The 131,540-nt window shown below is 36.4% G+C and overlaps 1 protein-coding gene and 2 long non-coding RNA genes across 4 annotated transcripts; 2 read left to right on the forward strand and 1 right to left on the reverse strand.

Moving 5' to 3' along the window:
• The first annotated feature begins 16,958 nt into the window (after window positions 1-16,958).
• LOC132132263 (ephrin type-A receptor 5-like) lies at window positions 16,959-116,120 on the forward strand. Of its 2 annotated transcripts, none has more exons than XM_059544634.1 (17): window positions 16,959-17,247; window positions 20,373-20,437; window positions 42,322-42,985; window positions 61,924-62,079; window positions 63,123-63,458; window positions 81,850-81,974; window positions 87,583-87,742; window positions 88,526-88,631; window positions 93,011-93,078; window positions 96,965-97,090; window positions 98,478-98,663; window positions 102,465-102,526; window positions 103,421-103,630; window positions 107,120-107,269; window positions 113,178-113,371; window positions 114,382-114,537; window positions 115,054-116,120. In XM_059544634.1, exons 1-17 carry the CDS (start codon window positions 17,163-17,165, stop codon window positions 115,157-115,159), a joined length of 2,955 nt encoding a protein of 984 aa, XP_059400617.1. In that variant the 5' UTR covers window positions 16,959-17,162; the 3' UTR covers window positions 115,160-116,120. The 2 variants fall into 2 exon arrangements, with proteins under 2 accessions (XP_059400617.1, XP_059400618.1); XM_059544635.1 differs by having other exon boundaries at window positions 16,960-17,247; window positions 88,529-88,631.
• A 9,236-nt stretch (window positions 116,121-125,356) lies between these two features.
• LOC132132111 (uncharacterized) lies at window positions 125,357-126,449 on the forward strand. Its single transcript, XR_009429010.1, has 3 exons — window positions 125,357-125,426; window positions 125,888-126,015; window positions 126,136-126,449. It is a non-coding gene; the product is annotated as an uncharacterized LOC132132111 (long non-coding RNA).
• Window positions 126,450-128,780: 2,331 nt separating this feature from the next.
• On the reverse strand, window positions 128,781-130,702 carry LOC132132416 (uncharacterized). Its single transcript, XR_009429034.1, has 3 exons — window positions 130,654-130,702; window positions 129,855-129,957; window positions 128,781-129,007 (listed from the first exon to the last, which is right to left on the reverse strand). It is a non-coding gene; the product is annotated as an uncharacterized LOC132132416 (long non-coding RNA).
• Between the last annotated feature and the right edge of the window lie 838 nt (window positions 130,703-131,540).

Below are 131,540 nucleotides of genomic sequence, written 5' to 3' on the forward strand. Positions count from 1 at the left end.
CATTTGGCGCATCATTAAACGAAAAATACGTCAAAGACGACCACGAACTCTTCAGCAGCTGGAAATCTATATAAGGCAAGAATGGGACCAAATTCCAACACCAAAACTCCAGCAACTCATAGCCTCAATGCCCAGACGTCTTCAAACTGTTTTGAAAAGAAAAGGAGATGCTACACCCTGGTAAACATGCCCCGTCCCAACTATTTTGAGACCTGTAGCAGAAATCAAAATTGAAATGAGCTCATTTTGTGCATAAAATTGTAAACTTTCTCAGTTTAAACATTTGCTATGTTATCTATTTTGTATTGTGAATAAAATATTGGCTCATGTGATTTGAAAGTCTTTTAGTTTTCATTTTCTTAAAATTTAAAAAACGTCCCAACTTTTCCGGAATTCGGGTTGTAGTATCTGACGCGCTCCTCCCGAACCTTGTTGATAAAACGTAATTTCATGAGTTCATACTTATATATAATTAGCTGAAGTATTGTAATGCATATTTGGCATGCTGTCCGGGGAAGGGCTCAGAGCTCTGGAATGGCCCGAACCTAGAGTACCCCCCAAAAAGCAATAGCAAAAGGATAGCATTGAGATCTGGCTGGGGCTGATATTTGGGAAGTCAGCTAGTTGGCAGGCTGGAAGAGCCTATGTACTCCGGTGGTGGAGACTTATGCATTGGAAGGGTAGGCCCTACCAGCTGCTGGCATTGGACTACGTGGTTTGGGGCGCCCGGTTGGGAGGGCTCGAGTTGATGCCCAATGGGAGAAGCTCATAACGTTGAAATGGGTGAGCCCTACCGGCTGATGAGGGAGGAGCCACGTGATTGATTAGCCCAACTGGGAGGGCCCGAGTTGCCTTGACTGCAATATGGTATGGGCCCTACTGGCTAATGAGTCCCTACTAATCAGTGGGCAAAGGGCAGATGACTGACTGAGAGGGCCCATGAAGCCTCCAACTGGAGATCAAGTATCAGAACAATGGACGCGTGGGTCCTCTTGGTTGAGCAGATAAACAGGCATTGGGCCGCCACCAAAGAGGACTCAGACGGGAGATCAATACTCACAGCATCAGATGGATAAGACCTGCTTGCCGATTTCCGATGGGAGCTCAATACTCACGGCATGGAAATGCTAAGCCTCGCCGACTGTAGCATAGAGAAAGTAAAGTTGTGTGGCTGGGAGACTCTCGTCGATGTTCAACGGGAGCTCAATACTCGCAGGATTGAATTTGTAAGCTTTGCCAACCATAGAAAGGAAAAGTTAAGGTTGTGTGGCTGGGAGACTCTCGCCGACGTCTGACTGGAGCTCAGTACTAGCAGCATTGAATGGGTAAACCTTGCCGACGTCTGATGGGAGCTCAATACTCACGGCATCAAACGGGTAAGCCTTTCCGAACATAAGACAGAAAGATAAAGTTGTATGGCCAGGAGACTCTCACCAGCATTCGATAGGAGCTCAATACTCACGTTATTTGATGGGTACGCCTTGCTGACCATAGGAATTAGTATATATACATATACTTTTTACATAGAACTTTTTTTTTTACCCACAATGATTACTTTAAGTGGTTTGATGAACAAGGATAGTTTGGTGGGCTTTTTTATTGTGAAACTGATTAGTTCTGATGTAGCTTCTGAAGACCATCTTCCTAGAGTTAAATCTGCTGTTTGGAGAGGCCTTTTTGAGCTGCTGATGTTGCTGCCCTGATGCAGAAAGAGTGGCTAGAGAAATTTTCTGATGGGATGTTCGATAATTGCAGGACGGATTTGAGATGTTTTGTAACCAGAAGTTAGTGACGGTGGCGGTGTCTGGCAGAGGAGTGACCCTGGGGCCAGCAAATTGGCCAGAGTAACCGAAAAATCCCCAGTATAGACCTCGTTGTCTAAATGGAAGAAGCTGACTCTGACATATAATGGAAGGTGCAAAAAATGGCAAATCGAATGCTGATAAACCGTCAATGGATAGAGGTAAGTCAGCTGTATTTATACCATAGAGTTGATTAATTTGAGTACATTCCACCTGTGGTTATTAGGCAGGTATCTGAAATGCTGACGTATCTGACGTGGTCCTCCCGAACCTTGTCAATAAAACATAATTTATCTTTAAACAAAATTTTTTTTTATTTATATATATATATATATATATATATATATATATATATATATATATATCATCAATATTGTTTAATTTCCTGTGCCAAATAACTCATCTCATGGACAATAAAGTTGATCACATTTTTCAAGGCCTGCAGCTGAACTTATGTGTGTAACAGGATTCGGCCGTATGCTGCAGGCTAATCACTTCAATGTGAAACCCGGCGGTCACATGGGGGACAAACTGCCTTTGATGTCCTGTGTGTGCATTGGGGTCAATTGGCATCACACTCCCACAATTATCTGCTAGTCCAATGGCAAAGCTGGTGAACACACAGCAATTCAGTCCTTTGCTTTTAATGAAGCTGTCAGTGATGACACAGCCAGCCGGGGTCTGTGTGCGTGCGCATAACTTCTTTCTCTCTTTCATCCTGCTTTTGGGACAAGTGGGATTATGGAGATGAGGCTGTGCATTGTTATAGACTGGGGAACATACATTGTCTCTTTTATTATTTTTTTTTCACAGAGCAGTCAGCAGCTTCCCCTCAGTTTATAAATGCCTGCACTGACGAGCTGTATCTTTGGGGTAAAAATAAACAAATAAAATAAAAACCTTACAAGGCTATTTTAGCTCAGCTGTTATGTAGATGTGCCAGGCTATGGCAGGAAGAAACCATTGCAATTTTTTTCCATCTCTATTTCTGTCTGCCCTTTCAAGTTTTAATTCCCCTTGCCCTGCAAGTGCAGCCAGATCCTTTGCCAGTGCCACCAAAATAGCAATTAAACAGCATGCACACGGCATGTTGCACATCATTTAACTACTATCAAACTACTAGCTACTACTAAATATTGTAGAAACATAATTTTCTGTAAAGTTGCTTTGTAACGATTTGTATTGTAAAAAGCGCTATACAAATAAACTTGAATTGAATTGAATTGAATCATTTGAAACAATCTTTATTTTAGTAATATATATATATATATATATATATATATATATATATATATAACTTGAAATACAAAACATGCATAATCGCATTAAGTAATGAAACAAGCGATGACTTAGAACTGAATATACAGTAAGAAATTATAAGATATATATATATATATATATATATATATATATATATATAGTCACGAATCCTGTCTATGAACTTCCGTCCACTTGCCACCATAGGTTGCCCTCCCATTATATGGATTCTCATACCACACAGACTATTATCACACATCGCCCTGGACTACATTTCAAATGCTTCATTGCACTAATCACAAGTTCACCTGAAACCAATCACACACAGCAGCCACCAATAACACACAATATACAAATCAGCCTTACACCACCATTCACTGTCAAATATTGTTTGAGCATATTGCTAGTCTTTGATAGCAACGTTACGGAACCAACCCCCAGTTTTCCTAGTTTCTAGTCTTGGTCTGTTTAGCCTGTTTAGTCAAGTTGACTCTCGTTTCGCCCTGTTCGGATACTGTTTACCCCTCACCTGGACCATTGCCGTGTTTCCGATTTTGGATTACCTTGTTTGGACATTGTTCACCGGAGATCGACCATGCCCGTTCACTGGACTACTCTTGTGTCTTGCCCTCAATATACCTGTTTGCCATTGTTTTACCCATGCCTGTTATGACCACGTCTCTTAACCCTTTGAAGTCGATTAACGCGGATACGCGTTTTGAGGCATTTTCTCCTGATAACCCCGAAAAGAACTTAAATTACACTTTCAGTTTTAATCATACAGATAAGAGCAATACATCAATCGAATCTGTAAAGGGTCTACTTTTTTTGGATACAGACATAATGACAACAAAACTTTGTGCACTTATAAAATAAAGATAACAAACAAGGTGTGCTGTCTGCAGCCTTTGTCTGCGCTGATCTTTATTTACAAACACGTCATTAAAATGAACTGTAACTTCGTGAATACTCAACAAAGAGACATGAGAGAGATATCTATAGAAAGCTTGACATGTCTACTTTTAAACTAAACAAGTGCCGCCGAAAACAGATTTTCTGTGATAAAGTAATCCATATGAAAACAACGCGATGCCAGTTTTTCATGTCTCCCTTCATTATATCTAATGTGACCATGCCCCCGCGCTGAACGCGCTATTCAGATTCAAACGAAGCGCACGGCTTGAATACGCCCACACAACAGAAGAAAAAGCAGCCAGACTGTTCTTCAAGTGTTTATTTTACTGTTTGCTTCGCGATGAGAGGAATAAGACATAATTCACCCCAAAAAGATGTCATGTGGTTGAGGGTTTGAGAAATGGATTTCCTCAGAAAAAAAAGAATGAAGCACTTTATTCAGCAGAGATCATAAACATGAGTAAGTCTCTTTTTATTTATTTATATACTTGTACTAGTTTTCACATAACGTGTAAACATTTTACTAGTTAGACTTTTTCCAAAGACTTTTTCCAAACTATAATTTCTGACTAAATATATTATCAAGTGAAACATTATGAAGTTTCAATAACAATAATATACAATACTATACCATTCAAAAGCTTGATGTAAATAATATAAATATAACAAATAAATAACTGTAGGCTAACAAATGTAAAAACAATGCTGTTCTTTCAATTTATTCCCCCTAAAAAACCTAAATAATATTCTCAGCTCTTTTCAACATTAATAATAATAATGATAATAATAACAACAATAAATGTTTTTTTGTAGAAAATAAAATTGTTAAAAAGATTTCTGAAGGATTGTGTGACTGGAGTATTGATGCCAAAAAAAATTGTTTGAAAGTCAGCTTTGATTGTTCCTTATAAACTGTTTAACTGCTCCCCCAAGTTGATATTAAAGTATGTTGTGGGATAATTAAATATATTCTAAATAAACTACAAACATAAAATTATATAGATTTATTTTGTTCTCACATTCTTTCTTGTAACTCCTTCCTCTCAGTGGCACAGATGAATGAATGGCTCATTATGCAGCTCATTATGCAGGCCTTTGTCTTCTCATGTGTAAATCACAATGATATTCATGATAGTTGACGCCTACTCGCATATGACTTTTACCAACAAAAAGTGTCTTAGAAAATGTAAATCAATATATTGTTTTCTGTAAGTGAGTAAACAAGATGATTTTCACATCATTTAGAAAGAAAAATTCTAGGCTACAAGCTCCAGTTCTCAAAAATCCCGGGAACCAATGTTCTCTATGTGTTTTTTTTTGCCTTTTTCAAGTGTTTTAACATTTTTAGTTTTTCACTAACCACGCATAATATTTTTTTTCTCAAAAACACAATCATGTACATACATGCATTTTACATATTATTATAGCCCAGTTTGTGCTGTTTACAGTGAGATTAGACTTTACCCATTCAGATATTGATAAGAAACTCCAGGCCCCAAAAATACCCTTAGACTCCAGAGGGTTAATAAAAGCATGCACATGGATCTGCTCACTTCACGTCTATGTCACCCAGTAACAGAATACTTGGCCTCACAAGGATCCATGGCTTTTCAAGTGGACACAGGCCAGGTATGGACATTGCAAGACTGTTATTAGCCCTCAAACAGGGCACATGATCATTCGAGGACTATATTCAAGAGTATCTGAGCTTTGCTTGTTTTTGGACAAACATATAGACTTCTTTTGTGAAGGCATTAATCAGCTGCTCAAATCACGTTTAATCCGTGAAGGTTCGCGCTCATCTCTCAGTCAGTTTATGTTGATTCAACATTCACTGTGGGTGTCACAGAGGAATGCAACCCCACACTCACTCGTGTAATGGCGGCCACACTAGAGCATGCTCACAAGATGGTGGACACAACAACGCTCCCTTATGTCACAGCTGCCAATCCTGAATCAAGTCAAGTCACAGTTGATTTTCATGAGTCAAGTCAAGTCACAGTTGCTCATCATGAGTCAAGTCAAGTCACAGTTGTTCCTCTTCAGGAATTTGGGCTGCGTCGGAGGACACTTTGGGAATGCCTTTCAGCGTTCTGAACCACGTGTATAATCAGTCCAATGGATGGGCAAGACATCATGGGTGGGGTGACATAGTGAAACTCAAACTTAAAAGCAGGTGCAGTGAAGCTCTCTGCAGTGGCCATCTTTCTCTGAGGAGATTGATGTTCTTTGTGTGACTGAGAGGCAACGTGTATATTACATAATTTTGGTTTCTAATATGAATCTTTCTACACCAGACCGTGTTTACTCTTCTGGTTGCTTGACTACATTTAATTCTGAGGAATACAATTAAATATTTATCTGACTATGAGAAGTTGGATATACAGGGTCTCTTGGGATAAAAATGTCTCGAGTGAGAGCACGTGTTTACCTCTCTTCTTCTGAGGAGGAAAAGGCTGCTAGGCGGGAGCACTCCCAACCCTATGATGTTCCAGCCCTTCTTGCTGGGGGTGTCACTTCTCATACTCCCAGGCCGAAGGCTTCTAGCGGAAGGCATTTCTGCCGACCGTCATTCCTGCTGGATAGTCTTCATTGTAAATGTTCTCACGTCTAAGGCCTAGGACTAAGTCCAGCTCCCTCTGGGGTAGAGCGGTGTACATATTCTTGTTGTTGATTTAAAGCTTTACAATAACATTAAATTTGTTAATATTAATTACAACATTAAAGTAAAATAACAATTAAAAATATAAGTATAAAAATACTAAATCATTCATTAATCTTAGTTCATGTTAATTCCGAAATTTACCAATGCATGAATTAAATTATCTATTTATTTATTTATTTTTGTATTTTGTACAACATTAAAATTTTCTTAACTAACTATAACATTTTGTTATTTATTATTGCAACAAATGTATTGTTCATTGTTAGGTAATATAAGTTAAAGCATTAACGTCTCTAGGTCACGCATGTAACCATGGTTCCTTGAGGGAATGCGTTTAGCGTGATCGACTCTGAATATCATGTGTAATCTGTCTTATGGAAGAGCATGACGTCATGGGCGGGGTGACGTAAGTGACCAGGAAGCTATAAAAGCACATGCTGTGCAGCTGGCATCAACTTCTAGTACCAGCAAGCGCCGGCAGGGGTGCTAGGGGTATTTCATCGAGACGCAGCATCTTGTTCCCTTGAGGAACCATGGTTATATGCGTAACCTAGAGACATTCCTCTTCAGGAACTCGAGCTGCGACGAAAACGCTACGGGGAACGATGTGCCCACGCTGCCAGACTACCAAATCCCTGCCTAGTATGTATCCGAAGAGCACAGCTTAGGATGAGAGAACAGAAGTGCTTTGAGTAACTGGCATATCTAGGCCATAGAATCTTGCAAAGGTGGAAAGCATGGACCATCCCGGAGCGTTACAGATGTCCAGCATGGATACACCTGCTAGGAAGGCCTTGGAGGCAGCCATACCCCGTGTAGAGTGAGCCTTGGCTCTGGAAGACCAGAGGACTCATAGGTGGCACTGATAGCCTCGACTATCCAACAACTAATAGTCTGCTTAGATGCAGGAAATCCCCTTGTGGAGGGACCGTAGCACTGAGGGGCCCTCAGGGGCCACACCCAGAGCTTCCACAACTCTGGGTGAGGGCTAATTATTGTGCCCTGCACCTGTGAGAGTAGGTCTGTCCTGATCAGTATCTCCCACGGAGAGCCGTCGAGGAGCGAGACCAGATCTGGGAACCATTATCGGCCCAGCCAGAACGGGGCTACTAACAACAGTCGGACCCCGTCCCGGTGTACTCTCGCCAGAACTCCCGGGAGAAGAGCAATAGGTGGAAATGCTTACAGACGAAGCCTCGGCCAGGTCTGTACCATAGCGTCCAGTCCCAGAGGAACTGGATGAACTAGAGAGAACCAGAGGGGACATTGCTATGTCTCTCGAGTCGCAAAGGGGTCCACCTGAGCTTTGTCAAAAATTCTCCATATCTGCTTCACCACCTCGGGGTGAAGTTTCCATTACCCGGGCCTCGGCCCCTGCCTCTACAGTATGTCTGCTGCGCGTGCTTCCGAACCTCAAGAACGAACTATAGATCTCAGCTCCGTCTCCAGCCTCCAGCCAGCTCCATCTTGGTCCTCAGTCACTAACGGTCAGCTGTGGATCTCCGGATCTCCGCCTCTGCCTTGGTCGCCAGAGCCCTCGACTCCACCCTGGCCTAATCAGCTTAGTCTCCTCATGTTTCCAAATCCCTGAGGTCCAATCAGTGTTGTTGATTGTGTGATTAGAAGTGTCAAATGCATGTGAAACCTCAACAGCCATATACACTTTCAATATCAGCTTATCTAGCTGAAAAACACAGACCAAGCCCTGTAACCAGGGTCCAAATGTTGGTGGGTTTCTCTTTGCAGCCCAAAACCTTGGGCCAAGGTCAGTGTGTCAAAGGATTAGAGTATGTTTTATTCCCAGAGAAGGTTTTCGGTGTACTATGGGAATGGTAATATTTTTTGTGTGAGAAATACTTGCACACTCACATGCAAACAGACAGGCTTGCCATTTTAACAACCTACTGGTCTCCTCCCCCTCCCTTTGGGCTAAGAAGATTTGTGGTTCAGACAGCTGGGTCTGGCAGTTCATGGCCCAAACCAATACTCCTAAGCATTTACCAGCATCCCCAGATGTGTCTCAGAGTAATTATCAGTTGACAGATTAGGATAATGTGTAAATATCTGCTCACATCCATGATGTCAACTTTATAGCAACATTTAAAAAATGTAATGCAATAATACATATAATGATCCAACAATTCCTGCATACTGTACACAGAATTCCATTTGCAACAAAATGCATATGTGTGTCATACATTCTTTCAGAATAGTGATGCAATGAATGTCCCCGAAATTAAATGTTTGCCTGGAAGTACAGGGTGTTGTCATGTTCCATGCTAGTGTACTTATAAAATTATTTAGTTAGTTTTATTTAGTTATTTTCGCCAGTGTGACTTAAACTGTAATACAATGATTAGTTACACTACAGTGCTACTTGTTGGAAACAAAATAGCTTATTACTGAAAATGATTATATTATATTAACAATATTTCAACAAAATTTTGCAGGTAAAAAAAAATCCATATCAATAGTATAGAGAAATATAAATAGAACTGCTCACACAGAAGTCTTTTTCAAACCAAACAGATTTCTGTTGCTCAACGCGGAAAATTTATATAACCAACATGAGCGAAATCCCCAAATGTGTGGATTCATTACTCGATTTTGCCTGCACAATTTTGCTGAGCAATGGTAAGTGTGATGCTACACTAGTTATGTAACAAAATAAAATCAATGATTTGCAGTGAAGACACTATGAGAAGTCATACATTTTCAATCAAAGCAGCAGATTTGAAATCTTTATGCAAAATGAGTAAACAAGTCTTGCACTAGAAAAAAAAAGTTCTAAGTCTAAACAAAATTCCTACTTAGGGTCAGTGGAAATACATGTCTCTACCTAAGTTCCAACAAAACTCAAAATTCAAACCTTCTTATATGCACAATTCTGATATTTCTGAACATTGTCATCACAGATTCAGATTCATATTGTGATACGTGTCCCGAGCGCTCATCAGCGTCGCCCTGGCAACGGTGCAGACACACCTACGCCTACTCATCACGGGCTGAGCGGCCACACCTGCGTGTCATCAGCCACTGCCCATATAAACCCCACAAGCGGGCACATAGGTGAGAGATGTCTTCATGAGAATCGGCTAACATTGTCAGAATCAGAATGAGCTTTATTGCCAGGTATGTTCACACATACGAGAAATTTGTTTTCGTGACAGAGCTCCGCAGTGCAACATAACAGCGACAGAACAAAAAACACAATAAGGAATAAAAAATACAAAAAAATACAAATAGGTGGGTAAGGATTGACAATATACAAATTGACAATGTATGGCAGGTATATTAAAATGAGCATTATGTATGTACATGTATATTATGTGCAAAAGATTTACGTGTCGCTAAGTATGTGTGTTGGATAAAAAGTGTAGTGTATATAAATATACACTACACTTTTCCTTATGCCCTTGTCATTTCCTTATGCCCTAGACAGCAGCGTTTGACCGCCAGCCCCAACGCCACAGGAGAGCACGGACCCACACTGCACTAGAGCACTGCCAAGACAGGACGCCGAGCACCGAACACCCAAACCACCTCACAGCACCGCCAGTCCTCACACGGATTCTTTTAATAAATCCACCCTTCGGGGAATTTACCCTCCTTCTCGTGTCGTGTCCTACTTCACCCCGCCACAATATGTATGGGTTTTCAAACTCAGTAGGTTTGCTCATGTGATACGGCTTGAATTTGAGAGGTGAAGCGCTCCGGTATGAATCCTGTCAAACAACAGTTCGACCAAATGGCTCAAAGCCATGTAAAAAGAAGTTGGAATTGCAGGGTTCCATCAGCCAGTGCATTTTATATCACTTTTGCATTGGTTAACTCTATCGGATAGGTTTGGGTTTGGCATAGGGGGTTTGCTATTGTCTAATATGATAAAGCATTAACCTTCTAGCAACACTCACCAGACCGGGGTTGACCTGAAATAAAGAATCAAGTTCTGAAAGTAAATAATAAAAAGTATGCTTTCAGAATTGGCATTTGACAAGGAAATAAAGTGTTTGGATGTGAGTGATTTGCAGCTGGCAGTGGTATCATACAGAAATTCAGTGTAGCAGACGTCTGGTCTGTTTCTCCTTTGTAGCAGCTTATATGCAGCTCACACACTTACCATATGCTGGAGTTTCACAGGGTTACCTCAGGATCCTCCAACATGCTCAAGGACTGACGTAAAAACATACTGCCATAGATTACACTTAATATATCTTTCATTGTATATTGAGAGAACAAAACTGTGGCTTGTGCTTATAATAAACAGAATCTTATTGTCTGTTGGTGCTAATATAGTTTTCATTATACTTATCTATAAAGTTATCGTTTATGGTGTGAATGAGCCTTTAGACCAGAAAGCAATCCCTTAGCAACTACCCAGAATGCCATAGCAACTACAGTACCTAGCAACTTCATAGCAATGCTTCATAAACCGGTCATAACACCCTTGCAAATGTATAGCAACATTCAAATAAAAAAAACAAAAAACACTCAGAACACTTCCCAACTGCTTAGCAACACCCTGGAAACCAAGGACACAACAGCCACTGACTTTTACATGGACAAGCACCATTCAAATTGTCTTGTAACAGTCTCATTTCAAATTAATTTAATTAAGTAATCCTCTCGGTTTCATTGAAAGACCAAATCACCCTTGGAAATGGAATGTTTTTTAAAGCTTCCAAACTGCTTTTGTTTTCATTGTTAATGAAATCATGTTTAACAATGAGGTAATCAATCACTGTTTTTCTTCACTGTCACACTGTCAAGCTCTTTGAATAGAAAAATCTGTCTCTGTGAGCTCAATGTTCGAAGAATATCGACAGAAAGGAAGTGAACCACACAATTAGCAACTTCAGCGCCACTTGCCAAGCTTACAAAAGTAAGGAGAACATAAGATGATGAAAACATTAAGATTGCTGAATGAGTTCGAGGCCCAAATTAAATTTGTCCAAATGAAGTCTTTAGCACTGCATTTTACTAATAAATAATGAAGTTGTGATATATTTACAGTAGGAGATTTGCTAAATATCTTCATGGAACATGATCTTTCATTTATATCCTAATGATTTTTGCCATAAAAGAAAAATCAATAATTTTGATCATTTTTGGCTATTGCTACAAATATACCCCAGAGACTTAAGCCTGGTTTTGTGCTCCAAGGTCACACATAACCAGCCCGGTTTAGATTAGATTCAGCAGGTCCACAACACTCACTATAAACATTCTTTGCCAATTCAGGGATTGATGCAGAGTTTATTAATTGAGCACATGCATCTGAAAGTGTGACAACTACAGCAAACACCCAATTACATAAAACATGGAGAAAATCAGTTTTGATTCACTTCTTGCAAGACACTCTATTATTATAATTGCTTGTTAGCCTGCATATTACCAGCATATTGGCTGTTTATTAGTTATTATAAAGCACAAATAAATGTCTTCTGCATGGGCATATTTTAGATCCCTTAACTCTGCCCCATAACTAAACTAACAACTACCTTGCTAACTATTAATAAGAAGCAAATAAGTAGTTTATTGTAACTAGTCAGTTAATAGTGAGAGCTGGTCCCTACACTAAAGTCTGACCCTTTAAATGCACTAAGAAAAAAAAAAAATATTTTCTACCTGATCTGTCATTTGAAAATTACTTTTGCTGATGTAACCCAGCACTTTCAGGATAAATATGTAAAATAATTTTGAATCAGCCAGGTATTGTTGGAAATAAACCCTGATCAGCAGCCAGACATGAAGTACTTATATATACTTTACTGCACAATATACTGACCAAATTACTGGGTATGAGTTGAAATTGTTGTATGACAGACATAATACTATAAAACATATATTGTCTGAATTGGTGTGATTGCATCATATAATTGCTGTTAATAGTGTTTAATTTCTGGCTGACTACATCTTGCATTCATTTTTTTTCTAAAAGTTTCTGTCATGTGCACATAAACTGACAATCACCACTGATAAGCTACTTCTAAATATTGTAGAAAATAAATTTTCTATAAAGTTGCTTTGCAGTGATTTGTATCATAAAAAAGTGCTGTATAAATAAACTTGAATTGAATTGAATTGGACAAAAATATAAAATAAAATAAAAATCACTGCATAATGCAGTGATCACATAGCAGAATCACATATTGCAGAAATTGTCTTCAGAAGACAATTTTAATGTGTAAATTGTAATGTGAAGTGTCCTCTTATGTCTAACTGTATTATAGTTTGTATTTTGTGAGTCATGACTACCCACTGGCTTCTGAGTCACCCCCTGCATCCCACAGTTCTCTGAGAATTTGTGTGCTGACTCTCAAATTGTTCTTCTTCCTGTACTTTTGTCCAAGTCCTCTCTCTCTTTAATGCCAAGACGTGATTATCAGTAGTGACAGCTCAGCTGTGTCTGCCCAAACTGAGCCTCCCCTCTGAGTGCGATGGCAAAGACCCTGCTGCTTCTCGATCACACAGTACTGGGATCCACTGTAGTCTATGACAAGTCCAGTTCACCCTTTCATTTAGTCACAGCCTGTTCATTTTAAAGTAGACATAACCAGGCCTGCATGAAATCTGTGCATGAAGTACTCCAAAAAAAGATATATATATAAACAAAACCGGCTTGTTTTTCATAATTTGTGTTGCTTGTTAAGTCAAGAATCACTGATATTATTGGTAATACTTAGGTTTAAGCAATTAAACTAACAAGTTTTGTCCAGCAGACAAAAAAAAAAAAAGTGGGAAAAAAATACTTTCTTTAAAGGTGCCATGTGCAAAAATTGAGGTAAAAATATACAAAAAATGACCTACACGCATCAAAAGTATGAGAAGAAATAAGGGCGATGATGTCATTAAAAAATGTCAAGTTATAGTGCTGCAGAGATATCAATCTTAATTAGCAGTAGCATTACTAGCCCCGGCCCGACAGGTGTCGTAAAACCAGTTTCGGCCATGGGAGGCGGTATGCGGGCAACATAACCACCAGCCAACCTGCAATACACGAATAACTCGCACGGCTTGTGGGCGTACCTGAACCTGATGTCAAACGTGTGGAAAGTACAGCCCACTACTTCATTTCAGTTCAGGGAAGAGAGCGGAAGGATGACTTAAGCCCTTGGCAAGAGACCACCACCCGCTACAGGGAAACAACCGCGCTCGGAATCACAAATCAAATCCGATAAGAAAAGGAGCCGAACCAGAGTAAACATCGGCACTGCTTTCAATCGCTGGAGACAACTGATGGACCTGAAAGAAATGAGGTTCGACACCGAACTTGCAACATTTCTTTTGGATTGGTAAGTTAGATGCTGTTAGTATTTCGCTAGAAGTTTGTTTTATATGTTTGTGTATTTTTTTTTTCGGGAAGTTATAACATAGAAATGTATCGAAGGCTGTTCTATAAACGTGCTAATGTTAGCGATGGCTAACCGTAGCTGCGTTTGATAATTTTTTTTTGATCATTCATTGATCATTTTTTTATATCATAAGTAACCTGCTCTGTCTAGTCTGTTGGTCTCCGTGTCCTCTTTGCTTCGTGGTTTTTCTGTACGTGAGAAAATTGATGTGTGGCGTGAAAGCGTGTGAAAAGAGTCAATTGCGTGTGTCCTCTCGGTGAATGCTTGAGAGTTGGCAGCTCTGGTTACGTTGGTTGGCGCTAGCTTGATCAACATCAGCTGTCTGATGTTGACCAATGATGTTGACAGAATGCTGTCTGTCAAATTAATTTAATACAAATAATGTGTATATACAACTCAATGTAATTTGAACAAAACGTATATGAACATATTCACTGGTAAAGGTGAAGGGGAGTAGCTTGAAGATGTCATGTTTCAAAATCACTTGACATCACCCAACGTTCCTCTGGAGGCAAAACGTCCTCTTATAGCAGCGGTTCTCAATTCCAGTCCTCGCGCCCCACTGCTCTGGATATTTTGCACGTTTCTCTTTGTTAACACACCTGATTCAGATAATCAGCTCATTAGAAATGAACTCCGTGCATGAACTGTTTTTCAAATGTGCATTGCTCCCTACTCTCTGAGCAGGGGAAATCTGTTGAAGTTTACCTCACATCGAAACATTCATTCACTGATTTGTGCTGTGCAGCGTCTTTAAACATGGACAACTGTGACATCATATACCTCTGTAAATCAATCCAATTTAAATTCACGTCTTGCACACTTCAATGCACTTTGATTGGAACATATAGCTACGTTCGCTTCGAACTGGAATCATGGCTGAATATCCTGTGATGTCCACTTCGCAGGGCACTTATGTTCGAATAGAACAAATGTCTGAAGCGCTAAGAGAAACGTTCAAAATGTGCAGAGCAGTGGGGCGCGAGGACTGCAATTGAGAACTGCTGTCTTATATGCTTCGGCTATGCTCTAGTGTTGTTGTGAAGGTAGGGGTGGACTATAGAGACTGCCGTTTCTCGTTTGTTACTCTAGAGTAGACCAATTCACTTTATTGAGGCCTACTGCCCCAATCTGGTATGGAATGTGGAGTATGACTAGATTTTTTTGCCAGATATGACAGATGGCACCTTTAAAGAGTGTTTTGATGAAAAGTTCAGTCTATTGGAATACACATGAACATTGTTTTTTGTTTTGTTTTGTTTTTTCCTCATTGCAAACCACCGTCCCTATTGAAATCAAATGATTTGCTACCATTCAATGTAAACTTCACATACTCACTCCTCCAGAAATTTTCAATTTGTCACCTGAATTCAACAGCCTGAAATCCACCAACCCAAAAAATACATACCTGTTTCACAAATTGCACAACCATATTAATAAAAATTTTACTTATATTGAATATTGAATATTTTATATCGATTTAATGTAACTATTATTATCATATTACAGCCAGGTATATTTTGTCAGCTTTTTCAAATTCATGTTTGGAGGATTTATTCCAACACCACAACAGATGCAGACTTACCCTGAAGGAAGGGCCTAAGACTCTGAAGTGACTTTTAGCAGCTTATACAGCAGCAACCACCCATCGATGACTCAGCAAAGGATAGGTTTACTCAGAAATCCACTGTGAACACCTTAGATTAGATAGATTATGTCTTTAATACATTAAATCAGATTTAAAGACTTTTGCAGGGAGTTTGCTCTGTTCTTTACCTAGACAATTAGCATCAGAACCTGACCATTTTGTGACAATGATGTTGTTATAAGTTTGTGTATCCCTCTTTTCTTCCCTGTTTTTCCCTGAAGACGAAGCTATCGATGTTGTTCTTTGTCATGTTGAACTCAGTAGGGGCTGGTCTGATGTCGGTGACTGGTGAATGAGGACAAGCGCTGAGGAGCGTGGGATGTGTCGGGAGGGCACGGCACAGGAATATGTATAATCATGCAGATGAAAGAGACGGAGCTGCAGTCATTGAGCCACATTTATCTTGTGGGTGGAAGTGCTGCTTCAGCTTAAATTTGGATTTTAAAAATGAAGTGAAAAATAGAGCCACAGAAAAAAAGGCCATGTGATCTTAAAATCACATTTGTTCTGTGAATACAGACCTGTTTTTGGACCTTTACATTTTTATGTTGCAAAAGCTTGTTGCTTTAGGAAGTAGTTATAGTTTTGTGTATGTCATATAGTGAAAAGGACTACAGATAGTCTTAAGTATGTATATGAAGTAAAAAAAATAAAAATAAAATAATAATATATATATATATCTTTATATATATATATATATATATATATATATATATATATATATATATATATATATATATATATATATATATACCTCAATAAATAAGGTATACAACTGATTTTTGGATGGATGGATGATAGATGGATGAAAGGATGAATTAAAGGATGGAAGGATGGACAGACAGACAGGCAGACAGACAGACAGACAGACAGACAGACAGACAGACAGACAGACAGACAGATAGATAGATAGATAGATAGATAGATAGATAGATAGATAGATAGATAGATAGATAGATAGATAGATAGATAGATAGATAGATAGATAGATAGATAGATAGATTATGATTATTTGTAATGCTACTAACAGAGTTACCGAATTTATCATCTTCACCTTAATACATATGATATTATATGGCACATTTTTTTCACACCCAGGCTTAATAGAAAGTGTAGTCTGTAAATTGCAGTGTAATATTAGCCCTAACACAAATCAATATTATACGACGGACACATGCTCGTAGCTGTTATTTCTTCTGACTTTTACACCTTCATTAGTTTAGACGAGTGTCGTGTCATGAGCAGTCATTGATGTCTATTGGAGAGCTAATCGTTTACTCCTCCTCCTCCTCTTCAGGCTGTCAGCTGTGTGGGTGTCTGACAGCTCCGTGAGTCTCAAACCGGAGCGCTTCTACACTCAGCGCGACGCGCGCGCCGCCGCTCTCCGCTCAAATGTGTTTTTCTTCTGCGTACCTACGTTCCGCGCTCCTCATGTCCCCCGTGACTCCCTCAGGATCGTTTCGGTGCTGATGTTAGTCCAGTAGATTCATTCATTTGACACATTTCTTCAGTCGGAGAGTATGCGTTCACGGTGGAGTTACATCGCCTGGATTTGCGTCTTCATTCTCGGCGCGTTCAGGACTTTCTGCATTCCCAGTAATGAAGGTAAGACGCGGGATCTGGGAACGCTGTCATTTGCAGGCATTGATAGTTGACAGTCACTGGATTGCTTAATGAGAAAATACAGTTCTGGAAATAAGGTTCAGCAAAGAGCCCTCTTTTAATCAAGAACCATTTTAGGCTCCATTCGGTTCCTGGGTTGCTATGGTTGTTTGGAGACTAAAACAAAAGTTCTTATTGATAAATTAAAGGTTCCGTGCGCTGGTTTCTGAATTTGCTACAATATCAGGATACAGTGTTTTTATTTTATTTATTTTTTATTTATTTTTTATGACCACAAAACATATATTGTTAAAAGTTGTGTGAAGAATGTAAAACGGTTCTCCAATGGCATTAGTCCCTTTGATTTAAATGGATCCATTAATTTATGTCAAAAGCACATGTGAAGCATTATTTTTAAGGTCCACAAAATTTACCACATATATTACAATGAATACATAAACAGTGTACACGCAGTATACACATGGAGAAGTATCAATGCATAATAAACTCACCAGATCCTCTCCAGAACATGTTGTAGGTCTTTTAGTACATTTTGTGGGTTATGACATATATGTCCATATGGTTCTCCAACACAAATGTTCTCTACACAACGTGAAATGTCATGTCAAATGTGAAGCATTATGTATTATATCTTCCATCAAGCCAACACTGATTTCACACCAGACTGTTTAATGGAGCAGAAGTTCCTGAACATCAGTGATTAAAGTGCAACCAAACTCCCAGCCAGCTGGCTTTTAAACACGCCAATTCACTATTGCAAATTGACTGAAAACATGAATTCATAAAGTAGATTGTGAATAGCTTCATTGCCTTTGAACATGTTCAATGGGTCCCTTTAAAGATTTTATGAATTGTATTGTTCACTAAGAACATCCATTCACAGACGGCTCAGAAATCACAGCTCAGATCAGAATGAAGGAACTATTTAACCGCCAAGCTTTACAAGAGTTATTCATGTTGATTCAGTGGTCTGATCTAAAGACCTGTTTTAGCTTATTCTTTCAAGACACCAGTATTAAGCTGTAGATTATTGCAGGAAAATAATGAATGCCTATGATACAGCTTCTACAGACAAAGATATAGATGATGCAGTTCAAATGAATATTTCATTTGCAAAGGTTAAATTCACTAAAATATCCGATAACTAAAATATATCTGTTGCATTGGACCCCAGTGGCACTTTTGGTAAAAATATGACATCTCTTTTTTGTGAGAGCTGATGTGTACACGTGGAGTCATGCATTTGCATTAGAGGCGTAAAGACAAAGGAAACACACACACGTCTTCATCAAAGTTCCCTACGTTTGCTTTGTAGTGGTCAGACAACAGCAGGCACTGACTACAAATCATATTCCATATTTTACAGCTTTATTTCCCAGGGTACAAATCTGCATTCCTATGGAACCCTTTCAAGTTACGGGACGTTTTAACTAGCGTACATTAAAAAATATTTCATCCGGCATTAACTTGGGAAATGTCAACAAATTATCTACAAGTGAAATCGATGTGTTCCAATGTATCTTTTGGGCTGAAGTATGCAGACTATAGAATATGTAAATATTCTAATGAGCAGAAGTCAGCATATGGTTAGTGCAGTGACAAGTGTGGGGATGAGTTGATTGATTGTACGCTGATAATGGTACAATAAAAATGAGAGCAGGATGGGGGGGGGTGCTCGGGTGCCTACACAGACTGGCACAATGGCCCAGCAGACGACAAGGACAACGGCCACTCCAAAATCACAAGAGCAGCAAGTCTGGTAGAATTCGAACAAACCTGTCGATTCGGAGAGTTGCGACAAGCAGTGAACTGTGATCTGTAGGGAAATGCACTTCCAAATTAACATTAACAATTTTTGCAGTTATGTTTGGACAGCTTAACCTTGAGTACTCAAAGGCAAAAACCCAAACAAATCAGAATATTTACTTTGCCATATACTAATCTTCCAAACAGAAATGAATATTTTTGAGAATATTACTTCAATGTTTTCCTTTTTGCAGTTTGAAAATGTATTTGCGTCCCTCTTGAAGTTAGTTTTCCAAACATTTTTTGTTTGATTCCCAAAATGGTATTGTTATTGTGAGTCATCTGACACTTGCTAAACAGTCTAACCACACAACCTTTTAGGTCAAATTAAAATTCAGCTCTGATCGGACTGTGATGGTAAAGGTCATCTAATTAGCCGTGGCGGTACTCATTCTTAAAAGGTTCCAGCAGATAAAAAAGAACCTGTGCCCTACTCTGGGTATCAAATACTAGCACAACAATCTAAACAAGACTGGATTGTTTAATAGACATCTCACATATAATGTGCAAGGGGAAGGATTAAGCAATATATATTATTCCATGTTCTTTCATTATTTCTGTAGGGTACAGTTTCAGATGATCACCCTCTTTGTTCAGAAACATTTCGACATTATCATCACAATAAGACAACGTGATCTCATTTGTTTTTGCAGGTATTCATATGTGAATTGTCTGGATGCGTAATATTTTCCATCTAGAATAGATTTTCAGCCAATTTTTGATGTGCATGTGTGTACTTTACTTATGAATGCCTCTGAAAACAAAGACTCAATATGACCTATATTGTTATTAAAGGGAAAAAAGGGACAAAAACTAGGTATATAGGACATATAGGATATAGGACAATTAATTTGATAATAATTGCAATTTAAGTAAATGTATTTACAATATAGAAAAATATTCTGTACAATTTATATATAGAAATGTACCTGCACTTTTTTGATGTCATTGTAATTAATCACAGTGTAATTAAAGTGTAATTACAGTGTAATTACTGAGTAATATTGTTAACAACATGAACTTACTATATAGTTCGCATTTGGTTTAACAATAGTTGTTTGTAATTATGCATAATGTACTGTAATTACTACAGTAAGTGCATGTATTGTGTAACAAGGACACTGTCAAAAAAAGTGTGACTGTAAACTACAGTACAGATATGAATCAGATCAATTCTAAGCAAATCAATATTGTGATAAATAACATCTAATGTGATCTGTGTTCTGCATATAAATGCTCTTTCTGTATTGCTTTTACAACTCCAGATCATTGATTTGTCCCCGTTTCTCGTTCTCCCGCAGTAAACTTGCTGGACTCTCGCTCTGTAATTGGTGACCTGGGGTGGGTCGCCTATCCGAAGAATGGGGTAAGTTCCACACATCTTCCTGTCTCTCAGCACTTTGAGTTAAGAGCCGGCTTAGGAGAACATCTCAAGGTCTCTGATTCCCTAGACGGCAGGAAAAGACAGTTTCAAAGTGAAAATAACAGAATGTGGAGAGCGCAGTACAGAGAGAGAGGCACTACGAGAGGTCAGAGACAAACAGAGAAGAAGGGAAAGCCCTTCTTTGAGCTAAAAGAGGCACACAGACACACTAAACCTGCTGGTATCATTTCTTTGTGACACTCAGAATGTAATTCATTTCTGTCATGCCAGCTGATTGGTAAACCTGCTGAACAATGTTTAATTTTTATGACAAACGGACGTTTATATATGTATCTGTTTTTCTATTTCCTATTTCCACTGAGAATACCATAGTGAAGAAAGCTGGGGCTACAGTACATGAAATGGTTTGTCAGCAGAAAAGGAATATGTGTTGAGTGTCTTGGTTGTATAGGAATAAGCAGCTTCAAACTTGAACAAAACATGAAAATAAATATTCCAGTATTGCTTCATGTCTGTCACTATCAGGTTGTTTTCATACCCCTTAAAAACAAACACCACCATCACGTTAACTTCTTATCATGACATGCACCGACTAGGGCTGTGTAATATGGACAACACATCTCAATATTTATTCAGTTTTTTTTGGAAAAACACAAATAAACAATATTTTGCTGAGTGTGTTTTTGGTTCCCTGGCTCTTTTATATGGAAGGCCGTTTCTGCCACTAAAAAAAGGAAAAAAAAAAAGGAAACAAATGCTTTTTATGCTTTATATATAATGGGGGAAAAAAGCCTGAATGCACTGTAAGTCTGAATGTGCACTGAATGCACGTAAAAGCGTCTGCTAAATGCATAAATGTAAATAAAAATGTAATAATTGTATATATATTTGTTTTTCACTTCCGACTTCACTAACGTTCTTGCTAACTGCTCTGCGCTTTGCTCCCTATTTCTGTACCTTTCTCAGATTTTTCTCTGATTTTGACTTTTCCTCAGTACTGTGAGATATAAACTAGCAATTGCTAGATATAAAGTCATAACGTTGGGAAATAAAGTCGCATTTTCATGTAATAAAAGTCAGAACTGCAAGATATAAACTCCCCCCCAAAAAAGTCACTGACTATTTTCTTACAGTTTCGAGTTTATATCTCACAATTCTGACTTTATAACTAACAACTGCATGTTGTTATAAAATTGTGGGATATAAACTCGTAATTCTGAGGAAAAAAGTCACAATTTCTCAGTATCGTGGGTTAAAATTTATACGTTTATTTCGCAATTGTGTGTTTCTGTCACGTAATTATGACTTTGGAACTCATAGTTGTGAATTTATATCATGCAACTGTGAGAAAAAAGTACAATTTTTTTGATAAAAAGCGGGTTAACTCTGCTCATATTTTTGTATAATGATGCATTTACATAATCTCACATACCATCTAGGATGGACAGTATGAATGTTTGAACGCAAGGCCTGTCTCTATGAATGGCTCATTGAATCACTGACTCAAATGATTTGTTCAAACAGATGGAAATCTCAGATCAATTTCAGATGGAAATACAAACATCTTTGCGTGATATCCTGAATATGGCGTGAAATCTGGGGAGTGCTAAATCAATGTCAGATATAGCATAGGGCTTTTTACATCCTCCTCGGTCAGTGTCTGCTTTGATAGTTTGTTTTTCAATTTGAAATGAAATAAGCAGAAACGAGAAAACGGCACCTTAATTCATAAAAATAAATAAATAAATAAGATTTCAGATTAAGTTTTCCTTTTTTGGTTTATAGGTATAAAGATTATAAATGAGTTAAAAATTTGTTTCCCTCATGTGGGCGGTCATGAGATGCCCCTTTCTGCTGATTGGTCAACCAAATCTGAACCTGTCATCACTAGTTCCTCAGTTCTGCTCAACAGAATAATAGTCCTCTGGTGCTATAGCTGCAATTTTAACTGTAATCTTAGCCGCGCAAACGTCACGTTTTTCCAGGATTTAAGTTATGAGCATGCACATCCTAGACACTTGAGTAAAATGTTGATAAATAACTATAATAAATAACTAACTCCTAAAGCTTGTGCCGGTTGTCTGTGGTAGATTACCAGGTTCATATTTCTGAAATAAATATGTTCCAACAGTCCGACAGATTTGTTTTTGTGGCATCATTCATTAATTCATTCAAGTCAATTAAATGAATCTTTTCCAAAAGAATTTCCATGGAAATAAAGGCAGTAGTAGGAACATGTTAACAATCACAGACTAGATCACCAGGTACCAACCCTAGACATATAGTCATATTAAATAGCCTATTACTATTAATTTTAAATTTAATAATATAAATAAGATTAATCATCATCATATAATTAATAGAAGTATTTGATATGAATATATTAAAGCTATTTTTGTCCTATTTATTAAATTATTTGAAATACATTTAAAATATAGTATGTACGTCGAATTCAGTGCCCCTCTTGAATGATGAGAATGTTTTAGTTCACATGTAAATAAGTAAATAAATACATAAATGCAACTCTCTTAATATCCTAATGGGTTAAAACAAATAAAAAATAAATAAAGTTTAATTTAATTTTTATTTATTTTTTTATATATATTCCTTATATCCATTTCATCCAGTTTCCGTAATGTTTATGTTAAACTTTATCTATTTGTACATCAATATTGTTTTTACACATTAAAAAAAACAGACAAAAGAAAGACAGCAAGTGATACTATGCATATGACCATACACATTTCAGTGAGACAGAGATAGAGAGAGAGAGAGAGAGAGAGAGAGAGAGAGAGTACCCATGTGAAATGAAAAAAATAAAAATAACAGTTACATAATCCAATAGTTCAACTACGCGGTAAAGGTTTGAAAATTCCCAGGAGATTTAGGACTGGTTATGTGAGTTAGGGAGGAGATGCTCGCTTCCGGGAGACTCGGGATGTTGTTATGCTGTTAGAGTTGACTACACTCACAATCATATTAATTCAACAGAGCGTCTGGAGTGTGAGATTTAGCAACAGCTCAGCAGTTTCAAGAGACTCAGTAAAGCCAGTCACATACACTGCAAATGTGAAATATGGCAGATAAACCCTCTTAATGTATCTAGGTATTGGTTAACAGTTATTTAAGGTTTTAACATATCAAGAGGAACTTAAACCTTCTAAGGATTAATATGCATTCTTATATAATAACTCTAAAAAATGTCAGATTTTACCGTTGCTTTTCTTCTGCTATAATAATTTCTGTTAAATGTCAAAAAATAATTTTGATGGCAGATTGCAATCAAGAAAATGTATATGAAACACATTAAACATGAAACAAATTATATTCCAGTTGTAAACGTGCTTCTGATTACAGATGTGTAAACACAACCAGTTCGATGGGTGCATAGTTTGCTTTTTGAGTTAAAATAATTTCTTAATATGAAATTCGGATGATGTGACAATTAGAGATTAGACTGTACAGAAATGTAAATCTACATGCCAATACACTCTATACTCATAGTTATGCAATGCTGATGTTGTTAACATTAATTGTTTGAGAATAAAGTATACCAATAATAATAATTTGCAGGGTTTGATGTGATATGAGCTAATCGATCATTAGATTAAACCACCATTGGCAGCGTAATTTATTATAATGATTTCTTCCTCAGTTGGTCATAACAAAGCGTGGCAGACTTGTTACTTGTTCAGATGACAATATATGGTAAAAATTCTTATTTGGGTCATATATTCCAAGATGTAGGCTATAATCTGTTATTACTAAGTACAGTGAATATCCACACTGGTGTGGTGATTGACAGCTACACATTCACCTCAAAACAGATTCATCCACGCATGGAACATAATTCCGCAAGGAACTGCAATTCCAGGTTTTCAAGCATAGATGTTGACAAAGAGGCAAAGCTTATGGACTGCAGCTTTAAGTAGGAAGTTCACTCGATTTTGGAGCAGAGCTGTTTAATAAGGACAGTTTAAATTCTTGTTTGCATGATTCATGAAGGTAACGCAGTTAGGTCAAATGCTCGTTTTTGAAGACTCAAAGGCTTTTGGATCTACAATAAGCAATCTGTACTGGCAGGCACATCACAAAACACCAGTGATTTTCTTTTCTCCCCGGTTTGTTTGTTTTCAACCCTGGCTTCATGCTGCTTTAACCGGTGTCAGAGCGGCAGATTTGCCAAGTCAACGAAGCGGTTTACAGGAGCTCAGCTAAATCCAGGCTTTGAGCGGGCCTAGGACACCACTGGCTCACACCGTTGTCCTTTATTTCTGTCTCCTACCGAAAGGGAAGAAACGTATTGACATGCTGCTCAACAGAGGAACCGATCCACCCACCCTGAAAAGTCACATTCACTCGACCCACCACACTCTCAGGCAAAGACATTTAGCCAGAATCATAGCAGGGAGTTGTTTTCAACCCTGCTTGTCAGTCATGTCCGGCTCCGCCCCCTGTAGACCCTGGGCGGCAATGACAGGGGTGGCTGGGTGATGGTGATTGGTGGGTAATGAGGGGTTACTGTTTGAAAGGCAGTGGGTCATATTTGCTTGTTCTCTGTGGTGTAGCGCCGGTAATAAGCCGAGCTGGGGAAGGGCTCTGGAAGCTGGGGTTTGTGGGTAAATGCATGCTTGTAGCACACGCTAACTCACACTGGGACAATTGAGGGTTTTAGGGGCGGGAAACATTGGTAAATAAGTGTGCCAGGATAGTGGAAGGAAGGATTTAGATGGAGAGAATGAGAAAATGGAGACGCTCTCAGTAGGGGACGGTAGGAAAGAGAGTTTGAATGATGATAGTTCACAGAAATTGTGAATGAGTGACTGAGTGATTGAGCCAAGAGAAAAATTAATTATATATATATATATATATACTGTATATTGATTAATGTTTATGTGAATAAATGTCGAAATGAAAACTGTTTATTATACTGTATAAAGTAATTGTTTCTCTTCAAAAGACTCGGACTAAATCATTAGATTCATATGCATTACATTTATAGTGACTTTTTGAAATATCTCCTTTTTGGTTACCTAGACATTTTAATGTAGGGACAGATATCTTAATTTGTGTTTCGAAGATGATTGAAAATCTTACGGGTTTGGAATGACATAAGGGTAAATGAGTAAATCATGACAGAATTTAGATTTTTGGATGAAGAGTGCATTTAAAGTTTATAGAAAAAATTAAATGTCTGTCACCCTCATTCAACACTTTCTTTTACAAAACACAAGAGGTGTTAAGTAGGCTATTAATGCCACTCTTTTCTATATAATAAAGGGATTCATTGACCAGAGAACTTTGAAACAAAAGTTAAATATTGAGGATAAATAACTCAAGCGATTTGTTTCCTCACCGGAGAACTGGATCAGTGTCAGACCTAAACGTCTCATACAATTACTCTGTTTTTACAAAAGCGGCATTTGAGAAGGAGTTAAGGTGGAACTCCAGCAAACTAATTATCCATCTAATTTTAAATGTAAGAGCCCACATGACCATTTTTACCTTTAAAATTCAAGGCTTCTGGTTTTATTCGAGTTTTATTGAAAAAATAATATACTTAAGCACAATTTATTCATATGTACTTTAGGATATCTAAATGTATTTGTGGCACACTATAAATTGGTATACTTAAGGTCTGTTAAAATGGAACAACAAAAATTGTACTAAATACATTTTAGCAGTGCTGAAGTTCAACTAAAGTGGTATTAAATCTACTTGCTTGTGCTAAAGTACACTTTCAATATCCACTCTTATATTTAAGTTTTAAAATGCAGAATTCACTCAAGTGTAAATTTCAACATATCCAGTGTACTTTCTTAAAGATGAATACATATTTAATCCTTCCCCACTGCATTTGTAAAGATATACTATTTTTAAAATGATTTTGTAGTGCACTTCAAGTTTGTGCTTGATGCAAGCATGAAATAATCAGAGTTGGGTAGAGTACCCAAAAACTGTACTCAAGTAAATGTAAAAGTACTTCTAGAAATATTTACTCAAGTAAAAGTAAAAGTACTAGTCTGAATAGTTACTTGAGTAAAGCCCTATTCGGACGGGATTAGTTTTACGTGGGTAGATGGAGTAATGTAACTTAACCACAGGACGTCTGTAATATTGATGTCCTATTCGGACTGGATTAGAAAGTCTCAGTAAAACAGTCAGAAGTGGGAGGGGTAACACGATTACGCAGCACAGTCACCTCCCTCGTCTCAAACACGCACCTACACTTGTGTGCGCTGCTTTGGTTGCCAGATCCACGTAACCAAACCAGCCCAATGGTCATTAAAAACTAGCCCAAAACCATCCCAATGGCCACCCACAGCCCAAATACCAACAAATAATGAGCGAAATCCTTCCATCTTTAATCCAATGAAAAAATCAAGTCACAAAAAGTCATTTTAAAGTAGCCCAATTATTAACTCCGCCTGAAGGCCACGGACCTGGCAACACACAGTCGCGTGCGACATTGATTTCTCCGTCAGTTTTGTGTTCTCAGCAAAAGTTTTTCTAATGTTAATACTACGCTGCAATGCATACACATTCAATCAATGTAAATGAATAACCAAAAATTACAGTAAATTGTTGCACGTGCCTAGCGACGCCCCTGATGGTGGTGTCTGATTTTTTTTTTTAAGTTTGACTATATATATATATATATATATATATATATAACACACACACACGTACCTTATACATTATATAATAATAATAATAATAATATATATATATATATATATATTATATAATATTAATAAAGATATATAAGCAAAGATTTGGGTCCAGTTAAACGATTTATTAATGCAATTCATTACATTCTGATGATTGGATTCTGTTGGTAATTGGAAATTAACTTAATACAAACAGAAGTTCCGTGCTTCTGAGAACTGCTTGTGACCTTTTCTTTAATGGTCTGTGTCGTCGTATGCAGGATAAACTTGAGGTTTGCCATTGATTTGTTCCACCGCCTAGAAAGCAAGTGAATGCTTCTTCAAGCGCTTCCATATTTAAAAAAACCCGCAATATTACAGGAAATGACGAAATACTACCGTGTAGCCTATATTTTCAGATGGTCTATTTGCACGGGACTAGCATTACCTGAGGTAATTTCTCCGGACCTTTTTACAGAAGGTAAAAGTCGCCGTAATCTTTACTGACATTGTCCGTAATGATTACTGACATGGAGCATTCGGACGGGACTAAAATCACCGAGAAGCTCTGATAAAAATTGCTTTACCCCACGTCCCTATGTTAAACTAATCCCGTCCGAATAGGGCTTAAGAGTAAAAAAGTATTGAATAAAAAATCTACTGAAGTAGTTATTTACTAGTTACTTTGGGTCATAGATACTGAGTGAATTTTTATTTAGATATATAGATGAAATGCATAATGTATAATGTATAATGTATGTGTGTGTGTATAAATATATATATATATATATATATATATATATTTTTTTTTTTCATCAGCCTTTACTCCAGTCTTCAATGCCACATAATCCTTCAGAAATCATTCCAATATGTTGATTTACTATCAATGATGTTCTTTTTATCTTTCTACACATCAAATGATCCTTAACAAAATGTCACAGGTTCCAAAAAATTATTAAGCAGCAAAACTGTTTCCAGCACTGGTAATAAATCAATATATTATAATTATATTTTGAAGGATCATAACTCTGAAAACTGGAGTAACAGCTGATGAAAATTTCGGATTTGCATCACGAAATAAATTAGATTTTAAAGTATGTATTATATATGTATAAATAACCTCTGACACAGAGAAGAGAGAAAACTCCTCACATGAAGTTACCAAACATCTGAACATAACGAACCAAATGCACATTGACAGATCTTCTTCTGTCTGCTCGCAGAGGTATATTTCTGCAAGCATAAATATTGTGGAAATATCATAATTAATTAAAACATTTACATTATCAAAGATCATTTTCACTGACAGTCTAGAGTTCAATCACTCTCAGAAACTCCCATTAAAATCACTGAAACTGATAACACTGTGAAATCAATATCTTATTTACAGATTCGTACACACATCTGCACTTTGTTTTTTCTGATGAGAGAATTTGCCAGAAAGAGGTATTCAGTCAGTGAGCGAGTGAAGGAAGCACTGGCATTTTAGCGATGACTCATCTGAACACCTTTGATTGGCCATTGCATTCATAAGATCATCAGAATCTTGTGTGATTGGTTATAATGCGCAGCGCTGTAAAAACGCGTCTGTCTCTGGCTCAGCGCCAGCAAGAGATCACAGATCTGAATTTAGCAGCTGATGATATGACTTGCTGAACGTATTCACGCCGGTGTGATTGTATTAAAATTAATAAAATATTAATCGGCTATTTTTTTGTCTTTTGGAAGCTACATTCAACTTGGTTCCCCTTCGAAAGCTTCAGTCAATGCTGGCTGCTCAGCTCATTGGGAAACGACTTATTCGTGACCAGCTGTGAATAATGTGTGTAACACGTCGATAGAATTGACCCGGTGGTAATATAGCCTCGGTTGATGACATCATCGGCGCGCACGCCCGCAACACGGGGCTATAAATAGATACGCCACAGGTGCATTAACAGGTCTTTTGTCTTCAGATCATTCTGTGCATGTGTGCGTCAGGAAGATTCTTTTAGTCAGCTACAGATCTTCGTAGGATGAGCCAACGGAACAGTAAGTGTTGTGTTTCTCCATACTCTCGTCTTATGTATAAGCTGAATACACATGATTACTGTTTTGTTTGTTTGGGGGAAGAGCACGCCGTTCTGGCTTTAGAGACGGGTGAGTGCGATCATTGTGAACTGCTCTCAGTGAAAATGCTTCGTGCTTGTCTGAGCTATTTTCAGACCGCACCTACCTTTTCATCGAAGGGCTCTTGTGCGGATCTGCGTGACGAGCGAGCGACGGGCTCGTCCCTTTCGCTTGTGGTATCACCGGATCCACGCATCCTCTCTCATGATCTCAAAGCGCGCTCCGGTGTTTCTTCGGTTAACGAGGAGGATGATAAATCTCTTGGGTTTTCGGGCCATGAGCAGCCCGCCTATGAGCCTTCCTCTCGCGAGAGGAAATCAGTCGAGGAACTGCTCGAGTTGGTTACTCACGCGGTGGACAGGTTGCAGCTTGACTGGGCACGCGAACAAGAGACCCCAAACGTAGTAAGCTGGAGGATAGGTTTCTGACCTCCATGATGAGCTGTCGAAGTCATGGAGCAAACCGTATACTTCCCACATCTTTGGGCCCTCGACGTTGACTTTTTCAACTATTGTGGATGCAAAGTCGCGGGGGTATTTGGAGATGCCTCGGGTTGAAGAGATGCTTGCGAGCTATCTCTCACCTGAATCTGCATCGTCGGTTAAGAAACCTACTCTCCCCACTAAACCTAGTAAAAGCCTACCAAGCTGCAGGTCAGGCTGGTGCTGCGCTGCACACTGTGGCAGTGTTACAGGCATACCAGGCTGATCTGTTGAAGGCAATCTCTGGGGAAGAGCGGTGTACACCGCATTACAAGGTGCCCGTCTCTCCTCAGTGCCCTCAGGAGGTCAGTCTGCCAACCCTGCTGGTACAGCGATCTCCGGTGAAGCGGTTCTCTCAGTTTCCGCCTGGAAACGTAGTGGTGCTAGGAGGCCTTCTACCTCTACGGAGGTCTCCAGAGCGGCTAGTACGGTCGTTCCCTGCCAATCCGCCGCTTCAGGGCACCAAACTAGTGGCTCTAGGCGTACTGAGCTTTATCGAGCCACAGATTTGTCTCCCTGTGCGACTAAGCAAACGGCCCTTGCCTTCGGCCGTTCTATGTAACAGCTTTAGTCATTCAGGGCGCAGCAATCTCCGGCGAGCGATTCGCTCAGTTACTGCATGGAAACTAGCGGTGCTGAGAGGCTCGCTACCTCTACGGAGGTCTCTAGAGCAGCAAGTACAGTCGTCCCCTGCCGGTCCGCTGCTTCAGGGCACTGAGCTAGTGGCTGTGGGCACACGAGGAAGCGTTCGCTACCTCTACGTAGGTCTCTGGAGCAGCTAGTACGGTTGTCCCCTGCCGGTCCGCCACTTCAGGGCACCGAATTAGTGGCTCTAGGCGCACTAAGCTTCGTCGAGCCACAGATTTGTCTCCCTGTGCGACTAAGCAAACGGCCCGTGCCTTCGGCCGTTCTATGGGGAGGCATCTGTGGCTCAATTTGATGGGCATTGAAGAGGCATTTGTCAGTTCCTCCCTCGCCGCGCTCAAGGGGAAGGGCCATTGGCACCGCATTAGACGGTGCCCGTCTCTTCTCAGTGCCCTCAGGAGATTGTTCTGCCAACCCTGTTGGTGTTTCAGGGCGCAGCAATCTCCGGCGAGCAATTCTCTCAGTTTCCTCCTGGAAACTAGTGGTGCTAAGAGGCTCGCTACCTCTACGGAGTTCTCTAGAGCAGCTAGTACAGTCGTCCCCTGCCGGTCCGCCGCTTCAGGGCACTGAGCTAGTGGCTCTGGGACAACGAGGAAGCGGTCGCTGAGCTTCGTCGAGACATGGATTTGTCTCAAGGGGAGGGGCCATTGGCACCGTATTACATGGTGCCCGTCTCTCCTCAGTGCCCTCAGGAGACTGTTCTGCCAACCCTTCTGGTGTTTCAGGGTGCAGCAATCTCCAGCGAGCACTTCTCTCAGTTACCACCTAGAAACTAGCAGTGCTAAGAGGCTCGCTACCTCTATGGAGGTCTCTAGAGCAGCTAGTATGGTCGTCCCCTGCCAGTCCGCCGATTCAGGGCACCGAGGTAGTGGCTCTAGGCGCACAAGGGAGCGTTCGCCCCTTCCCGTTACCCTCACAAAACCCCTCCCCACCACTTCTGGTGCTCCGGGGGTTTGTGGTTTCCAGCAAGATGTTAGATGTTCCAGTGTTTCCTGCCATCGTTCAGGACATGAAACATCTAACATCCCCTTAACAGGAAGTGTTAAAATTGGTACCACTCTCAGAGAGTCTGGCAGCGTGGAACTTCTGCCTGGCTTTTCTGCGTGGATATTGAGCACAGTACGGATAGGATACAGGATCCAATTTATTCGTCATCCTCCATGTTTCAACGGCGTGGTCTCCACTTCCGTGAAAACGGAGCTGATGCAGGTACTGTCTCGAGAGCTACAGACTCTTCTGGGCAAAGAGGCCATAGAACATGTTCCTCGTCCAAGGAGAGAGTCGGGCTATTACAGCAGATACTTCCTGGTTCCCAAGAAGGGTGGGGGAGTGTGCCCAATCTTGGATCTTTGAGGCTTAAACTGTACAGTCAAAGCGCTCAAGGGAGGTAATATCTCTCCTCTACGGCTTGCCGTGGCGATTCTGGAGAGGAGGGACCTTCTGCCTCAGGCAGGGGGCACGATATTCCATCCCAGGCCCGACCTGTGTAATCTTCATGTTTGGCCCCTGAAGGGTACCAACTGAGGAACACAGGGCTTTCACCGGAGGTTATTGAAACCATTCCTAGTGCTAGGGCTTCCTCCACCAGACAGTTATGCCAGTAAATGGGTTGTATTTGACAGGTGGTGTGTGGTACACAATGTTGATCCTGTCAACTGCCACATTGCTTCAGTTCTGGACTTCATGCAAGAGAAATTGTCAACAGGATCATGCCCTGCTACTCTTAAGATTTATGTGGCCTCTATTTCGGCTTGCCACGTCTTGATTGACGGGATGCCACTAGGGAGACACCCTCTGTTCTCTCGCTTCCTTTGTGGGGCCAGACAACTGAGGCCTGCAGTGAAAACCGAGATGCCTTCTTGGGACTTAGCTATAGTTCTCGACGGTCTGGTTGAAACCCCCTTTGAACCTTTATAGTCAGCGTCTGATAAACTTCTGACTTTGAAAATGGTTTTTCTCATGGCAATAACTTATTTGAAGAGAATTGGGGATAGGCAGGATCTGTCTATCTCACCATCATGCTAAGACTTTGCCCCAGGCAGGGTAAAAGGTGATTTTGCATCCTCATCCTGATTACCTCCCTAAGGTTCCGTTTCGGCTGTACACCCGGTCATTCTAGAGGCCTTCTGCCCTCCGCCGTTAACAATGCCGGAGCAAGGGAAATCTTATAGACTGTGTCCAGTCCATGCTCTTCAGGCTTACGTCCACCGCACTAGCCAGTGGCGTAAGTCGAAGCAGCTGTTCGTCTGTTATGGTGGTGGAAACAGAGGAGCAGCTGCCACCAGGCAGCGCGTGTGGCAGGGAACTGAACGAATCATTCAAACTGATTCATGAACCAATTCACTCGTTTGCCAACTGGTTTGATCAAGCCTTTGAACAGAATTGACTCAAAAGAATGGATCATTCGCGAATGAGCATCGCTCATTGCCCCGAGAAAAGTAGACGTCGCGTTTGGAACAAATTGAAGTATTTATAACATTTATTGCATTAAGATAATTAAACGAGAGGAGCATCGCCCACAGTAACGAAGTAAAAGTACAGATTTTTTCCAAAAAATTTACTCAAGTAAGAGTAAAACCCATCCTTAAATATACTCCAAAAGTATTAGTTACCCAAAAAATTTACTCAAGTAAATGTAACTAAGTAAATGTAACTCGTTACTACCCACCTCTGTAAATAATTACATTTAACAGTGCATTTTCAGTTAGTAGACATGTCAGTCTATTTTCATGAAATATATATTTTAAATACAATTCTGTATCAGGGTAGTTATTTCACCTGCAAGAAAATAGCTTCTGTGTAGAAAACAACAACACCAACAAAAGAGACTGCATTGTACAGTATGTGTCCTTCATAGAGAAAGTATTCACTTAATGCATCACAACAATTTATAACAACACAAACTGATTATAAACAGCTACCAAACATACTGTTAAAATAGTTCAGTGCAGATACAAATGTATTATGTTTCTTAAGATTTGTGTGTGTTTTCATGCTGTTTGGAACATTACTGTTAGTTTAGCATCACGCTAACCCAAACTGTTGAAATCAATGAGTGGATTCTTTGTGTGAACTGTTGTATTTGTATATTCCAAATCAGTCACAAGGAATTAATTTTCAGATTTGTTTTTATGTAACAAACAATGGCTTTACATAATTTTAAGAAATGATCTGCATTAGCATGCACTAGAATACTAGTGCCACCAAATATAACAGGCTGATGCCCAGGTGTGCCATTTCAATCTTTGGCTTGATATGATTCATGTCATCACTACACAGATGTGACACACATCCTTCCCAATGTCCCTTCTCAGTGTGCTTTTGTAATCAAAGCCTTTTCAAATTATCTATTCGTCTTCATCCATGTGTCAGAAATGTTGTTGAGTGCCTGGTATGAGAGGTTAAAACGAATATCCAAATGCCCTTGGATATCTGCATGATCCGAATTCGCACAGGTGCATTTTCATTTCAAATGTCACCTTTCCCTAAATTGCAGTTTTGCCAATGCATTTTCCCAGATCGTGGCCATACTGACTTATATTCGAGAAATCTGTGACGCACACATTTGATGAAATTTTATGAAAGATACAAAATGTATGTTAATTTCATGACAATATGTCATACCATACAATACCTTTGTGACACATTGAATAAAAGAAGCAGTCCATAAGCTGCAAAACGATGTTGAACCCATTTCAGAGAATTCATACTCAACTAAAGGTGCTTTAAATGAATATTCAATGGATATTGAATGGGTCATTAAACCAATTAATTATTGAAAGTGCTTTCCATAGCATAGATAGTGATTTCTTAGTTACAATCTTGTTAATACAGTATTTACCTGTAACTAAAGAATATTCAGGGTGCTCGGTTGTGTACTGCATATTTTGACAAATGGAGTAACTTATGTAAGTAACTTATGAGCTTTATAAGCTTATGAAAAAGAGGTGCTAAACTGTATTAAATTATAATTTTTGTATTAAATTAACTACTGTATTGCAATTGCAATTTATCTTTAAAGTAGTACACTTATTTTAATGTGTTGATTAACATACTGAAGCGTATGTAAAATACTTATTATAATTTTACCTGTAGTGTGTTTTTTTTTTCAGAATTACATTGAAAGTAAATATATTTTAAATGTAATGAATTTCGGCTTCATCTTTACAAATGTGTACTTACGGATACATTTAAAAAATATCACACACAAGTTTCAGTAGAAATTACAACAACGTATATTTTAGTTCACCATAAATGTTTGTAAGTACTTTCAGGAGTAACACTTTAACCATATTGCAAAAGACAATAGAAGTAATTATAAAATTACATATTAAATTAATTACATCCTAAAGTGGCTAAAAAAAAGCACTCTAAAGTTAATCTAATTACATTTAATATTAATTTAAACTATAATACATTTAATTGCAGTTAAGTTCTTGAAACATTACATTCAGTTCACACTTATGTATATTTTGATGAAGTATATTATTCTAAATAAAGATAAACTATTTTTAAAAGCATATAAAGTGTATTATTATTATTTTTCACAGGATGTACTGTCCATTCAAACAAATACTGTGACAGAGCCATATGAAATAAAGGCCCTGCGTTTTATGTATTTAGTACATTGTATTTAGTACAAGTAGTTGTGACATTTCCAAAATGACTTTAAATGTATTAAATTAGAAACAATTTACTAACAGCATAACACTTAGTAATTTGTTCATCTTCTAACAGTAAAGCTGCTGTGCATGCTAAATTTCTTCTGACACTGCAGCGGTTGCGATATGCCTTTCAACATCATTTCAATTTAACACATAACAAATTATGATAAACCCAAAATGTAAAAATCATTCAGTCCACTACACTTTCCTGCAGAACTGCAGTTTTAAATTCATGTTCTTTTAAATCAGCAATGAGGTCATGCCGTGACGTATCGATCTTCTGTAAGAAATGCAAAACTTGTTCACATGAGCTTGCATTTCACTCTTTCATTCGCATGCGTATGGAAGTCAATTAAATAAAAAGTGCAGTGTGACCACACCTTAAGTTATACTAAATATAGACAATAGCTTTTCAGTGTGTGAATTGCGAGCCTCTCACTGTTAGCACACACTGAACGACTCCCGGCAGTCCAGACTTCAGTTCTTTACTGTCCACAAAGCTCACAATCGCTCACATTCAGAGAGCATCAGGCAGAGGTAATACGAGGCCTCGGGAGGGTCTCTGTGGTCATTGACCGTGCGTTTGAAGAACGCTAAAGGGCCACTCGGGCCCTCAGGGTGCATTCTCAGGTCTTGCTTTGTTAACTGCCATGTTACAAGCCTCCTGACTGCGTAGATTATAGCTGGCAGATTGTTTTTCCAATCTCTCTGCCACCTGAAGTATTGTTATTAAGCATCTCTATGGACAGCAAAACATTGGGCCATATTTTGTTAGATGTGGCGGTTGTGGTGTGTGAATGGTCCCACAATTTGCTTTATGGGTTATCGTGCTATTATGTTACAGTACACATGCATAACATTCCCTAACATGATTATAATGGATAAGTATTCAGTACGGTGTTCAATGGAATTTTACTGGCAAAATGTTAATTGTTGTGTGTAAATGTGGACCTGTATTTGGGATGGGGCACTCTTCTTCAGTGGTTCCCTACCCTGGTCCTGCAGTATCCTCAACAGTAGGTCTTTAGGATGTCACTTTTATCTGTCACATCCATTTTAAGACTTGGGTAAATTTACATGACAAAGATTGTAGAAAAAATTAAAAAAAATTATTTATTTTGTTTATGTCCCGTTTTGGAATAATACTGCCTCATTCATGCCAGGCCAGTAGTTGACTAACTACTGTAATGAAAGATTTAAAGAAAAAGTACGCACCTATGCAAAGATCTAAAAATCTGAACTTGTAGTTTACACAGAGAGTTTTACAAAGCATTGTTTTTAAAAACTTTGCACTTAGAAACCCATTTTCAAACATTTTTGTGCTCCCAAAATGGTATTGTTGTGTCAATGAAAGGCCAAGATATAAAAAGATTTGTTGTTAGTTGAAAATGGTGTCTCGTAAATCCCCCCTTGCAGGGCCGTAGTGGGGCTTTGCGTGTCTCTGATGCAGATTGTTTCCATGTTCCCAAATTTTGTAAATAGCACAAATAAACAAATAGAACACATAAACAAATTAAACAATGATTTAAGTTTGTTGTTTTGTTTGTTTATGTGTTTGTTTGTTTTTAGTTGAGTTTAAATTGCCAAGGCTTAAAAACACTTGCAGATGTTAAAGGTTTCACAGCATGCAAAAATCACTTTTATAAGGTGTTTGAACACAGTTGTGTGGCCACAGTGTGTGAAAACATCCAGCCTATAATGGTAAAAGTCCACCCACTCATTGTTTTATTATCCCAATAATTCATAAACAGTCTCCCCACACTTGCAGTACTAGGTTTCTCACTATTCAATTCAGTTCAATTAAATTCAAATTTATTTGTATAGCACTTTTTACAAATACAAATCATTGCCAAGCAACTTTACAGAAAATTCATGTTTCTATAATATTTAGTAGTAGTTTATCAGTGGTGATTAAGTTTATGTACATATGGCAGAAATGTACGGAAAATCAATTAAACAATATTAACAGCAATTATTATTGTTTCAGGGTTGGCATCATCTGAGGTCTTCTGAGGGGTTGGCATCATCTCTTCTCATGTGTTCTGGATCCTGATTTGAGCTTGTTTAAATCCTAGTTACAAAACAGAGAAACAAATAGAGACATAATTAGTGTAGCTGCTGTTCCAAACAAGTAAAATTGATTTCTTTAACCCAAGCTAAATAATAATAATGCGCATTTGATCAGATATAACTGCAGTACAAGATTATGAGATGCATTATTTGAATGCTTGGCCAAAGAGATGTGTTTTTAATCTAGATTTAAACAGAGAAAGTGTGTCGGAGCCCCGAACATTATCAGGAAAGCTATTCCAGAGTTTGCGAGCCAAATGTGAAAAAGCTCTACCTCCGTTAGTGGACTTTGCCATCCTAGGAACTACCAAAAGTCAAGCATCTTGTGACCTTAGTAGTGTTGTCAAAAGACCCGGTACTTCGGTACCAAGTCGGTACTGAAAAAATGAAAATGTGACGGTACCAGGTTTCTTTAAGTACCGGTAGTACCGAGGTCCCGTTCAAACCCGGTTCTTGACGCATACAGCGCTATGATTTCCGCGAAGCAGAGGACGCGGACGGAATCTCAAAATCCAGTCATGAAAATGAAACTTACAAATCTGCATCCTGCATGTTCTGCGTGTCTCTGTGTGAATGAATGAATGGCAGAGACCTGCGGGTTTGTTTACTACATAGCAACCCTCTAAATTGCAAGTACACCACTCGCATATGCTACTAAATCTTCCTTCTGGCGACTAAATGATTTCTAATATTAGCCAATGGCTATAAAATTCTGAGATTTTACTCGCCATTGTGTGAGTTGGAGGCTAAGTATAAGTTTAGCTCAGATATATGTTCACTCGCCGAACACACTCTGACTGAGCGCTTTAAAGTTTCACTCTCAGTCAGGCGATCTGTATGATTCAGTTCATCTCAATGGATGCACAGTGCACCTGTGTTTAATGTACCTCTAGTGTGAAGGCGCACAGATTGCTGTCGCTTTCTCTCTCACACAAGCAGAGACCGAGAGATAGAATTGACGCACATTTAACATTTAAACTATTCTTGGTTGTATTTTCCTGTCAAAATAGTGGCATATCTATGGAAATCTTCAGCTTTTAGCTGGGTTTTCCGATAACGTAAGTGTGTGGAGTTAATGCGCAAATGGCAATCTCATTGGCTGGCGCTCACCTATTATCGTTCGTTTTGATTTCAGCAAATAAGTTCGAGCAAATGCACAAAACCTGATTAATATTCATGAATCCAGCAGCTGATTAATCCTTAGTAATCTTTAGTGTGTTTTTATAGTTCTTCTTATTAGAATTGGTATCAATATTATCTTATCAGTATTCTTGTTAGTTTTTCTCACCTCCTTTTTTTTTTTTACAGAATCACTGAATGACCAAAAAAGCACCACCACCATTCCAGTTAAAATGTTCATTTAATTTGACTAATATGCATTTAAACATGGTTATCAAGTTTACTTCTAATTACTAAAGTTCTAATTATATATCAGTCTGGCGAGTAAACTAAAATATTTAATGGCCAATGGCGATTCAATTGCAGAGGTGTCCGTAGAGGGTTGCATAGACTGAAGCGCGTGACATTTGCAGTGATTTCAGCATCTGCCATCTCAATGAGGACATAAATACATAACAACATCACCAGAACTGTTCTGAGTCACTTCACAAGCATTTTACCATTTCATTTGAGTAAAACCAGTGTCAGTTTAAAGGTATTCATGGCAACCCGTCAAAATAAGTTCATTTTTACAAGAAGGCATTGTGCTAGAAATATTACTATTATTTAGTAGAATGTATGTGATACTGCTACTACTGTTGAAAAAATGTATCAAACTTTTTAAAGAAATAAATCACACAATATTTCTTCCATGTTTTAATTTTAATAGCAAATCCTTTATTTACCAAAAAATAGAATGTGTTCAAATTTCATTAATTAAAAGACAAATAAAATTTGGGTGAAACTTGTTTACTGTTTTTTGTATAATTGTATTACTTGTAAAAGAAACCTTAATCACAATTTTAAATAAGTATAAAGAAGGGCATTGGTTTTATTTTTAGTGATAAAAAGTTTTTTTTTTTTTTATTAGCATATTGTGTTTTGCTTTGGTACCGAAATTGGTACAGAGAACCGTGGATTTTCACTGGTATCGGTACCGAATACTGAAATTTTGGTACCGTGACAACACTAGACCTTAGGGAGCGTGATGGATTGTAGCGTGGTAGAAGACTAGTTAGGTATGCAGGAGCTAAACCATTAAGGGCCTTATAGGTAAGTAATAATATTTTATAACTGATACAGAGCTTAATAGGTAGCCAGTGCGGAGACTGTTAAATTGGGGTAATATGAATATATTTTCTTGACCTGGTAAGGACTCCAGCAACTGCATTTTGAACTACCTGTAGCTTGTTTATTGAAGATGCAGGGCAACCACCTAGCAGTGCATTACAATAGTCCAGTCTAGAGATCATGAATGCATGAACTAGCTTTTCTGCATCAGAAAAAGGTAACGTTTCGTTGCTTGGCAATTTTTAGAAGATGGAAAAATGCTGATTTTGTAATATGGGAAATATGATCTTCAAAAGATAAGTTGCTGTATAATATAACACTCAGATGTTTGACTGTAGATGAAGTAACAGTACTTCTGTCTAGTTGCAAATTGTAATCTACGAGATTGTTTGTACTGTTTTTTGGTCCAATAAACTATATCTCTGTCTTATCCGAATTTAATAGGATACAATTATTTGTCATCCAATCTTTTACATTTTTAACACTCCGTTAACTTAGATAATTTAGAAAGTTTTATCTGGTCTGGATGAGACATATAGTAGAGTATCGTTAGCATAACAGTGGAAACTAATCCTGCATTTTCTAAGAATATTACCAAGGGGCAACATGTATATTGAAAATAGCCTAGACCTAGAACAGATCCTTGTGGCACTAGTTGTGGCAAACCATATTTTACTGGTGATAAATGAGATGACTCCCCATTTAAATAAACAAAGTTGTAGAAATCTGACAGATAGGATCTAAACCATCTCAGAGCCTGCCTTGAATACCTGTATAGTTTTGTAATTGACCTATGAGTATGTCATGATCTATGGTGTTGAATGCGGCACTAAGATCAAGTAAAACTAGCAATGAGATGCAGACTTGGTCTGATGCAAGAAGCAAGTCATTTGTAATTTTAACAAGTGCATTTTCTGTGCTATGATGATAAGATAATAAGAGGCTTAATAGTCGCCAGCTTGAATGGTTTTGGCATGCTACCTACAGATAACGACGATTTAATAATATTGAGAAGCGGTTCTTCTGTTACAGGTAACAACTCTTTCAGTAATTTAGTGGATACAGGATCTAATAAACATGTTGTTGGTTTAGATGCAGTGATAAGTTTGTTTAGCTCTTCCTGTCCTATAGTTGTAAAGCACTGCAGTTTATACTGCAGGTGCAATGAATGAATTTGAAGAATTAGATGCTGTAGAATATACATTTGTTATTGTATTTCTGATGTTATCTATTTTATCAGTGAATAAAATCATAAAGGTATTACTATTAAACTGTGAGGGAATATTTAGATCGGGTGGAATCTGGTTATTTGTTAATTTAGCCACTACTACAAAGACATAGTCTGTGAAAGTCCAGCCCATTTGTGACACTCTCTGGCTTATTAGTATATACACAGCCCTAAGTGAGAAGCTGCGGTCCACCATTACTGTTCTCTTGCTGTCCAGCAGCTGCTGGAGGTACAATGTCAGTACCAAAGAGCCGTTAAAAGTGTTGTGTGTTGGGATGCACGTAGGAGTCATACGAATGAACATAGGTGTCTCCATAGACCGCTAAAGACACTGTGTAAATGTCCCGAAAAAAAAAAAAAAATCCTATACATTTGTGCTAACATTTTAGACTGGACTGCCTCTCAAAGGAGGCTTAGTTCAGCGCTGGAGTTGTGCAAAGATTGCTTCTGAAAGAGGGATTGATACCAGTACTTTGTGCAGAAATATAAAGACTACAGACAATGTAAGCATCATGAAACAAATTTTGTTTTCCAAAAGAGCCTCTTGGCTCTTTGAAAGGCTAATGTTACTAAAGCTACCATTATCTCTGCCTGTTTTCACTAATGCTGCCTTCATGTGCTACCAGAATGCTCGTAAATAGGAATGTGGTAGTTGAAAATTGCATTTGGAAGCAATATGAAGTCAGTAACATGGTCACCTTCAGTTACACTGTAACCTTGGTATGCCCCCGAGAATGAGTTCTTGAAGCTCTGGCCAGGGTTGCCAGGTTTTCACAACAAAAACTGCCTAGTTGCTACTCAAAATTAGCCCAATCACATTTTGAGTGGGATCCCCTGGTAAAAATTGCATTCCGGTGGGGTAAAATACTTGATTTTTGTGGGGTTCACCTGGTCAAAAAAAAATAAAAAATAAATAACACGTTATTGTGGTCGCTTAAACCCTATGGGAAAACCACGGTCTTGGCAATACTGATGCTCCACACTCTGAAAAGAGAGGTGAGAGCAGCAACTCATTTTCATTTAAAGGGGACAAACACATATGTGTGTTTTGTCTCATACCCTAAAAGTGGCAATTTCAACAAGCTATAAAAAAAATATAATTATCTGTGGAGTGTTTTGAGATAAAACTTCACATACACACTCTGGGAATATCAGAGAACAATTTGTATCAATGCATTCTATGGGACCTCTAAGCTTTCGTGACAATGCACAGCAGTGGCCTGTAAACTGTCCTGGGGTGCATTTCCCAAAAGCAACTAAGGTTGCAAGTTCCGTCATTAACAATAGAGTTTAATAGAACTAAAAACTAAAGTTAGCTAACGATGCTTTTTGGAAACGTACCCCTGAGCATCTTTCATGATGGTCTCGGGCAGTCAGTTGAAATTACAGGCCCCTCCCCCCTAGCTGTAAGCTCCATTAAAAGTCACTACATTTCTCCCTACTAACAACGGATCTGCCCACTTGGAGTCTTTACTAATGAGCTGATAAGTAGATTCAGTTGAGTAAGATTAAGAAAACATACAAAATTTTGGAGTTACTCCAGGTCCAGGGTTGTGAACCACTGCTCTTCTACACAGAGGTTCACTGAGGTTCTATCAGAACTACTTTTGTCAGAGCCATAGCCTTGTGAAAAGTGCTCAAAAATATAATGTAACAGCACTTTGACCAATGCGAGTTTGACTCCTTACTCCTGACAAATTTTCCTGTTTTTGCTTGACTGTCCTCTCATAAAAACCTCCAATCATGAATTAAAAATTGTTTTAATTTCTTTTTTCTCCTTGTATTTCAGTGGGAAGAAATCGGAGAGGTGGACGAGAACTATGCACCCATCCACACATACCAGGTGTGTAAGGTGATGGAGCAAAACCAGAACAATTGGTTGCAAACAAACTTTATATTAAACCAAGGTGCCCAGCGAGTGTTCGTGGAGCTCAAGTTCACTCTACGGGACTGCAACAGTCTCCCTGGAGGTCTGGGCACATGCAAGGAGACATTCAACGTCTACTATTATGAAACCAATGATGAGGAGAGGGGAAATATTCGGGAAAGCCAATACATGAAGATTGACACCATCGCTGCCGACGAGAGTTTCACAGAGCTTGATCTTGGAGACAGAGTCATGAAGCTGAACACGGAAGTTCGGGATTTGGGTCCGCTGACCATGAAAGGCTTCTATCTGGCCTTCCAAGACCTGGGTGCGTGTATTGCACTCGTGTCCGTCCGTGTCTTCTACAAAAAGTGTCCTTTTGTGGTCAGGAATTTGGCCCTCTTCCCGGATACTATAACTGGGGGAGAACCCTCCCAGCTTCTGGAGGTGCCAGGGACCTGTGTCAACAACTCAGAAGCTGATGAACTTCCCAGAATGCATTGCAGCATGGAGGGGGAGTGGCTGGTGCCCATTGGGAAGTGCATGTGCCAGGCGGGCCATGAGGAAGTTAATGGCTCTTGTCAAGGTTGGTGACCATCTTCATTATTATGCAAATGCAAGCGCTGCCGATGCCACACATGTGTGACGCATCCCCTTGAACTGCATCTCTGAATGTCACACACACTGTTGAGAACCTGACCTCTTTGTTTGGTATGGGCAGACTGTGACATTCATTTCACAATCTAGTGATTTTACAATTTTAATTTCTTATGTATTATGGCAGACAAGAGTTTCTATTTAAGAAGTTTATAATAGTTGTGTGTATATTTAAGGTACTTAGAGCACTCGGCAGGTATTTAGGATGGATACTGGTTAGAAGGATATACATAACTCAAAGCTGACAGGCGGTGTTAATCATGGAGGAAATGGTAGAAGTGGGTTGGTAGTGCAACAGCTTATAGAAAGTGTAAGAATGACAGGCAGATGATTCAATGAGTTGAGTTGAATGAGTTGAACAATACAGTGAACTAGGGGTGACCCCGAATAGTCGACGATTCGATGCTCCGATTCGAGGAGCCTGATTCGACAACCAATCTAACAGTCGAATATTTGCGGGGTGTTATTGATTATACCATTTTGACTATGGGGGGAGTTCAAAGTCTGATTTCACACTGGTTTTCTCCCAAAAAGTTAATATACAGCCTATTATGATAAAGCTGTAAGAATCTGAAAAGAAAGAAGCTTAAAATTGATATTTTAAAGTGTGTGAATAAATCCAACCACCCCTATAGATTTATGTTTCACTTTCCATAATCCGTGACCGACAGAGTAGCATATTGGCGGCAGGGATTTAAAACTTTACCAAGACTCAAATTGACACTGGAAGAGACTGGATTTTTTTCGAACAAGTAGGGTACAAGTGATTTCAAAACATTTCAGCCGTTGTATATATATTGTGCATATATTATTTACCTGATATAAAATGCATTTGGTTTTGAGTCAAGGGCTTCATTGGAGCACTACGGTGATATCTCTTCAGTGCACAGCGCGAGAAGGTCAAACTACAATGCAGAATATTAATAACTATGACCGGGACTGTTATATACATACTATTATAATGAGAAGACCATTATACTAAAACGCTGTGAATTTTTTGAGTTTAGCTGCCGTGTTTCTGCTCAATGTTTCATGAAGAACGCGTCCACAAAAGGAGTTCGCATTCAGAGGCCCGCAGATATGTTCATGTGGATTCGGGCCCTTTTTGCAAATAGCCTTTGAGTCTTAATATTAACTTTGTTGTATAAATATCAAAGCATATTCTATATGAAATTATGAGTTGAATCCCATTGATTAAAAACTTGCTATCAAATACGTCACTCTACTGGTCATCTTCAGCGTGCGCAGCTCAAAACAGAAATGCAGAACATTAACTGCTAAAATTTTAGGCTAACGTTATAATCGGAACACTATTGTAAAATAAAATACAAATGTTAATAGTTATGGTTTCGCCGACGTTAAGTGTTAGCTATCTGTTCATCAAAACATAAAACATTATTTACCCAGATTATATCTGCAAGGTGTTCATTACACATTTCCCCTGTGTGTTAACATCAGTAATTATGTTAAATGTCTGACTTGACTCTTGCTAATGTATTTTGCCCAGCCCCCAAACATATGATTTGTCTATCAGTCGAATATTGGCGATATTCGAAAATTCCGATTCGACTATGAAAATCCTTAGTTGGGGACACCTAACTGGATAGCAGCCCACTTCATAACGGATATTGTAGAGTCTGTTGTTTTAAATGACTCCAATTATTTACACTGCAGCAAACTTGCAATGAGACAATCAATTTGAAGGTTATGTGAAGCATGTGCAAAATGTTTGTGCTTCACAAATAATAACTTGACAAAGCTTTCATTTAGTTAGTGTAGGTAGGATCAGTGTGTCTCTCAGAAAACTTTATATATATACAGTGTAGCAAGTAAAATATACATAAAAATGCTGAATTTACAACACATAACTGTCTACTCACAAATTAAACCGCCAATCAACGAACTGAGGGTAGGCTGCCCAATTTTTATTTTATTTTTTTCCTCTCTGTCTTTAGTTGCAGTTTTCTACATTGTTTGGATGTCATGCTTAAAAAAAAGAAAAGAAAAAAGAAATGTTGCCCTCAAATCCTTCTTCTTCTAAACACTTTTATCTTTCTGTTTTTCCTTGTCAGCATCAAGTAAAGTTGATAAAGCAGGACAATGAAAGTACTGTAGATTTTTTTTTTTCATTCCCTTTGAACGATTCGCTTTTGAAATGCACATGGCTAGCAGATTGTTCCATCTCAGAAACTGAAATTTTACATGAATTGTTTCACAGAGCAGTTAAAATCATCCAACTGTAATTTATTTATTGTTCAGTTTGATTTTGGCTTAATCTGCTTTGGTCTGATCTTTATAAAAACATGAAATTTTGATCCTCTGGTAAACCTAACATATGCCTTCCAAAGACTTGAAATATAATGTGCTATGCAAAAAATTCATTGGATACAATAATTTAACTCTGTTTTTCTTGAGCTTGACATAAGACTTGTAAATTATAGTTAAAATAAAGATTCTTCTTCTTTTTTTTTTTTTTAAATCCTACTGGATAAAGTACAGTTTTGGAACAGCATATAGTTACACATTTAAATTTTTTGAGTTTATCTTTTAATCATTACCCTACCAGTTTTAAATGAGGTGCCATTTTCTCTTTCGTCTTTTCGAGTTTGTCTTAGTTTTAATGACTTTACCCAACCCCCATCCACACCACTGGAGCCCAAAGGATATAAGGATGGTTTGGATAGAGGAGACAGGAAGTGATTGAGGTGTCCCCGCTCCAGTGCTGGAGGAGGGCAGTGTGTCCTGTGAATGAAACAGTGCCTTCATCCTCATCCTCCTCTCATCAGATTGCTTCCTTTGTCTGCTGCCTGATATGGTGCTTTGCGATAAGGATTATTTTTGAGTGCATTGTGAGATTTCTGTAAGAATTAATGTCCACTGAGCTGTTCTGAGGGAATGTCCAGTGTCCTGTGCAATGGAAGCTTTACAGAGCGTTGGTTTGTGCTGTTGGCCAGGATTTCAAACAGACCAGGTGACAAAGTGTCAAACGCTTTCAGGGCTTTTGTTTGGAGGATGAGCTGCAGTTCAGTTGGCAAAATGGTACTATGAGTAGTCGGAGCCATGGGTGTACAATGCTGTTCCTATTCAGATGTTTCATGCAGGCAATTATAAAATTAATATAAACATGACAGCCACCTGAGATAAAGAGGAAAGGGGCAGCCTGGCTGCTCTTTGGGGAGACACGCTCAGTTGAACACATTCAGTTTGTCACACAAACAAGGACATTTTATCAGAGCAAAATATAAATAAAGCAGAGGTTGTTGGCTTAGATGAGAGTTTATACCTCTTGCAATTAGAATTGAATAAATCGTATGAGTTAATCTATGACAACTTGTGCAATTACCCAGCAGGAAAGGTCTTAAGGCCCGTTCACACCAAGAACACAAACTGTAGTGATAACTATGTTAGCTTTCACACCAACAGACAATCTGAAAATGCTCTGAACGTTATTCCAATCATATCTTTAATGTTGTAGTGTCTGCTCCTCTCTTAAATTGTGGTCACATTAGGGAAATTTGGAGGGGAAAAAAGGTTGATCATCTGTGGTCAAAATTCAGATCGCTTTCAAACCTGTGCAGGGAAATTTTTGAGCAGTAACCCGGATAATATGGATTCCAAGACTGCATTTCACCTGCAAAAATATTCACCAAATGGTGTTAAACGTGACTGCACCTTTAAATTTAGAACAGTTTTTACAACTTTGTGGTTGTATATGCTTTTAGACAATTACATTTCAATAAATGAACTTTAATTTGTGCTCATAGTTGTGACTTGTGTAGAGTCAAGCGTCCTTTTGTCTTCATCAATGTAGGACACATTTTGTCTCACGTAGCCAGACTTTTGACTTGTGTGGCATGAAGTCTGATCGGCATTGTGTCATATTCCGGCCAATAACCACCCACTTGGACAGGACATCTTGACTGACATGTAAAGTGACAAATTAAAAAAATATGTATATTTATACATTAATATTAAAGAGATTAAACCAAATCAATAGACCAGCATGGGGAAATGAATTCATATGATGCAGCTATGGGTACATAAGACATACTTATAAAAGTTGTGAATTTAGTCAATAAGGGGAACGTTTCTCAAAAACATTGTTTGCCAGTTATGGTCAAAAGTTCCATCATTACTAAACAGTTTAAAGACTTGGGGTTTCCTGAATCCACAGTTCCAATGAATATTCAGAACTACAGCTATCAACCGGTTAGAAGCAATTTATTTTTAAAATGACTTTAATAGGTCATGCACTTGAGCCAAATCAGCAAATTAATGTAGTGCCTTAGTTGGGGACACTTCATCTACAGCGATATCGTTGACTTGATTGCAAATAAATGCACAGACACTATTTAACTGAACAGAGATGACATCACTGAATTCAATGATGAACTGCCTTTAACTATCATTTTGCATTATTGACACACTGTTTTCTTAATGAATGTTGTTCAGTTGCTTTGAAGCAATGTATTTTGTTTAAAGCGCTATATAAATAAAGGTGACTTGACTTGAATGGACAATCAATTTATACATACACACATTTCATTCCACATCTACAACCCACAGATCATCTTCATTAGAAATTTGAATTGTGATTAGAAATTTCACGCCATCAGCTGCTTTAAAAACTGCTTTCCTGCTTTGGCTTTTTATTTTTTTAGATATTTAAATACACGTAAGTACTAGCAAAAAAAAAAATAATAATAATAATTAAAAAAAAACCCTTGTAAATGTAGGCTTACAACAAGGGTTAGGGGCTTCTCATCATTCTTATCTACATATCATTTTCCTATGATTTAAAGATACATTATGTGTAGGGCTAGTTTTAGGGGTAGAGATAGGGTTAGGACTATGATTATGGACAGGAATGTTGTTCTAGGATCAACAAAACATGTTGATCCAGGAACGACTTAGGCTGTGTGTCCACCAAAGCATTTTTAGCCAGGTGAAAATGCCAAACTCTGATCGCTTGAGAACTCTTCTGCCGGACAGAATTCTTTATTTTATTTTTCATTTAAGATGCTTTGGCTGTTACCATACGGAATATCTGCAGAAGGGTAACTAGTATCTGATTTTGCATATAAATTATTTATGCATATAAAATGTTGACACAATATGAAATACTTGCTCTGGCCCTTGGTTTCTATGATTTTGTTCCATCGTTGTGCTTCTTGTTGTCATCTGTTGCTGTCATACAAGAAGGATGTGGTGGTTGGTGGGAAAGGGCGTATCAGTCCTGAAGTATCAATATATTGGTATATATTGATGTTTTGATATGTCAATATGGAATTATCGATACTTAGATTTAAAAACATATAGGTGTGTTTTTTTACCTCTGATTTTTTTATTTAACAAAACATTTAATGTGTGCAATATGCATTGAACTGGACAAATAACCTGTATTAGCGAACAATTGTGTAGGATATAACTATTTTCCTGCTCATCTGAACATACTCAAATGATGCAAGACAGAACCAATCAATCACAGAGCATTCAGTCCCTTCTTTTTATTATTTTTATTTTTTATTATCATTTATTTGTTTCTTTTTGGTCAACAAGCAAAATTTAATTTGCATAATTTTGCACAGGACAGCATGAGACTTACAGGTACATACATACAATTGTACATATGCATGTACACATACATAACCATACAAAATAAAATAATTACAAGATGAAAAAAAAATATATATAATACTTGCAATACTTCTGATACTGCATTCAAACAGGGCTGCATTAGCCAAAAGTATCATAAGAAAGTGATGATGCTTTTGGGAACAGCAGCATGTAACAATGCTTATCAGAGGACAGGAAAAAAAGAAAAAAAGAAAAAAAGAAAAAAAAACTTTTGTGTTTCAGTTATATCACAATATATAAATAATATTAATAATAATAATAAAAAATGAAGCTGTAGCCTGTAGTTTGTATGTATTTAAATTGAATGTTAGAAGTTCATATTGATCATGTTCTGTATCATACACTGTCAGAAAAGGTTGCTTTTTATGTGTGCAATAGGCAAATGTTTTATGAAAATTAACCAAGGTTTTGCTAAAGTGAATTCAACTATAGTATTTGTAGATTACATGGTTACTACTATGATAAATATATTTTAACCATGAGTAAACAAAAATATAAACTGATAAATTGCAAATAAGGCATATTGAATTTTAAAATGTGTTTCAAATATAAAGTGGGTATCATTACCCATTTTACACATTAATTTAACAATAATAATACAAAGTTAAGTTATCTGTATCTGTATCAATATCGGTGATACTGGCCTTTAAAAGTATTGATATCGTATCGAAGTGGTATCGGCCATCCCAAGCAGTTGGTCGGTGTGGAATTTATTGGCAAAATCATTGTGCCTGGTGGCACCCATCATCCGTTATAGATCAAACAACATTGTCATTATTATTATTTTTGTTGTTGTTGCTTTTTATTTCTTTACCTGTATTGTACCGATTTTCAAATACCTGATGTGTTGTGGGCTGGGGGAGGGTTAGGTGGAGGTGATGGAGGGTAGTAGTTGTTAGTTATATTTTCTTGTATACTACTTCTTGTTTATTGTAATATATATGCTACTTTGAGAATAATAAAAACTTAAATAAATAAAAAATAGCATGGTTATTATAAAGGTGTTTAAACCACTGAATGCATTTACTTGGCATTTTGGAGAATTGAAATAGATTTCATAATATAACATGTTTGTGAATATTTTGAATACAAAATTAAACATTTAGTAAGAGTGATGCATCACTCGTGCACAGCTATTGTCACATGACAAGCACGACGTCGCCATGGAAACAATAAGGCGATACATTCTAAAATAACAGTCGCCTAAAAAAACTCAGGCTGGTTGATCAGCTAGAACATTTTAAACTTGCATGAAGAATTAAAACAGCATTTTTAAAGAGCGTGCATGTGCGTACTTGCTCTAGTACCATGGGGAAGCCTGGAGTGACGTGAGGAAAACTGTGCAAATAAAGCGAAATGACAGAACAAAAATAGCAAAGCTGTTTTTTACAGAAATAATCTGACATAAATTTGATCTTGAGCTGATTAATTAGCAGAAGTCATCAACCCACCACCTGCTTGACATCATAAACAGTTGTAACCAATATGGTTCGAACAACAGGTAGCCGACAAATTTTCTGCATTTTTAGTCTTGCTAGTTAGTTTCTTCAGCAATGCATCATATGATAGCTTAGAAGTGGGTTAAGTCTTTGTATTTTTGCACAGACTGAAAGCAGTTCATTTAATCTGAATGGAGTGTCTATAACACCTTGTTTGTGATTAATGTAAATATTTGACTCCTCTAGAATAATAAAACACATGCTGGTAACCTTTTACTTAAAGTACAGTATCTCATTTGTGTTATGTTAAATTATATAGATTTCATTCCAGTAGATAATTAATAAACCAAAAGCGACAAAGTATTTAGACTAAATGTACATTCTCAATGTAATGTTATATTGCCATCCCCTCTTAAAATCCTCAATGATTGTCAGACAAAAGATTAATAAAGTAGTGGAGAAGGAATGGAAAGGAATCTGGGGTTTCGTGGTAATCAAATCACACATGGCTGCACTGAAAATTCATGTCATTTGCACCAAAATGAACTGTTTGGCAAGGGCTGTCCTGCCAGGCCTGTGGAGGTGTGCGTGCGGGACAGAAGCACAGAGAGAGATGAAATGAAGTACAGGAGGCTGGTGGATGGGATCTCCTCTGATCTCTCTATTTTCATTCCTGTCAGCCGTTACTGCTGCAGATGTCAAACTCGATTCAGTCACTCGCTACATTCCAAGAGACTGAGCTACTGTGGAAATATCTATCTTATCTATCTATCTATCTATCTATCTATCTATCTATCTATCTATCTATCTATCTATCTGTCTGTCTGTCTGTCTGTCTGTCTGTCTGTCTGTCTGTCTGTCTGTCTGTCTATCTATCTATCTATCTATCTATCTATCTATCTATCTTTAATGGAAAAGAACAACATTGACTGCATAAACAAACTATTTTTTTAAAAGAAGCCCAGCTTCACACACACAAGTGAAAATAACACCGCCTGAGCCGTCCACACTCTCTGCTGCACGTGAAGACCCCCGGGTTGTGTTTAATTCAGCATTTCTTCCTGCACACCATGTGTGGTTCATACCATTCTACAGTTACTTCACAATCTTGTTTGTCGACGGTTGCAAGCATTTCACAGGTCAGACGTGTCTAACATGTCCCTGGTTTGATTCGTATTATTTTTGAGATGGCAGTCGTGTATGGGAGTGATGTGATTGTGTGGGTGAACATTGATCTGAGCAGACTGAAGTGTGGTATGTAGGTTGTTCTTGAGCAAACTAGGTCTGCATTGACACTAAAGAAATGCAAGGTCTTCGTAGGTTATTTTGGAGTTGCAGTCAAATGCAAATCAAGCACAGGGTTTGCCTTATTCAAACACACTGAGTAGCTATTGCTGTTTACATATATGTTACAATGACATTTGTTCATTTTTATGAATTTTTTTCAAAAACATCAGAAAATAATTGTATTGGTTATTATTAGTAGTAGTAGTAGTAGTACCCTAGTAGTACAAGCAACAGTAGTATTATAGTATAAATCAGTTTTTTTCCCCATAGATTTATACTAGCTTTTAACTAAATGTAACTATATGTAGAGAGAGAGAATAAATGAAAAGAAAATCTTCCATTTTGAAAAGTTGATAAGGCTTTCCTCAATGTGTATAATTATATATAGTAAAAATAGTTGCATGTTTGTACTTAGCTTTTTATTTTATTATTTTCTGTTCTTGATCAGATTTAATCTACAGCGTGTATTTATTTATTTATTTTTTTGGGTGGTGACCCACCAGTTGACAATGAAATGGTGCAATTATGCGTAATTTTGTCTAATTTTTGTTTCTATTATATTCCCTATGAATACCTGCAACACCTGCACACACTTCCTTTATTCCTTTTACCAGCAGCACAGTACAGTTTCTGAATACTAATCACTGCTTTTTAACATGTTTTTAGAGGGATGCAATCAAAATGAATGATGAAAACCTTTATCAAAAGCTCACAATTTGTTATATCATCTAAATGTTGGTGAAACATTGATATTTAAGCTTTTACTGGCTAATTATGTAGATCAACACACATGATCCTTATGCTGCATTTCATTCAAGACAGATTTGGAATATCCCCAATTTTAAGAAGATTCCATATGAACAAATGACAATTCATTTGTTTCACAGGCATAAAATTAGCAGAGGAGATCATGCATCATGTTTTCATCAGACTCTCTGCAAACATCTGCTGAACAGATTTCGCTGTCGTGTAAATGTGGGAACTGTGACTTCTTAATACATGTTATTTGCCTAAACTGCAGTGTAGTGTGATTTCAAACACTGTTTCTTTGAGATTTCACGTGTTCCCTTGTCCCCGAACATTTCATTTTTTTTTATTGTAATTTATACATCATCTGAAAGCTGAGTAAATATGTTTTCCATTGATGTATGGTTTGTTAGGACAATATTTTAACTTTTTAAAAAATCTGATGATATCTAATGATAATACATTTGATTTAATATTTATGGTAGTAAATTTACAAAATATCTTAATGGAACATGATCTTTACTTAATTTTCGAAAAGAAATTTGGCATACAAGAAAAATTGATAATTTTGACCCATACAATGTATTTTGGGCTATTGCTAAAAATATACCTGTGCTATTTATGACAGGTCCAGGGTCACATTTTATGATGAGTAATTTTGCGGGTTGTGATGGACTTCTTAGTGCAAATGGTGCAAATGAAGCTTTGGTGCACAGTTTGCACCAAAAATGGAGACAATCTAATTGATTACTCCTAGTTTTGTGCAGTAAATGCTGTAGCATTGCAAGTGCTTTTCATATCTCACCATGAATGACAAAAGCCAACAATGGCATTCCTAAATCGTTTCCAGGCCTGCCTATAGCGGGCTTCAGGTAGAGATGACATGCTGTGGGTATTAGCAGACGTCCAACTAGATGTCATTGATATAATGGAATTTAGACAGCAGATTTGCTATTCTATAAATCAGCTTCAGTCCGGCCGGCTGTTCGAACACAGCATTGAAGAAAAATACACAATTTGGCCTCAACAATAGCCGAGCACAAAGACCAACACTAGACGCTGCCAATCACATGTTTGCATATTGTCAATTGAATGTATTGGTTTGTAGTTGCATGTACTCACAGGACGTTAAACACAGGAAAAGGATGTTTATTGGCGGCACTCAATAGCCATCTGGGGTACCATTGTTACCGTTCACTTTGCTGTCTGTTACCGTTTTAAAATGCATTCTTGGAAAAGCAAGTTTATGTTTTCTCACTGGTTTTTGTTTGACATATCGATGTTATCCTGGCTGTGTTGAATAATATATCATAGATTTCAGCGAGATATATTATCTTTCCAGAATCTTTGCAGAATGTTTGCTAAAGTTCTGAGAACGTTCCCTGTGAACTTACAAGTTCGAGAATATTTTTTGACTGGAAATAGCTAGGTTATAATATCCATTCATTCATCAATCAGTCTTCAGTGGTTGCACTGTATTTTGCTATTAACAGAAGCCAAGTGTGAGAGAGAGAGAGAGAGAGAGAGAGAGAGAGAGAGAGAGAGAGAGAGAGAGAGAAACATCTATTTTGTTGTGTACTTAAAAGTATGCATATAAAATAAAAATAAAAACTGCTTTAATATTATCTGTAGATTAATATTATATTATACAGAAACATAATATGAATGAAATAAAAGGGGAAATATAGTAAAGAGAGTTCACTCACATGAGTGTTATCTCTTATCACACTTAAGTATACTTTATGAAAAAAGTTCACTTTGATGTTAAATTGAAACATGTATTTTAAAGTACATTTTAAATTGTTGATTCATTATACTTTACACTTATATTGACCTATTGGCAAACATATTAAAGCTAACACTCTGAAATATGTAACTGAATATCATTTTAATTGTATTGTTTATCCAGTGTCACATTTAAATATAATACTGTATATTTTAAATGCACTAAATGATTGAAAATGTATAATTACAAATATATTTAAAAACATGACATTCAAGTTTCAATAGAAATAACTTAAGTATATTTTAATTTACAATGAATGTTTGTCAGTACATTCAGCAATTACATTTTAACCATATTCCAACAGACAATAGAGGTAATTATGAAATTAAATTATAAATATAAAAACAATAATAATAAAAATTTTAACTGCAGTTAACTTGCAAATAGGTGTCCATAAAATTACATTCAATTCACACTTGAGTATATTCATTATTATTTCCGTAATTAGTACTCATTTTAAAATTATGCTGAAGTACTCTGAGATTTATACTGATTGTAATTTACAAAACTTGGTGTATTATAATTATTTTAAGTTTTTACTACATAATCTAGAGAGCTAATAGAGAGTTAATGGTGTGTGTGTGTGTGTGTGTGTATTATTATTATTATTATAATTATTATTATTATTATTATTATTGCTTATATGTTGGTCTGTTGGTTCATCTTATGAACAGCTGATACACACTGAACACACTGAACACACTACACTTTATATTTATATACACATACACTTAATTTATCTAACACACATACTTAGTATACACTTAAATTTTGCACATAATATACATGTACATACATAACTGCATTTTTGTAATATACCTGCCTACAATTGTCAATTTGTATATTGTCATTCCTTGTCTACTTATTTGTATTTTTTGTATTTTTATATTCTTTTATTATGTGTTTTATGTTCTGTCGCTGGCATTCTGTTGTACTGCGGAGCTTCTGTCACGAAAACAGATTCCTCGTATGTGTAAACATACCTGGCAATAAAAGCTCATTCTGATTCTGATTCTGATTCTGTTGGTTTTTGTATTGTATGGTATAATTTGATTGTTTATTTCTATATGCAAACTTGGTTGCCTATCTTGGCCAGGACACTCCTGTAAAAGAGATGACTAATTATGCCATACTGTACAATTAAACAACAGGCTATTCTCTTCTAGCATGTAGCTCAATGTGTCATTTATTAAATCCATGTCAAACACTGAACTTTCTTTTCAAATCAGCATCCAATCTGTTTGTCAGGGCATTTATCAACCGCTTTCATCATACTGTTCTCCAACCAATTAGCTTTTGTTCACATACTCACCCTCTTATAATGAACATCATGGTTTCCATTATTAAACATATCTGCTATTAACGCTTGTTTGAAACACTTTTCTCTGGTAAATATAAATGCATGTTAATCATCAATTCTTGTCTCAGAATGTCTCTCTATTAAAGGCACATATTGGGATTCTTGCTACTCGTTAATTGCCAGGCCCACCACTGTTTACTGCACACTAATGACCTATTAGCCTTTTGCACAGAGCATTATGACTTTGTCTGGACTCCCTGCCTCTGTGAGCAGTGATCAAAACTGTTTTTAGGTAATTTGTTACCTAATTTTATTTAGGTAAACGTGAAAGTTTGGAGGTGGTCAGCAGCTGATGTAATGAAGCAGACCTCAACTGGTTGACCATAAGGGTGATTATTTATTTATTCTGTACATTGAGATTTATGACCTTTTTTTAAATATCATGCGCTCATGAATAATTTGAATAATGCACAAAAAAAATCCATAACAAATAAAATCAAATAAGCATAAATAAACTGAAATATATTATATAAAATATAAAAAATATGAATGCATATTATTTATTTATTTTTTTTACTTGAAGAACTACAGTAACTAAAGCTAAGTAAACTGAAACCAATAAATACAAAGGATAAATAAAAACTGTATATATATATATTTATTCTATACTAAAAATACAAATTGTTAAATGCATACACACACAAACACACACACACACGTGCACGTGCGCACACACACACACACACACACATACATAATATTTATCATATCATTTATTGTTTTGTAGATTATTATCATTATGTATTAATTCATTTATTATATAATTGTATTTATTAACTTCTTTTAAACTTTATTTTTTTTTTTAAGTACTTTTGGCATTCTACAATCTATTCCACAAAACATATTTAACATAATATATCTTCTTATGTGTCATATTCAATGTTCCAATGCAATTACAATTCCATGTAAAAAATAATGCATTGAAAATGAAGATGTTTTAATTACACGTTATCTTAAAAAAAAAAAAGAAATAGGAGAAACAGGCTGTCCCATTACAAATATTGATACAATATTGATTACTTTAATTTGATTAAGTAATGAGCACATAATGTACTTAGTTTGATTTAAATGTTTAAATGATTGACAGCTCTATTTTAGATATAAATTTTAACAAAGTTCTTAGCTTACGTTTCTGCTGTTATTGTCAGCTCAATATGTGAACAAACGACAACAATGAAGTCATTCTTCTCGTTTCACAGGCAAAAAAACTGATTGGCTGAGACATCTTTGGCTCTCTTGTGTTGGAGAGACACAGAGGTGATGATTGAGTTACCACCCAGCTGAAGAGCGATAAGTGTGTGTGTGTGTGTGTGTGTGTGTGTGTGTGTGTGTGTGTGTGTGTGTGCGTGTGTGTGTGTGTGTGTGTGTGTGTGAGCATTGAAAGAGGCGGGTGACAGTGATGAATTGAGCTTGTGACCAGTTCTTACAAAAGACTGCGCCATTGAGAGGTGATAAACAGAGTGGCTGGCTATCAGGTGTGTGTGTGTGTGTGTGTGCATATAGGTGCTTATTGGCTAACAATCTTTGCCTAGAATCTTTTCTTAAAGATCAGGAGAGCTCATCATAGAGCATAACTGTGTTAACTTTCATAGAAATTATATGGGAATCAGAATTTAGGGTTTTGTTTCAATTAATATTTTTAAACTTCATTGAAAGGTTGGTAACATTTAATCATTTATTAAATAAAATTATACTATTTATTTTGGTTATTTAATATATATATATATATATATATAACAAATAATATAACTTATAACTTTAACTACCATGCTGTCAGCTCCATTTAACTCATGATTGATGATTTTCTTTTAATTTTTAATAAAAAAAAAAAAAAAATATATATATATATATATATATATATATATATATATATATATACATACATATATATATATATATACATACATATATATATATATATATATATATATATATATATATATATATATATATAGAAATGTACATGTTGAGATAATGAGATTTGTCGATGAAAATGCCAATTCTATTACAGCAATCATAGAGGAATATCCATTAAAAAGTGATTGTTATCTAAGCCTAACGATGCATTCCTCTATCTAACGATAAAATGATGCAGCTCATATAATGTCTGTCTGTGACCCAGTTTCATTCTTTAATTCTGATGTTATATCATCGACCGCGTTATGTTTCTGTTATCCTGGGGTACATCTGGGAATGCTTTCATTTCTGCTTTGTTATTTCCTCGCCGCTGTTAATAGGCTTGTCAAAAATGCAAAAACAAATCAATAAAGTCATGGTGTGATAAAAAAATTCTTATATTCAGTTCACAAATCAATACAAAGACTTCCATATGCTTTCAGAGCTAGACATCTATGCTAAATCAATAAGTAGAATGGAAACAGCCAAAGAAAGAAAGAAAGAGAGAAGATTTCAGTGTTGTGTTTCCTAGTCTAATGTTGCATGACTAGAGACTGAGTTTCTGTTGGTGAATCAGTGGGAGAAAAAGCCCAGTTTGCAAAGGGAAAAGGTCTTCGGAAATGAAATAAAAACATAACATAAGACTACAAAATCCTTCCTTTTGGAGCTGTTGGATTATAGCTTCAAGCACTTTTGTAAACAGAATGCATTTTTTCCCTATTCTTCATGGAGGCATCTGCACGGTTCATGAAACAATTTCATGAAATATGCATTTTTAGATATTTGTGTGCCGGTTTGTGCAGAGCATGTCAGAACAGATAAATACTTGTCTTGTGACTTCATTATGCAGATAAACTGTTGAATAATCTTGTCACCTGAGCTGTTCATTTAATAAAGACGTGTGTCCGATCGAATGCACACTAGCTCTGTTTGTAATGCAAACAAGCTCCATTAGTGCAGCCCAGCACCGATGCTTTATTTAATCAAAACACATCTGGTTTCCATTAACATGGGCTTTTAGATCATAATGCTGCGTGTCATTTTTGGGGATTGTGCTGTGTGGAGTTGAGAGAAGAGTGAAAAAATGTATTTGAACACGTGGTGATCTGTATCTGTCAGCTTGCCATCTCATCTCATCTCATCTCATCGACAGGCTGAATCTAATTCTTGTCTAAACTCATTATGATTACATTCAGTTATGTAATATACATATTGTTGGAAAATAAAGGGTTGGTAATATATATATTTTTTTTTATTTTGAAAATGCTTACAAAAGGTTGCATTTGTTTAATTAAATATACAATCTGTAGAGAAATCTATGAAGAATAAGAAATCTATGAAATGACAAATCAAAGTCTTTATTGTCACTTTTAACAAAATAATAAGTGTTATTTTGTAATATTTGTATCGTTTTATATGATTAGAAACAGATTTATAAAAATATATATATTCTAGAAAATAGTTTATATATATATATATATATATATATATATATATATATATATATATTTTTTATGTATAAATTTTTATTATTTTTTATTTATTTATTTTATTTATTTATTTTTTTTTTTTTTCATCTGAATAAAAGGGGTACAAGAGCCCAAGTTTATTTGTACAGTGCATTACTTTTCACTTTAAATTGGATATTAGTTTAGGTATTTATAATAAATTACGTTTTATTATGAATGGCACTTTACTTTGTTTATATTTATTTTTGTCATGTCTATTTTTTATGAAAATTTTTAAAATTAAACTTTTTTTGGGGGGGGGGGTATTTTACATTATTTTTTAATGTAATAATAAAATGAGACTTAGTAATTTCATTTTTAATATTTGTATTTTTTTTCTTACAATATCCAGTGACACAGTGCAACGTATAGTGTCTTTTAATGTATTTCTTTTCTTATATGAAATATCAGTTAATTTCAAATTAGTTTTATGTTAATATTTATTTGAACAGTGGTTTTCACAATACATATTGTTTTATATAAATGTCATATATTATACGAATGACACAATCTCACTAAAACACATGCTGTTGGACAACTGTTACCTCTTTCATGGCCATTTAGATAATAAAAAGACTTTGAGCTTTAGAAAGCATTAGTATTTTCCAGCCGGATGCAGGTAAATGCTATAATTGCAAGGTCACTTAGAGTTGTGTGTTATTAAGAGGCGATCTCTGTTCTCTAAAAGAACATCAGGGCAAGTATGACAGGAGATTTTAAGTATTAGTTACCTAAAAATGAAAATTGTTATTTACTCAACCTCGGAACATGCATGCATCTTTATTCTGTGAAACACAATCTTTCACCATATTAACCTGAAACAAGCAATCCATTTAGCTCATTGCGAGGATAGTCTCATCTAAACGCTGCCAATGGGGCAAAGATGATCTATTTACGGCCTCAGACAGACGGCTACAGCTGAGCAAATCTCGTCTGGAGGCCACAGCAGTGCAACTCTGAAAAAGATGGATATGTTGCTCATGCAGAAGAGAAAGTCATGAGAGTCTCTTGCCATACTTTAGTTCAAGGAATGTGGCAACAGATGAAGAGATAATTGAGCAGAGGGATAATTAGGCTACAGAATATCAACCTAATGCACAATAACCTAACTGCAATACGCGTTCCTTTTTAATAATGTTTTAAAACATTTACTTCATGTTTTTGTCCATTTTGGCAAAACATATTTGCCAGTCACTCTGAAAAGATTAGAATTGCAATTCAGTCTAATATTTTACAGAGTAGCAGTATAAGGGGTCGTTCACACCAAACACGATAACTATAATGAAAACTATAACTATAAAGTTATACAAATCTATCTAGTTATATGAGAACAGGGAAGTCCACATCATAACAATAACAATGCAGCGGAACATAATTGGTCACTTTCAAAAAGGTTTCTTTTTTTTAAGTTGACTTTTATGGCAAAGTAGCAAAACTACATCTCTTTTGATGCACTGAAGTGAACTTCAGGGAAAAGCATAAATACTACAGAAGTGCTGAATATGGTGCATTAATAATATTTATATGCTGATTGATATTATATATCATATTATTCTGCATGAGCTGCCTCTTTCAGCTTGTTCTGGCCGTGGCTCAGAGTTGGGTTGAGCGCACCTCTGCTGTCTGCCTTTTAATGCACACCAGGGAGGCTTTTAATTAATGTCTTTGTGTGCACTTTGGATTGATAATCTATCTCTCTCTTTCTCTCCTTGGCAATACATTATCTAAATGTATTTTGCGCTGACAGGATGTCTGCTGTGCATAAGCACCTGTCCTGAATGGAGAAGCATTTAAGTAGTTGCAAAAACCAAATCTACTGAATCCATTTGTCCCGCTTGTGGGTGTAACATTGTGAATTGTGGTTTTCATTCTTTGTGGGCATGTTGTTGTGTAAGAGGTTGGATAAGTGTGCTGTTTGAGTGAATGTGAAGATTTATACATGAAATTGTTTTTAAAGGAGTAGTTCACCTAAAAAATATTATATTTACCCTCGTGTCATTCAGAAACCAAATGAGGAAGTTTTAGTGAAATGTTCAGGCTGCTCTTTCACAGACAATGAAAGCATATTGACGAAAGTCTGTTAAGCTCCTAAAATGACACCTGTATACTATTATAGTAACTTTGACTGAAGAACAGACAAAAAAATAAGCCATTGCCCTTCACCATACAATAACTTTCAAATCCTATGTATCATAACTGATGCCAAACCTGTTACATGCATTTTAATGTCCCATATGCAAATTAGATTTCAGAGATGCATCTCATCCAGAGAGTAAAATTTTTAGCAATATTGAATTAAACATTTTTATTTTATTTCATTTAATTTGCTTGACAGCCCTGTCCCAGCATGAAGAGCAGCATGAACATTTTGCTGTCTGTTTTCATGAATACATACTCCCAGTTTGGATCAGTTTTAATTCAGTTAATGCTTTATTCAGTAGCACATGCATTAAATTTATCAAAAGTTACAGTAAAGACATTCACAATTTTACAAAGATTAGTCGCATCTGACATTGAAGACTGGAGTAATGATGCTGAAAATTCAGCATTGCATCACAGGAATAAATTACATTTTAAAATATATTCAAATTGTATGGAGCCCGGCACATAACATGCCAGAAAAAAAAAAAAAAAATTACTAATTTGCTCCCTCGATTTATCGAGGGAACAAATTAGTAAATTGTGCACTATATATATATATATATATATATATATATATATATATATATATATATATATTGTTGTTTCACAAATTATTGTTTTTACTGTATTGTTGATCAAATAAATGCAGCCTTGGTGAGCAAAAGGGACTCATGAATACTTCTGTACACATATATTTTCTTTCTACCTTTTTGCCTTGCACATCAACAAGAATAACATTTAAAATAAACAGATGCTAATTATTAGTAATTCAGAAACATAAAAATGGAATGTTTCCCATCATTTATAAATCCAGTAAAATACTAATTTTGGCTTGATAGCCAAGAAAATGAAGTAGACTCAACTTCATTAAACTATTCATTAAACCCTGTGTCTTCAAAGCATCATCTCTCTGTTGAAATAAGCACCTGTTCTTTTTAATGAAGTTGCTGAATGTTTGACTTTAACGACTGAATTTTCTCATCAGCTCTTAACAAGCAGTACACCGGCACCGATCGATGGCATCAGTAATGTAATCACCTCCCTTTGTGCTTTACATCTCTGCAGTGTGCAAGCCAGGCTTTTACCGATTAGGTCTTCAGACCAAAAGCTGCAGTAAATGTCCTCCCAGAAGTTTCACCAAAGTGGAGGCCTCCACCTCCTGTCAGTGTGAGCAGGGATACTACCGGACCCAATCAGACCCCGCCAACATGGCCTGCACAAGTAAGAGCTAAAGGGATAATTAACCCTCAAATGAAGATTTACTGTTAATATAATAACCTTCAGGCCGTCCAAGATGAAAGTGACATTTTTCTTCAGTAGATTTTTGGCTGTAACCGTGGTCCTTGGTGATTCATAAAATGCAAGTCAATGGCTACTGTCACTTTGAGAGTAAAAAAACCTTAACAGGCAAGACAAAATTAATAGCTGTGGCTGTTGATGATATATTGAGGTCTTAAGAAGCAAAATGAAACTTTGCAAAAAACTGAACATTATTTACAACATTACTGAGTGATGTCCAGTTCACAAACGAATCATTTGAACCGGTTCTTTTTGGTGAACTAGTTGAACCAGTTCATTAGAACAGTTCACTGCTGGAGCAGTTACTCAATCAAAACCCAATTTCAGACGCCTGACAGTCACCCCGACTGGAAATGAGCTGAAATAGCAGCGTATCTGATCCTGTGATGAATGAACTCATTCAGTGCTTCAGTTCCTCCAGCCGTCACTGAACTGAGGAAACAGTTTGACTCAATGAGCTGCGTCCATTATTGGGTGCTTCAATATGTTACGTCATTGCGGGATTATGTAAACGGACCGGTGAATCGATTATTTGAACCAGTTTATGGAAACAAGCTGTCTGAAAGAACCAGTTCACAGAAAAAACTACCTAAGGCAGGTAGTGGTGTTGAAAATAATATTCAGACCAATCATTTGGATTTTTCTAAGACCTTATAAGATCATCAGGAGTCACTGGTATTAATTTATATGTTGCCTGACGTGCCTTTTTTATTATTTTTTTTATTTATTTTTTGCCTCTGAAAGTGCCGGTACCCATTGACTTGCATTATATGAATCACCGATGACCACAGTTACTGCTAAAAATCTGTACTGTTCTACTGAAGATAAAAAGTCACCTACATTTTGGATGACCTGCAAATGTACATTTTTGGCTGAACTGCTGATCTATTGCTTTAAGTGTATTCTCATGCTATATTTTTGCTACAATATTTAGAATTTTCTCATGGTAATGTATTGTCTTGCAGAGGCACCCTCAGCCCCACGTAATGCTATTTCCAATGTGAATGAGACCAGCGTCTTCTTGGAGTGGAGCGCCCCGGAGGAGACAGGCGGTCGGAAAGATGTTCGATACAACATTGTGTGCAGTAAGATCAGCACAGATTCGGGCCAGTACGAACCGTGTGGAAGTCATGTGCGATATCTGCCTCAACAGATGGGTCTGAAGAACACCTCCATCATGGTCATGGATCTCCTGGCTCACACCAACTACACATTTGAGGTGGAGGCTGTGAACGGGGTGTCAGAACTAACGGCCCCTTTACGCCAGTACGTCTCGCTCAATGTCACCACCAACCAGGCCGGTGAGTAGATTCATCCCTCTGGAATTTTGCCCATTACATGCTAAAGCTTTACATGACTGTTCATACTGTCTGCAAGAGCTTATGTAATGAGAAACATCTAATAATGAAACTGAATATTTGGCTTGAAATAATTATTTTATATATATATATACAAACCCGATTCCAAAAAAGTTGGGACACTGTACAAATTGTGAATAAAAACAGAATGCAATGATGTGGAAGTTTCAAATTTCAATATTTTATTCAGAATACAACATATGTCGATGACATATCAAATGTTTAAACTGAGAAAATGTATCATTTTAAGGGAAACAAGTTGATTTTAAATTTCATGGCATCAACACATCTCAAAAAAGTTGGGACAAGGCCATGTTTACCACTGTGTGGCATCCCCTCTTCTTTTTATAACAGTCTGCAAACGTCTGGGGACTGAGGAGACAAGTTGCTCAAGTTTAGGAATAGGAATATTGTCCCATTCTTGTCTAATACAGACTTCTAGTTGATCAATTGTCTTAGATCTTCTTTGTCGCATCTTACTTTTTATGATGCTCCAAATGTTTTCTATGGGTGAAAGATCTGGACTGCAGGCTGGCCATTTCAGTACCCAGATCCTCCTTCTACGCAGCCATGATGTTGTAATTGATGCAGTATGTGGTAGAGCTGTAGTCAAGTCCAGCTTTGTCAAGTCCAAGTCCAGGACTAGTCGAGACCGAGTCAAGACCGAGTCCAAAGAGGTTCGAGTCCAAGTCCAAGAGACAGGGGTCTCCAAACTAGATCCTGGACGGCCAATGCCCTGAAAAGTTTAGCTCCAAACTGGCCTTAACACACCTATCTGGAAGTTTCTAGTGTGTCTAGTAAGAGCTTGATTAGCTGGTTCAAGTGTGTTTAATTAGGGTTGGAGCTAAACTCTTAAGGACACTGGCCCTCTAACACGGAGTTTGGAGCTGTAGGGTCAAATTATTTTTTATGTACTTTATTTACATTTTATTGAATTTGTAATGCTGCTGTTGCTGACATTATGTCTGTGGTTAAAAATTAAAATGACTGATGCCATGTTGCAGCGCACACACATGCAAAGCTCGGGATATGATGCATGTTCGCGGTTAAGGCTAGAAGGGATACATTTGGCTCTACTGGGCATGCGCACATTAATACAGCAAAATGTCACACTGTACTAGGGCTTGCATAGACGAGTCGAGTGCTGTCGGAAACAATCGACTACTCTAGCATATATTAACCATAATGCATACAAAGTGTTTGCAAGTACGACGTGAATCTTAGGATTACAATATTGCATGGAGCTGTTACTTTCTATGACCTTATCTATGTTGCATGTAAAAATATGCAATGTAATAATTAGGGTTGTGTCTGAAGCCGAATACCTTATTCAGAATGGCACGGATAATGGCTTGAAAAACGAATAACGGACAAGGAATAATTCTGCCTGAATACTCGGCTGAAGCTGGCACAGTCTGGCGTTTGCTAGATAAGTTGAGTCATGGGATCAGCGCAATATTATACACAGACCTGTAAAGTCACGAGTGTGAAGTGAATGAATAAAAACTTTATGAATAAAAAGAGCGCAAATCAAACACCGCATTGCTGTTGTCTCTCTGTGCGTCTCTCAGAAATCAGAGCTTTGCAAGAGTAATGTCACCTATAACAATACATCATACACGTTATATTATATATATATATACACAGTATACAAAAGGCAATGATTTAAACCTTAGGCTACGATATGAAACGAATGAATGGAATAAGCACAGCGCGCTCACCAATTAAACAGCCGCGCTGTGTGTCTCAGTCTCTCAAAAACTAAACCATGTTATCTCTCAAAAGCAGACCAATAATCAACTTAGATACAGATACATTTTCTACTTGGCCTACATGTTTGCATCTTTACCTTTCGCTAGTTTGCGCGGCACACGCACATTTGTTTAGTCAAGTTCACTAAACTTTAAGACTCGCTTAAAGTGTTCTGCGTAATGAAAATATGCACATTGAATTGATTCAGTCGTGTTCAAATAATCACTAAACGATTGTCGTGACATCTCTCTGCTTGCATGATAAATATTATTTTAGAAATTAATAATTATTTTAGTTTAACACTACATACTTGTTCAGTTATAACTACGAAAAAAAAGATAAAAAGTCATAACGGTCTTATCAAGTAACTGTACAACGTCCGAATGCAGATACGGAAAATGTTGTGGCTGTTACATGAAAGTTTAAATATGTAATGTCATAATTATAAAGTTTTTTTAAATGTACATGTGTAATTGTTGCATAAGGCTTTAAATGAGTGTTTATTGATTAAAAAACTATTTAATGTGTTTTCATTTACAATAGCATGAACCACGAGTAGTCGAGTAACTCAAGTATTTTTTTAAATAAAACAATCGACTAGTAGAAATCAGTAGTCTTGCTATACTGTACAACATTAATTAGTATTTCATTATTGTAAAGGGTAAGTTTAAGGCTGTCTAGCTGTAGACGTAAATAAAACACAATCTAGAAAATTAAATTAGAAACATCTAAACTTTTCAGAAGCAGCAAGTGCCCATGCACATCCTTTCCCGTTCAAAACTGAAAGCTAAGCCAAGATGGAGAAACAGCTGATCATAGCTGTACAAAGATAGCCATTTTTTAAACGAATTTATCAGCAGAGCTACTGCAAGGGATTTTTAGTGCTGGAAATCCATTTATCCGTGACAACTCTGAGTGCAAACGCAACGAGTCCGAGACAAGTCCGAGACGATAGAAAAATGTCTCCAGTCCATGACCGGACTCGGGTACTACAGCCCTAGTATGTGGTCTGACATTGTCATGTTGGAAAATGCAAGGTCTTCCCTGAAAGAGACCACATCTGGATGGGAGCATATGTTGCTCTAGAACTTGGATATACCTTTCAGCATTGATGGTGCCTTTCCAGATGTGTAAGCTGCCCATGCCACACGCACTCATGCAACCCATACCATCAGAGATGCAGGCTTCTGAACTGAGCGCTGATAACAACTTGGGTTTGTCCTTGTCCTCTTTAGTCCGGATGACATGGCTTCCCAGTTTTCCAAAAAGAACTTCAAATTTTAGAGTTTTAGCCGGCAACAGTGAATGGCACGGTTGATTATGTTCATTGACAATGTTTTCTGGAAGTATTCCTGAGCCCATGTTGTGATTTCCATTACAGTAGCATTCCTGTATGTGATGCAGTGCCGTCTAAGGGCTGAAGATCACGGACATCCAGTATGGTTTTCTGTCCTTGACCCTTACGCACAGAGATTGTTCCAGATTCTCTGAATCTTTGGATGATATTATGCACTGTAGATGATGATAACCTCAACTTTGCAATTTTTCTCTGAGAAACTTCTTTCTGATATTGCTCCAATATTTTTCGCCGCAGCATTGGGGGAATTGGTGATCCTCTGCCCATCTTGACTTCTGAGAGACACTGCCACTCTGAGCATAAGCTGGGCATGAACGTTATATATTAAAGAAATAAAAAGCCACATTTTACAAATATTTATAGTATACTAATTTATAAATTGACATGTTGAGTAATACATTAATGCACGTGAAATACTTGATTATTCAGTACATTTAAAGGTAATGTATTTTGAATGGACTAAAGTTCAGTTTCATCTTTAAAAATGTGTAATTATGAATATATTCATATAAAAATATATGCTTGTCAGTACATTCAACAGTATGTTAACCATATTTCAAAATACAATAGAATAAATGATGAAATTACGTATAATAAGGTCCTACTTCTTAAACTCTTCATTTAATTAAGCGTCTGAACAAACTGCATTTAGTTTGAAATAAATTTCTAAATTATTTAACATTTAATGATTTCAGAAATATTAAATTAATATTCTGTTATATTATAATATATTGGGCTTTACAAAAAAAAAAAAAAAAAAAAAAAAAAAAAAAGAAAAGCCCACACATGGCCTTGATCATAATATTAGAAAAGGAAAATCACTTCAGGGATGGTGGAAGTCATTCGATTTTTGGAAAGCTCAAGAAAACAAACATTTTAATTTTGAATAATGTGCATAATAATACTACAATTAAATAAGGACAATTCTTATAAAGTAAAATTATATTATTATTATTATTATCTAGATTTTTTTTTATGCTTTCTGACCAGTCAATTTGTGGAATTTATGCTATTTCTCATGTTTGTTGTGTGACATCTTTTTCACATATGTAAGTTCAGGGGTGTGTGGATAACAGGGGTAACCGGCCCTAAACCCTTTTCAATACAGTGGCACCTTTTCTGACTGCTATTGACTTTACATTAAGCTAATGATGACCCTAATTTGTGGGGAAGTCGTGGTCTAATGGTTAGAGAGTCGGACTCCCAATCGAAAGGTTGTGAGTTCGAGTCCCGGGCCGGCAGGAATTGTGGGTGGGGGGAGTGCATGTATAGTTCTCTCTCCACCTTCAATACCATAACTTAGGTGCCCTTGAGCAAGGCATTGAACCCCCAACTGCTCCCCGGGCGCCGCAGCATAAATGGCTGCCCACTGCTCCGGGTGTGTGCTCACAGTGTGTGTGTGTGTGTGTTCACTGCTCTGTGTGTGTGCATTTCGGATGGGTTAAATGCAGAGCACAAATTCTGAGTATGGGTCACCATACTTGGCTGAATGTCACTTCACACTAATGGACACTGAAGCGTAATCTGCTTTATCTGAAAGAGAGTCTGTAACTGCTGTGGTTTGGCAGAGATGGCGGGGAGGGATTCCTCCGTGTGTGTGTGTGTGTTTGTGTGTGTGTGTGTTGAGTCTGTTGTGTGTATCATGGAGGTGTTAGTGTTGATAGGGCTTCTTTGAAATGAAAGGTTTTCCGTAAGGCGAGTGCAGGTTGCAGCAGACTATAAGCGCTCTGCCGCTGCGGTCAGGATAATCCGTTTGGTCTGTGTGTCGAGAAGTGGTCATGTTTTATATGATCTGGATGGCTGGAGGCTAAACGAGAGGTTTGGCTGGAGTTCTGAGACCAGATGTGCTCACAAAGGTGCTCGACTGTCTGAACGTGAATCGCTATTGAAATATTGAGGGGGAAAACAGGCTTTTATGTGTTGTCTGACTGAAAATCACTTTTCCATTATCTTGCTTTTGTCTTCCCTCGTTTGAAGCACAGCTCTATTTGAGGATCTTTTGTAGGCCAGAATTCTAAGCAAATGCATTATGGGACATTCCAACAATGCAGTGCATTGCGTTTATGTCTTAATATATTGTCTAAAATATTAAACTGACAACCTTTCGTTGTCATGGTATCATAATTAAATCTGTGTTGTTGTTTTTTTTTTAAACAAAAAAGGTTTAAATATCATCGATTCAAAATAACTAGTTTCTTATTAGCATGCATGTTACTAGTATATTGGCTGTTTATTAGTACTTATAAAGCACATGCTACATCAACTAGTTTATTGAGGGAAAACTCTAAATAGTGAATAGTGAATATATGTGTTACGTAATTTTCTTTCTGTAATCATACTAGAGCAGAAAGTCAATAAAATGTTAAAAAAAAATTTTTTTGTGAAAATTAGAAATGTGGCATTGGCAAATAACTGAAAAAAAAATTAAGTTGACATAAATAAACTACTACTACTATTACTAAATACATAAATACAAAGTAAATAGAAATATATACATAATAAAAATATCAAAAGCACATAACATTACTAAGAAAAAAATTGTAATGTAAAATGTCTATGTAACTTCAAAATATTAAGAAATATTAAGTAGCCTACATTAATTTTAAAATAAATTTCAAAATATTTATAAATAGAATAGTATATAAATCATATAAAAATATCAATGAATTAAAAAGAGAAAGGTTTATTATATTATATGCAGTTTATTAAGCAATACTCTAGCTTTCTATTATTTTATTATTATTTAAATATTTTAAATCTAATTGTTAAAAGCAAAACAGTTGTCTTGGGAATTTAGTTTAACTTTTGGAGGGAAAACAAACATCAGTATTAGCAATGCGTTTTATGGATTTAGAACTTTTTCTTTTTTTTTTCTTTTTTTTTCGCCCAGTATTTGATTTGTATCACACTCTGTAATGTTTGATATGATCACACAGTTTGGTTTTATAATAATATTGTGATGACAATGCAATAATAATGGTAAAATAACTAATATGACTCAGAAATACATTCTCAAACATTTGCATTGTATTCTTTAAGTTACAAAAAGAGACAAAAGGATCTTGATAACATAAAATAAATACTCCTGGCTGTGTTGCATTGGTCTGTCAGATTCTTATTGTCATTATTGAATGCTTTGACAATCGAAGCAATGTTAAACACCATGAAAACTTCACACTGCTAGTGACCTATATAAATCAATATTAGAATAGGGAAGAGTCGCTCCAGCTTACACACCCACAGCGCTGCAACACAATAACAGACGCAGGTGCCGTCAGCCTAAAACATTCATTTTCACTTTGCCCAATCCATTATCCTTAGCTCTTAGGCCTTTCTTGCAAACATTTACGCACAGCCACTGCATTCTAATTTAGGGAGAAATATTTAACATCATATTTGTGCCTATTTCTGTGCCGATGCATCTCTGTCACAAAAGCGCAGCAGATGCGGTTACGAGGCGTACAGAAACAGTCTTAAGGTGCTAATTTATTTCACTGGGCTTGTGAGGCTCCATTTTTCTCCTCTGAAGAGGCGACTCCAACATCTGCTCAGCTCATTAAGTTACTCTCAAATCAACAGAGGAATTATGCTCTTTAAAACACTATTAATTATGACAAGTAAAATGATAATTTTTGCAGCACAAGACGAGCTGCCACACAGTCAACAAAGCTTGTGTGCGGAACGCTAGCTCGCTAATGTAAATCTTTACAAAGACGTAGATGACATAAATTCTGTTTTTACTTCACAAGTGGAGGGATTTTTTAGAACTGGGAGCAGATTGTATGGGTCGATGGGTTTCGAGCGGGATTTCAAAACAAACTGAATAGTTTGCAGGTGCGAGTGATTAGCGTGTAGCATTGGCGTGCCTCTCAAGTGCTTAGGGTTGCCACCTTCAATACTGAAAAATAAGGGACGCCGGGGGCGTATATAGTCTATTGTTAATTCTACAGTAGCCTATTGAAGAATGTACTCATTTAAATTAGTTAAGTTGTTTATTTGCTTCACATAGGCACTGTATTTTTATTATTAAATATACCTCTCTTGTCTCTTAGAGCAGGGAATTACACTAACCTTTTTCACTGGTGGCACTTGCGCATATAACTTTTTCAGTTACTGGCGCAAAACATGATTTGGTTGCAATTTTTTTTTTATAGTAAGCCGCTCTGGATAATAATGAAACTGTATTGCATTCAAATGTGCTTTTTATTTTGCTTGCCATCTTTTAAACCACATGCCTTCTTGTTTTATTTCTTACAGTACACACTGCAGTGCATTGGTACCTAAACCCAGGGCCGCAGCTGGGGTTAGAGGGGCCCTGGTGCAGGTTTTACAGTGGGCCCTGTCTGAAATGGTTTAATATTTACTGTAGGTTCGTTCTATTTATTTATTTTTGCTATTTATACAATGTTTACTTTTTATTTTTTTTGTAAACTAATTTAAAAAAGCATTGCATAGTCTTCACTGTAAAATAAAATACACACAGTCAAACCAAAATGTATTCAGACACCTTCAACATTTCTCAAATTATCACAGTTTATTTGTTATAGTTTAGAAATTCATATTAAAATATGACAAGAACTCAGAGTTAAACTGTCAGAACAAATTCATCTGGATAATGTCAGACAACTTTGATAGAAAGATATGTGGTGGAATCAACCAAAACTTCAGAAAACTGTCAGTATGACAATATTTACACAACTATTAATACTTTGTTGAACAATTACCAAGCAAGCAATGCTTAATTTTGTTCAGTCTGTGGTGTGAAAAGGTTGCATTAGAAATGAAAGAAAGAAACACTTAACACTTATTTCACTGGTAGTCTACAGTATGAAGAATTTTTGGGTATAATATTTCACAGTTCGCAGTATTGCTATACTCACTTACATATTTTAACTAGAGTCCTGCACCCACCAGTAAAACAATATAATCAATTATATTTGATTTTTGGTTTGACTGTGGATAAATTCTTGTTAAAACTACAAAGTAATTCAATCAAGAGCAGTGAGTGATTTACTTTCATTTTCCTGGATTACTATTAAAGACACTGACAGCAGAGCTAGTAAATTAGGCGCGGTCACTTTAAGAGACAATGCATCCATTATAGGGATACACATCCGATTTCTTTCCAACTTTTTACTTTCAATTAAGACATAACCACAGACTTTTCGAACAAACTTTCCAAAACAGTCATTTTGACATATTTAGTATGGAGGCCTACTTGTCGGTAAAAAAGCAAGAAGACTTTAAGACACGTCTCTGCGTGTGTCCTGAACACCGCGGTGCTGAATTGAGTTCTTTCACATCATTTTCTGCATGTTTAAACTGCGATTTATATTTGTTTGTTCAGGTGCAGGAGGACGCGAACGTCCTGAAGGAGAGCTTGGTTCAGTGTTGCTGTCTGTGCGACGTGGCTCTCTCGTGTGCACCGAACATAGCGCGCGAGTCACCAGCTGCTCAGTTCAGCTTTCCCGCATCGCGGGGCTGAAGACAACTTGATGTGTTGAATGCTCAGAGCACCTTATAAAGCATATTTTTAAAATACACTTTTCTGTTTTAATAAATGATCATAGTAAATCATAGCATATTGCCTAAAACATAAGGTAGGTACAAAAATAATCAGTGATACATTTGCGACCTCATAAAAATTAGGGTCGCAATGTCATATCAAAAGGTCACATATGGGACCATTTTGGTCGCAGTGTAGTTGCCTGCTCTTATTAAAATAATGCTTATGTGTTTGACTGTACACCTTAACCGTAATAAACTGGAGCCATCTGGAGCAGCCTCCGCCATTCTTTCAAATCGACTCTCTGCCAAGAGACCTGCCCTCCTCTGACTCTGATTGGCCGTGAACCTGAAACAAACCAATCAATCCAACGATGGCAGCGTGTATTACCCAATCGGGCTGAATAGGACGAGTCTTCACAGAATGCCGGTGGGATGATTTACATGAGATACTGCATTGAAGACAAATCCAAAAATACAGAACAAAACCCCACCCCGTATTGATTCAAAACGGGACGTGCTATTTTATTCTCAAATACGGGACGTTTCCGTATTTTAAGGGATGGGTGGCAACCCTACAAGTGCTTTCCATGATAAATGACGACAGACGCATGAGTGGAGACATTTGTGGAGCTCTTTTTAACGAATTATTTTGTGAGCCTTGACTATTTTCTCATTGACAGATGAGTGCATGACGCATCGGTCTGAAAAGAGTTCTGACACTAAGTATTCTCAAAGCCTCTCAGCAAAGCTCTTCTGGCATGCGGCTTGGAGCACTTGTGTTTTACTAAACTCAGCACTTCCGTCACTGGATCGTTTGAGTCTCTGCAGATAGTGACCTGGTCAATTTTAGGGATTTACTATTGTAACTAAAAGTAGAAGCGCGACTAACTTTCAACTAGTTGACAGACTTGTTTTTAAATGGTGTAGCTTTCCATTAACACATGTTCACTTTCACAACCAGTAGTGTGTCACATTATATTGCGCAATACACATACAGCTAAGTGTGCTAATATCAAAACATGCTTGCTTAACATGTACAGTTTCTCACATACAATGTTACAAAGTGCCTTTACCTACGTTTCTGCAAAACTTAAATTAAAAAAACAAACCTCCCTTACTGTACAAATTGCACAATTCGTTGCACAATATTATGACTTAAAAAAATGTGTTTGCATGAAAATTGATACTTTAAATGTTAGTCAAAAATACAGCTTCATATGTATGGGTTTGCTTGGTAACTCTCGCGATATAGCATTGCACTTGTGAGGTGAAGAGTTCAAATATGAATCCTGTGAAACTATAGTTTAACTAAATAGCTTAAACCAAAATAGAAGGAAGTTAAAATAGTATGGTTGCATAAGCAAATGTATTTTTAAATAACATTTGCTTTTGTTAAAATTATTGGGTAGGTTTAGGGTTTGGTTTGGTGTAGAGTTTGTTATTTTTAAACACGATAGAGCATTCAACTTTTAGCAACACTGAACAACTGCAATATGTTCCTGAAGCAACATAATAAAAGTGGTGCAATAAATGTCTGTACCAACATAATAAAAAGTGCCACTGCCACATATTGAACATGCATTTCACTGGACTTTTCATTTTGAAACTGTCACAAATCTTTCCATAATGTACATACTATCAATGTTGTGTCACCACCAGCATGTATTTCCAATTAGCCTGGATTTGTAGTGTCATTTTGATAATCGATTAATCTAACGATCATTAGAATGGTTAATCAACTAATCATTGATTATTTCACTGATTAATCAGTAGACATTTATGATTATTCAGCTTTTGCAATTAGTTAAAATATTTAGTTATACATATTCTAACAAATAAATTATGGCAATCACTTCAGGTTTTGAAAGTAATATGTATGGAGTCAATTTAACGCTGTATATATATACGCAAAAAAATTACGTTTTGCAAAAGAAAATAAAGTTTTGCAAACGAAAATCAAAGTATTGAGGAAAATAAATTAGCTTTTTGCAAACAAAAATTAAGAATTGCAAAACATGAAATGAAACAGCGCGAAAGCAATGATTGTGCAATACATATTTTCCTGCTTTTATTTTTATTTTGTGTGTCAGTCTATTGTGAGCTTGCGATACCATTTTTCCTTGTCGCTTCACTTTTCTGCACGTCTCTCTTTATGGCACTGTTTTGACTTGGGGGCGGAGTCAAAGGACGGGGGCGTGTACAACATGCCTCCCTGGAAGTGATGTCATCGGCCTGAGACGCAGCTCACTGATCCAGGTCCTGTCATGATGAGCAGAGACTTTCGAGTGGATCGTTTCTTTTTATTCAATAGCATTAAAACATTCATGTTTCGGTTTTATTTACTTTATTAACAAATGTCTGTGTATTAGCAGCGTTTGCTCAAGTTAAAGAAGTTGTTAACATGAACATCTGCTGTTTATTTCTCTCGATGTGCACACTTTTATAGCATTAAAATGTGTATTGTTTCATTTGGTTAACTGAAAGTGTTTGTTTAAAATCTCTTACCTTGTGGAAGGACGCCAGCGCACAGAAGCGTTCTTTGTCTACATTAGTTCAGAGGAAAACGCAGCCCTGAAGAGTTTTGTAAATAATATCCTATACTATAAAAGCCAGACATGCCAATAAAGCTTTGATTATGCTATGTGACAGGACTTTTTACTGGAAGTGTACTTTAGAGGATGAATTTAACAATAGCTATATAAATATCCTAACCCTATTATAATAAATAGTAAAATTATAAATGAATAATTTGCTAGTTTCATTTGTAAATGAAAACACTAATTTATCACAGAACGTTAATTAGGTAAGCAATAAACGAATTGAAAGAGGAAAATAAGCTTAACAATAAATATAAAAATATAGCCCTAATTAATATAATATTAAAATCAATTGATATTGAATGAATCAATGAATGAATAAATGAATGATGCAATATAGTGCTTTATTGTGTGTTGTTGTCCACCCAAAATGCTGTACAATCTTGTGGGGGGTCTCTCCTCAACCACCAGCAGTGTTCAACATCCACTTGGATATATTATATATACCGTATTTTCCGGACTATTAGTCGCACTTTTTTTTCATAGTTTGGCTGGTCCTGCGACTTAAAGTCAGGTGCACCTTATTTATCAAAATTAATTTGACATGAACCAAGAGAAAACATTACTGTCTACAGCCGCGAGAGGGCGGTAGACGGTAATGTTTTCTCTTGGTTCTAAATAAATGCGACTTATAGTCCAGTGCGACTTTTGTTTTTTTTTCCTCGCCATAATGTATTTTTTGACTGATGCGACTTATACTTAGGTGTGACTTATGGTCCGAAAAATACAGTAATGATAAAAATAATAATAGCCTTATATGAACATATATTACTTAAAAAGACATGATCAACGGACTGTTGGATGGATAAAAAATATTTTATCAATCTCTGATAATCTCAGGTTGTTCTGGTCACCCTGGTTTTTTTATTCATTAAACTCGTGGCCACGACATTATCACGTTCCCAAGAATTAATATCTCGTGGCCACGACAAAACTAAACCAAAAAGACTCATCTTAAAAGAAATATCTTACAAAGTTACAATGACAGTCATTTCTTAATTTATGCCAGTAGTTATGTAAATGAAAAATGAATTCGCGATGAAACTTGATTCGTAGACCACTTTAATGATGTAAGTTATAGTTTATGAAGTGAATTGCATTATTTTACATTAAAACTAGCAGTAACTCTGAACTAATGTGAGCAAAGAACGCTTCTGTGCGCTGGCGTCCTTCCACAAGGTAAGAGATTTTAAACAAACACTTGCAGTTAACCAAATGAAACAATACACATTTTGCTATAAAAGTGTGCACATCGAGAGAAATAAACAGCAGATGTTCATGTTAACAACTTCTTTAACTTGAGCCAACGCTGCTAATACACATGCATTTGTTAATAAAGTAAATAAAACAAAAACATGAATGTTTTAATGCTATTGAATAAAAAGAAACGATCCACTCGAAAGTCTCAGCTCATCATGACAGGACCTGGATCAGTGAGCTGCGTCTCGGGCCGATGACGTCACTTCCAGGGAGGCATGTTGTACACACCCCCGTCCCTCGACTCCACCCCCACGTCAAAATAGTGCCACAAAGAGAGACGTGCTGAAAAATGAAGAGCAAAGGAAAAACGGCATTGCAAGCTCAAACTAGATTGACACGCAAAATAAAAGCAGCGTTGCAGATAAATTAACAGATATGACCATGGAAAATATGTATTGCAAAATCATTGCTTTCGCGCTGTTTCATTTATGTTTTGCAATTCTTTATTTTTGTTTGCAAAAACCAAATTTATTTTCCTCAATACTTAAATTTTCATTTGCAAAATGTTTTTTTCTTTTGCAAAACTTTATTTAACTTTATTTTTTGCGTATATATACGGCGTTAAATTGACTCCATAATTATTAATTACAATTAATTTGTACAAATTCATATATTTGGCACACAAAATGAGATGACCGAGAACCCCTCTTATTCACCATTTATTTAGCTATATAAAAAATAACTGAATGACAAATCATTCTGCCAAGCATCTCCTCCAAGTCATATGGATAAGAAACAAAATTAAGGTAAGTGATAAGAAGTTTTATCTTAAGCTATTTTATTTTTAACATAATCTCTCTTAAAACACCTTGTAGGGTACTGAGAATCAAAACAGTCCTGAGGTAGTTCAAGCTTTCATATCTGCAAACTAAACTATAAATTTATTGAAATTTTCACTAATAAATATATTTTATTATTAGCTAGCTCCACACTGGAGAGCTGTTTTATAACAGAAAATCAGGTTGAAATTCTAACTGAAAGTGACACGGACTCTGGTTTTTCATGTTTAATACTGTAAAGCTGCTTGATTTAAACTGTTAGTTTAATGTTTAATTTTATGTTACTTTCTTCTTTCAGAATAATCCAATCAGAGTTATATTAAATATTGTCCTTGCTCTTCCAAGCCTTTCAATGTGGTAAGCAGTTGTGTGTTGTCAACATTTCAGAAGACGTGAAATAAAGTGTGCACATCTGTAATAAAACATCCCACAAACGGCTCAGGGGGTGAATAAAGATAAATATCTAGATTTCAAACGGAATAAACACTTTTTTTCACACTTCTGCTGACTGTAGGGAACCGGACGACATGCAGGCGGATGTCATAGTTCGTCAGCGCTGCGTGGTTAGTGACGAGCATTGAGAGTGAACAAAACAAAACGCTGGTCACGAATTAGAAGCACAAAACAAGGATTTGTAAAGAAAAACGACAGATGATTTTGAAATAAGCCAAGAGGAGACTGGTTTTCCTGTGCTAAAGTAAGGAAACATTGTTTCCTTTGCTCCTACATTTCCCAGAGGCGTGCGCAAGACACATACATCATCCATCTTCCGCCTGCATGTATTCCATGTCCTACAATCAGCAGATGTTAGAAAAAAGTGTTTATTGCATTTGAAATGTGGATATTTATCTTACAAAAACACATTGATTCACTACAGGGGAATTTTATGGGACGTTTTATTACAAATGCATGCACTTTATTTCATGTCTTCTGAAATGTTGACAACAAACACCCGCTTACCCATTGAAAGGATGGAAGAGCAAGGACAATTTTTATATAAATTTCCGATTGGGTTATTCTGAAAGAAGAAAGTCAAATACACCTAGGATGCTTAGAGAGTGAGTAGAAGATGGACAAATTTTCATTCACGGGTGAACTAACCCTTTAAGCCTATATATTGCACAAAGTAATAAGTTAGAGTATATAAATAAACGTGAGGTGACTGGACTTTACTGGAGTCCCGAACTGCAGAGCTTGTGTAACATCCACATTGCTGTAATCAGATGCTTTCTTAACTGCTGCTTTCACACTGTGGTCAGTTTTTGTAGTGTTTATTTTGTTATTAAGAGGAAAGAATGCAGCATATATTTACATATTCATCCAAACATCACTCAGCAGCTTCGGCTGCATTTGCTCTGAACTGAAGCACTGTGTTTTCTTCTCTTTAGCTGCATCCAGGAGGGCTGCATTACAGTCTTGCGCTACAGCGCCACACTGGTCAAACCACAGTAGTGCAGGTTTTTACATAAGGTCTTATAAGATCAAACAACTACTTGACAACAAAAAAAATTGTCTAATTTTTTTGTTGTTGACGTTGTTGATAATGTCGACTAATATATATATATATATATATATATATATATATATATATATATATATATATATATATATATATATATAAATACGATTTTGTAGTCGTAAATGAAACATAGATAATTTGAGTACAATTTAAGTTTTCAAGTTTCAAATCTATTTTTTTATTTTTTTTTATTTGTTTTTTTTTTTTATGGAAAACAAACGTCCTAGAATCTGCACTCTTGTTTCTAGACAGATGCTATTCATAAGGGCAGATTTGTTTGGCAAAGAGTTAAGGTTGTGTTTGGTAGTTAATGGTTCTCAGGTCAGGACTCTGGCTGGCACAGGCATCTGTTGGCAGGAGTTATGTCTCAGGCCTAGATTTGGCTGATGGGCCGCTCTGCTCTGCCAGGGGTTTTTCACTTGTTTCTCGGCAGTGCTCCCCAAACAACACTTGTTAAGAAACACACGGCCTGTTAAGATCCTGGCATTGGCAGTCATTCAGGGCCGGAGCGGAGGAGATGACCTTTCTTACCATGGCCCGGCACGCTAACTTCAATTAAATTACATGCAAATATTTGCTTAGAAGGTTTCACCTACACATAAACCAGTGCTGCCTGGAGTCAGTGTTGTATAGCCAAGAAGTGATGCCGATTTTTGATGCTGCTCACGCTAAGCTGGATTTGTGTTGGCAGCTGCAATTAACCAAGCTAAAGTGGCTCGGGTTGTGTGAAAAAAATACAAAAATAGCTTGCTACATGAGTGCTGTTTTGTCGGCTGGCACAGATATCAAGCCTTTCGAGTTTGAAGGTTCTCACACTAGATGAAGGTAACACTTCCCATTTGGAGGCATTAATCAAGAGTTCTATCATCACACTTCCTCTGACACGCTTCCTAGAGAATGCTGCCGTTCCATCTGTTAATGAACTGAGAGGTGGCACATTGGCAGGACTTTTGCACTATGAGTCTGTCGAGGACTTTATTACCTTTGCATATAGCTAACTGTGTTTTGTAACTCACTGTTTTACAACTGTAAACTGTTGTGAATTATTGACAACTTTTTTTTTTGTTCGGAAACTCAAGCTGTAACAAACAGTATCTAGACACTTTATCACACTTATTAGATGGTCCACAATGTACTCTGTGAAGTGTGGTAGATTAAATCTCTCACAAAGCTAAAATAGTGTGACATTTTACACAGTGGAATGTTTCACTGCTTTTGTGCTGGCAGGTCTGCACTAAATCTGCACAAATGTTTATATTTTCTGTGTTGTTTTTAGGGGAATATCTGTGGAATTAGATGGATTGTCATATATGGTGAAAAGGGCTTCACACTTATATGTTACTGAAAGTATGATCAAATCAGGCCAAAATACTCTACATGTTACAAACCTGCATTAGATCTAATGGGACATTTCATGTCATTCCACAGTTAATACAGTTTATTTATCATGTGACTTTCTCGGGAGCTGTGGCCCTACCTGGGCTTGACTTGGGGACTGGTACCCTCCTTGGGCTGGACATGGAGAATACATATCTTTCTTGATGCTGGTCTGGGGCTAGAGGCATCTCTCGACTCTGGTCAGGGGATAGAGCTGATACTCGAACGAACCAGGAACTAATACGGGTAAAACAAGGAAAAATAAGTCCAAGACATTGACGTGTGTGTATATATTTGAAGCTTAAAAATGTTGGTGTCCATTAATGGATGCACAGAAATTAATTAGAAAAATATATTCATTCTGAAAATGGGTTTAAATGACAAGAGGATAAGTAAATGCAGTTTTGGGGTGAGTTACCTTTTTAAACTTCAGCAGAGAAATCCCATAGATTTACGTTACGAGATAATCTCATGAGAATATAAAATATGATTTCAGGCATTCAGATTCTGTGTAAATCTATGGGACTGTGATTCCGTGGCCAAAGATTTTGCATGCCTACCTGTTTTCGTGTATTTGGATATATATTCTCACTCACTGTCACACAGCATGACTATTTTGTTTGATGGATCCCCTGCTGTTGTTTTTGTTTCTTGCCATCACCAATATAAATCAAAATTCCCTGTGCTGACCTTAAAGATTATTGAGAATCAATAACTCAAAGGGCCGTGTCTCCAGCCTGACTGAAAGTCAAACATTTAACAGGCTGCCAGACCATTTAAGTGGCCCATCTACCCTCCACAATACCTCTCTTCTCCTCAAGGCCTGAAGATCAGGTTGCCAAGTATACCGTTTCAGGCTTTTAAGATAGGAATGATTACAGTTTTGTCTGAGCAAAAAGGATACAGTTACTCTTTGTTTGGGAAAGAGAGGATGGGGAAAAGGCTTTTCTTTGCTTTCCTATCATGGGCTTCTATTGAGCTATTGGATCAGTGCCTGAGGGATCATCCAGAGAACTTAAACATATATAAGGAATATAAAGCCGGGTTTGATATCAGCACTTCACATATAAACAGATAGATTTTTTATTTTATTTTTTTTATGTGTGCTATAAGTGACACCAAACACAGCCATATGGGAGGAAAACTGAGGAGTGAAAGAGAGAGAATTTAGAAAATCAACAATTGAATTTAAAGTTTTAGTTTGCAATATGTTTTATGTGTTTATTCTACACAGGATGTGAGTTTTAGGATCTTTTTCTTATTTCTTAATCCCTACAGTGCAACAGGAACTAGTAACAGTATAAAGTTTGTCTCAAAAGTATAGGCCTATAATATATAATATCCCAGATATTATTAGCACTGTAGCCATACAGTATATATGAATCATTGCATAAGACACACCCAAAAAATAAACAAACAAACAAACAAAAAAAACTTAATACCTTATTAACAGCCAAAAAAGTATGCAAAAACACTAAATATCTATATAAATATATGTAGCCACTTCAGGTTATACTTTATAGTGATTTAAGATACATAAAAATGACTCTTACGCAATGAAATATGTGCAATGGTTTATTTTTACTAATATGCAGTTAAAACTCCATTTGAATTGTAAAACTATAATCTAACATTGTGAATATTTAACAAAGTTATTCTAAGTAGTATCAGTGTTTTATGGATAAATTATATTAACCATAAAATAATGTCATACTTGTTGAGTGATGTAATGTCTGGGACTTTATGACAAGAAGGTAAATCAGGACGGATTACACCATGCATTTTTCATCTGCAATAATTAGGTTGGACAAACATTGAAGTACGTCATTGCCTGAATCCACGTTCAAAGCGTTTTCTCAAAGCGATCATCGAGTTAAGATGAAAGACATTCTGTCTGATTGTCTCTACCACTGAAATGTAGAATATTTCATATTTCTGGATCACTTTTCCTCTGAACAATATGAAACTCATTCAAGTAATTAGCACAATATGATATTTTCATTCAATTAGGAATTGCTGAGGGGTTAGACTTATCAAATATAAGTCTCAAATATATAGACTTGGAAACTTACAAATGACAATTACAGCACATTGCATCAGGGCTTTACTGCATCAAGCAAGAAAATACATTTTCTGCTTGATTTGAGGTGAAAAGTAAGCTGAGATGTAACTGTTTTGTTCTCAGCTCCGTCTCCTATCACCGTGGTGAAGAAAGGCAAGACGGCAAAGAATAGCATCTCGGTGTCCTGGCAGGAACCCGACCGACCCAACGGCATCATCCTGGAGTATGAGATCAAGTATTTTGAGAAGGTAAATACCACATGATGTAAACATGCACAGGTTACATTTCACGCCAAAATCAAAAGAAACAAAGAAAGAATAGACTAGAATATTTAGAGAGTTGTACAGTACAGTACAGGTCAGAGGTCTCTTATGCAGGACTGCATTTATTTGATAAAAAACACTGTACTACAGTAGCAAGGTGTATCTAAAAAAGTGGCCGGTGAGTGTGTGTTAAATTATAATTCATTCCTGTGATCAAAACTGAATTTGCAGCATAATTACTGCAGTCTTCAGTGTCACATGTTCCTTCAGAAATCATTCTAATATGCTGATTTGCTGCTCAAAAACAATTTCTGATTATTATCAGTGATGAAAACTATGGAAGCATATGGGTAGCAATATTTAATTTGGGATGTAATGTGCAAAATGACAATGCAATATGTAAAATGGCAATGCATTTCTATATTTACATTTACATTTTCCAATAAATTTGTGTTTTTTGTAATTTGTAAATTAAATTACATAATTTTCATTTGCCATTTCATGCACCAGTTTTAATATGTAAAATGAATACTAATTTGACGCTTTATAAGTTGCAAAATTAAAATGAAAATGCATTACAGAAATGATTAGATATGAATAACATGTTCAAGGTAAAACTGTGGCGAAATTATCATTTAAATGCTATTTTTCTTAAATTCATTAACACTCACATTCAAGACACTTACGATTGCATTTTCATTCAATGTCCCGCAATGAATTTAGCAAAATTCAGTGTGCACAATGAAAATGCATTCCGAGCCGATCACGACTCCACCCCCTCGCGCCATGTCAATCACTGCGTGAACAAGGCGGGGCTTGCAGAAGGTCAGAGACTCAAATCTCAAGAAGAGGATTCAAGTGAGAGAACATGGACAAGACAGTTGGCCCGTGTACGTTTTGATCATTTTGGTTTATGGCTTCAATATTTCATTCGCACTTGTGGGCGGCGCTGATACGCTGCTTTCATCTGATTGGTCGAATCGCTCCACCTTCACCTTTTCTTTTCATTCTTTCAGTCAGTGCGAGTGAAGCACTGTAATGTCTGAAACTACACTCACTGTTAATTAGCATAATATTTGAATCAGATGATGCTGGCCACATAATTCGTGCTGCTGCGACTTGAAAGAGACCCCGTTAAATTATTTCTAGGTTGTAGTATTGTATGAATATTGTCCCACTGATAAATACAGTGCAAATAGTTCTCTCTCTTTGGATAAAAGTGAAGTGGAAATAAAAATCAATAATAGACTGAACAGTTCCATGTCTGTAACATTTACCACTCTCATCTTTTAAGTCATAAGGCACTAGGTATGTGTGTGTGATATTAATAAATAATTGTAAAAATTAATATAGTTACATTTCTGAAATAAAAATAGTGTTGCTCAGTGCTCCTGTAGCCTACCCCAGAGCGCTCCCTCTCGTGGCTGTAGACGGTAATGTTTTCGCTTGGTTCTGAATAAATGCGACTTATATATGTTTTTTTCCTTGTCATGACGTATTTTTGGACTGATGCAACTTATACCGAAAAATACAGGTAACATTATTATTATCATTATTATTTATTATGAGAGTAATTGACACAGACTAGAACTTTAATGTTTCACCAAATACAGCTCAGATCTTCAGACTCGTCTGACTCGTGTTGCTGTATAACTGGCCACTTCACTGTTATCCAAGGAGACAGAACTATTTGCACTGTTTTTATCAGTGGGACAATATTTATACAATACTATAACCTAGAAATAATTTAACGGGGTCTCTTGCAAGTCGCAGCAGCACGAATTATGTGCCCAGCATCATCTGATTCAAATATTATGCTAATTAACAGTGAGTGGTGGTCTCAGACATTACAGTGCTTCACTCGCACTGACTCTTATTCTGTCTGAAAGAATGAAAAGACTGTGCTGTAGGTGGAGCGATTCGACCAATCAGATGAAAGCAGCGAAATGCATTTTCAATGTGGACATTGAATTTTGCTACATTCATTGCGGGACACTGAATGAAAATGCAATCGTAAGTGTCTTGACTGTGAGTGTTAATGCATTTAAGAAAAAAAAATAGCATTTAAATGATCATTTTGCCACAGTTTTTGCTTGAACATGTTATACATATCTAATCATTTCTGTAATACATTTTCATTTTAATTTTGCAACTTATAAAGCGTTAAAATTAGCATTCATTTTACATATTAAAACTGGTGTATGAAATGGCAAATTAAAATTATGTAATTTAGTTTTCATTTTCATTTTGCACCAAACGTTGCACAAATGTATTGGAAAATGTAAATGTAAATACAGAAATGCATTGTCATTTTACATATTGCATTGTCATTTTGCATATTACATTCCAAATTTAATATTGCTACCCATATGCTTCCATAGAAAACAGGTATCCTGATTCATACTTTTGAGGAAAGCATGATACAGTGCCCTTTGAAAAGTTTTTGTAAGATTGATTTAAAAAGAAAGAAAATTAATTTATGCATCTTTGCTGAATAAAAGTGACAGTAAAAACATTTATAATATCGCAAAAGAATTTTAAAGACATAATCAAATAAACCTGAAAAACAAATCACAGTTTTTGTCAAAAAATTTATCTTTTTGCTTATTTATTTATTTATTTATTTACATTTTGCAGAAGTCAACATGACGAAAATTTAGTTATCATGTTTTACAGCGTCATTTGAGAATGTTTTAAAAGAACTAAATGGTCCATAAATCTGACCTTGTCAGTTGGTATTGTCAGTGTCACTAATTTGCTTACATTTGATTAGAGAAAATGTAGACTATAATGTACTGGCCATTCTTTTCCATTGCAGTTGCAGAGCAACAAAAAGCACTAAAGGAGTATCTAAGATTTGTTTAAAGAAGTATCTAATTTATCAACAAATATTTAGTAGAAATGGGGACTTGTGATTTGGTGACTTGGACTCGAGTCGACTCGAGTCGCTATTTTTATGAGTTGTGACTTGACTTGACTTGACAAAAAATAAAATACTTGAGACTTGACTCGGACTTGGAAGTTAAAGACTCGGGACTTGACTTGAGACACGATGACTTGAATGACTTGATTATTAATCACATCATGTTTTCAGTTTGAATATAAAATATATAAATTATTTTTAAAAATAAATTTGATTACTCAGCTGAAGCGCAGGCTGAGAATAGCGTTGTCATGACTGGATCAGGACACTATCATCAGTCACGCCCTCTCGTACCTTACGCACACCACGCCCACTTAGATCAGACATCACATCACATCAACATGTCAGCCGGAGGGGTACCGAGGGTCATCGCTTTTGTCTTCAATAATTTTTTGCAAGATGGCAAAAGAAGAACAGCACTTTGCAAGATATGCAACATACAAATCTCGGACAGCCAGACGACAACCTCCAATTTTGTCCGTCATCTGAAGAGCCATTCTGCCCAGTAAGTGCTTGTCAATTTGTTAACGTTATCTGGTTAGTTAGTAGTTAGCTAATGTAGCCATTAAAGGTTGTATCAGCGATTTCAGGCACAAAAAAGGCCCAAACATAAATGATCACATTCATCTAATCTTTCTTTAGGGGCCGTTCACATATCGCGCCTAAAAACGTGTGGAAAACGCTAGGCGCGCAGCTTTCTCCTTCCTTTCCAAAAGCGCTCGGGCAGCTGCGGCCCTGAGGCATCTGCCGTTGCTAAGCAACCATGCTTAGCATGGAAAAAACGAGCGTGTCGCACCGCGTGCGCGTCGTGACCGCGTCGCTTCCATTAGCTCCAGCGTTGAGCATTGTAGCCAATCACAGACATGTCTGTTGAACGCATTGGCCAATCAGACACATGCAAATGAGCCGCTGTGCTGAAGATGTGTTTTGTTTTGCGCAAGCTGATAGGCCACATCGTGCTCGGCTTGCAGACAAGACTCTCTCGAATCTTATATTTTGCAAGTGCAATACCTTGTAAAAGAGGTAATGACTTATGGATATACTCTGAGTGTGTGTGTGTGTGTGTGTGTGAGAGAGAGAGAGAGAGAGAGAGAGAGAGAGAGAGAGATAGGAGAAATGTAACAAAGTTTAATGTTGTATGTAAACTGTGTTTGAGAGAGAGAGAGAGAGAGAGAGAGAGGTGTTCAGAGAGGAGTCTGTTGGATGTTAAGCTGTTATTTGTTTTATGGACTCAATGTTGAAAATGTAAAACATTTCAAACACTGTTGGCAGAAGTGAAAAATAAATAATTTTATGAAGTAAAAATTTTTTTTGATTCCATGATGTATTTTACCGAACATGAGTATTTACAATGCAAATCCAAATTATTTTAATTTACTGACAGTTACTTATATCTTGTCTTTTAACTTTATTAAGATCAGATTCTGCAGGTAAAATTACAATAATAAGGTGACTTGACTTGGACATGACTTGACTTACTACAGGACTTGACTTGACTTGACATAGCTTGTGACTTGACTTGACTTGACTTGACTTGACTTGCCCAAGAAAAAAATACTTGGGACTTACTTGAGACTTGAAGGTTAAGACTTGCAGATGTGTGACTTGGTCCCATCTCTGTTATTTAGTTTGGATATTTTGAATGAAATCCACAGAACTCAGTCTGAATGTTTCGTTCTTCTGTTCCTCAAGTGATTTATTGATCCAGTTCCAGCATTTAACCGCTCACTATAGATTAAGTTTGACGAATAACAACTTAAATTTGGTTATATTCCTCACACAAAGCAGGTTTTGGCATCTGGTGATTTGGATTACAATGCAGAAGTCGTTTAGACTATGTTTATGATAATGTTCTGATAGTATTACATTGCTTTTAGCCATAGTTTTCCTAAAGGACTTTAATGAAATTTGTTTCACAGATGTTCTGCCAAGTGTGTGTCTTTTGCATCACAGTAAAAACTTGTGTCTTTACTAAATCCTGACAGCATTTTTGCACCAATTAGTGCTGGTGTAAAATGTTAGTAAATCTGGCCTTTGGTGTCCTTCTTCAAGCCTGACCTCTCTAGTCCCCAGTCACTGTAAATGCATGGAAAAGAGCGACCAGCATATGATACAAAATTACTCCAGAAGACAGCAAGTAATGCATCTGTGCACCACCATGATGAGCAAATGATGACAGGATTCATCCTCTAATGAAGTGATGTTACCAGCAGCGGAGTTGTTGTTGGGCGTCTCAGTCTACCACCCCACTGGCGACAACCCTCACAAAGCGCGAAACTAAATCTGCTCTCCGATTGCCGTCTCTGATGGCTCCTCACCTTGCAGCGTTTGCCGGTTGCTTTGTTGAGCCATTTAAAGACAGAATATGGCTGAAAAGGAGTATCTGCTCCTCATGACCTCAGTGTTTTGGACTGTTCTGTGAAACCTTGATATGATGCACTTAGAAAACCAAAAAGCAATGACGACCCACAGCCACTCGTATGAAAGCTAATGGACACAGCACTTAACACAGGTCTTTAAAACAAAGCTATTGAAGACCATGAAACCGATCCTCACTACTGGCCACAACACACACACTTTGCTTTTCTCTCATGAGATGTGAGGCCTTTATCCCTCGTTTTCTCCCTCTCTGACTGTTTTGTCTTCTCTTTCATTCTGGTGGTTCTGTAGGATCAGGAAACAAGCTACACCATCATCAAGTCAAAGGAGACGGATGTTTTGGTAGACGGCCTTAAACCTTCCTCGGCGTACATCTTTCAAATTAGAGCTCGCACCTCTGCGGGCTACGGAGGGTTCAGTCGACACTTTGAGTTTGAAACAAGCCCGTACTGTAAGTGAAACACAAAACAATGAACTGACTCTGATATATGTACAGTGGCAAGAAAATGTATGTGAACCCATTGGGATTGATTGGTTTTCTACATTGATTGGTTATAAAAAAACCGTTTGATCTTCATCAAACTCACAAGTATAGACAATCACAATGTGCTTAAGCTAACACACAACAATTATAATTCATCATAATTCATCACAATATATATATATATATATATATATTAGCATTAGTGGATGTTTTTACCCTTTATATTAATTGTAGGTAGTTGTATGAGTCCATCAATTATCACCAGTATGAAAATATGGATCTCAAAATAATATAGTCACTATTGCAAAGGGTTAAAATATGCAGAAAATGCTATATATAATGCTATGCTTGTGACTTTGATTATTGATTATTATAGTTATTTTATGCACACACACACATACACACACAAAAATAATAATACAAATATCCAAACAGGTATCTGAAGGTGCAATCACCTACAAAGCAAAGACATATAGGACGTTTTGGAAGATTGTACCTCAACACTTGACACACAAACTTGTTGAATGTTGATGCACATTACAAGAGCGTGCAAAAGGATGAGCTCTCCAAATCCTGTAAATGTTGTATTAATATGCTACATAGTGTTGGCTGTGTGTAATAATTGATATTTCACAGTACAGTTAAAGTAATTATCTATGAATTTAGCAGGAAACAAGGTAGTGATTTTGATGAAACGGCACGGAGCTGCTCTCAAGCCGTGCTCTTGTCTCTCTTGTGTCTGTGTTCCAGCAGTAGCGGCCTCCAGTGATCAGGGTCAGGTGCCCATCATCGCTGTCGCTGTCACTGTGGCCATCATCCTCATCGCCTTGGTCACAGGTTTCCTGATGAGTGGCAGGTAAGAAGACACCATAACAGGCATTATCACATTTGTGCGCTGTGCACAGAAAATCTCAGTCTGTCATGATACTTTAAAGTAGTGAATTAGCATTTCTATGGACAAAATGCATCTGGAAAACAGAGCTTGCAAAGTGAGCTGCTACAGTAATGAATGATGAGACATGCTTTATATCAAGCGCTTCAAACAAACTCATACTGGAAGTATTTAGCATGGCTTGCCCTGTCAGGTGCTTAGACAGAAATGTGTGATATTTGATGCATTTGAGACATGATTTCCTCAGAACAAAAATTACATCTTACGATTGGATTCTTGTCTGAAAATGTTAGAAAATCATGTGAGTATTTCCATTTATCTGATAAACTTCACTAAAGGAGCACAGCTCAAGGAACCAAAATATGCATTTTGCTGCATTTAATATACAGTTTGTAGAACATTAAATGTATTCATCCTTCAATCCCTGGAGGACAATATCGGGCTGTAGAATAGTTTTTTTTTTTTTTTTTTTTTGAGTAAATAAGTCAGAAGTAAGCAAATAAACAAACAAACAAATAAATAAATAAATATGGCTTTAAAAAAAAAAAGAAAAAAAAAGAAATCTGATTAATTGAAGATATAATTAACAAATTAACTGATTATCAAAAATGTTTGTCAGATCTAATCACATTATTTTAATCAAACAATAGATACAATAATAAAAATACAAATAAATCACGAAAATCACAACATTTCTTTTTTTTTTTTATTACTAAAGTTAGACTGTGGTAAGTTTTAAAATTACTGGAGGATTTTTATATTATTGGAAGACGGTCTCATGACTTTCAAAATTGTACTTATTATACAATAATAACGGTGGTATTTGCCTGAAACTAAGGTTCATACAAAAGAGGAAAAAAAAAGGTAAAATGAGAATGACATAATTATTTAATGTAGGTTTACACCATCACCACTTTATTCACAGTCTTGTGAATATATTTGAACATATAAATGGATTAAGCTGTCTGTCATCTCGGTCATGTATTGAGCTGGTTACAGAGAGGAAATCCAGGCATCCATATCTACATCTCTGATCATTGACCACAGTTCTACAGTAGGAAAAATATGGTCCTGTTTGCGTCTTAATGTAAATAATGGGAGCGGTGTTTCCATAATCACAAAACACAATGGCAAAGCAAGACAAGGAGCCAAAAACAATATCCTGTTTCATACACACTGTCCTATTTAGCATTTCAGCCACAACATTTTAAAATGAGACAGTTATGCATGCTATTGTCCTCGCTAGCTAAAGGAAACAAACAGGGCCTTGTTCTGTCTATCTATAATAAACAGTCTGCAATTTACTGGAATTATCCTGGAAGTGCAGTAGGTGCAGATGTAAACTTGTTCATTTTCGTTTGCGTTTATGAAAATGCTATGCTAAAGTAAAATAGATGGAATATTGAGTTTAAAATTTAAAGAGAGATTCTCTAAAAAAAAAATAATAATAATAATTTCCTGCATCCAGGGGCTATATGTGAAGTTGTAAAAGTTTGATTTAACATCTCCATCTATTCAATACAATTAGATGAACTTTACAGTGTTTTTTTTTTTTTTTTTTTTGACCCAAATATGATTCAATTAAGTCTTCACAATTATTTCTACATGGCCATTGAAAGGTAACTAATTATATTGTCATTTATATGTAACTTAAAGGGGTATTTCACCCAAAAATTAAAATGTGATGTTTATTTGCTTACCCCCAGGGTATCCAATATGTAGGTGATTTTGTTTCTTCAGTAAACACAAACTGAGATTTTTAGCTCAAACCATCCCAGTCTATTTGTCTTATTATGTAAGTGGATGGGAATCGTGGCTAAAACATATAATAAAACATAAATAATACATACACAAACAAAGCCAAATTAAATCGGATCGTGACAATACATTGATATGTACAGACACAAAATGATTATTTAGTATTTATATCGTATTTTTTTTATGGTGGAACACAGACTTATAAGTGCATTAGCGCCACCTATCTCTCAAATGGACCATTGACGCTCTATCTACAATCTCAATTAGGAATGTCAATGGTCCATTTGAGAGATAGGTGGCGCTAATGCCTTTTAAAAGCGTACTTAAGTGTGGTAAGAAAATCATGAAAGTGTCTCTCTTAAATGGCCTTTTATTTTATTAATATTATATTACATGCAAGTATTTTTATACAATATACTTGAAATACACTACAAGAGCACATGTAATACAATTAAGCAAACTTTTGCAAGGGGTTTGAATGCATGTCCGTGGAGAACGGGCTAACTAGCCAATGCTAACCTCAAACAATGTTCACCTCTCCTCAGCCTTCACCCCTGAACCCAGCCATAGCCTTTAATTCAATGCTGTCAAGTCCTCCTCGAGATTGACAATTGGCACCAGAGCAAAACCTCAAACAGACATCAGCTGGCTGAATTGCGTAGAAGCCTCGAGATTGCTACTTGAAAGGCAGTTGAATTGTTTAAGCAAGGGTTAGGATGTCCCTCAAGAGTGCGGCCGTTTCAGGCAATTACTCTTAAAGTGTATATCAGTGTATCAAGCAGGCCACAGCCTTTACACTTCTGTCACCTTTCATGTCACAGATGGGTTTGAAGCATGCTTTCTCCTGCAGGAAGCAATCAGGGTTGTTAATAGCCTTCTTGGCCTTAATAGGTCAAGACGTGTTCATGAATGAGCTGCAAGGGCACCGTCAGAAGCCTTTTACTGCAGGCTGACTGGAGAACAGGCTTCTGCAGGACAGGGCTGTTATTTAAGCTGTCAGAGAATGATCCTCGCAGACATCTGAAGGTGATGGTGTGAAGGTTTTGGATTGAGTCGAGGACACTGGCTGAGAATGCACACAATATCACACTTCTTCACATATGCAAGACATATTAATGTACAGAAAGGTACCAAAATTCTACCAGCATTAAAGGTAACATTCAAAAGTATCAGGGTTGGGAATATTTATTTATTTATTTATTTATTTATTTATTTATTTATTTATTTCCATCAAGACTACATTAATTTAATTACTATTACAAATACTATTAAATATTAGTATCACTTAAAATAACAGTTTTCTGATTTAATATGTAGTGAAACATAATTTATTTCTTTAATGCAAAGCTGAATTTTCAGCATCATTACTCCAGTTGTCAGAGTCACATGATCCTTCAGAAATCATTCCAGTATGCCAATTTACTGCTCAAATCAACCAATCAATAACTGTTTTCTAATGTAATACATTTTAAAATGTAATTTATTCCTGTGGTGCAAAGCTCTTAATCATACATGCAGCCTTATATACATATAAAGCTTATACTACTCAGAAGAGTAGCCTTTCTTCCAGCTGGGATTTTGGTTTTATAGCTTAATATGTCTGACTGAGTGACAGCACAGAGGTCCAATCATTTTCTCAGAAGAAAGTGGACCACCGGAAGAGGCGGGGCTTCAGGGTCGACATGCTGGTCAGACTCATCAGGTCTGCATGTATATATTCCCTGAGACTGCAGCCATACAGCCAGATCCCACGGGATTCACACACATTCATTCACACTCATTCACACCTAAACAGAGAAGGGGCGGCCTGAAAGGGAAATGGCTTGTTTGGAATTTGGGCCATAAACTGGGCCATATACTAACATTCATAGTAACATTTTTGCATATCACATACTGTTTTCCTGGCAGCATGCACTGTATATTATCCAGTACATGTCCGTTTTTGCATTAAATGCAGAAAATGTCAATACTGTGGCATACTGCAAAAAATATTGGTAGTATGCAGTTTAAACACTAGTAATTTGTAATTTGTTTAAAACGGTGTTATTTTATTATTTTCTGTTGTTATTATAAGTTTATTACATAGTTATATATGTTTATTATATTCGATTTTCATTTCAGTTCAATTTGTTTGTTTATTTATTGATTAGTTAGTTTGAATGTTAGTTGTTAGCTTTAATCCTGAATTAAATTTTTTTTTATCAAATTAATCACATTACATTGAAATTAAATTACAAATAAAGATCTGTCATATATAACATTATAGCAATAATTTCAAATCAGTCATAAAATATATTTTATATTTCTTGATAATTCATATTTTATACACTTATACAGCAATTGTATTTTCACTTAACTTATTTGCAAAATAGAAGATGATATACATTGATCATGTACTGTATCTCAGCTCTATAGTGTCTATTGTTTCTGAATGTCCACTTTCTTATTACACACATACAGATACTCTGTTGGCAGATAAAGCAGTGATGCATTGAGTGCATGGTTGTTGTTTTTTTTAGAGAAATGGCTTTTAGAGAAAGACAACCGTGGTGTATAAACAATAACACAGCTCTTCTTTTTCACAGGCGTTGTGGCTACAGCAAAGCCAAGCAAGATCCAGATGAAGAGAAGATGCACTTCCACAATGGACACAGTAAGTCTAACCGAAAGAGACAGACACTTCTGGGTTCAGCCAGAGTTCAGTGGGCTATAATCTCGTTCTATCATAAGCTTAAAAATCATCTCAGGGCAGCTTGGCATGAATGATTTTTGTTTTTACACCCCCCACTTTTTTAATTTTTTTTTTACAAACCATCATCCTATTTTATATTTATACATATAAATATACATACTGTGGCGGGCTGAGGAATCACACGACAGGTTATAGTGAAACAGTGAAGCCCCGGAGGGTGTATTTATTGACAGATGATTTAAACCGTGAAGGTGCCAGTGGTGTCTGGTGATCGTCCTCGGTGCCGCGTGATCCTGTTTGCCGGCCGGCTGAGTGCAATGGGACATGGTGTCCGGTGCTCGGGTGGCGGGCTGGTCGCTCAGCAGCTTTCTGGAGGGACAAGAGACACAACATTAGTTTCTGTCGTCTGGAGATCCTCTCTCCCTGTGTCATCTTCAGGCGCAGCTTTTATAGTCCTCTCCTCATCCGCTTCAGCTGGGACCGATCAGCCCGCGGTGATTGCGTGCAGGTTAGGGCTGGGATAAACGATTATTTTTTAAACGATTAATCTAGCGATTATTTTTTCGATGCATCGATTAATCTAACGATTATTTTTCCCAGACCGATTCGATTTCGATTATCTCCCCATTAATTGACTACTAACAATTTATACATGTTGATTTACATATCTGAATGAAAAAAAAAACATGAATTCCTTAACATTGCAATATATGTTTATTGCTCTTAAAATTACAAAATAAAAGACTGACTAAGAATGCATTACTTTGCACTTGTATAGAGATAGCATTCAATAAAACCTTGAAGCCTTGAAAACACATAGCTTACTGAAACAAGCTTACTGAACACATAGGGCCTAGCTTACTGAAAAAAAGTTCTTCTTTCAGATGAATATAACAACAACTTGATGTCTAGCATTCAATAAAAAAGTTCACCCAAAATACTTGTTTAGAGCAATTGAAAGAATACAGTAACCAATGTAAACTTTAGGGCTTTAAGCTAATACAGAGAGTGCTTTTCCAAAAAATAAAAAATAAAAATTAACAGTGGGAGCCAGCAGCCTGTCATGGAGAAAAAAAAAAATCTCCGAATGCTCCACGTGAAACTTTGGCGTTCCGCCCTTTTTCTATCGTGTCTAATGAGAGAGAGAGAGAGAGAGAGAGAGCGCAAGACAGCGCTCGTGTAGTTTGAAGACTGTGAGTGCGCGAGCGCGTGTGAAACTTGGGTGTTTCGCCCTTTTTCTATCGTGTTTAATAATTTTGATTAATATGCACGATGGAGAGAGAGAGCAAGAAGCGCTCGTGTTGTTTGAAGACTTGTGAGTGAGCGCGCGCACAGCCGGGGCTCTCTCTCGTACGCGCCCTGTCTGTTCTACATCACTCACCGATCAAATAAGGCTTTGACAGCCGCCAAAAAAAAAAGATCAATGCAGAAAAACCCCTGGATTGGTTATATAACGTTGGACAGAATGTTGATCCGGCCATCGCGTATATTCAGCGCACATAAGGTAAACGTTTTGCAAGAAACAAGAAATAAAAACAGGTCGACGAATCGATGCGCATATTTTGCGTCGACGTCATCGATGACCTCGACGCGTTGTCCCAGCCCTAGTGCAGGTGAATCTCCCTCATTGCCAGGGCGACGCTGATAGGTGCCCGGGACACGGTTCACAATACATACAGGTGCATCTCAAAAAATTAGAATGTTGTGGAAAAGTTCATTTATTTCAGTAATTCAACTCAAATTGTGAAATTTGTGTATTAAATGAATCCAAAGCACACAGACTGAAGTAGTTTAAGTCTTGATTTTGGCTCACATTTAACAAAAACATCCACCAATTCACTATCTCAACAAATTAGAATACTTCATAAGACCAATAAAAAAAAGATGTTTTAGTGAATTGTTGGCCTTCTGGAAAGTATGTTAATTTGCTGTACATGTACTCAGTACTTGGTAGGGGCTCCTTTTGCTTTAATTACTGCCTCAAATCGGCGTGGAATGGAGGTGATCAGTTTGTGGCACTGCTGAGGTGGTATGGAAGTTTCTCATTCTCCTCTTGACAATAGCCCATAGATTCTGTCTGGGGTTCAGGTCTGGTGAGTTTGCTGGCCAGTCAAGCACACCAACACAATGTTCATTTAACCAACTTTTGGTGTTCTTGGCAGTGTGGGCAGGTGCCAAATCCTGGTGGAAAATGAAATCATCATCTTCAAAAAGCTGGTCAGCAGAAGGAAGCATGAAGTGCTCCAACATTTCTTGGTAAACGGGTGCAGTGACTTTTGTTTACAAAAAAATACAATGGACCATCATCAGCAGATGAAATTGCACCCCAAATCATCACAGACTGTGAAAACTTAACACTGGACTTCAAGCAACTTGGGCTATGAGCTTCTCCACCCTTCCTCCAGACTCTAGGACCTTGGTTTCCAAATGAAATACAAAACTTGCTCTCATCTGAAAAGAGGACTCAGGTCCACTGGGCAACAGTTTCTTCTTAGCCCAGATAAGACGCCTCTGACGTTGTCTGTGGTTGAGCAAATTCCTTGACACGTTTTGAGTTGATTAGCTGATTCCCATGTCATAATATTCTAATTTGTTGAGATCGTGAATAGGTGGGTTTTTGTTCAATGTGAGCCAAAATCATCACAATAAAAAGAACCAAAGACTTAAACAAGCTTCTTTGGTAATGAACATTTGTGTCTTACCCTCCTTGTGAAGGGTGTCAATGATTGTCTTCTGGACAACTGTCAGATCAGCAGTCTTCCCCATGATTGTGTAGCCTAGTGAACCAAGCTGAGAGACCATTTTGAAGGCTCAGGAAACCTTTGCAGGTGTTTTGAGTTGATTAGCTGATTGGCATATCACCATATTCTTATTTGCTAATATAGTGAATTGGTGGGTTTTTGTTAAATGTGAGCCAAAATCATCACAATTACAATAACCAATGACTTAGACTACTTCAGTCTGTGTGCATTAAATTAATTTAATATACAGGCTTCATAATTTAAGTTGAATCATTGAAATAAATTAACTTTTCCACAACATTCTAATTTATGGAGATGCACCTGTGTATGTATAGCAAAACATTTTAAACAAAAAATACTAATCATTTAGAAAATATAAATACATTTTAAAATATGTTTCCACATTATTAAGAATTATTATTAACAATGCATGCAGTGTATAATAATAATAATAATAATAATAATAATAATAATAATAATAATAATAGTAATAATGTTTTTTATAAATATTTTGTATTACTATTGCTGTTATTACATAATAATAATAATAATAATAATAAAAATGTTTTGTTATTTTTGTTAAATATTCTTTTTTTTAATTTTGCTGTTATTAATGTAATAATAATAATAATAATAATAATAATAATAATTATTATTATTATTATTATTATGTTAATAACAGCAACATTAATTATTATTATTATTATTATTATTATTATTATTCACTGATTAGCAATAGAAAGACTGATGAAAAGACTTAAATACTTTGTTTTGTAACATTGCAGTTACTAGAACACCCATCTGTAATCCGAAAACCTGACTGGTCCATTAGGCAACAACCACACTAACCATGTAGCCAATAATACAGTGACACAGAAGTGTGGCTTATTTTGGTTTATTCTTATTATGTAGTCCTAAAGCAATCCATCAGTGTGTTGTGCTTGGCGCAGCAGGGAAGAACAAACATGTTCTCTAGAGATGAAACCTCACACAGCATCTCCTGTGTTCACCCACTTACGGTACATCACATAACCCAACCCCAGAGCTGTGAAGGGCCACAATTCAACATTTCCTCCTCTATCTCTGTTTCTTGTCCTCTCTCACAGTCAAATTCCCAGCGGTCCGCACGTATATCGATCCTCACACCTACGAAGATCCCAACCAGGCCGTCCACGAGTTCGCCAAGGAGATTGATGTGTCCTGTATCACCATTGAGCGGGTTATTGGAGCTGGTGAGTGAGTTGTGAGTGACTAAAACAAAACAGGCCTTAGGCACAGAATTACAGTTAGCTAACTTGGTGAACATTTACTGCTGAGGGGAATGTGAGATGTTTGGAGCATTTGGACTGACTGTGCAGCGTTTTGTATGAGATGAAATCTGATTAGATACTGTGGATCATTATGTTGGATAAAACATGCTTGATAAACTGCCTAGCAACCACTCAGAATGTCCTGGCAACCACATAGTTAATTAAAGGAATAGTTAACCCAAAAATTTAAATTTGCAGTCAATTTATTCACCCTCAGGCTATCCAAGATGTAGGAGACTTTTGTTCTTCAGTAGAACAATAAAGACAATTTGGTCATACTTTATTTCAAGGTCCAATTCTCCAAACCATTATCTATGACTTTAGCCTCAATAAACTCCTTATTTGCCACTTATTAATAGTAGTAAGGTAGTTATTAAGTTTAGGTATTGATTAGGAATGTAGAATTTAGTCATTGGTAGAATATATGCTTTATATATACAAATAAACAGGCAATATGTTAATAATAGTCATGCTAATAAGCAACTTAATAGTGAGAATCGGTCTTTAAACTAGTGTTACCAAAGATTTTAAACTGTGGTCCTTGATTATTCATAAAATGTATAGGTGATTCATAAAAAGCCAATGGCCCATCTTTGAGAATATAAAAAAGCATATTTCAGACAACAGAAAATTAATACCCATTGCAATATATTGTCGATATATTGAGGAATTAATGTTTTTATGGTTTCTCATTGTTTATGTAAAAAGGTGAGTTGATGAAGACTTGTTATTCACTTTTTATGCTTTAGACATGTGAAACATCCACATTTCACATCATTACTGGCTGCTTTAATAATACAATATAATTGTGTAAACATAAACAAACCAGTGAACTGAACTATAGTTCACTGAAATGAACTGTCATAAGGAACCAGTTCACAGAAAATAATCGAAGTCAGAGGCTCTGGATTACAGGTAATAATGTTGTAAATAATGTTCAGTTTCTTGCACAGACTGGTTGTTTTGCTTCATAAGACCTCAATGTATCACGGGTATTAATTTAGTGTTGTATGGTATGCTTTTTTGACTCTCAAAGTGCTGGTTTTGTGGTCCAGGGTCACATATATAAGCATCCTAAAAACGAGAATTGGGCTAAACATTTGGTTTCACATCCCACTCTGGAAGTGTCACATTAAAAATAAAGGCGTTCGCTGGCAGATTTTATTCATTCATTCAGAAGGAAGTTCATCCCTCAGTAGCTTTGCACTTTGTCACTTTGCGAGGGAAATCTGCCCAAGCACAATGAGGCGTTTCATTGTCTGGCTCTTTGCTGCCGCGGTTCACTGATGGCTCTGCCTCGCGGTTGCAGGGGAGTTCGGTGAGGTGTGCAGTGGTTTACTGCGGCTGCCAGGAAAGAGAGAGATCCCAGTGGCCATTAAAACTCTGAAAGCCGGTTACACCGAGAAGCAGAGGAGGGACTTCCTGGGGGAGGCCAGCATCATGGGCCAGTTCGACCATCCCAACATCATCCACCTCAAGGGGGTCGTCACTAAGAGTGAGTGCTAGGAGGTTTTTTGATTATGATTGTCTTTGAAAATGATTGTTTCTGTATTTCACTGTAAAAAGTGTTGACATGCAATTATCCTAAAAGAGCTGTTTATACTTGATTTCACCCCTCAGTTTAGTATTGTTGGTGTAACGTAAAATATTAAGGTTGATTCAGTTGAAAAATAATATTAAAAAATGTTTTTGATTTGAATAAAAGCCGTTAAATGAGATGTTACCACATTTTTATGTTATCAGTTTTGTGTCTTGTTTATGTTTCATATAATAATAACATTAGTGAACGAACTCCATCGCACACCTGTAAGTAATAGGTGTGTAGAAAAATAAGACCAGGTAGGTCGTTTCAACATATAAGGAACTCCCGCACACTATCTTAACTTGCAAAATAAATTTTAATCGCACAATGTTTCGGTCACATGACCTTCATCAGGAGTATACAAATGTTCAAATTCATCTCTTTTAAGATAAACACATGACCAATTAACAGAGCTCCATCTGCAAATAATTAAGCTCATTGGGAATACATAATTAGCACCACATCATAAACAGTTACAAATTATTATATTTACAACAATCAGTCAAGATCCCCCTATAGGTTAACAAAATCGTCCAAAAAACACATAATCAACACATTGTCATCAAACAGCATCGAATTGTTATTCTAAACAGTTACAACAATCTGTCAGGCTCCATAGTCACTCAAACTCATCGTGAATACATAGTAGAAACAACACCTCATTCAAAACAATTGCATGACTATAACATTATATTAAACAATTCTTAATCGTTCATATCCATAGGTGATAAAGTTTGAAGGGTGTAAATCCAAAACAGTTCGCGTCTCTGTAGAAGTAATTCAATGTCTCCACCTCTAGGTGGCAATCCCACAAAAGCGTAAAGAGGTTACATCGTGATTCAAAGTTAAAAAGTGTGCCGTAACTGGATAATTTAGATCTTTTCTTCTGATCGAACTCTTATGTTCACTAATTCTTTGTTTCAATTGAAGTGACGTTTTTCTCACATAGCCTATACCACAAGGACAACAGATCAAATACACAACATGAGTGGAAACACAAGTAATCACAGATTTGATGCTATATTTTTTGCCAGTTCTAGGATGAAAAAAAAAATGATGTTTTAAAAGTATTAATACACTGAGCACAATTCCCACAACGATAATTGCCCTTCTGTATAGGACTAAGTAAACTCTGAGATGCACAAGGGCTAACGCTCTGAAAACGAGCATGTACCAAGCTCTCTTTTAAATTCCTAGCGCGTTTGTATACAAAGGAGGATGTCTAAAAATATCGCTCAACTCCGAATCAGAAGACAACAAATGGCAGTGTTTTTTAAGACTTAGGTGAATATGTTGTAATACAAGCAAAAGAATACTTTCTTGTTTTTCTTGTCTTCTTTTTTAGCAATTCAGACCGCGTCTTTTTAAAAGCTGTATTAAATCCTTCATCAACCCAATCTAAAGGGTAACCTCTGTTCAAAAATTTATTTTTCATGATTTTCGATTTATCAATAAAGTCGGAATCAGAATAACAAATCCTCCTCAGTCTGTAGAACTGACTCTTAGGCAGTCCTTTTTTTTTAAAAGTCGGATGAAAACTGGTAGCGAGTAAAAGTGTGTTACGATCGGTCTCTTTTGTAAACAAAGTTGTAGTCAAACTGCCTTCGTTCTTCTGTATCCACATATCAAGGAAGTGTACTCTAGCGTAATTAATTTCAGAAGTAAATTCCAAGTCGTCAACCAAGCTATTCAAATATGTCACAAATTCTCGAGCCTCATCGTGATCACCCAAAAAGATACAAAAAATATCGTCAATGTATCTATACCATTTGATGATCTTTGAATAGAAAGGATTATTTTCTGTATTCAATACATAACTCTCTTCAAAAAAACCCATGAATAGATTGGCATAGTTAGGGGCAAAATTCGAGCCCATTGCTGTCCCACTTATCTGAAGAAAAAAATCCTTATCAAAACTAAAATAATTATATTTCAAAAGGTACGAAGCCATCTCGATGATAAAGTCTGATGGTGGACTAGAGTCCTCGCGTAACGAAAGATAATGTCTAAGGGTAATTAGTCCTTTTTCATGTGAAATGTTAGTATATAGACTTATGTCCAAAGTTAATAATAAAGAAATATCCGGTAAATCATATAACTTGGAAATCTTGTTGATAAAATCAGTAGAATCTTGAATGTAAGTAGGTAACGAATAAACAAAAGGTTTTCTAAAAAAAAATCAACATACTGAGATAAAGGAGATAAGAGGGAATTAGTCTGTGCCACAATCGGACGACCTGGAGGGTCGATAAGTCTCTTATGAATTTTAGGAAGAGTATAAAAAACAGGTCTAATCGGGTGTTGACAATACAAGAATTTAAACTCCCATTGAGATATCCAAACTTCTGTTTTAGCATTTGTTAAAAATAACAATGTCTCAGATTGATAAGTATTGGTAGGATCACTGGGAAGTTTTTTATAAAACTTAATATTCTGTAATTGTGAAAGAATTTCGTGTTGGTATTTTTTCGTATCTTGGATTACAATAGCCCCTCCTTTATCAGCAGGTTTTATAATGATGCTTGGGTCACTTATCAATTTGGTCAAAGCTTTTTTCTCATTCAATGACAGATTATGAGAAATTTTATTACTAGAAGAACAAGCTTCCATCACCTCTTGTTCGACCAAACGACAAAAAGTATGAATAGTGTGGTTAGACACATTAGGGCAGAAATTACTTTTAATGTCTAAAGGGTGTCGTAGATAAACCCGATTCTGATTTGGAGAAAAAATACCGTAGTTTCATCAGTCTAAAACAGTTAAACAGATCCACTTTTAAACCAAAACAATTAACACCACTAGTAGGCACAAAAGATAGTCCTATGGATAGAACCACAGTTTGATCATCAGAAAGTTCCTTTTCAGAAATATTGATTACCGTCTCTTTGAGTAACTGTGAGTCCACGGTCGTAAACTTCTTTGAGGCTCTTGAACCTCTTCGACATTTCTTCTTTGTAGTCTCCGTGGAGGGGCTCGTCTGTCCAAAAAAGAAGTCGAAGCTTGTGTGCTCGAATCACTGTCGATGGTAAACTCACTCTCAGTGGAATCACTCTGTCCATTGAAAAAGGTCGATCCATTTCTTCTTATCCGATTACGAAATCGTGCCCCAGATGATCCACGGACTGGTGCGTTGGCCTCTCGGGTAACACTGTCTCTCATGTCAGGCATAGTGGCTGGTCTACTATCCCATGGGTAAACTTCATTCCGGAGGTAATCCTCTTTATCTCGTTTGTATTTTTTCAACTTGATATCTTTCAAATAATCTCGGTATTTCTCAGTAGACAACTTGATAGAGGAAAACAAGGAGTCGAAGTCAATTTGGGAAGTAGATTTTATCTTTTCTTCGAGTAGGACGATTTTTTCGTGGGTCTCATGGACATCAGCAGATACTTGTTCCACAATCAGAAGCATCAAATCCATAGAACACTTGTTAAGAATCTCGCTCCATTTCTTTAAAAACTGTTTGTTCTGTTTGCACAATGTTGGAGGTTTGGGAATTCTCAGACCGCATGGGATTCCCTTGTTCCTCCAATATTCGCTCAATGTAGAACCATGCATTTTACCATACATTTGTATCCTGATAAAGGTCGTATGACCGAAACGTTGTGCGATTAAAAATTTATTTTGCAAGTTAAGATAGTGTGCGGGAGTTCATTATATATAATAATAACATAAGACATTGAAGCTGAAATGTGTGTGTTTTATTTCTGCAAGGTAAACCAGTGATGATAATAACAGAATACATGGAGAATGGATCCCTGGACACCTTTTTGAAGGTACATTTAGCTTTTCTCAGTTAACAAAGACACTAATGTGACATGTTTATTGATCGGTGTTGGACAAGTTACTCAGAAAATGTAATCAAATTACTGATTACTCATTTTAAAGATATCACGTTACTGTTCTGATTACTTTATTTCAAAAGTAATTAGTAATTAGTTACATTACTTGTTATGCTACTTTTTTCTCCATTAAATTAATGAAATAAAAGAAATGAAAGACATCTCATCCATCGCAATCTCACAAATTTGTGTGTTTTAATGAGAGGATTTGTGAGCACACAAATTTCAGCACTGCATATTACTCAACGCAGCAAACATGTGTTTTAGCCTAAATAGAAACTCTGCATACACTTGCAATTGTTAAGTGTTTATATTTTATGTTAGTTAATGTTGCTTTTGTACAATACATTAATAACAATTCATTTGTTTTAGATATTTTATGTTTAGATATTTCTTTTTTGCGGGAGTCCCGTGAATTATTTTGTTCTCCCTCATCCCACACACACATACACACACACACACACACACACACAAGTGTCTACCCGAACGCACGTCGGGTCTCACAGGAGCAGGTCTCTAATCCACTCGACAGTGGGCGTGCTACATCCTTACAATTTCTAGATTATACAACACAGCATTCTGTCAACAAAGTAACGCAGCAGTAACGTAAAGATACCTCTTTACGTATTCATATATAAAGTGTATGAATACTTTCACAGGGCACTGCATGATTAAGTATGAATTAATATATTTATCATTTATTTTGAATTTATTTATTTAAATTCACCAAGCACTTAATAGCATATTTTTGTGTGCAATTCATCAAAAGCTGCTCCCTTCAGTCAGTGTGTTCTTTCTGAAAGTGTTATATCTTTACTGCTCCAACAGAAGAACGATGGTCAGTTCACTGTCATCCAGTTGGTTGGCATGCTGCGTGGCATTGCTTCTGGCGTGCGCTACCTCTCTGAGATGGGCTATGTGCACCGTGACCTGGCTGCCCGCAACATCCTGGTCAACAGCAATCTGGTGTGTAAGGTGTCCGACTTCGGCTTGTCCAGAGTGCTGGAGGACGACCCAGAGGCGGCCTACACAACCCGCGTACGTGCTACAGAGGATAAACACTGAGTCATGCTAGCAGCTACCTACACCTTGTATCTATTAGCCGCCTCACAGCAGGGCTTTGTTTTAAACCTACATTCAAACCCAGTGCCACCAGCACCCTACTTTTCACTTCTGTTCCACTCCTGCTCTCTGATAATGCACTTATTAAGCTGGACACTTCCATCTCAGAGTGCATTACTGGCATTTTACACACTACATGATCACGCTTCTTCCTCCACAACCATGATCCATGGAAACTTATCTTCACCACAGAATTGTCAGAAAGTTCTAAATTTGTAATTCTGACTTTTTTTTTTCTCAATTACAACCTTTTTATCTTACAACTCTTACTTTTATTTCTCCACACAGTTGTGAGTTTATATCCCAGAAGACTTTTGTGTCTCACAGTTGCAAGTTTGTAACTCATAAGTATATATTTCTTTTCTCAAAATTATGTGTTAATATCACAATTCTGACTATTATTCTCAGAATTGTAAGTTAACATCTCACAATTCTGACATTAATATGTTCATTCATTCTGTGGCAAAAATAATATTACATACTGAACTGACCTGTGAAGTCAGGAAATAAATATAAAAATAAAATAAAACATTTAAGAATGTTTTTAAGAAGTACAACTCTTGAAATATTCTTAAAGTGAAAAAAAGTGCAGCCTGCAAATTACCACAATAATCATAATAAGCATGCATTATTTTCATTGCAACTGGCTTGCCATGAGTTTAATACTCTTCTAAAATGTTCGTAAGAATGTTACTAACCTCAACTTTTCAAAAATTCTGTAAGAAGTTTTCAAGAATTGTTTTAACATGACAGGCTGTGGTGTTTTGCACAGAAAAACGCATTCAATAAATGACCCCAAATTCCATCTTTTTGAACAGCCTGCAGATTAATGTAACAACCATGAGTCTGCAACTCCTAAAAATGTATGTTTTCTTAAGAAAAAAAAAAACAGGCTTGGTGTTATCTGGTTGTATGCTGATTCTTCTTGAAGGCTCATTGAGTAGTTCAATGAATATTGAGCAGTAGGTCTCTGTAGTTTGATGCTTATGCACTGCTTGCAGATCACCATAATAAGCATGTTTTATATAATATATAATTATATATAATATATAATTTTAATTATTCTTTTTAAATACATTCATTCCCACTCTGAATTATTACATAATTCCTGTCTGTAAGCATAGCATTGCTATATATATATATATATATATATATATAAGTGAAGTGACATTCAGCCAAGTATGGTGACCCATACTCAGAATTTGTGCTCTGCATTTAACCCATCCGAAGTGCACACACACAGAGCAGTGAACACACACACACACTGTGAGCACACACCCGGAGCAGTGGGCAGCCATTTATGCTGCGGCGCCCGAGGAGCAGTTGGGGGTTCGATGCCTTGCTCAAGGGCACCTAAGTCGTGGTATTGACGGTGGAGAGAGAACTGTACATGCACTCCCCCCACCCACAATTCCTGCTGGCCCGAGACTCGAACTCACAACCCTTCGATTGTGAGTCCGATTCGCTAACCACTAGGCCACGACTTCCCGTGTATATATATATACACTCACCTAAAGGATTAGTAGGAACACCATACTAATACTGTGTTTGACCCCCTTTCGCCTTCAGAACTGCCTTAATTCTACGTGGCATTAATTCAACAAGGTGCTGAAAGCATTCTTTAGAAATGATGGCCCATATTGATAGGATAGCATCTTGCAGTTGATGGAGATTTGTGGGATGCACATCCAGGGCACGAAGCTCCCGTTCCACCACATCCCAAAGATGCTCTATTGGGTTGAGATCTGGTGACTGTGGGGGCCATTTTAGTACAGTGAACTCATTGTCATGTTCAAGAAACCAATTTGAAATTATCTAAGCTTTGTGATCATGGTGCACTATACTGCTGGAAGTAGCCATCAGAGGATGGGATCATGGTGGTCATAAAGGGATGGACATGGTCAGAAACAATGCTCAGGTAGGCCATGGCATTTAATCGATGCCCAATTGGCACTAAGGGGCCTAAAGTGTGCCAAGAAAACATCCCCCACACCATTACACCACCACCACCAGCCTGCACAGTGGTAACAAGGCATGATGGATCCATGTTCTCATTCTGTTTACGCCAAATTCTGACTCTACCATCTGAATGTCTCAACAGAAATCGAGACTCATCAGACCAGGCAACATTTTTCCAGTCTTCAACTGTCCAATTTTGGTGAGCTCGTGCAAATTGTAGCCTCTTTTTCCTATTTGTAGTGGAGATGAGTGGTACCCGGTGGGGTCTTCTGCTGTTGTAGCCCATCTGCCTCAAGGTTGTGTGTGTTGTGGCTTCACAAATGCTTTGCTGCATACCTCGGTTGTAACGAGTGGTTATTTCAGTTAAAGTTGCTCTTCTATCAGCTTGAATCAGTCCGCCCATTCTCCTCTGACCTCTAGCATCAACAAGGCATTTTCGCCCACAGGACTGCCACATACTGGATGTTTTTCCCTTTTCACACCATTCTTTGTAAACCCTAGAAATGGTTGTGCGTGAAAATCCCAGTAACTGAGCAGATTGTGGAAATACTCAGATCGGCCCGTCTGGCATCAACAACCATGCCACGCTCAAAATTGCTTAAATCACCTTTCTTTCCCATTCTGACATTCAGTTTGGAGTTCAGGAGACTGTCTTGACCAGGACCACACCCCTAAATGCATTGAAGCAACTGCCATGTGATTGGTTGATTAGATAATTGCATTAATGAGAAATTGAACAGGTGTTCCTAATAATCCTTTAGGTGAGTGTATATTTACAATTACATTTATTCATTTAGCTGAAAAGCTAACTTACTAGCTAACAACTTACAATTGCTATATATGTCAGAGGTCTCAGGCCTCTAGAGCAACTAGGAGTTAAGTGTCTCTCCTAAGGGACACTCTGGTGTCTCACAGTGGATTTTATATATATATATATATATATATATATATATATATATATATATAAAATTTGTTTTTTTTGTTTGTTTGTTTTTTTTTTTTTTTTTTTTCAAAAATTTAGCCAGAGCAAGAAAAAAAAAACAGTAAAAACGAGTTGTTGTTAAGCCCTGATAATGAAGCTGGCGTATTCTGAAAGAGGATAACTAGAGGTTTGGTGGTGGCTGACATAATTAGCATAGCATAGCGTTCTTTGTCACCTGTTTCTTGTTTTGGTGTGTCACACTGAGGGAAGTGTTTTATGGCTGTGTGAACTGTCGGCAGGTAAATTAAGACATGTCTCCTCAGTGCTGTCAGAGATGGATAGCACTAACACCGGAACAGTCAATAAGAAATTAGCATGCAGCAGCCGTCCACAGACCTAATGCTTCCTGTCACATTTCACAGCCTGTCACCATTCCTTCCAAGCGATAATCACCTGTTAAGATGCTCTGACAAGACATGTTTCTGATGTGAGATGTGAATGTCACCGTGTTTTTTGTTTTGCAGGGAGGAAAGATTCCCATCAGGTGGACAGCTCCTGAGGCCATCGCCTACAGGAAGTTCACCTCGGCCAGTGATGTGTGGAGCTACGGCATTGTGATGTGGGAAGTGATGTCGTACGGCGAGAGACCATACTGGCAGATGAGCAACCAAGACGTAAGTCAAAACGAGCCCAGAATTCTATTAAACTGAGGTTAATCTGGTTTTATTGGCAGTGCATTGTGTCTTCATATCAGTATGAAAATAATTTCTTAGTTAATGTGCAATTCATTTTAATTCAAAATGTAATTACTTGACATCCATAGTGTTTGTTATTTTTATAAATATAATGATATAATATCTAGTGATGATATAGTATACTTTTATGAAAAGATTCAGTTTCTGGGCAACAGTAAAGCCAAAGTGCAGTTTTCCCCTGCAGTCTTTTAACACTACACCACAATAATTGTTTCCCATGGCCGTTTTAAGCGCTCACATGCTCTCTCGTATTTGCCTTAGGGGAAGTGAGAGCAATAGAATGCTGATGTCTATAAATAGATCAGGAAGTGAGGGTAAAATCTGAGCTGAACAGACATATCGAACGCCGTCAGCGGGCGAGATCCATGTGGGTTTTTGGGGTTGGGTTGGGGCTGGATAAACTCTTTCTCCCACCGCGGCACATCTGCCTGCGGTCCAGTCAAAGGTCACCTGCTAAACAGCAGAATATGAACACACAGGATGCTGGTTAATGGATATCAGGGTTAAAAATTTAAGTTTCGGGTTTTGCCCATGAGAATTGGACTCTTAGCATATCTGCACCGAAAGAGCATCGGCTCTTTGTAGACAGATATCTGCCAGCATAATGGAGTTCGGCTCAGACATAGTTTCTTTAAAAGACCTTATGTACAGTAGCTTTTTACCAGAAGCTAACGTCATCTATTGTTCCCTTGTCTCTCTCTAAATACAAACATTAGTGGTGTAACGGTACGTGTATTTGTACCGGACCGTTTCGGTACAGGGCTTTCGGTACGGTGCACGTGTGTTCCGAATGAACGAATGCAATATTTTGCATAAATTATCCTTGAAGAATTTCTCAGTTAAGTAAATATTGATTTCATAAATAATTCAAGTAAACAGTCATTTAGTATAAAAATTAAATTAATTATATATTATATATGTGTAGTTGATTGCTGTGATCAAAGCTGTATTTTCAGCATCATTCCTCCAGTCTTCAGTGTCACATTATCCTTCAGAAATCATTCTAATATGCTGGTTTACTGCTCAAGAAACATTTCTGATTATTATTAACAGTGCTGATTCATATCTTTGTCAGGAACTCTGTGATCCCAAACTTTTAAATGGCATTTTATGCATCAGTGTCTATCCAAACACATGGCCTAAATGTAAAATATGAATACCTACAAATGTTAATGCAGTAAAAACACTGCATCTTTTTAACTATTATTAAAGCACTGCAGTCTCAGATACTGAAAAACACGCAGTACATGGCAACCAGCCACCTCTCTGCCTTTTGTTATGTAGATGCACTTGTCATATGTCCATGTATGAGATGACAAGTATATTTGCAGGCAGAGATGAAACACAGTTTTCCCTGCATATCCCAGAAGGAGGTGCACATTGCAGTCATGGTTTTATCAAACACGACTGACCTTTTTTCCTCCTTTACAGTTGTCAGTGACGGCTTCATCTCGTTCTGTGCTCCATCATTAATCTGTTGCACAGACGCTTGGGGAGGGAGAGTTATTTGATGTTTTATTTAGCAGTTTCTTGAGGGTTCCCCTCAGATCTCGGCTTCCTCGGCTCTGCTAGACGCTTGTGTGTTTCTCTGGCTCTGTCTGTCTGTCAGTCGGCCTCTTTCTTTGTCTGTGCTTTCTTTCTCTGAGTCTTTTCCTCGTGGGATTGCTCTCTGAGCTACTGTTGTTGTAGTGCTGCTCTTTGTGATGTGAGAGTGGGGGGGATTTTAGAGAGAAGATGCTCTTTGTTGATTTAGGGCTCTGATTTATGCTGCCAGAAACCAATCTAATAGATATATCAAATTCACCCTGCAACACAAACAGGACATTTTCTTTAATTATATATATTATCTGTCAACCGATACACTACAACAGCACATATACCGGTCAAAAGTTGATTCTTAAATAGTACATAAAGTTTTTTTGTAGTATATATATATATATATATATATATATATATATATATATGCACATCTCGTCAGTAAAGCCGGTTCTCTAATCAGCGGTAAATTCCCTCAGGTGCGTGGTTTCACATTGAGCAGCTGTTACTACACAGAGCCGTTGTTAACTGAGAAGATGCGCAAATAAATGCTGAAAATGAAGTGGTTTTGCGCATCTTCTCGGTTAACAATGCCTCCGTGTAGTAAAAGCTGCTCTATGTGAAATCACGCACCTGATGGAATTTTTTGATTAGAGAACCGGCTTTACTGACGAGATGCACATAACGATTGGCCGATCGTGATCGGAGCAGCCCTAATATATATATATATATATATATATATATATATATATATATATATATATATATATATATATACAGTACAGACCAAAAGTTTGGAAACATTACTATTTTTAATGTTTTTGAAAGAAGTTTCTTCTGCTCATCAAGCCTGCATTTATTTGATCAAAAATACAGAAAAAACAGTAATATTGTGAAATATTATTACAACTTAAAATAATAGTTTTCTATTTGAATATTAAAAAAAAAAAAATTTATTCCTGTGATGCAAAGCTGAATTTTCAGCATCATTACTCCAGCCTTCAGTGTCACATGTAACATCCAGTCTATCACATGATCATTTAGAAATCATTCTAATATTCTGATTTGGTGAATAAAAGGTTAAAAAGAACTGCATTTATTCAAAACAAAAAAAATGCTAATATATATTCTAATAATATATTTTCTTTACTATCACTTTTTATCAATTTAACACATCCTTGCTGAATAAAAGTATTGATTTTATTTAAAAAAAGAAAAAAAAATACTGACCCCAAATTACTGACCAGTAGTGTATATTGTTATTACAAAATATTTATGTTTTAAAAACATAACTTCTTTTTTTTATTCATCAAATTATCCTAAAAAAGTATCACATGTTCTGAAAAAATATTAAGCAGCAGAACTGTTTCCAACTTTGATAATGAATCATCATATTAGAATGATTTCTAAAGGATCGTGTGATAATGATCCTAAAAATTCAGCTTTGCATCACAGAAATAAATGATAATTTAAAGTATAATAAATTTAAAAACTAAATAACTAAACTAAATAAATAAATTTATTTTAAATTGTAATAATATATCACAATATTAAATTGTTTCCTGTATTTTTGATCAAATAAATGCAGGCTTGATGAGCAGAAGAAACTTCTTTCAAAAACATTAAAAATAGTAATGTTTCCAAACGTTTGGTCTGTACTGTATGTATATATATATATATATATATATATATATATATATATATATATACATACATACAGTACAGACCAAAAGTTTGGACACACCTTCTCATTCAAAGAGTTTTCTTTATTTTCATGACTATAAAAATTGTAGAGTCACACTGAAGGCATCAAGGGCTATTTGACCAAGAAGGAGAGTGATGGGGTGCTGCGCCAGATGACCTGGCCTCCACAGTCACCGGACCTGAACCCAATCGAGATGGTTTAGGGGTGAGCTGGACCGCAGACAGAAGGCAAAAGGGCCAACAAGTGCTAAGCATCTCTCGGGGAACTCCTTCAAGACTGTTGGAAGACCATTTCAGGTGACTACCTCTTGAAGCTCATCAAGAGAATGCCAAGAGTGTGCAAAGCAGTAATCAAAGCAAAAGGTGGCTACTTTGAAGAACCTAGAATATGACATATTTTCAGTTGCTTCACACTTTTTTCTTATGTATATAATTCCATATATAATTCCACATGTGTTCATTCATAGTTTTGATGCCTTCAGTGTGAATCTACAATTTTCATAGTCATGAAAATAAAGAAAACTCTTTGAATGAGAAGGTGTGTCCAAACTTTTGGTCTGTACTGTATATATACACTGCCCTACAAAGGCAAAATACCTTAACTCGCTAGAGTGTGAAACTGAGAAAAATGACTTTAAAGTGTTTTAGGACACTGGAAATTTAACGATTAGATGGTTTAGTTATGAAAATTATCTGCATTAAAAAAAAATTGTGAGCTCAGACTTGATTTTTACCCCATTTTGAAGTTAATGCAGTCTACCTTTGCATTGTCTGCAAAACATGAAAAGTCACACAAAGCCAAAATGCAGTAACTTCCACATTGTCAATATTTGGCTGCTGATCACCATTTGGACTAAAATGGTTATAGTAACACCTGTATAAAATCTATGAGACATAGGATATTGCGTATAGTAATGTGACTGTATTAAGGTTTTCTTTTTTTTGTCTTTTTTTTTTGTAACAAGCAGACTTAAAGTTAGACATGAGTGGATACTGTTGATACCAATTTATTTGCTATACTCGGTAACGTAAAAGAATGCTAGATGTAGCATAATTGCTTTTATATTGACTTGTATGAAATAACTTAATCTAAAAGAATGATTTGTGGATTGATGTGAACGCCAACAAATGGGAACAATGCTCAGAATGCTTGTGGATTAAACATCTCCCAAGATGTTCATTGCCATGGATTGATTTTATTGGGTTACAAGAAAAGGTAGGATATGGATTTAATTGCGAACTGTAAGTAGGCTACTGATTTTATGATTGATCACGCTAGCTGCGACATTCGAGTCCACACGCATCCAACTAGAAGTGACAGCCTAATGAACAATCTGCATTACAAAAATAAAATTAAAATCTTTAAAGGTTATTCACGATTACGTATTGCTGGCAAGGTAGGCCTATCTAGTCTTTACTCGTTTTATGGAGCTATCTAATTTGTCTGTCTACTCCATATTTAAAATGCATCAGACTGTAATGGACTGTAAAACATAGGCAGGATACCGTAACTTCATAACTCCAAACCAACACCGTAACTTCATATTGACTCGTGCTAAACAAATCCTGTAGAATTCCAAACAAAGTGAAAGAGCGGTAACTGGTGTTATACGGTGTTCTGTCTTGGTTTCTCTGGGGCTTTTTGAACTTATGGTTGAGACGACCCATTATTTTCTCAGAAAAACAACAATGTTGACTCAAGATACTTATACACATGATAAACGATGTCTTGAATGTCCCAAAATATCAATAACTCATTTTCAACCAAAAATGAAACATTTAAATGTTTATAATAAAGGCCTATATTTTTTAAAAATATATTCTGCATTCATTTCGATTTTATTTAGTACTGTTACATCATTAATAATATTACTATTAACACTATATTTCACTGCTGGTTATATATTTGCTATATATGATTGTGTATGTGACGAATAAAAATCTTGAATCTTAATATAGTACTAATTTTTAAAATTAATGATGCTGTAACAGTACTCTAACAAGCATGACATAAATACAATATAGTAATATATAATAATAATTTGCTAAATATTTATATATATATATATATATATATATAATCTTACTATAGGTAATATAGGCATATATTTTTAATTATATGTTATACATTTTAATTGTATTTTGTTCAGTACTACATGAAGTAATATAGCCCTGATATTAATATTACTATATCTATTAATAATGCTTTAACTGTATATATATATATATATATATTTTTTTTTTTTTTTTTTTTTTTATTATGCTCATTAGAGCATGGACTTGTTAGCCAAGTGGAGTCTCCTGTGTACTTCTTATGAGTAGCATTATACTTTATATTATGTGTAGTTGTTGCGAAGCAGAGCAATCAAATAAGTGTGTTTTATTTTTATATTTTTTTTTTATTTTTTTGAGGTTCTGGTTCACTTAGAAGGCAGCTAGTAGACGGGGAGGTCAGTGTGTGACTTCACCACCTGCTCTCAGCAGCAATCCATGAAGCAGAACAATCTGTGTTCGGACACTGAAGGCACATCATATATTTATTGTGGAACATGATGTAAAGTTCCTGCAATCTCTTCTGTTGTCTCAGGTGATAAAGGCGGTGGAGGAGAATTACAGGCTGCCGGGTCCCATGGACTGTCCGACCGCCCTCTATCATCTCATGATGGACTGCTGGCAGAAAGACAGGAACAGCCGGCCCAGATTCGAGGAGATTGTCAGCATACTGGACAAACTCATCCGCAATCCCAGCAGCCTCAAGGGTCTGGTTAACCCATCAAACAGGTAGACGACCAGCCGTTATTGGTTGTTCCATTGTTCTTGTTCTTTATTGTTCCAATCAGAGTATATAATAATTATGTTATTTACAGCATGTGATTAATGTCGACTGTGAGATCACAAATGATGTCACGTCTGTGAAGCATTGATAACCGAGGGTTAAGCACCCTTGTACATGGTTGTCACTTGAAATCAATGTTTAATGACACTTATGACAAAAACGCGCTCAAATTTAATGATTTAATGTTGCGTTAAATAGAAGTGACAGTGTGGAAATGACTTCCAATTACTGTGATTATACGTATAAAATACATTTGGGGTCTGTATTCTTACATGATGGAATCATCTATTATCTCTGTAATTGTGTTATGCAATTATGTCCAGGTATAATATGAAATTGATTTGGAGTCTGGGAATGTTTTGTGGGCTGCTTTATTGCACTGTAATTTTCTTTATTTGCCTTGGATAATAGTGTTAGCAAGTGTGTCCAAGAGATCACTGATTATATTAATATCTATAGTCATGATACGCCTTTTCATTTAACATGCATATGAAAGCAAAAGTTTCATACTAATATTTCCTCTGCATTTTTTGAAATGTTTTGTGAAATAGCAAATATAGTGTACTTTAAAAGTTTGAGACCCCATTTATTTGTATTCATTTTTTTTTTTTTTTTTTTTATGTAACATTTTATGGCAAATTCCATTAAAATTGAGTCATTAACAAAAAAAAAAAAAAAAAAAAAATCTCAGATTTCCAGTTTAGGCTCGTGATTTTGTATACTAGAAAAGTTATTACAATATAATAACACAGTTGTTATTATAGTATTATAACACAATTATTGTCATATTACACATTTTGAGGCGGAAACTTGCATCATAAATGTACTAAAAGCTGGTTAGATGGTGCATTATTCAACGCAGATCTGTAATCTTTGTTATTATTATCCAGCCTTCAACTGTAAATGTCAGGTTGATACATCCATTTGTTCACCACTCTACCTGTCTCTCCCACAGAGTGTCCAATTTATTAGTGGAGCATGGGAGCCCTGAGGGCTGTGTATTCAGATCGGTGGAGGAATGGTTAGAGGCCAAAAAAATGGGTCGATACACTGAGCTTTTCATGGAAAGTGGATACACTTCTCTGGATGTTGTCACTCAAATGACCTTGGAGTAAGTCATCTGTTGTGGAGGTCATAGTGTATTGAGAGTGTTTTTATCAGGGGGAATTTGGATGCACTTTCGAATTGTTGCAGTTTATGATGTGAAAGATATGCAAAATAATGTACTGTAATTTAGGTAATTGTTTCCAGAAATGAAATGTAACTTTTAACAATAACAACAAAAAGTGAACAATAACAACTTGTTTAAACCACATGTGATATAATTTTGATTAGCTTTCATAGAAAGAAAATGAACAGCAAAACATTTTTTTTTTTCATTTTGTGTAACATCAAGAGACAAAAGTAGTGGCAAAAGTAGCTTTTAGAGACAAAAACAGAATTGAAACATTTTACTTTCATTATTCGAAGTTCAAATTTCACAAGTCACTAAAGTTTAGTCAAGTTAAACTAGATAAATCTTATTTCTTTGACTTCAGGTTGTTTAATCACTATCACTGAACACTAACCGTAATATATTTTATATCTATTAAATATATATATAAACTGATTTGTTGTTCTGTTGCAGAGATCTTAGGAGGGTTGGAGTCAATTTGGCTGGTCATCAGAAAAAGATCCTCAACAGCATTCAGGAGATGCGAGTCCAAATGGTGAACGCCACTATGCCCATCTGAGAGCGGCCTCAGAGGAACCTCCAGCAGTAGCATAGCACTTTCTACAGACACGTATTTATTGAACGGAACTATTTAATGAAAAACACAAAATGACCCTGATGAAAAAAACTAAACACGGGACAGATGGACAAACGGTTACTGTTTCGTTTGTGCAAAGCCTCCAAACTAAAGTGACAAGAGGAACTGGACTGAAATGTTGAGTGAATATTTTGGAAAAGTGTGGCACATCTCCAGGTAGGACTACTGACTTGGGATCAAGTGTCTCTGGGCTGAATGTATAGCATTTTTCCATGACCTCATTCAACAATCTTATTACCTCCGGAATACCTCGAGAGACTGCGGTCACTTTCAGCTCGGATGTTTTTTTTTTCAAAAGTTCTCCTAGGGCAAATTCAGACAGTAAGACTGAAGTCATATCACGGGCTGAGCAAATGTACAGTATGGTGGTGTTAAAGCAATAGTAAATTTTGAGCTTGATGTTGATTTTACTTAATTTTAAATGATTGCTTTCTTGTTTCAAAAAGACGACAGAGCAATGGACAGGATGGTTTTCCTTTTGCGCAATATACGTGTTGTGAAGGGCAGAGGAGATGTGTTTGTTTTTGAAAATGGCACACGTTTCAAAACCACAAATTTATTTTAGTTCCACTGATGTTTTGGTGTTTTGTGTGTAAATAATGTACAGTTGTGTCGTTGAAGTAGAGCTCAAGTGCATCCATTAATGATCATGTGAGGTTGATTTTCTCTTAGTGCACAGGTGGGCTAACATACTATGTATATTCAGTCCGGCCCGGTCAATAAAATTTGTATTGCCTTTCAGTGCTTCATTAGACAGAAAAATGAATTGTTTTACCGTCAATGTGCGATCTCTACTGTATTCTGCTACCCATCATTTTGCCTCGCTCAGTTTTCACATCTAGGAGGATATTAAAGTCAACATGAAATCAAAATGGACCCCATTTACTATCTTAATTCAAATTTTGGGTTTTACTGTGCACAAATAATAATTGTTTTCTGTATAACCTTTAATTTGCTCCATATTAAACAACACTCTTTTTTTGGCTAGTAGCAAATAACAATACGTCATGATACTGTGGAATACGTCACATTATGGCTTTAAGCTGGTTCAGTATGTCAGACATTAGTAACATCAGTGAAAATAAGTTAAACGTCTTTGTGCCACATCTGAGGCAGCCTGTGGATTACTGAAGACAATCATTTTGACTTGTCCCTCTGTGTACAGACAAGCTGTGCATTGTGTATATTTAGAGTTAATAGACTATCAATCTTATCACAACATTAGGCCAGGAAGATTAAAAGAATATTTCACCCAAAAAATGAAAATTTGCAGAATATTTACTCAACCTCAGGCCATAATATGTAGATTTGTTGTTTTGTTTTTCATCAGAACAGATTTGGAGATGTAATGTAGCATTGCATCACTTGCTGACTATTGGATCCTCTGCAGTGAATGGGTGCCATCAGAATGAGTCCAAACAGCTGATAAAAAAAAAAAAACATCACAATAATCCACAAGTAATGCACACCGCTCCAGTCCATCAGTTAACATGATGTTTAGAAGAATCAAATCCATTATTAATAGTTTTTAACCATTCCGTAATATTGCTTTTCTGCTGAATCAGGAGAGAAATCTGCACGGATCAAGCACGGTTTACGAGTGAAAACAGTCCAAAACAACTCTAAACAAATATGTGGGTGGATTTTGATCTGATAGACAGTGATGGTTCACAAGACATTTTTATTGTGATGGTTTTATCAGCTGTCTGGACTCTCATTCTGACGGCACCCTTTCACTACTACATCTTAGATGTCCTGAGGGTGAGAACATTTTCAGCAAATTTTCATTTTATGGGTGAATTAATCCTTTAAAAGTTATTATTATTACAATTTTATGGTTGGACAACTCATCTACACATTTTACAGAACATCTCCAAAACAATGCACATGTAGGAGAAGATGACGATAATGCAGTTAGCCTAGCATGCTAATGTTATCAGTTGCCTGTGTCCTTTTCCGACCTCTCAAACTCCAGGAGTAGTGTTCTATTGTGTCCCAATCCCATTTTCTTCCATCTGTATGTACACTGAGGTACAAGTTGAAATTATCGTCTGTGGTAAAAGGCAACATGCCACACATTACAGATACTACTCTATAGATCTCATAATAAAAAGAAATGTTGAACGTTAGGACACATAATCAGAAAGTAATCACTCAAAACCAAATTCCAGACATTAGGTCATTTCTACTCATATTTTAAGACCACAAATATTACAGCAAATTATTATGCTGTTAACACTTTGTTGTAAAAATCTTGTAAAACATCTTAAGAATTTCTTAAAAGTATGGTCAGTATAATATTTTCAATAAGTCCACTCTGGTAGATTTTTGAATTTTAATTTAATACGATTTAAACTTAGTAACCTAATGCTCCTTAATTAATTAATCGAAAGTGCTCAAGTGCCTGTGAATGTGTGAGTTCATTATAAAAATCCATAAATATCACTGAGGAGCTAATCATAGGTTCATTGACAAAATTAATAATGATCATAAATCTTAATGGCAAAGTTAGTTACAAATTTTCAATGAATCTGATTTTGTCTTTTTTTTATAGTGTTAATTGTTGTGATGAATGTCACTATTGATATACTGGGAAACGGGTCTTTTAGACAATGCAGTTGCCCTTCATATGGTATTTTGCACTGACATTTTTTTTTTTTTATACGTGTTTAACCCTACTTTATTTTCAGAATAAGAGCAAATAGTTTTACAGATGAAACTGTAGATTGAAAAACATTGGTTACTCTTTATTTGGTAGCACTTTATTTTACAGTCCTGTTCCTCATGTACATACTATGTACTTATTATAGTAATTAACTATAAAAACAATAACTATGTAATAACTAGGGACTAACCCTGAACCTACCCCTAAACCTAACCCTACCCCATGTAGTTACGTTGTATTACCAGAACTTTCTTAGATAAATACACTGTAAGTACACTATAAGTACATCTAAGTACACGTACTGTAAAATAAAGTGCAACCTTTTTTATTTTAAGGTGTCCTTGTTACAGTGTAGTTATACATTTAAGTACTGAGTAAAATTAATTAACTACATGTACTTACTATATGGTAAGGGTGAGGATCAGGGTTCGGCTTAGGGTTTATTGCATGCAATTATTCAAAATTATTTGTTATTATAATAGTAAGTACATGTAACTTGTGTAATAAATACACCTTAAAATATAAATTTTAGCACAACCAACCCACACACCAATATTCCAAAATTCTTGAGTGTTTTCGGATTTGTGGCTGTTTTTTATTGTAGTGATATGTCTCCATAGCCAGTGATCATATCTGCCAGAATTCATCATGTTTTACAAGCATGTTTGCCCTATTACAGCCTTCTGTTTCTCAGAAAATATATGCATTCGGATGATTTCAATCTGTAGTCATTAACATAGAAGAGAAATGCCTATCATTTGACATTTTTGATTTGTGGTTACACAAAATGCATCTAATTCACACATGGAGCTGCAATTAAGATCCTATCAGGTTAGTTCAGTGTTTCTGAATAACAGCAAACACAAAGTAACACAATTAACTCCTACAACCTATTTGATCTGTGTGAAATTAGCTTACCATCCTCCAAAAACACATTTAAAACAATGACGTTAGCATAAAGCATTGATGTTGAGTGCATCGAATCGTTTCCAAACATTTATGGTAATAACAAATTATATGAATGGTATTGGTGGGCTGTGGATTACAAATGCATTTTATCAGCATTAATGACTGTCATTATTATATTTGGTCCAATAAAGAGAAAAGCACAGAAAAGAAAAGCACAGAAAAAAGGTAGTTTCTATGTGATAATTGTTTGTCCATTACCTTCTGCTGTGTTTTGTTGTGTAAATGTCTTTTGTAGTGTAATATATTACATTTTATATTTTTTGGAATAAACTGGTGAGAAACCCAATATTGCTGAGTTCTCTATGCAATGCATATATCCACTATTAATGTAATACTGAATAACACACTAGAGTTAAAATTATAATCAAGTACCCAACATGTGCTTAAGTATATGTCAGTAAGCGCATCAAAATAAGTGTACTTTTTAAAGTATGACAAAAGAATATTAAAACATACTGATTTAAAATATACTTGAATGTAAAATGTTTAATTTGACATAATTACAATGTGCTCTTTTTAGTTTCGCTTTCTCAACAAAACAGCGTCACACATCGTTGCCTTGAGTGAGCAGAGGCCCAGAGTGAGTAGCGGATTCTACGAACGAGCGTCCGTTGGTCTTGTGGCGCTTCATCCACGGTGAAAGTAGATTCGGCGATCCACAGTGCAAAGTTGATGTATTTCCTCAGCGACCAGCACAGATCAACTCCAGGCATAATAAAGTGGATATAGTCCTCTTTTGGAAGGCCAAACAAAATAGTTTCGCTTTCACAGTAAAACACATAGCTTCTATACGACATGACGGCGGGAACAACAATACTACAACGAGAATAAAATGTACACCTTCTTTCTTTGCGTGAACATCTGGGTGGTGTTATGCAAATCTTCCCACATACTGACGTAGACATGTGGGGGAGCGTGTTAGAACGAGCCGTTTCAGGGGGGTGTGGACGAGTGTTTACTTTGATAAAGAAAATCTCCTTGGGTTTGAGACTTTAGTCTTTGGAACTTTACAGATCTTCTTTATGCACCAAGAGCTTGTAACACTCCAGAGTGAAAGGAAAAATGTAAATCGCATCATATGAGCCCTTTAAGTGTATTAAATTGCAACTTCTTCATAACAAATGTGTAACAACAAATGTATTTAAATGCTTGCATGTATTATAGTAAGTCACAAAAGTTTTTTCAGTCAACTAGACAGCACACTTACCCATATTTCATATGCAAAAGACTTATGAAGTTTCATATAAGTGTGCTCAACCAATTGCATTTCATATAAATGTGTACTATAATACATTTTCAACTATTTGCAATTAGCATGCCCAGACTCTTTTAAAACTATGTTAAAGTGTGGTTCTTTTTCACAAGGGTGTATTTGCATATAGTATATGTGCTTAGAAGTTCGGTCTCCGCTGATTAAACAGGTGGAAAAGTTTCCAGACTGATGGATACATCTATAAAGGGGAAGTCGTGGCCGAGTGGTTAGAGAGTTTGACTCCTAATTCTAGGGTTGTGGGTTCGAATCTCGGGCCGGTAATACCATGACTGAGGTGCCCTTGAGCAAGGCATCGAACCCCCAACTGCTCCCGGGCGCCGCAGCATAAATGGCTGCCCACTGCTCCGGGTGTGTGTTCACAGTGTGTGTGTGTGTGTGTGTGTGTGTCATCACTGCTCTGTGTTGTGCACTTCGGATGGGTTAAATGCAGAGCACGAATTCTGAGTATGGGTGACCATACTTGGTTGAATGTCACGAATAAAAAAATTAAAATAAACTATATTTAAGGCATGTGAAGGATCTGTGTCATGATGAGGTGTTTAAATAATAATTTTAATCTTACATGAATAAGTTAAAGTTTTATTTGTAGCCATATTATGACTGAAATTAACAAGACTGTCTTGACCCTATTGCTGAAAATGTATCTGAATCACTTCATTAAAATGCTTGGAGTGTGTATAATTACAACAGCGTGTTATAAATAAAGTGCAGATGGCTGTTGTAAAGCTTCATTCTGGCAAATATGGGTATTATGTGCTTCACTTCTTTCAATCTATCTAAAACATGACCAATATGTTTAGATTTGAAAGATTTACCGCTATTATTCCACTTCATTAAATTATAGTTAATAAAAAAATGTCAATTCAATAGAAATCCATGTAATCTGGAATTTTGCTATTTTTTTTAATTCTTTATCTACACATTTTTTTTATTTGGGGACACAAAAGGCACCAATTTTGCACCAACATCAAGTGCTTCACTTGTTCTCTTCACCACTCGCTCCCTTAAAGTACCAATAAATGTAGGCTACTATATATGTTAATATCACCTATTTTGTATTTCACACCAATCCAGTTGTTTGTAATGGCACCAAATCTCATCTAACCAATGCGCTCCTTTGGGAAATCACATTGCTAAACATCGCCTTGGGTGTTAATTATCAATCCATGTTTCTCAACCTCAAGGGCATCGTCATCATATCAAATATCGAAATGGCCAAAGATTCCATATCAGCAATACAAGAAACCCTTCTGTATCATTCATCTGCTAGTGCTGCCTTGCCTTACCTCACATCATATTTGATTGCTCCTTTGATGGCTCACTGCTTGCGGCACAGGATGTCTGTGCTAATGCTGGAGGTGTGAGTCTCTGGACAGTGTCTTTGACTAATAATACAATTTTCATGTATAGAGGTGCCACTAGACCCACGATCCCTTGGGTCATTTAGGAATCATTTGGATTTTAATCATCATGAATGACCTTCATCACAGTGTCTTCAGTCCTGCCAGAATGGGGGGTTTATATGACTCGTTTATACTAAGAGCTTATTTTGACTCTCTTTATATCAACTCATCTGCTCTATAAAGCCTTTTTTTAACATAGGCTCATTTGAAAAAACTTTCCAAAAGCATACCTATATATAGAATTCACTCCAGCTTCCAGATCGAACGGATGAAGAATGTAGGGGACCAAAAAGCTGAGCCAAGAAAGGAGGGGCCGCCATCACACAATTAAATAATGGGGCAAAAAGTGTCCACCATTTGTACCTATTGAAATCCTTCATTCCAAAGGGCCATTTGAAGTAGCCAGTTTTGAGCACTTCTGTTTGGAGCGACCCTTCAATATGGCAGTCATGATTGTTCTTACTACAAAGTGCCCTTTGGAAGTGGATTAAAGTAGGTAGTCCCTTCACAGCCCAGAAGATAAACATGGTAAATAAATAAAGAGCTTTATATATTTATTAATATCTTACAAAGATTCAATTTTACAGATAGTTTATACTTTTTATTAAGTACCAACCCATTCTCACTCCAAAGGCGTCAAAAACCGAAGCATGGTCAAGCGCCCCTAGCGTCACTTTTATGACGCCAAATGTGCCTCTTGGCGTCGAAATATCGACGCACTACCACATTCATTGCTTTCAGTGGGAATCTTTTGGCGTCAGAATTTCGACGCGAGGACATGACATGTTTATCGCTATGAAATCACGTTCAAGAATTCTCATTCAGCACACATCGTGATACTTGCTGTCAGTTCCACAGTTTGGGTGAGTAGTCGTAAATACGCTCTTTTAATGCCTTTTATTAAATGTATTCTGTCTTCTTTATTAATCAGATTAGCGCCATATGTTTAATCGCTGTATTATATCGGTCATCCGCGGCTGTCTTTGAGTTTCATTGCGTTTAAATAAATGAACACAGCTGCTAACTATGCTAACTGGGGTGATTAAACTCTATCGGTCACGTGACGTGCCATAGACCTTCGATCCGATTTATATTAATTTCAGGTTCAATGATGTTGTATTTGTGGTAAAATCATGGTAATCACGACACTTACAGTAGTAATAAATAAAATGTGAAGTTAAAACAGTTTTATGTGCTTTTATATGACAGATATCACAGTAATCATATGTTCTGTACCATGTTTTTAATGCCTTTTAATGTAAATCCAAAAAAAATAAAACATTATAAATAAATAATAAAAAAAAATATTTTTCCATCTTGCAGTTCATTCATATCAGTTTATATCTAAATATTTTGCTCACAGATCATTATTAACATTCTGTATATAATTCAATTTTATTTTCTCTCCCCTTTTTTATTATTTTTATTTTTATTTTTAGCTGAAGAGACGTAAAGGCAGTCAGTCCAGTGGTGTTTCTGGAGAGGTATTCCTTCAGAAATGGAGAAGACAGAAAGCTGCGGAGGCAGACATTTGCAGCAGTAAGTCTGTGATAGTTTGTCCCTTTTATCAAACATTCCTGCAGTTATAATTTGTACAGCATTTGTTGTTTCTTAAACTGTTGCACTGTCCAAATATCCACACTTGCCATCTTTGCACTTGATCACTTGATTACTTATTTGACGTCTTTCCTGTATTTGGCCTAGTGTTCGAGTGTGCATGATGACCACAAGTGTGTGTCGAACTTTTCATGACCTGATGACTGTGTTTCCCAATCCTGATCCTGGAGAACCCCAACACCAGGGACGTGCACAGACATTTTGAGGGGCAGGGGCTCAAGTGAAATAAAGGGCACTTCTCATAATTAGGTTTTTTTTTTTTTTTAACAATATAATGCAAATCTATATATATATATTAACGCAACTCTGACTTCCTTTTAAAAAAAAATAATTTAAAAAGTTAATTAATTTTATCTTCCTCAAACTCAAAACTTCCTCAAATTGTTTCATTTTCAAAAGATGTCTACAAAATAATCAGTTCACAGAAACCATGGTCTCCTTAGTATTCACTAGGTTTATAGAGCAGCAAAGGAAACCATTCCACAATGTGCATGTTTTGAAAACATTTTCTATGCTACTAGTTTCAAGTATTTATGAAGAGTTCAGATGCAAAAGCCTCTAAGTGCCATCTGAAATTTTCTTATGAGCTTCTTTTTTCAAGCTCGTATTTAAGTTCAGTAATTTAACTTAAATGACAATTAATAGGTCATTTTCATTGCCAGTAATGTGAAATAAGTGAACATAAACATACAGGCTTGATAAAAATGATCATTATTGAAGGAAATTTCAGATGGCACTTAGAGGATTTGTCATCTGAACTCTTCATATTTAGAATAACCTAAATAACTGCATCAAACAGAGGGGCGTGTTTTACTAATAATTTGTTTATTTTTGCACAAGGCACTAAATCGTTTTAATTATTTTGGTGTTATCAGAATACATAACACTTTAAAATTAAACTTACCAAAATAATTGAGTAAAAATTCAATAAAAGCCAATGTCATGTATTTGTGGTGGTATGGAATACTATTTTATAAAGGTTTTGAGGAAATAAAAAAAGAATTACTTAAAATTACTTAAATTACTTAAATAGTTAATTTATAAATATTGTTATTTTTAAAGTTTAATGTCAACTTATTTCTACTCAGTTTTATTTATTAATGTACCAGATGCAGTTACTCAGATTTACTACATGTTTTAGAGTGTATCCTCCATCTGTTTGCATCTGTAGATTTCTTCTAGATTCACCAATTTAGATTTCTAAATTTCAGGGGGAAAGACTCTTGATGTAAGTCAATAACTGGGGACGTTCTGTATGCAAAGTAGGCGTCAACTAGTTAAAATGCCCACATTTGCATCTAATTGACAGGGAAATGCAGGTAAATAGGATAAACAAAATAACTAAAGCATATCACCTGGTGGTGATATATGCTTATTTGATTAACTTATTTTATTACATGGCTTGGTTGAATTCTAATGTAGAATGCGGTCTGTTATAACCAACAGACCGCTGTGCGGAGTATAACAGACCGTTGCCATGAAAAACGGAGCGTTGCTATGGACTCACAGGATTCTAACCGTAGAGACGGAGCGGACTATTTTCTTTGACATTATTAAGACCGGGGACAGTCTTGTGCACACACTGTCATGTACACACACTCTCAAGTGGCCAAGACTTCTAGTGTGGGTATCTGGACAGGGTCAAAGTCTTAAAAATGATCCCTAAACACAGTCGCACATCACAGTCTTAATAATTCAGTTTAACACTTGTATGATATTGTCTCATCTGACATTATCAAAAGAATTCATATCACTATAGCTTGCTATTAATTACTTGCTTTTAATAATGCATGCATTTAACATTTAATTATACAACATCTTTACAGAGGCTGCTTTTATGGTCTAAACAAAACCCAGTGTAATGTACAAGTTGCACATAATTAATAATATTTACTCCCTTTCTGTCTTACAGGATTGTTTGCAGATAATGCTGTTCTTCTTTTTCAGAAGTTTTTGGTGAGCCAACCCTCACAAACCTTCCTAAAAACTAAAAGAGCTATAACTGAGTCTCAGCGAATCTAGCCATGATCAGCTCTTCCCAGGTACATTTGGTTAAAATATTTTTGAATCAACATTTACTCCTCAAATGCTCTGATCTGAATCTTACTTTAAACTTAATTATATGTTTAATGAGCAATATTAATTGCACAGAGTAAGTAGAGATTATCTTGTTTCACAGAAGAGAAGGAAGCAAGGAAATGATTTGCTCAGGATGAGGAATGAAGACGGCCATCTTGTGCTCAAACAAACACAAGTCCTCTGGTATGTGTGTGTTGAAGCAATGCTGTGTTATGTGTTACAGGACAATTTTTTTTATATATATTATTACAATTACAGCATGTAAGCAAAGTGTGACTGGACATTTTTAATCTTATGTTTTTAAAACCACACCACCTGTTTTAAAAGTATCATGAAATTGGTTTAGTTGATATGAACACCAATTCACATTATTTCATTGTTTTGTAAATGTTGTGTTATAAATTGTGGATTGATAGTTGATTGTTTTGAAGCAAGGCCTTACACTGCACAGACTAAAACACATTTGTGAGAGAAGTCAAGAACTTTGGAGAAAGATTCTAGAGGAAGAAAGACACATTTACTGCAACAATAGATGAATTCTAGAGTCTCTGAGAGCTACACATGCTAATGGAGTCTCATGAGCAAGACCTTTGCCTTAATTCTTGCAGAATGAAATATTTATTGCAGTAATTTAATTTGTACAGATGATCTCATCAGCCAAATGAGGGGTTTTGACCAAGTGATGCTCTTGAAAGAAGTGAAACAAGAGGATGTGGTAAATTGTCTTCAGAGAAAAAGCTTCTCTAAAGGTCTTAAAGCAGCTTGAAGAATGGTATGTGTACAATACTACAAGGGTCATAGTTGCTCACACTGCTACAATCACACAGAACATAAGCTGAGCTCTCTGTCCATTAAACAACTTCATCTGGATTGTTTGTTTCACTTTGACCAGGTCTGGGATGTTAGGACTGAGAGATCCTCTGGCTGAGAACAAGCTACACCACATCAGTGCTGGATATCAACCACAAACTGTTTCCAGACACAAGAGAAGAAGATCACGATGGGGAGATGAAACCAGTTTAGATGTGATGATAAGCAATCATTTTTTTCTGAAACAGTATCAAATGTCTTATATGTATCACATGACCTGTATCACAGATGACTGGATGGGACTGCGTGACTTTTAAGGACATTTCATCACTCATCTGTGTGAACTGATTAATATATGAGGTTAATGTATTTTTGATGATAAATAATTATTTTCCTTGAATCTTATTTGTCTTGATGCTTCTTTATCAACTATAGTCTATGCTTCAATAAAATGAAAATGGTGAATATTGTGTTCTGAAGATTCTTGGTAAATACATAATTTTACTAGGTAGGGTCATATGTGCTTATTTTAGACTTGGAAAAACTACATATTAATTATTGGCATTATTTTTTACTTAAGACATAAACATTTTTGATCGGATTAATAACATCTGGGACATCAGTGCACCAGAAAGTTATTTTTTATATTTTAGTAACAAAGTTACGAGATTAATTATTTTGCATTACAAGATGGTGCCATGGGCTTTATTGTTACAAACACTTGAGGGATAACTGAGAATGTAGCAGGAATGATCAATGTGGATCTTGTACTGCTTTAAAATAAGAGCACGCACATTACTGATGTCCAGCACCTGAGGAGCAAGATACGGGAGTGAGGAGGACATTTTTACACTGATTTTTGATCATTAGTTTATATATATATATATATATATATATATATTAATATTCTTAGCACTGCATGAATTTGTCCTTGTGTAATGGGGTTAACAGGTTAACCTGTGTAACAGGTTCATCCGTTATGTTTATTGCCATTTACTTCAAAAATCAAAGAAATAATCTATTATATTTATTATTAAATAATTTTTTTCTAATTTTTCCATGTTTCATCAGATGGCCTCACAATGTCCTGTCAAAAGGTTTAATAGCAATGATGTAAGAATAGAAAACAGAGGACTGTGAAAACTGTCAGATATAAATGTGACTCAGCTCAGTTTGTTGTCCATGATGAGGAGAACACATATATGTAGGTTTTACTGCCCTTCTACCCCCAGGGGCCCAGTAGCACCCCCTGGAAGAGCCCAAAACTGTACATTTCAAATGGCTGTAAATCAGAGTCCAATTAACGTATCAAAGCGAAAATCAGCAGGATTACTACTTATGTTATGCTGATAAAATAATGTTGAGCTCATTTTTCAGAAATAAATGGATAGCTATTATAAAGGCATTTAAAATATTGCTCACTGTAAAATACCACATTTCAGCCTGCCTTTCAAATATATCATATAGGTTTGTACATTGAACATATTTAGATATCCAGTTTTACTTAAAATAAATAATTTATTTTGTTTCGTTAATAAAAAGTTTTAAACTACATTACCCACAAGCCTCCGTCGTTCTATCTATGGAAAGGCAACACTAGGGGGCGGTTTTTTGTAGTTCATTGAAGTTATGCATAGGGTTAGGGATAGGATCTCGCTAAAGATGTAATTTTTCTCAAGATAGCGACACTTCATTGTTGACTTAATATATTACTAATGTGATGATAGCAGCAAAACATACTTTTTAACATGATGTGCTGTTTAATATGGGTTAAAAGATAGTCCAACCACAGACTGTCCTGAAAATTCACAGCCAATGACATCAAAGCTGAGCAGCGGCGTCACACTTCCTTATCCATTTATGACAGATGTCTTTCGTTATCCGGCTGAAGGGATAGATTCGGTTAACAATAGATAATATTTGCTACTTATTAGATTCTGTTTTATTAACGTCTACACCTTCCTCCGTTGTTCAGCTTGACAAACATTGGGCAATATTGATGTGCACATCCCCAGCAGTCGCAGTTGTATACAACAGATAGATTCCTCTCATTAAATATAAAACAGATTTTTAAGATTTTTGTTTTGTTTTTTTGACCAAAGAAAAATATATTTACTAATCAAATGATGTGCTTCTAAAATGTACATTGTGTTTTAAAGTTACAATTGTTCACATTTGTGTTTCTGTGATTTACCATTCTCTACCATTTGAACTCTAGGAATAAAAACAGAAAGAATAAATGAATGAATGAACGAATGAATGAATGAATGAATGAATGAATGGATGGATGGACAAATAAATACATAAAGCATAATGAACATGCATATTTTGTAAGGATCTTCCATTATTTATTGATATTTCAAACTCATTTAAAGATGTACCCAAATGTAAATGTAAATTTTTTAAACTCACAAAATAACATCATGAAGACATGCAAATCAAGTGTGCAATATCATCTATAAAACTCTATCAGCACAGCATCAAATAAACACTGATTTTCCGAACAATGGAAGACAGAGAAAGTGTTCAGGGAAACAAACACCTGCTACCTTTGACAATAACATCATGAATTCACTTCATGACTGGAACTAGGGGATGACTGTGTATGAATATCTCCTTTACTAAAACTCCTGATGAGAACTGATGCTTTTTTATGATAAAAGCATTATTAAGACACCAAGTAAAGTTTACTGTATGAAGCTTGAAAAAGAGCTTTATCATATGCTTTATCAATGCGAAAAATACTATGTTTAACTATTGTTTTCATCACTGGTTCTGTAATGTATTCATCATGAGCTTATAATTAAAACAAAGTTACATCTTCTGCAAAAATCAAACCACTGCAAAGTCTAATCACTGATCCAGGGACCATTTCTGTGTGTGCGGGGGATAAAGAGTTAACGAGGTGAGTCCTTGTGCATGATGGAGAACTACAGTGTTATCTGCAAACAATCCTGTAAGACAGAAAGGAAGGAAATATTACATTACATTCAACTTATACATTACACTGGGTTTTGTTTAGACCATAAAAGCAGCCTCTGTAAAGATGTTGTATAATTAAATGTTAAATGCATCCATTATTAAAAGCAAGTAATTAATAGCGAGCTATAGTCATGTGAATTCTTTTGAAAGTGTCAGACGAGACAGTCCTGGGGCTTGTACAATATCATACAAGTGATGTGCGACTGTGTTTAGGGATCATTTTTAAGACTTTGACCCTGTCCAGATACCCACACTTGCAGTCTTGGCCACTTGAGAGTGTGTGTACATGACAGTGTGTGAACGAGACTGTCCCCGGTCTTAATAATGTCAAAGCACAGCGTCCTTAACACACACTAAACCTCTCCAATACTGCTCCGGAGCGCTATACAACGCTTAGTGTATCCCATCATACATCATGTTTTGGAATAAATCGTCAGACTTTTTGCCGAGATCAATGTACAGTATGTGAAATATTGATAATTATTGTAGACTCATCAGTGTAGACTCCAAGACCTCAAAAGTGTGTTTGTCAGATAAGAGAGACACCAAAACCATGCAGTGTTGAGGTTTTCCAGGATCAGGATTGGGAAACACAGTCATCAGGTCATGAAAAGTTCGACACACACTTGTGGTCATCATGCACACTCGAACACTAGGCCAAATACAGGAAAGACGTCAAATAAGTAATCAAGTGATCAAGTGCAAAGATGGCAAGTGTGGGTATTTGGACAGTGCAACAGTTTAAGAAAAACAACAAATGCTGTACAAATTATAACAGCAAGAATGTTTGATAAAAGAGACAAACTATCACAGACTTACTGCTGCAAATGTCTGCCTCCGCAGCTTTCTGTCTTCTCCATTTCTGAAGGAATACCTCTCCAGAAACACCACTGGACTGACTGCTTCCTTTACGTCTTTTCAGCTCAAAATAAAAATACAAATAATAAAAAAGGGGAGAGAAAATAAAATAGAATTATATACAGAATGTTAATAATGATCTGTGAGCAAAATATTTAGATATAAACTGATATGAATGAACTGCAAGATGGAACATTTTTTTTTTATTATTTATTTATAATGTTTTATTTTTTGGGATTTACATTAAAAGGCATTAAAAGCATGGTACAGAACATATGATTACTGTGATATCTGTCATATAAAAGCACATAAAACACTAACATTACAGTGATACAAACATAGCTGGTTTAGTGATTATTGTATTGTTGTATTGATTACTAATATATCATAGTAAAACTAGTTACTGTGGTAAAAACATGGTAAATGTCCTGTTTACTGTGTTTTAACTTCACATTTTATTTATTACTACTGTAAGTGTCGTGATTACCATGATTTTACCACAAATACAACATCATTGAACCTGAAATTAATATAAATCGGATCGAAGGTCTATGGCACGTCACGTGACCGATAGAGTTTAATCACCCCAGTTAGCATAGTTAGCAGCTGTGTTCATTTATTTAAACGCAATGAAACTCAAAGACAGCCGCGGATGACCGATATAATACAGCGATTAAACATATGGCGCTAATCTGATTAATAAAGAAGACAGAATACATTTAATAAAAGGCATTAAAAGAGCGTATTTACGACTACTCACCCAAACTGTGGAACTGACAGCAAGTATCACGATGTGTGCTGAATGAGAATTCTTGAACGTGATTTCATAGCGATAAACATGTCATGTCCTCGCGTCGAAATTCTGACGCCAAAAGTTTCCCAATGAAAGCAATGAATGTGGTAGTGCGTCGATATTTCGACGCCAAGAGGCACATTTGGCGTCATAAAAGTGACACTAGGGGCGCTTGACCATGCTTCGGTTTTTGACGCCTTTGGAGTGAGAATGGGTTGTAAGTACATAAATCGGAGTAAGGCGGGCATATTTAGACAGATCGTGAACCCAGTTTTGTTTTCATACAGTTGAATATAACATTATATTCATCCAATCATTCAATCAGTCAGTCAGTCAATCAATCAAGCAATCAGTGTAAAATTATTTTGTAGAAATGTCTCCACAGGTATTTTATATAGAAAATAGTTTTCAAAATATATTTTTTGTGCTCTTATATAATTAAAACAACATATTAATGTAATAAAAATGCATTGCAAGTTATTCAAGCAATAGACCTACCCCCCCCCCACCAACAAACACACACACAGACAAAGTAATTTCTCCAGTTCAACACAAAAGACAGTTTTGTAGAAAATGTGTTTTAGTGACACATTCACTAAAAGTCTCTACACAACACTTTGCATCACAAAACGTAAATCCGCTCCAATATTAGCTTAGCACTAAGCTACAAAAGGAAGCTTTATAGCAACAATTCTCTAAGAAATGACCTAAATCTACCATTTATCCCCCAGTACCACCTAGCACCAACACATTTTGTGATTCATCTTATCTTGCAACCAATTATCCTGTAACCCTTTTGTCTAGTGCATGCTAATCTGCCTAACATCCCTCCTGCCATAAACAGCCAGTGCAAT

Source organism: Carassius carassius, chromosome 49 (assembly GCF_963082965.1).
Source record: "Carassius carassius chromosome 49, fCarCar2.1, whole genome shotgun sequence".
Classification (NCBI taxonomy): domain Eukaryota; kingdom Metazoa; phylum Chordata; class Actinopteri; order Cypriniformes; family Cyprinidae; genus Carassius; species Carassius carassius.

Bases quoted from the DNA above. Each gene is read 5' to 3' on its own strand.
- LOC132132263 (XM_059544634.1), top strand. From the start codon at position 17,163: ATGCGTTCACGGTGGAGTTACATCGCCTGGATTTGCGTCTTCATTCTC. The intron at 63,459-81,849 runs GTGAGTAGATTC...TTTTGTTCTCAG, and splicing joins TGTCACCACCAACCAGGCCG to CTCCGTCTCCTATCACCGTG. The intron at 93,079-96,964 runs GTAAGTCTAACC...CCTCTCTCACAG, and splicing joins GCACTTCCACAATGGACACA to TCAAATTCCCAGCGGTCCGC.